The sequence below is a fragment of the Chlorocebus sabaeus genome, chromosome 8, assembly GCF_047675955.1.
Source record: "Chlorocebus sabaeus isolate Y175 chromosome 8, mChlSab1.0.hap1, whole genome shotgun sequence".
NCBI classification, from domain to species: domain Eukaryota; kingdom Metazoa; phylum Chordata; class Mammalia; order Primates; family Cercopithecidae; genus Chlorocebus; species Chlorocebus sabaeus.
Window position 1 is genome coordinate 7,620,207 of NC_132911.1, and position 123,684 is coordinate 7,743,890.

The following is a 123,684-nucleotide window of genomic DNA, read 5'->3' on the forward strand; positions in this document are numbered from 1 at the left end:
TTGGATGGGCTTAAATCATGGATAGTGTCTCACATGGAATGGAGGTGGGAACAAAGCTTGGAGATAAAGGAGACGGGCTGGAAAGCAGCAGTGGGGGCTGGAAGGGAACTGCTGGCTGGCCAGGCTTCAAGAAGGGGAGCTGCGCATTTCACAAAAAAATACATTTATGTGGCTGGCCAGGAGGATACTGATGGTCAGAGCAAATTGCAGAAAATGTGTGCGTGTGCCGTTAGCATGGGGGAGGCTGAGCTAAGTGAGTCTACTCTTCCTTTTTAAGGGCTCTAATATTGTCCCCTAACCAGAAGATACGGGAATCTTAGAATGATGTTTGCATTTTCAGTTATGTTAGTTGTTACAAGCACACAGTCCTTATCTACTCCCAGAAAGCATTCACATTATCTTACCAGGAGACTTCATAACATAATGCAGTTAGAATATACGAAAATGAGATTCATAACCACTAAGTGTGAGGCAAAGCTAATTGTAACAAGAACCCCGAATAAAACAGGAATCTAGGTTTTACCTTTGTGTTTCCTAGAAGCCACAGCAAAAACATAAAACAGGGGAACCTATAGCTCATAAAAGGCAGCAGGCAATTTTGACTGGAATCTCTTTCTCCTCCTCCACAGTGTATTAGAGTCCCTGCTATGCACAGGTGGGGTCTGTGATGTTTACAGCGAATCTGAGAAGTCATCCAGCCCTGTTTCCTCATTTTTCAGGGATGCAGATGGAGATTCAGAGGTGACAGTAACGTGCCCAAGGACACAGGTGTCAGAAGTGGGATTTCTCTTCTCACTGCACCAAATGACCAGCTCAGCTTGTCAGCCTGTTGTCTTATCCCACCGTGACTGTGGTCAGATGAAAAAACTCGGCTCTTGTTTCATCTGTTCCCTGCCGCTGCAGTCCCTTTGGATAGACTCAGACTTAGGGGTGGACGTGAGGCAGGGCTCATGGGCAGTCCTCAGCTGTGGCAATGACATCCACACACCAACAGCTGCATGGTGACTTTGGTCCCTTGTGGGCTCCTGTGGCTCCTCCAGCTCTGAGATACTGAGGGTTCTTCCAGGGAAGCCTGCACTGGGGCAGAAGCCGCTGCAGGGGCCTGTGCCTAGGATGGGGCTAATGTCAGCCATGGTGACAGGGAAGGGCTTGACCACTGGCTGGGGCGACGCAGGCTGGGCAGGGCAGCTCTTTCCCAGACTCCTTCCAGAGTGGGCCGTTTGCAGAGTAGCTGGGCTGGCTTCTTGTGAGGACGTGGCCACTTCTGCAGTGGCGCTGAAGTACAATGTGGAACTCTGCTGTCCTTCCCCTCCTCTTGGCTCCCCACCCGTCCCCTTCCCCTGTGTCCCAGAAACAGCGTCGGCTCCTTCCTTTGGGGTGCCCACCCTCTGCGGGGCTGCTGGGTTCTGGCTAGGTGCCTCATCCTGCTGATTGCTGGCAAAAGATACGTAACTTGAGGTTTCCAATGGGTCAGCCTCTGCTTTAGGGACACCTTCAAATGCAGAGCTGTTCTCTAAGGTTGAGGGGTCACGGGATGAGGATGGGAGCTCTTGCTGGGCGGACAGGGCCTTCCTCTGCAGGTCGTCCTGTTGACTCAACCCCCATGCAGGTGGACAGTAGACAGGACTGGCATCTCCAAAGGCGGCATTGATCTTAGACACATTTCCTGTTTTTAGGGCAAGTTTCACCCATAGCCAGTGGTGATGACTGAGTAAGGAGTCCTCCACAGCAACCTGGGTCCCCAGCCCAGCCTCTGGGGGGACCTGCTCAGGGGTAGGGGGCTTCCCCAAAATGGTTAGCTCATAACTTGCCCCTTGGCATGAGCCTGAGCTCTCGGTTGTCTTCCCAGCTAGAGCTGCAGCCCGGGGAGAAGCTCCTCTCTCTGTTTTATCACCTCCTGCAATGCCACAGGACTTCCTTAGGCAGCCCTGCCAGATGTCTGTGGATTTTGGATGCAGCAGGCTGTAATAAATTACCAGCGAGACACTGCCTGAAAAAGAACAAAAAGACCACAAGGTTATGTTCTTTGAAGTCTGCATCCTCCCTGTGGTGTGCAGTTTCAGGTTCTGGCCCTTTTGTATAGAGCAAGATAATTTGGGATCCAAAATAGGACTCTTATTGGAGCCTCAGAACTGGATATTTTGGGGTAATTTAAGTAGGTTCCAGCTTCTATAAGCTGTAAATATTTCTAGACTTAAACATGAATAACAAGGCTTAAATCCGATTGATTCTATGCTTTTGTCTTGAGGGCAGCTCCATTTGAGTCATCTACATGTGTGTGCGTATGAGTGTGCATCCATGCATGTGTGTGTGTGTGTGTACACACAGGTACAAAATGTTTGGTAGAAATATGCATTCAAGTAACTGGACCATACACTCCAAATTCAACTGTCAATACAGTGGTTGATGGGTTACAAAGCAGGGGGAAGGGAGGGTGTAAGAAATAACCTCAAAAACAAGTAAGACCTAAACAGAGGTTAATCAGATTCATCAAAAACCCCATATCAAGGAATTTCCATGAACAACAACAATACTTCCTTTGTGCATAAACATCTTAATCACATTGTTGTCAGTTTAATTTATTTTGATCAGAAGTGTTGACTGCTGCAATAATTTCTTTAACAGAGCATTCCAGTAAGCCTCCCACGTTATTTCCAGTTTCCTGTTGTACTGGATAAAGAGCCTGGTTTCAGGGTGCTCATTATAAACAGCACAAAACCTGAAGTAATGCCTGAGGCCAGGAGATTGCAGCATGACGGAGCTAGAAAGACCGTCTGAAGGACACCCCCCACCCCCCAATGCTCTCTTGTCTTAGGGGACTGGGAGGCCCGGGTCAAGCAGCTGGTTAGTGGCCAGGCTCAAACTTGGGAAAGAGAGATGGAATGCCTCCGTGTGCAGCGCCCCCTCTGCAGTAGGCCCTGCTCAGCCAACGTCTGCCCTGTTTTGAATTCTCACAATTGCCCGGTGAGGGACATATTGTCATCCTTGTACAGGCAGCCACCCAAGGCCAGGAGAGATGAACAAAGGCCCCTGATCACAGAAGTCCTGGGCACACTTATTCAGTGAACACAGACTTTCCAGAGGCCATGTGGTCCGAGGGTTCTTGGTGGCATCCCCAGGCTGGCACGCAGTTGGTATTCAATGAATGTTGGTCACAGGATGGAAGGAAAAGGGGAGGAGCCTGGATGCAAGCTTGTGCTCCTTGGACTATAATTTGTGTTCAGTCTTCCCGCCGAAGATTCCCAAGGGTCAACCGGGGAGCCAGGGGACCGGAAGCTCCAACAGAGGCCAGAGGAGGAGCGGCAGACATGGTTCTGAGCCGGCGGCCACCTGGGTGCTGGGTGCTGCCCGCGGCTTTGGGCTCCCTACTCACTGCCCTCCTGCTGTGCTGTGGGCCAGCATACTGGCGGTGAAAATGTCTTCTCACTGGAGTGGAACTGGAAGGCAACCAGGCGTCCACTCCCAGGAGTGTGACAGGTTTTTGGAGGGGTGCGGGACATCTTTTTTGAATCAGTGTTAAAATCCAGGAAGTAGATGAGGGGACGTTTTTCCCTCCCTCACACTGTGCCCCCAGGACTCAGCTATACCTCCCATGAGCTGGAAAATCCAGATGAGTTGTTAGACCTCCCGGCTGGCAAGGCCCCTTCGGTCCAAGTATCACGTGGCCCCTCCCTGAAGGACGGATTGCTTGAAATATGCCAGGAACACCCAGACTACCATGCAATGTGGTGAGAGGGGTGCTTCTCACCTGGGCAGCCTGATGTCCTCAGTTTCCCACAGGCCATTTATCCACACACACAGCTTAGAAGTCAATGCTCTGCTATTCAAATGATTATTTCAAAAAAGACAAACCAGATGCCCATCCGTGGGTCGATGGTGAAACAAGCTGTGGTCCATCCAAGCCATGGGATGCGACTCAGCCATAAAAAGCAAGGAACGGCTGACACACAGCAACCTGGGAGCCTCTCCAGAGAGCTCTCCCGAGTGAACAAGACCGATCCCCAGGGGCCACACACTGTGTGGTTCTTTCACACGGCATTCCCCACGTGACAGAATAACAGAAACAGAGAACGGATGGATGGTGGCCAGGAGGGGAGGAGGGGGCAGGAGTGAGAGGAATGGGGCCACAGGAAGGGTCCTCGTGGCAATGGAAGGGTTCTCCCTGCAGCTTGACTGTACTGTGTTGAGATCCTGGCTGTGATGTTGTACCACCGTTTTGCAAGATGTTACTACTGGGGGAAAACCTGGTAATGGGTACAGGGAACTCTCTGTATTATTTCTTTTTTTTTTTTTTTGAGACGGAGTCTTGCTCTGTCGCCCAGGCTGGAGTGCAGTGGTGCGATCTCAGCTCACTGCAAGCTCCGCCTCCTGGGTTCACGCCATTCTCCTGCCTCAGCCTCCCCAGTAGCTGGGACTACAGGTGCCCGCCGCCACGCCCAGCTAATTTTTTGTATTTTTAGTAGAGACGGGGTTTCACCGTGGTCTCACTCTCCTGACCTCGTGATCCACCTGCCTCGGCCTCCCAAAGTGCTGGGATTACAGGTGTGAGCCAGTGGACCCAGCCTCTCTGTATTATTTCTTAAAACTACAATTTTCTAAAAAGTTTGATTTGAAAAAGAAGGGGTTGTCTCAGCTACCTGAAGCTGGAACAAGTGAGGAGCCATGACGTTTCGTGAAGAAGGACAGAGGTGAAACCCAGGGTGGTCTGTGGCTCTCAGATGCTTGTTACAAGGCCACAGCGTCTGACCCTTCTCCAGCCCGTGAATAGCCCCTGCATCTCACTAAGTGCTTTGTGTCCAGGTCATTCCTTTCCCAGGTCCAGGCCACTCACACAGGCCACGTCCAACCCCCGGCTGCTGTGAGCAAGAAAAGAACCCGAGGCCACTTCCAGGCACCTCTTCAGAGTGTGGGTGACAGACAGCAGGCTCTGGAGTGAGGGCAGGAGTTGTCGCAGAGGACTGGGGAATCTTTGTCCTGGCCCGTGTTGCAGAAGCACGAGACCCCATGTGAAATGTGCAGGTGCTGGCCTTGACGGTCCCACCGCAGGCCTGAAAGTGACAGGGTGGAAGCCTGCTGTGCTGGGAGAGGAGGCTGGTGTCCACACCTTTCAAGTAGGGGGCGAAATCCCTGCGGAGCTCATGCCAATCTGGGAAGCGAGGTCATCACTGTGGGCACAGCACAGACCTTGGGGCCATGCATTCATAAAACATGACTGATTACAGCTGCCAGGCCTGTGCTGAGGCCTGCATTGGAGTTGGGCTTGAATCTCAGCTCTATCTGTTACAAACCATCGGATCTTTTGGGGACTCGACCTCCTCTGTGCCTCACCTTCCTCTCCTCCACTGCTAGGGCACCCACCTCCCGGGGTGCTTGCCTATGGGCTGCAGGGGGTGCCATGTGAGGAGGATGTGAGGAGCTCCCCAAGGTGAGAGGGGAGAGGGAGGTCACGTCCTCAACCCTGCAGGAAACTCTGGGGAGGACGAGGGCTTTGGGGTAGAGAGGGACAGCCCCAGCTTTGCATGAGGTTCTGAGCACAATTGCAAGGCAGATGAGGCTGAGCTCAGTGTCTCATGCTCTGATGGGGACGGCTCTGCGACCCACAGTGCAGTGAGCCTGGTTCCTTGATCTCCAGTTAACCACATCTGAACTCAGTTTCCTGCCCTTTGAGCCCATTGTAAAAAAAATAGGTTGGGGAGGGGATGCAGATAAGAAGGCAACATTGGGGCTTACCAATCAGAAATCCAGACAGGACCCCAGCTATGGTCTGCAGGCTGGTCCACGATGCCCCCTGGAGAAAGTCGGTGGCCAACAGCAACAGGATGATGTTCTCCAACAGCATGACCTGCGGGACCCAGGGGAGAGGCACCACACCTCGTCAGGTGAGTCTGCAGCGGCTCCCCCTCCCCTCCACCCTGAGTGCTCACTGGAGACCCCAGGCTGTTGGGGCCTGCCCAGGAGCAGGGCTGTGTCCCACTGAGACCTTCTCTGGCAAAGAGAGAGCCACTCTCTTCTCAGAGTGGCTCATTAAAGTGTCTGCAGAATCATAAAGGCCCAGGAAATGTAAGGGCATCCCTCAAATGGCTGTGGGGCCGTCTTTAGAGTCAGTCTGGGCTGAGAGGAAACTTTTATTTTCTACTTTGCATATTTCTCCATCCTCACACTAACTGCAGGCACGCATTAGTGTTGTAATTAAAGGTAGCTGCAGAGCTCATGATGCCACTGAATTCCAGGGAGCTAGGGTCACAAACTTTCCAACAAGTTTAGGATTTTGTGTCCTTAAAATAATTGCTTTGCAGCCACCAGGTAAATTCGCCTTGCGGCCACCAGGTGGCAGCAGGAGACGGGAGCTCACAGGCTGACAAAGGAGCTTGGCCCGGCGGCTGCAGCTGGTCAAAATGGCAGATGGTCCAGAAGGCTCTTTGTACCCCCGTCTGGGTCGGCTTATTAACTTTGCTTTCCAATTTTTAAATATAAAAATATATATCTTCATTAAAATAAGTAAATGAACTCGACATAATTCAAAGACGATATATTTAAATACTGTATATGTTATTTATTTAAAAATAACACTTAAATTATATACTGATTTGCTAAAACTCTTTAAAGATTTGCCAGGGTTATTCATTGGCTTCATTTTTCACTCTCAAAAATTCAAATAAGTAGATAAATAAAAAAAATTATGAGGAGCTGCTTCGTAATCCTACGAATGTCCATTCTCCCAGTCCCTCTGGGTGCAATGGGCAGGGTTTCTGTATCAAAGGCCTTGGCCAGCAGCCAGTACAGAAGGCGCCTTTCTTTCCCCACTCCTCAGCTGTGTGGTTCTGGTGGTTCAGATCCTTACATTTGTCCCAACTCCATCACCTGCCTCCTGTCTTTCCCACCATTTTCGTGGTTCTGGCCCTATGCCTTCTGTCTAGGCAACCCCTATCTTCATTCTCTGTCTGAAATCTCTCCTCCACACCAATGTCGGGGCAACCTGCTTCACCCAGAGACTGCACTTTGCCATTCCTCCCCAGTGCACCTCGAAACAGCCCCTGTTAACTTCAGGATCCAATCCCTACTTCTCAACAGAGCAGATGGCCCTGTTTGCCAGTTCGCCCCAATTTTCCTTTCTGGGGTCATCTTCCAGCATGCTCTCCTCAAATGTCATTCCACTACAAAAAGTGTTTCCTCAACCAAACTCCAGTCAGGATCCTCTGAGCCTTCTTTTCCGTGAGTCTTCAACCCTGGCCAACGAGAACTCCAGACTCAGCACATATGATGCCCCTCACCTCCTCACACCGAGAGACTTGAACAAACACTGACAGAGTTTCCAGCGGCTCAAGGCCTCACCCCTACGATGCCGACCTCAGTCTCCTTTAAGTTCCTGCCTAAGAAAGCGCAATGCTGCCAGGAGAATGTACTGTTTGTTCCAGCCACAACTTGGTGCTGGGCGGATAGGACCCTGGACTTCCTTTCCGAGCAGTTACTTTAGAAAGCTTGCAACTGCGAACCGTTTCGCTGTGCTCTGAGATACACATCTTCATTACCCAGAACTGTCTCCTCAAGGACCCAAGAGCCATCTGTTTAAATACAGACTCCAAGCCTGGTGGGTGCATTGTTCTAACAGGACTGACTCTTACCTCCTGTCATAAAGAAATGAGAAATTTGTTTCTGTTCCTAACAAGGGACAAGCGCCAATGAACAAACGCAGACGGCACGCTCCCATTTACGATCCCACTTTCCTGCTTTTTGTACATTTCCACCTCCCTGTCTCTGCCCAAGCCCGTTGATGTTCCTCTGCCTTCCTCCTTTTTTCTCCCTTTTAAGTCCCCAGTCACCTCTGCACAACCTGAAGGTGGGTTCAGTTCATGTGGGGCTGTCTTCCCTGTGGCGACAGACTCAGTGCAATCTGTTTTCATTGCTTTTAACGAGTGCAGGGCTTTGTTCACCTCTGACGCTGCATGCACTCACTTTCCTGTGGATTCCACACACTCCAGGGTCTTCTGCAGCTTTGCCTGAAACGTCCTAGCCCCCTTCCACACTTTCCTTCAGGTGAACCTCACTCACCACACAGCACCTCGTGCAAGTCCCCTCTGTAAACCCTTCCCTGACTTCCCCAGGCTCCACCTCTTGTGTCCTGTGGAGTTTGGATAGCGTCACTTCTCTGATCACAGTGGCTGCATGGATTTGCTTATGTCTTTGTGGCCACTGAGGCATGACACTCTCACACGGTGGTGTCGAACTCCATTCTCAGCACAGGAGGAAGCTGGATGTGTGCTGATGTGAATAAACCCGTGATGGGTGAAAGAAGTGAGACCGGGTCTTATATTACGTTCAGAAATGACCCAGAGGCCTGCTCCCGCCTCTGCGCAGGAGGTGAGGACAGGTGAGTAGCTCCTGAGCTAAGCCGGTCATAGTGTCACCTGTGGCTGTCTCCAGACACGGATTCCCAGGTCCCATTCAGACCTACTGAGCCAGAATCTCTGAGGGGGAGCCTGGGGATCTCCACTGCAGAAAAGCCCCCCTGAGTGCCACTGACAACCAGCAGGACTGATGCCCGGCTGCACTGGAGGCCCCCAGCCCCCAGTCCCTGCCAGACCCTTCCAGCAGAAACCTCCTGAACCCCTGCCAGGCAGTGGCCTGTTGGTTAAGGGCCCTACGAAAAAGTGTAACAATTAACCAGGCATAGTGATATGTGCCTGTGATCCCAGTGACTTGGGAGGCTGAGGTGGGAGGATCACTTGAGCCTAGAAGGCAGAGGCTTCAGTGAGCTGTGATGGCGCTGCTGCATTCCAGCCTGGGCAACAGGGCGAGCTCTGTCTCAAAAAAAACCAAAAGCCAAAACAAAACACCTTATATTCTTACTTGAAGGGATGTGGGGATGTTACACTCTCTTGTGGCCCAGGAATAGGCTCAACATAGGTGGGTGATCCTTGGGTTGGCCCTGGGCTGCGCTGCCAAAGGCTGGGGCTTCCAGACAGGAACTGCAGCTTCTTCCAGGGCCCGTCCAGGGCCTGGGCTCTGGCAGCCTCTTTCCTCTGTGAGCTGCTGTCTCAAGGGCTGGGGCTGCGAGGGGCCCGGCACCCTCTGCAGAAGGTAATGCTTTTGAATGGCAGCACGGGTCTGTGCCAGCAGGGTGCCCATCTCAGGGAGTGGTGCCCCAGTGTGTCCACTGCAGTGTGGCCTCAGGCTTCCAAGATCACAGTCTGGGCATCGCTAACCTGCCCAGAGGCACTGGCTTCAGGCGCTGGCCACTCAGCCACATTGGATCAATGGAGATTAGCTGGGGTATTGAGGAACAGAGGGAGAGGCTGCCTTGTGCTCTGAATGGCCCATGTCACAAAGCCAGGGTTGCCCAGCACCGCTTGGCACAGGGAGGGGCCCAGACTCAGGCCTGGGCAGTGTGCGTGGTGCAGTGTGCGGTGAGAATGCCCATCTGTCATCTTTGCCTTTTCTTCAGTTTCATGGTTGCAGCCCCACCTCAGAATGTGACTGGCGGGCACTCTCGAAATGTCAGTAGTTTAATAGGTTATCCTGGGAGTTATTTGTTATTTCACCTCTTTATGGTGATATTGGCCATCTTTACTCTCCACTTCCTTCCTCTTCCCTACCCTCCCTCCCTCCCTCCCTCCCTCCCTCCCTCCCTCCCTCCCTCCCTCCCTCCTTCCTTCCTTCCTTCCTTCCTTCCTTCCTTCCTTCCTTCCTTCCTTCCTTCCTTCTTCCTTTCCTTCTTTCTCTCCTTTCTTGCTCCCGATGTCTCTTTCATTTATTGTAAATTATTTATTTATCTTTCAGAGCATCTACATCTATTTACCTGTGCCAGGCACCAGGCTCTTGGCTTTCTATGCATCATCTTATCAATCCTAGCAACAACCATTTCAGAGATGAAAAAAAACTGGGTGTAGGGGTTGGGGGAGCCCCGACGACTCTCATACTGTTCAGAACTGAAAGATCCTGGTATCAAGCCATAGCTGGTTGGGCACCAAGTCCTAAGGCCCATGTTCCCCACCACATGCTGCTGGGATCCAAGCCACCGGGCTGGGACTGCCTGGCCTGGATGGGTCTGTGCACAGGGAGAGAGATAAGGACACTCGTGCCACTGTGGTAGATCTCACTCTGAATGTAATGGTGTCTGATTTCTGTTTTTACTGTTTAATCGCTCTTGACTCAGTGATCTAGTGACTGTATGAGACAGCTGGGAAGAAAGAAGGATTTGCTTTCTTTCCTTCTGTAACAGCCCCCAAACTCCTGGGAGATGACGTGGCGACTGAGGTGACAATATGACAAACGCAAGCAAACAAGGCGGCAGGTGTCAAACTCCTCCTTATTGAACTCCTGCTTATCTGGGCGTTGGCAGATGGGATGTCCACCTATGAATAAGCCACTTCAGCAAATTGGCCGAGAAAATCAAGATTCCACTTTGTTCACGTGGGGATCATGTGGGTTGGGAGGCTGCTCATGCATGACCTGGACCCTGTCGCATGTGAACCTATCTACAACACACATGCTGTTATGCTCGGTGTTCAGCTGCGGAAGCTGAGGTTGGTGAGGCTCAGTAATGTGTCCAACGTCACAAGTCCTGTGAGCTCTGTCTGGCTCCATAGCCTATGAGGTCGCTGTGCTTTATGGGTCCAAAAATCAGCAGGTGTCCAGGACGCTCCCCTTTCCTGGACGGCAGCTGCATCCTGCCTTTATCTTCACCCAGGTCTCTACCCTGGAATGCCTGACTCCTCCCTCAAAAGTCTCACCTTTTCATGTTACTAATGGCCACAATTTATGGGTTATTTTGTGCCAGCTATTTATGTATATTATTTTATTTGGTCTTTATAGGAACCCTGCAAAGTACGTAGATCTTATTTCATCTTCACAGGAACACTGAGAGGGTGACTTATTCCTAGTGTGCGTGAAGAAGTAGGTTCAGACAGTTTAAATTCTTGGCTGAAGCCAGCTGGTGGTAGCAGTCAGGAGAGCTGGGCTCCAGTGCAAGTTTTCTGACTCCAAAACCCGTGCCCCCACCTACATGGTTGTATTTTCTCTCCTTTTCCCATTATAATCCAGCTCACTCTCCACTGTCCATCTGAAAGTCTCTGGTCATCCTGATGAAAGGTGATGCTGGCAGCTACTCCTATGAGTCCCAGACATTTTTTTTTCTCTCTTGGCACCTAGCCACATTCTATCTGATTTTAGTTATTTGGGTGCCTACTTACTTTCCAAGTATTATAATTTTTTTTAATAGGAAGAAATCTCTACTGCCCTAAAAGCAATCTGAAGAAGTATGAAGCCACTTTTGTGTTTCTGATACTCTCTAGGGCTATGCCTGCATCTTAATCATAAACACCTAATAAAAATGGAGTTGATTAACAAAGACACTGAGAATATGATATAATACTGTTGAATTGTAATGATATTCAGCAGGTGGGCTGATGTAGAGAAGACATCACCAAATATGCCTCAGCTGTTGCCACATTGAATGCGGGGCCACAACTGGAGATCGGGTTACTATTTTCAAAACCTGTCATTTCTGTTCAAGACTATAATTTCTTTAAGAATTTTTCTTAAACTAAGCTATTCCTTCTTCAAGAGATAGGTGTGTGCACTGGTGCACACACAAACACACCCCACCAACACACACACCCATACACACCCCACTTGCTGTATACACTGTAAAAGTTAGGATGAAGAAAAGTGCCACTTGCCATGTAGAATGTGACCATCCTATTTCTGGAAGGGCTGTCCCAGAAGCTGAGGTAGCAGAGGATGTACACGGCCCCCACGAGCAGGTTGAACAGCCTCCAGTGGCAGGTGCTGTCGATGATGTCACTCTGCTGGGCGACAAGCCAGAATGTCATCACCAGCCAGTGGGCACCTGCAGAGAATCCAGGTGCAGATGTCAGGGTCCATGCGGGGAGATGAGGGGACAAGCAAGGACACAGAGACCAGGGGCTGGAAGCCTCTCCTACCACATTTGACTCAGCATCCAAGAAGAGACATCAAAACCCAGAAGAGATTTGAGGGGTACAGAAAACCAATGCAGTTTGTCTTTGCATGTATTATCCCATTTTATTCTTATGAAGGGTATCTGACCTAATTCGAAGATGACCAAAGAAAGACTAGCTTCAATAACACTTGCCAAATATTGTATACCTATGCCTTTTTTTTTTTGTTCCAGAAAGTGTTTAAAGAGGCAGTTATAAAACTGACTGCCAATTATTTTAAAATTGTTACAAGAGCTGAAAACCTCCACATCCAAAGGAAAGAACTCTATGTGGTGCAGCTCTCATTTTTATTCCCATATTTTAAGATGAATAAATCATTCTGGATTTCAAGCTGAATTTTTAAAAAAAGAATAACAAAATAGCTAATCTCTCTTTAGAAGCACAGTTTTTTTTTTCAAAAAAATTATCTTTTCTGCCAATAACTGTATTTAATGTTTGATCTAGGCCCAAGAGCCAAATATTTCTTAATGTCTCCAATTCTCTTAAAACAAGAGTACACTGTTCCTTCTTGCAGAATATATTCACTGATGACCAGAGATGACAGCTCTCCTTGGCAGGGACACACAGGCCCTATTCAGGGAGCCTCCAGAGTGAGATAGACTCTCTGTCATTGCCATTCATATTGTGTGTGCCTAGACTGAGGGAGGAGGGAGGGCTTGGATTTAGTGGAGCTGTCCTATTTGCAACAGAGATGTCCAAGATTCGGCATTCAAAGGAAATGGTGCACTTTTGGAGGCTATGTGTGGTATCACATATATACTGTATATTTTTATATCAGGTGAGGCAGGTGGGACCTTGTACCTCCCTCCCGTTTGACTGACAGTTTTTCTACATAAAAGATTTCGGCCTATCACACAGAACAGTCTCCTGAGAAGTTCTCTGCTGCAGATTTAGCTGGGAGTTTTGAGGGCTGGGATGTCTAAGCTGAGGATCTCCCAAGACAGCCAGCACATGTTCCTTCCTGCTCTGGATGTGTACTCATCGGGAGCTGCAGTCTAGACCTCCATGCTCTTGAATCTGGGCTGGCTGTGCTTGCTTTGACCAGCAGAATATAGCAGAAGCAATGCTGAGCCAGTTCTGAGCCTATTTTTACAGAAGACTAGCAGTTCCCAGTTCCTCTCCATTGGAATTCTCAGCTGCTAATTCCTGTCAAGGCTCCCTATGAATCCGAACACCTGCTACCCCACTGCCATCTCTGAGGCCCCCCAAGCAAGATCCATTCAGTAAGCAGAGAGCCCAGTCAGCCTGCAGGCCTGGGATTGAGGATCATAAGTGGTTATTCTTGAGACCTTCATTTCTAGGTTGGTTTTTTATGCAGCAACAGATGACCAGATCATTAGCTCAGCTCACCTGCAACCACCAAAATCCAAACGTGGTAGGCTTTGTAGAACAGAACTAGACTCAGCACGCGGGTTCCCAACATGCCCATCCTCCAGAGCTGCTGGCAGAAGAGGGCGGCCCATGGCACAGCCAGGTGGCCTGGCTTCATGAAGCCCATGAAGTGAGTGTAGGACACCAGTGCCCAGGAGAGTGAGGACCAGGAGAACAGGGTGCTCACCCCTGCAAGGGAAGCAGAAAGACGTGGTATGTTTTGAAAGTTCTGAAGTGATAGTACCTTGTGAAGATTTACTCACGGCATTTCTTTAATGGGATGTGTAACCTCTTGTTAAAGCCTCGCTGCACAGAGGGTATCACTAACCCACCACCTTGACTAACAGGTAACATAACAACTCTGTGTCCAAATACACATGTCTATATTCAGGAAGAAACAGGGATATGCAGGAAATATTTCCACTACACAATGTACTAAATGCTCTTCCTAGCAAATGGGCTGGACTCTTTCTTTCTATGCCCTTTAAGAAAAATGTCCCACTTCCTGATGCTCTAAGTCTGCTGTATATAACAAAGCTGATTCTACAAGGCTCTGAACATGGCTCCACACCAAATGTACTTTGCTGTTTGATCCATATGACGGAGGTTTAATAAAAGAACCAAAACATCCAATGGTGTCAGGCTCTTTGATAAAGATGGATGGAAGGACAGGACAGTCGTGTAAGTGATGCATTTAATTTATGCGTATGCAATTGTGCACACTCAGCAAAGAGGAAGGGAGAGATGAAGACGGAAGGGGAGAGGTGGGGAGGGAGAGAAGGGGAGGGGAGGGAAGGGGAGGGGAGAAAAGGGGATAGCAGGAGGGACAGGGAGAAGGAAACAAGAAGCAACTGAGAGAAATAGGGAGAGACATAATGACAATGTGAATGGCCTGAAATGAGTGGGAGCTTGAGACAAATATTGCTGGGGCCTGAGTTGTTCTCAGTTTCCACATGGCTTTGAAGGCATAAGCCTCTGGCTTTGTAAAGAATTCTTTCTTTCTTTCTTTCTTTCTTTCTTTCTTTCTTTCTTTCTTTCTTTCTTTCTTTCTTTCTTTCCTTCTCTTTCTTTCTCTCTCTCTCTCTCTTTCTCTCTCTCTCTCCCTCCCTCCCTCTCTCTCTCTCTCTCTCTCTTTCTTTCTTTTTGACAGGATCTCACTCTGTCACCTGGACTGGAGTGCAGTGGTGCAACACGGCTCACTGCAGCCTCAAACTCCTGGCCTCAAGTGATGCTCCCACCTCAACCTCATGAATAGCTGGGACTACAACTGCACGCCACCATGCCTGGCTAATTTCTGTATTTTTTGGTACAGACAGGTTTTCGCCAGGTTAGTCTTGAGCTCCTGGGCTCAAGCAATCCGCCCACCTCAGCTTCCCAAAGTGCTGGGACTACAGGTGTGAGTGTTGTGTCCGCCAAGAATTACTCTAATGACTAAAGATAGAAGAAAAACATGTGCATTGGGTTTATGGAGAGGCAGCCTTTCCAAGGCATTTTCAGGGTAATTTTGATTATGGGCAATTTCTACCTTATGGGTTGACTTTAAAACATGACCCTTAGAAGGGAGCCAACTCTCTGTAAACTCAATGCACCAGCAAAAGCCAGTTTTAAGCATCATCTTGGCCTAGTGAGCTCAAGGTGCCCCAGTGCTCCTAAGCAGAGGAAATCTGGAAGGGACGGTTTTGCTAAAGAGGTTCACGTTCCTGTCCCCCTTCGGCTGCCAGACAGTCTGTGTTCTGTGATGAAAGTTACTCACCTGGCACAATATCTGTGAAGCCTGAGGCTAGAAAAACATATGTCTGAAGAAGCAGGTGGGGTCCAGTCTGCAGCAGGGCCTCCAACAGTCGAAGGGCTGACAGGTCAGCCTCCTGCAGCTGCAGCCAGCCTCGATGCCGAGCCTCCTGTTCCTTCTGCAGAGCGGTCAGCACAGCGTCCCAGTGCCTAGGGAACAGCGGAGGGCACGTGACCTGGAGCCAGACTGTGGTGAGCTTCAATAGGACCAGCTTTCATTTAGAGAGATACTACATGCTATCCTATGCCCTTACTAGTCACCTAGATTACTAGTTAGTCTGCTGCCGGGCACTGACTGCAAGCAGAAGACGTCAATTCTATGTCAGTTCCCTGAGTCCCATGGTGCTCAGCCAGGCCACACTCTCCCCACGTCTGGTACTCCAGTACCTGACCCGGGGGCTCTTTGAGCTGGAGCAGCTGCATGGCAAGGGAACTCAGGCTGCCAGCTCTGTGAGGCTCAGCAATCACCCTGACCTGAGTCCCTCCCCAGACCCTCTTGGGATAGGAATTCATTTATTGACAGATGTTTGTTGCAAGGTACTGTGTTGTCATCTCTTTGGAGGACAAAAAGATGAAAAGCTCTCGTCCTCATCCTCACAGAATGTAGAACTCTGGGCTGCTAAACCTGGGGCACATGAAGAGCAGACAGGGAAGAAGGATCTGGGGGCTTTGCTGGGGGTGGCCAGAGGTCCAGGTGGCTGGAGCACCATGCGGAGCTTGGAGGCTGATGGGGTTGGTCCCAGTGAAGCAGATCAGGGGCCTGAACCTTAGGCTATGGGGTTTGGATTTTGCTCTGGAAAAATGAATTTGGCAGAGGTATATGTACTATTTGGGGTATGAGATGAATGTGTATGGATTTGTGTGTCTATGTATGTGTGCATGCATAGTGCATGTACTGTATATGTGTGCACACACGTGGTGTATATGTGCTTGTGTGTGTTATATGTACTGCATGTGCATGTATGCATGTGTGTGTGCAAGTGTGCAAAACATGTGCGTATGTATATATGCATTATGTGCATGCCTATGTATAGTGTGGATGTGTATATATGTGTGTGCATGCAGGTGCATGTATGTATATTCCTGTATGTGTGCAGTGTGCATGTGTAGCATGTGCAGTGTGTGTGTGTGCACGCATGTAGTGTGTGTGTGTGTATGAACAGGGGATAGGAACATCAGGAGGAAATAGAGCTAACAGAATACTTCTAGCAGTAATTAGTGAAGGGTGAGTGAGAAGGGAGTCTTAGGAATGGAAAGTGGGGAGCAGGGGCAGAAAATAGTGGGGTTGGAGATCAGGATTTGATGACTGAACAGGGGAGATGAGGGAGGTTGCAGTGGCTTTGAGGTTTCAGGCCTAAATGACTTGGAAATGGTGGTGCTACCGACGGAATTAAGCCAGGTGAGGAGTGCTGGATTGGCTACAATATGAAGTTTTTCAGCAGTGAGGAATGTGAGGATGGGTGGAGCCCCCATAAAGAGAGATCTGGATGACCAGTTGTGGTTAAGGGACTGGAAGTGGCCAGAAGGGACTGTGTGAAGACAGCAGAGGCCAAGGACAGCACCCTGGGGACTGTTCCCACTAAGGGGTCTGGATACTAAAGGGACACCAGCAAGGGTGGGTGGAGGCCAAGAACTGGGCAGCAGAGAGAGCTGCCGATGTCTGCACTGTGGATTACAGGATGGGGTGGCCCAGGGCCCCGGGGACACATCGGCTCACCCAGCCTGGGTAGCCCTCCTAGGCTCTCGGAAAAGGAATCAAGCACCAGAGAAAGAAGTCAGAACATGTCCTCGCTTCATTCTGTTTCCCACGAGCCTATGCCAGACACCTTTATTGGAGACTTCATCTCATGAGTAGAAAGTGGCACAGGCCACCGTCCTTACAACCTGAAGAGCCACATAGAACCCATGACGACAACGAAGCCACTCCCCAGCCACACCTGTGGGCTCAGACTTCGAGTCTCGCCTGGGGATGAGATTTCACCACCACCCACCAATTCCTCTCTGGGTCTACCCAGCAGCAGCAACAAGGAGACGACCACAGTCGCCTGCACACGAGCCTGGTGCCCAGCAAACCCACCAGATTCTGCTTCCCTGTTTTGTCCAAGTTAAGAACTAGAGGTCCCTTCAATGTAGCAGCTCCCGAAGCCAAGCTGGATGCATCTGGAAGGTCACCTGCAAAACTCCCTCTAGAGACCCCTAAGGCTCTGACTGGCAGGTGACAAGCTGGACCCTGATGGCTGGCAAACATTTCTATGTCCAGAGCAGAAGATTCGGGGAGTCCTCTTGCAAATGGCTTTATTCATGGTGCTGAGATCCCAGGACAGAAAAACAACTTTCCTTTTTCATGATTTGGAATCCTGGAGTGAGCCCATTTCTTACTGTGTCTTGATTCCTGACATAAACTTAATGTTAAGAAAAACATATGACACTAAAAAATGTAACCATGAGGGCAGGCAGTGGTTTTCTTTTCACTCTCAAATCATTTGTTCCTGACACGGGGTAGTTTCCTCTTCTTGCTCTTCCAGAAAGCTTTGTTTGTTCAATATGCATTTTTCTTGGGCTTTGAAAAACCCACCTACTACAGACCACAGGAGAAGTAAGAGAAATGAATCCCAGTTTTTTGGGAGGCCGAGGCAGGAGGATTGCTTGAGCTTAGGAGTTTGAGACCAGCCCTGGCAACATAAGGAGACCCCATGTCTACAAAACAAAACAAAAAATTAGCTGGGATAGTGGTGGGTGCCTGTAGTACCAGCTACTCAGGAGGCTGAGGTAGGAGGATCACTTGAGCCCAGAAGGTCAAGGGTGCAAGTAAGCCATAATTATGCCACTGCACTCCAGCCTGGGTGACAGAGCAAGAAGACTCTCACAAAAAAAAAAAAAAAAAAGAAAAGTTAGAGAAGTGAAAGATGTCTTTTAGAAACTTAAGATTCAGCATGGAAAGAAAACATACAAATGTGAAAAGCTTAAAGAGGAAGAAATGTATCAAAAGTATCAAAATGAGTGGCTTGGGTAGTGGTGGAATCAGAGTCACAGGGAGAGAGAATAAGGTGGTCAGGGAAGGCTTCCTGGAAGAGGAGGACAGGCAAACTCTGGACAAGTAGATGGTAGGAACAGCCTAAAGGAGTGTCTGGGATCAGCGGCACAGGGTACAAGGCACTGAAATGAAGGTCCATGTCTGGGAATAGCGAATATCTGGTGCTTGGTAAGGTGGGGGAGGCAGGAGAGGCCGAGTCGTGGGGCTACCCTTGTAAGAAACAGAGGACCAGTGAGAACGTGACTAGCCTGGTTTTCTGAAATGACATGTCTCGAACTCATTGCAGAGGGAGAAATTCAGGCTGAGACCCCTGGACAGCCACTAGGGAAGCTGGGGTGAAAGCTGAGGCAGGATGGAGAGCATGGGGGTTTGGTCACTAGGTCCCATGAGATGGTGTCCAACATCTGTCCTCACAGTCACTGCGTCATTCCAGGTCCTTATTAGCTCTTGCCTGGATTTCTGGATGCCCGCCTGGACCGTGTCCCTCCCAACTGTGTTCCATTTTATTGTCCCTGGCGCCATCTGTCTACAGGCTTATTTGCCCATATTATTCCTTTGCTCAAACCCTTCCAACAGGTCTCCAATGCCTGAGGATAAAATCCAAACTTCTTATCCCAGTAGAAAAGTTTCTTCATGGTCCAGCCCATTTATCTCCCGCCGCATTCCTGCCATCTAGGAAATTCTTACCCTCTAGTCTCAATAAGCTTCTCCTAATTTCCTAAACACACCACTTCTGGAATGCATCTATGTCTTTGCACCAGCGGCTGCAGCTTTCTGTGTGGGAAATGCCTGTTCCCTCCCTACATTGATGGAACTCGCAGCATCCTTCAAGGCTCACTTGAGGGATCCTGAGGCAACTCGGCCCTCCAGCACTAGGGCTATATTTTATATACTTTTAAATATTAAATCTCTACCCATTTATGCTGAACTTGTCTTGCATGTCTTTAGAGTTTACCTTAACTTTGCCTTTGAGAACCTTGAATTTTCACTAAAGAAAAATTGCTAAACCAAGATGCACGCGAAGGATGAGATAGGCATTCTTCTGTCATCTCAGGCTGAGTTTACAAATGGGCTTAAAAAGAAAGATGAAAAAGATGTTGGTAATGTACAGTATTAAAGTGGAAGTCAAAAACCTAAGTGGAAAAAGTAATCGTCTTTGTTTAAATAAGTAGTCACCAATGTTAGGTTCTCTTGAACAGAGTCAGACTTAAAATTAATATAGTATGTATTATTGGGAACGTTAAAAAGAATACACTTATGGCTTAAATTTTTGCATTTATTTATTTATTATTTATTTATTTGAGACAGAGTCTCATTCTGTTGCCTAGGCTGGAGTGCAGTGGCACAATCTCAGCTCACTGTAACCTCTGCTTCCCAGGTTCAAGTGATTCTCATGCCTCAGCCTCCTGAGTAGGTGGCATTACAGGTGTGAGTGACCAAGCCTGGCTATTTTTTCTGTTTTTAGTAGAAATGGGGTTTCAACCATGTTGGCCAGGCTGGTGTAGAATTCCTGGCCTCAAGAGATCAACCTGCCTCCACCTCCTAAAGCACTGGGATTACACGTGTGAGCCATCACTCCAGGCCAAATCCTTGCTTTTTTTTTTTTTTTGAGAGGGAATCTCGCTCTGTCGCCCAGGCTGGAGTCCACTGGCGCTATCTCGGCTCACTGCAAGCTCTGCGTCCCGGGTTCACACCATTCTCCTGACTCAGCCTACCGAGTAGCTGGGACTACAGGCGCCCGCCACCACACCCGGCTAAATTTTTGTATTTTTAGTAGAGACGGGGTTTCACCATGTTAGCCAGGATGGTCTTGATCTCCTGACCTCATGATCTGCCTGTCTCAGCCTCCCAAAGTGCTGGGATTATAGGCGTGAGCCACCGCGCCCGGCTGCCTTTTCAACTACTTTATCAGCTTGATAAGGTTGATTGTTCCAGGTAGACAAGCATATAATCATCTGCAGAGGATGAGTGTCTCACTCTTCCCTTCTGCTACTTACATGATCTTATTTCCTTCAGTTTCCTTATACATTAGGTATATACCCTCCAACACAATATTAAACAGTAGCTGTGATACTGAGCATGCTTGTTTTCTTATCTCTGAGCCACCAAGCCCGGCTAATTTTTTTTATATTTTATTTTTTTGAATTTTTAGTAGAGACGGGGTTTCAGTGTTAGCCAGGATGGTCTTGATCTCCTGACCTCGTGATCCACCTGCCTCGGCCTCCCAAAATGCTGGGATTACAGGCGTGAGCCACAGCGCCTGGCCTCAATCCTTGCATTTTTATAAGTAACTTTGTGTTTTACTGGATTTTCAGTTAGTAGATTCTTTTGTATTTTGTTATCAGGACACTCAAAGGGACCTATATTCTTAGGCAATTCAAAATTGTGCAAAACACAATTGTTTTGGCTCCCCCTACAGGTCCTTTTGCAGAACTGCAATTTGGAAAGCTGGATTGCTTCACTAGAACACTACTCAAGTGTTTTCTTTGAACCCAACGTGCTAGATCTACTGCTGTCTATTTTAACTTTCAAAGCTTTCCTCCATGGAAGTAAATTTCTGTTTTTTGGTTCATGTTTAACCTGAGAAACACTGCAAATCTTGCGGCTTTTATGCTTGCACTGACTGTTACAAACCTTAGGGCCAAATTGTGACCCGCTTCCAATAACTGTGCATTCTGGCCCTATCTTGTTTTCTAACATTTCATCTCTATACCTGGCCTTTCTCACTTCTTTTCTTTTCTTTTTTGTTCTTTTAAGGATGTGTATTTTTAAAGTCACCTTAACCTCTTTTTAAAAACAGGAATAAATATACATGACTAATGGTTTTTCCTAACTTATAATTTTCATGTATCTCTTCACTTATCTATATGAGTTCACTAGTATATACCTGAGTATTCAATTTAGTTTTTTTAATATACACCAGAAAATCATGGCATCACTTAAGAAAATTAAGAGTGCATGGGAAAGATAGTGTGGGGTCCACTGTGAAATACCAGCAGCATGAATTTGGACACACCATGGTCCCCTGGCAGTCCCCATCTCTGAGGGAGGCAGTGGATTCCATGGGGCCTGAGGGTCCACACAGCCTCAGAAGGCAGATTTGTCTAACCATTACGCAGGAAGCTTCTCTAAGTGATCACCTAGGCTTACCTCTCTGTTTGGGCTACCAAACATGTGCTTATGGTAGCTGACTCACTCAACAGGCCTCTGTCCTCAAGGGCTCATGCCTTATGACTGTGATGGTCAAAGCCAAGTAAGACCCAGAGCCCTTATGGATTGATTACTGGGCTGGGCCGATCAGGGAAGGGGACGACAATGGCAGCCAGGCCACAGGACAGGCTCTAACCCTACGAGGCCCTTGGAAAGATCCTTCTCTGCCTTCTCGCCCATGGAAGGAAGGGCCCTATCTTTTCAGAGGAACGGCACTGCTTGAACACAAAGGCCCAGCTTTGGCAAAATGCCTGTGGCTGCAAATATGCTTTTGGTGCTGTTAGAGGTTTAGGGTCCAACTCTGAGGGTCCAGTGAAATTGAGAGTGGGTGCTTGAAGTCTTTCTCAGAAGCACCCTCTACCTCCTAGCTGAGATTCTATTCTGGGCAGGACGGCATCATTCCCTGCTCGCAATGATGCTCCATGTGGGGCTCAACATTCATTTCAGTGCCTCCCGGGAAAGTCTTGGGAATAGTTTGCAGGCATAAGCCCCCAGGACACGGAGCAGCATTGGCCATGACCCCTTGAACACTCTTTCAACCCTCGGTGCCCATGATTTAATGAACACTTGAGCTGCAGGGCTTCGCTCCTTTGATCCCTGAATTTTTCTCCCTTAAAAAAAGTCCTGTGGCTGGGTGCGGAGGCTCACGCCTGTAATCCCAGCACTTTGGGAGGCCAAGGTGGGCGGATCACGAGGTTAGGAGATCGAGACCATGCTGGCTAACATGGTGAAACCCTGTCTCTACTAAAAATACAAAACATTAGCTGGGCATGGTGGCATGTGCCTGTAGTCCCAGTTACTCGAGAAGCTGAAGCAGGAGAATCACTTGAATCCGGGAGGCAGAGGTTGCAGTGAGCCGAGATCACACCACTGCACTCCAGCCTGGGTGACAGAGTGAGACTCCGTCTCAAAAAACAAAACAAAACAAAACAAAACAAAACAAAAATCCCTATCAACCCAATGGAATTATAAGGCAGCAGCTGACAGCTGAAATGTGCCCTCGATATAAACTCACTGATACATCTCTTCTCACAGCTCCTTGAATCTAGGTTCTCAAAGTAGAAAAAATCAGCCCTCACCTGTTGAGATGGTCTGTGGATCACAGATAAGCCCACCAGGCCCCAGAACTATCCCTGGCTACTTCTTTAGACAAAAAACTAGCCCTGGCATCCAAATGACTTTTTCCTGAGACGAAGTCTTGAAGCAAATGTCAACAGACTGGCTTCATTGTCTAGTCTGTGGTTCACTAAAGCTATGCCACCTTCCTATTCTAAGGTGACAGGTGTGCAGATGGAACTGCCTTAAGCAAGATGCTTTATATGGAACTAACGGCTCAACCAACAAATCAAAGCAGCAAGGCAGGACTTCAGCTGAAGACAAGAAAAAGCCTTTCGTAAGGTCACAGCTGCACAGAGAAAGTGCCCCTGAGGTTGGAGATGCTCAACAATGTGCAGGCAGGAGCCGGGGGTGCCATATCAGAGCAGGGGTTTGCTATGGCAGCTTTGAAACTCTTCTCAATTCTGAACTTTTATGACCTTGAGGACAGAAGCCACACGGACAGAAGAGTCCTCCCACTGCACCTGTGCAATTGTGCTCCAGAGGTGAACGACGCAGCTGTTCTTACCGCTTCCAAACACCAAGCTGTAGGAGGTGCAGCATCACCAAGGAGCAATGCCCTTGATGCCCGTCTGCTCGGAACCACAGGTAGCTCAGGCCCTGGACCAAGAACCCGGGCAGGAGGACAGCCAGGGCCAGCCACCCCCACAGAAGCCGCCCTGTGGTGAAGTAGTAAGCCACGGTGTAGAGGCCTAGGGGAGAAGGGGAAAGGCAAGCAGGTTATTGGAAGGCTGGAGTGAGACTGGGTACCTGCATTTTAAACAATTTAACATTTTCTGGATGTTATGATGTCCTGACCTCTTAAAACTTTTCTGACTGGGGAGTGACTGCCCCTCCCAAGGCTAGCAGTTATTTGAGTTAGCAAAGGGCCCAGCCAGGGTCTTACCTTTGACATGGGAACTAAATCTAGCCAGAGCCAGACCTCCCGTACCTGGCCCATACCCCCAAAAAGGAGGACTTCTTTTGCCTTAATCATCCCAGGGCCCAGTGCCAGGCAACCAGACACCACCCTTATACCCCAAAGCCACAGAAATTATTCAAAGAGCTAATCTGAAGCTGGTGCCCTGCCCCAGCAAAGGGTCTGGCCTCAACTTCCTGTGGTTCCTGTCTCCTGCCTCCTGACCACGCTGGTGACATTGCCCTGTGGCCCAGCATGGTGTGCCATGTCTCCTGTCCTAGGACTTGTGAGTACAACAAACTTTGCTTTCCAGAGTCTCTCCTGTGTCTCATCTTGTGGCCACACCTAACAATCTCATTAAAAATAAAACCAAAGCACTTTGGGAGGCCGAGGCGGGCAGATCGCTTGACGTCGAGTTCAAGACCAGTCTGGGCCACATGGCGAAATCCCCTCTCTACTAAAAATACAAAAATTAGCAAGTGTGGTGGCTGCGTGCCTGTAATACCAGCTACTCGGGGTGGCTGAGGCACCAGAATGGCTTCAACTCAGAAGGCAGAGTTTGCAGTGAGCGGAGATTGCACCACTGCATTCCAGCCTGGGCCACAGAGCGAGACAAACAAAACAAAACAAAACAGTAACCAACCAACACAGTGTCCCCATCACCAGCAAGAGTCTCCTAGGAGCAGCCTGGGAGCCCGCAGAGCCTCTGGCAACAGGGACAGGAATGCACTAAATGACAGTGTCAGGGCTTTCCAGAGCTGCTGGGCAATATAGGACATGTGAGAAGTGCCTAGCATCTTGTGCATCCTCGAGAACGATGAAACCTCCTCTCTGGTTGGTTGGTTTGTTTGTGATGGTGGTTGGGTACGGTTACACAGCGGAGAGAGGATCTGCACTCCCCAGTCAGTAACTCCACACTACGGTACCGTTAGTCCCTGTGGGGTCACAGCTCGCTCTGTCGGGTCCCTCTTCTACTTTCACATGGGGAACTCCCTGGCCTGGAACTCTGGGCCTCCCGGGTACTCCTAGCACCCCCTCCTGAGGGTTGTCTGAGGTTGATCGTGGAGGCGGTGCGCTAGTAGAGGCACCGCACACAGGCATCCTTTCACACAACTGTTACTTGGGCTTTCCAATAGTAAAGTTCTAAGTGGATGAATGAACACAAGCCGCGGATTTTAGGGAAACTGCGAAAACTGCCCCGAGGTACAGGTGCGGACGCTGCAGCTCTGGACCGCGGGGTCCGGGCTCAGGCAGCCCTTCCATAGTGCCCAGGCTGGGTCCGGCTCTCACCACCCCGAGCGTCCTGCGGCAGCCTCCCTTGGACAAAAAGCCTTGGGTGCTGCAGGGCTGGAGAATGCTAACAACCAGGCCGTGCCCAGCTGGAGGACAAGGGAGGACACCTGGAGTGGGTGCCGACTCCCGCGGGTCCTGTCTCAGCCCTTCGCGTCCGGGGCGCGGAGCCAGAGCGCTTGCGCGTCCTCTGCGAGCTTCCTGCTCTGCGCGCCTCGGAAACAGCCGGACCAGCGAGGACGCCAGTGAACTCACGGAAAAGTCCTGAGGTAGCGTCCCCAGGGTTCCCCCTCTTCTCCCCCAGGGCCTCTGCCCCGGAAGAGGCGTCTGCAGGGAGCCCGGCGGAAGTGGGCGGAGACGCTCCTCCCCGGCACTGAAGGAGTTACGAATTTAAACCAGAAGGGCGCGAAAAATGGGGCCATCTTGCTCCGCCGCGGCTGGCGGGCTCTGGGCTCCTACCTCAACGGAGGTGGCCCCGGAGGGCCGCGTCCCGCCCTCTCCCAAACCCCGAAGCAGAGTGGCTGTCCTACAGGGCCGCGTGGATGCGGAGCCCTGTCCCCCTCCTCCCGCCACCCCTCCTGCGAGCAGCCTCCAAGTCGCAGGGTCCCCCTGGCCGGCGGGAAGTCGGGGGAGAGCCCGGGCGCCCCCAGACTTGCGCTCAGAACATCTTGGCATCGCAGCACTTTGCAAAGCTTGTGATGGAAGGAAGGGCGGATACATCTCCCCGGGTTCTGCGAGGGAATCTTACATGCGTGGGGCGGGGGGATCGTGCAGGGGCGGGAGGAAGTCAAGCACCAGTCGGGGGGCGGGGGACCGAGCATAGGTGGAGGAAAATCATGCATCCGTGGGGAGATCGTGCATGCGTGGGCATCCACTAAGGACAAGGGGACGTGCTCGGCAGGTGGGGTGGCTACCACCGTGCGTCACCGGCGCGCAGTGCTGGGCGCAGGCCGGGGCAGTGCCCGTTCAGGCATAGGCCGCCTGTGCGGCTCCGGCGCCGGGGTGGGGTAGGGGGCTGCAGGGGTGAGCACAGCCTCGGGCTGCCGCACTCACGCGCGCTCTGCTCGGCCGCCTGCAGCAGGGCGGACAGCCCCAGAAGCCCCGCGTGCATCCTCCGCGCCGACCCCGCAGCCTGCGCCCGCCCCTTCCCCTGCCCGCGGTCCCGCATCGGGGAGGTTTCCGGCCCGGGGTCCGACCGCGGGTAGCATTTCGGCCTGAGCCGTTAGGCGCGAAGCGTAGGTCTGGTTGATTCGTAGCGGCCAGCAGGGGAGGGAGGGAGGATGCTTAGAGTTTCTGGCTTCCAGGGTGGGTGGGGACGGGGTGGTGGAGCCCAGCTGAGGTCTGGGCTCCTGATAAGGGCAGAAGCGGGTTCTGCGCCGCCCCCAACCCTGTAACCGCCAGGAAAGCGCTTGGTGAGCGTCGAGACTGCACAGATTCCTCGGGAGGTGGCTAAACTGGTGACCGCCTCTGGGGCCGCCGAAAGCAAGTCCGTTAACCACTAGTCAGGGAGTAATACTGTGTTTGAGTAAATATAGAGAGAGTTGGGTTAGAATCGTTGATTGGGTCTTTTTGAAATCTTACAGTTGTGTGGCCAGAAAACACGGGGCCTGTTACCCGGCATCATGGTCTACACCTCCCCTACAAATCCATCCCAGGCTCTATCCTCATGAGAGCTTTTTCCAGATATGCTTGAGGGTTAAGATCCCAACGTGCAAGAAGAAAAACTGCACATTGGAAAACCTTCTCCTCGGAGATATCTCTATCTATATTTATATATGTTTACAGATATAGAGATATATACACACACATTCTGACATTTTAAAAACGGCAAGACAGACTTTTATTCAGAACCATCGCCATAGATGTCAGGGACTGCACTGAGGTCTTGCAGCAGGCGAGAGAGATTGGGGTCCGAAAATAATAAGGAAAAGGTCTTACTTATAACCAAGGAGCAGGATGGGGGATGGTGGATGGAAAGTCACTGAGAAGGGGACATCAAGTGGGGGTTCTGGCTCCCTGGACCTAACAGGATTCTTGCTGAGGGTCGGCCAAGGTGATCCACATGGGGGATGGGGGGTGGGGTGGAGCAGGTGTTGGAATTTGGTCAGATATGGAGGGTGTTCAGACACCCGGCGTGGGGAATTGGGGTTAAACTGACTTAGCAGGATTCCTGCTAAAACTAGACTCTGCAGGGGCAGAGACAGGAATGCCCAGGTTGAGCCCAGTGGTGCAAAGAGCTCGAAGGAGGCTGTCCAGTGTCTGATCAAGGAGACATTCTTTGCTATTCATGTATATACCTATGTATTGTAATAGGCTGTTCTTGTATGACTATAAAGAAATACCTGAGACTGGGTAATTTATAAGAAAAGAAGCTTAATTGGCTCACAGTTCTTCAGCATTTACAGGAAGCATGTACTGGCATCTGCTTAGCTTCTAGGGAGGCCTCAGGAGCTTAGGCTTATAAGGGAAGGTGAAAGGGGAGCAGGCACATCCCATTGTGAAAGCATGCTCAAATTAGCATAAGAAGAAAGAGAACTTGGCCAGGCATGGTGGCTCACGCCTGTAATCCCAGCACTTTGAGAGGCCAAGGCAGGCGGATCACCTGAGGTCAGGAGTTTGAGACCAGCCTGGCCAACATGGCGAAACCCCATCTCTACTAAAAATACAAAAATGAGCTGGGCATGGTGGTGAACACCTGTAATCCCAGCTACTCTGGAGGCTGAGGCAGGAGAATCGCTTGAACCCAGGAGGTGCAGGTTGCATTGAGCCAAGATGGTGCCATTGCACTCCAGCCTGGGTGACAGAGGGAGACTCCATCTCAAAAAAGAAAAAAAGAAAAAAGAAAGAGAACTTGAATAGTCCAGTGACTGTTAGAGAAATTAAACTGGCAGTCAAAGACTGTTCAGGTCTAGGTAGTTTTAGATTAATTCTGCCAAAGTTTCAAGAAACAATTAAACAACTAACTGCTACCTAATATAATTTGCTCCAGGAAATAAAAACCAAACTTTACCCAGCTTATTTTAAAAGACTGCTGTAGTTTTGCTTGTAAAGATATATGTAGAAAGAAAATTATTTTAATGACGAGCACAGATGCAAAAATCCTAGGTAAAATTATAAATTCAAAATATATTAAAATATTATGATATGGTGGGTTTTACTATGAATTTTCACAACCCACAAATCCTTTGATGTCACTCCATTATCATTTTGAACAAGAAAATTCTTTTTTTTTTTTTTTCTTGAGGCAGACCCACTCTGTCATGAGGCTGGATTGAAGAGGCACAATCTCGGCTCACTGCAACCTCTACTTCCTGGGTTCAAGCACTATTCTCGTGTCTCAGCCTCCCAAGTAGCTGGAATTGCAGGCGTGTGCTACCACACTCAGCTCATTTTTGTATTTTAGTAGAGATGGGGTTTAGCCATGTTGGCCAGGCTGGCCTCAAACTCCTGAGCTCAAGTGATCTGCCTGGCTCGGCCTCCCCAAGTGCTAGGATTGAAATAATCAAATGATTTTTCTTGGTTGGGCACAGTGGCTCACAGATAAGAAGACAAGCATGCTCAGCATTACAACTACTGTTTAATATTGTGTTGGAGGGTATACCTAATGTATAAGGAAACTGAAGGAAATAAGATCATGTAACTAGCAGAAGGGATGAGTAAGACACTCATCCTCTGCAGATGATTATATGCTTGTCTACCTGGAACAATCAACCTTGTCAGGCTGATAAAATAGTTCAAAAGGCAGCCGGGTGCAGTGGCTCACGCCTGTAATCCCAGCACTTTGGGAGGCCAAGGTGGGCGGATCATGAGGTCAGGAGATCGAGACCATCCTGGCTGTCACGGTGAAACCCCATCTCTACTAAAAAAATATAAAAAATTAGCTGGGCATGGTGGCAGGCGCCTGTAGTCCCAGCTACCTGGGAGGCTGAGGCAGGAGAATGGCATGAACCTGGGAGGCAGAGCTTGCAGTGAGCCGAGATCACACCACTGCACTCCAGCCTGGGCAACAGATCGAGACTCCATCCCAAGAAAAAAAAGAAATAGTTCAAAAGGCCTTCTAATATAACTTACACAAACCAGTAGCATTTCTCTGTACACCTACTATACAAAACTAGAAAAATTAAGATAGTTGTAATAGATACAATGTCTATAAAGTGCTGAGGAATTAAAACATACATAAAATTTGTCTGGAGCACACTATAAAACTCAAAGAACGTAAGAAATGATCTGAGTAGATATATTCCTTGTTTTTGATTCAAACAACTTAATAAAGTTGTCAATTCTTCCCTGATTAATCTATACATTCAATGCAATCTTATTAAAAATTCCAACATGGTCTTTATGAAACTTGATAGACTTACTCTAAAATGTGGATGAAGACAGGAGGTCCACAAATTAGCCAACTTTGAAAAGAAGGATAAAGAGGGATTTCTACCCTTCTAAATATTAAGATAGATCAAGAAAAAGTCCCATTTGTAGAACATTATGGTCTTGGCACAGAACAGACAAAAAAAATCTATGGAACACAGTGGAGAGCTCAGAAGCTGACCTACAAATATGTAGAACTTAAAATATATGACCAATAGTGGCACCACAAATCAATGGAGAAAGACAAATTGTTTAGTAATTGTGGGATAAAATGAGCTCATTAGATCCCAAACAGTAAAACTAGATCTCTACCTAGTACATGCCCACAGGTGGACGCCAAGTGGAGTAAAGACCTAAATATGAAAGATAAGACCTTAACAGAAAGAAGTATAAAAAAAAAGCAGAATATTTTTATAATTTAGTAATGGAGAAGGATGTCTTAAGCACCTCAAAACACAAACCACAAGGGAAAAATAGATTGCATTTTTTTGTGTGTGTAACAACTGAAGCCTTCTGTCTAATGAAGGAGCTTGTGGACATTAACGGACAGAAGTTAGATGCAGTGGGAGAAGTGTTTTGCAATGTCTCAAACTGACAAGTCATTTACTATATGAAATATGCAAGTAACTCCTATATTTCAACAAAAACGAGGAGGCAGCAATCTCAGTAAACAAGGGGAAAGGGCAATTTGTAGAAGACAAAAACCTGAAAAGGCCCAATTTACTCAAGAAAATGATCCTAAACTGAAGATAATTTAAGTGATGCTTAAACCTATCAATATTTTAAAAACTGCAAAGTGAATGACATCACTTTGTTTACTTATCTATTCATTTATTTACTAGACAAGTTCTTGCCCTGCCATTTAGGCTGGAGTGCAATGGTGTGATCTCAGCTCACTGCAACCTCCACCTCCCGGGTTCAAGCGATTCTCCTGCCTCAGTCTTATGAGTAGCTGGGATTACAGGCATCTGCCACTGTGCCTGGGTAATTTTTTTATTTTTAGTAGAGACAGGGTTTCCCCATGTTGGCCAGGCTGGTCTTGAACTCCTGACCTCAAGTGATCTGCCTGCCTCTGTCTCCCAAAGTGCTGGGATTACAGATGTGAGCCACACTTCTGGCCTGACATCACATTACTTCTTTCAATTGGCAAAAATTACAAATTAGGTAATGCCCAGCCTCAGTAGAAACATAAGGTCCCAGGCTCCAGGGACCTCTGGCACTGCTGGTGTGATTAGAGCAGTTCAGGTTAAGTGTGGTACAGTCTGATTAAAAATCAGACACAGTGCCTTCATAATTAAGGGAATTATTATTTTAATGTTGGGCATACATTTTCTAGTCTTTGTCTATCTTTTCTCTTACATTAATGAAATAAGAATAAGCCTTGAAGTTAATATTCTGCATTTTACACCTAATGTATCAGGAATACATTCAAATATTTGTATAGTACTTATTATTGTTAGCAAATCCTACATAGCTGAAGATTTTATTTGTTTACCTATTTTTGTAGCATTGATACCACTGCAATAACCATTTGTGGAACATAGTTCCTCCACTGTCCTCTGCTGGAATGTTTACTTTTAGATAAATTTCCAGGGGTATGTTATTAGAAATGAGAGTAAAAGGAATGTTTTGGCTCTCTATATTTGTAGCAATACTTGAAGGAGTTGATGTGGAAGATACTGGTGTCTTCTGTTGTTGCTAACCCTGGGATGATCCACGAGCCAGTCGGGCCACCTAACTTCTTTAGCATCCCTCTTCCAGTGTGTAGGAGAAAGCCATGGTTGCCAGGGCTCTTCTCACCCCCTCCTCCAAGCCATGCAAACAAATCCTCCCTTAAGCCCATCCAGACCCTGTAATGCCAGGGCCATGGCTTGTTTGCACCTGCATAGATAGCAGATCATGAGAGTGTGCCCAGCATATAATGCCTTCTTAGTGCATGTTGGGTGTATGAATAAATAAGTGAATAAACAAGTAAGTGAATTAATGAAAGAAAGCAGCCAGGAAGCGCTGCAACTCAGTCTGGTCTTGTCCCAGGGCAAACAGCCAGTAGGTCGCGCTGTTGCACCCACCGTTGCAAACCCTCAGAGCAGGTTTAAACAGAGCTCTCTGACTCTGGGACAGAGGAAATGGGAAACCTGTGTCTTCAAACCACGTCATTGGTTTGAAGATGACTTAAGGTGAAAAGAAATATATTTTAAGGTTATTAAAATAATCCTTAGTACTTGAAAATCTCAGCTAGCTTCTGAATGCTTTGGGAATACTTTCTCCATAGTTATTGCACACAAGCCCGTGGGGTGGGCAGGGCGGGTATTTGCTCACTGAGGTCCAAGAGTTTAGTTTCTCGGCTGGTAGAGGCAGAGCTGGATGCAGAGCCAGGCACAGAGCCAAGATATGTCTGACCCCAGTCCAGTGGGATCTCCTGCAAGCTGCGGTGTTTCCAGAGGCACACTTCAGTGTGTGGAGTGAAAGGAGAGTATCTGGACATGAGAAGAGCTGCTCTCAGCAGTGTGGCAGGCCCATTTTTGTTTCCTTTCTCTTTCTCCTCTTGGGGCAAGGCAGACACCAGGCACAAAGAAGGAAACAGGCCTTCCGTGAGTGCAGTAGCAATAAGGGAGAAGCCCAGAGCGGCCATCCCTCTTCTGTCTGCTGTGATGTTCCGGCCCAGTGTCCCTGGGGCTGCCTTCCCCAGGGCCTGTGTGTTGCGTATATGGGGTGGGGTGAGGGCAGCTGGAATTGAGGTGGGGACACTGTGATTGTGAGGGGCTGTGGGGCAGAGGTGGGTGGCTCTCGCAGGCCTCTTCCTGGACGCTTGCGCCCCCTCATCCTGCTCTCTTTTTCTTCCTGCACTTACATCAGCTCATGTGTGTATTTTCTCATTGACCATCTCTGGGAGTGGGACTTCATCTGACTTGTTCACCCCTGTCTCCCGGGTCCTGGCACAGAGGGAGCACTCAGTACACACCAATGGGCTGAAGGCGTAAATGATCTGGGGACTAGAGTGATGGTTATTGGCAGACAGCATCCCCCCCGTGGGCAGTAGCCATGAAGACCCTTCTTTCCCTCTCCTCACCTGCACTCTTTAGGATTGAACAGCGTTGGTTCAATGCATATTCTGGGAGCACAGAGAAAAAAGGGATGAAGTTCCACCATTATGAAAAAGGGGCTCCTGTAAGCCAGGTGAAGAAGGGGCAAGGCCCTTCCTGGTCAGCAGGGGTAAGGCAGGTGTGTGTGGGAGAGCATGCGAGGAGGGCGAGGGCTGGGGGAGATGGAGCAGGAACATTTGGTTGGGGCTCTGAGGCACTGTTCTGCTTGGGGACTGTGTGGGCAAAGGCAGGGGCTATGCAGGAAGGATTTACATAAAGCTGGAAGAGGGTTTGGGGAATGACTTTGAAGTTACATTTGTTTTGCAAGTTCTTTGTTTTTTATCAATATTTGCATGTTATTTGGGTAGCTGTAGGGAGGAGGGTTTTGGGGAGTTAGTGCACTCTCTCACCCCTCCTTCAGTCCTACTACTGCCCCTAGATACACAATCACCTCAAGTGACTTTCAGGTCACTAGGAATGGGCAAAGTCGAGATGAAAACCATTAGGTGCCTTTGAAACAGAAAATATTTTCGGTCCCCATCCCTCTCTGTAACCAATAATCAATGCAATATAAGTGGAAAAGTATAAAGAAGTCTAGAAATTCTTATTTTCCCCTCAACGACTAGTCATGCATGACATTTTAAAACTAATACTTCCCTGGCATCAGAGCTCCTGGGCTGTGCTTGATCAAACTCTTGGGATCGGGCTCTGAAGCACATCTTTAATCCGTATGGATTTTTGTCAGAGAATCTTCTGCCTAAAAGACAGTGTTCGGGGTCTTCCAAGGCACACTGAGCTACGTTAAGCCCCTCACACACACCCAAAGCACGTAAGGCAGAAGGAACCTGGATACTCTTTGTGGTTGATAGCGAGGCGGGCCACCACTGTGGCCCTGAATCCCCCTCTGAATCAGACCCTTTGTGATCTGACTCTGCAGCTCTTCCCATCCGCTAGTAGTGTCTGTTTCCCCAGCTCAGGAATCTAATTGGCCTTTTGACTTGCTTTGACCAATAAAAGCAGCAGAAGGGGCCAGTTATGAACGTAGGCCTCAGGACACCTTGCACACGGCTCTACAATTCGCATTGCCTTGGTAGCAGCCAGCCCACGATGGACCCGGAAGCTAACTGCAGCTGCAGGGATAAGCCTGGTGGGAAGGGCTGAATCGTGTGCACCCGAATTCCTAAGTGGAAGTCCTAACTCCCGGTGCCTCAGAATGTAACCGTATTTGGAAGTAGGGTCTGTGCATAGGTAATTAAGTTAAAATGAGGTCGTTAATGTGGCCCCGCTTCAGTAGGACTGGTGTCCTTATAAGAAAAGGAAATTTAGATTTTGACACACACATGCACAAAGGGATGAACACACAAAGATGCAGGAAGAAGACGGCCATCTAGGAACCAAATCAACCCTGCCGATAACCGGATGTCAGACTTCCAGCCTCCAGGGCTCAGAGAAGTAACCTGAGGTTACTCCTCATGCACACACAGTATTCCTTCCTTCTCTGCGTCTAGACATGTGTCTCTCCCAAATACTCTTCTGCGTCGTAATCGCCATTCCTAAATCCAGCACCTGCTCATTTATTTATTTGCAAGAGGTAACACAGTAGCATCTTTAGAGCTAAAGTGAGCGTTCTATTTCATTCTCCAGGCTCCCTGTGCTCGGGTGATCTTCAGCCCGTCACAGGCCCTGGCTTGCATTTTTCTTCCACTGTAACAGGAACCAACAGGGATTTGCCCTATTGTGCAAGAAAATATACATTGACCGCCATTCTGGAAGCACTCAGGGGTTTCGGAAGGCATTGGCCATTGCCTGTGGAGAGGGAAGTCTATTTCAGCTCCTCAGCTGAGGGTGGTGCTCCCTGTGAATCCTGCGCTGTGGTCTGTGTCAATCTGTGCCACGCTGTCAGTGGTTCTTGGCTTGCAGGACAGCCTCTACTCTAAAAACGCTAGATTCCATAGTATCTGCCCCAAATGCTGACTCTTAGCTCCGTCTTGCACCCCAGCTTCTGGTCCCCGCTAAAGAGACAGAGTGGGGTGGAGATTCCATAACAGGAATCTCTGCCACCTCGTATGTGTGTAAAAAGCCAGAGCACAGTCCCTACTTGCCCTAGGCATAGAAGAGCAGGAGGCACTGGGCAGAAAGAGTGGACAGGACTCGGGCACTGGGACCCCATAGGCCACTGAGCTACCTCCAGGGCTCAGGAGGCCGGCATGGTGGGCCGGCTCGGCGGGAGAGGAGGCAGAGAATACAGAAAACGGAAGTCGGAAAGCAACAGCAACAGAAACACTGCCAGTACCTCCACTGTCTGTGATGCTTTACGAGGCTCTGCCTGAGCTTAGCCTCAGGTGTCATCGTGAAACCCTCTGTGCCACGCGGGGGTTTTTTATTCCTGTTTTACAGAGACAGAGTTGAGTTTGAGGACAACCCAGTGACTCGCAGGAAGGCCCACTGCGAGTGAGTGTCAGAGCTGGGAGCTACACACTGTCCTTTGGCTCCCAGGCTGAGCTCTCTTCTGTATCCCACACTTTCTCCCAGGCTGAGAAATGAATCAGGTGGGAAATGAGCCCTGGGGGCAGGTGCCTCCTATGAGGCAGTTATCTACAAGGCCTGTTTCTAGGGCTAACCATATCTGCTGTCCTAAAAGCCTGGCTCATTCCTTTCACTGTCTCCCTGGGAACTCGGTGCTTGTTCCAGGGAAACAACCCTCAGTCTGCAGAGATACTGGAGGATGTCTCAGTAAGTTAAAAAAAAAAAAAAGAAAGATAAGCATTTCCCCTGAGTCCGTATTATTTTGATCCTCTCTCTGATGCTCAGATTTATGACTTATTTCTAGACCCTGAGCTGTTGTCAAAACACAGCTTAACCCCCATTCTCTGGGCCTGAGACCCTGCAGCCCCCACGCTGCTCGACTTCGCTGCCCAGCTTCGGGTCTTACCTGGAGCAACCTGACCAACAAGAATGCACAAGGCCAGGAGCCGAGAACAGAGACTCCAGATGGGGAACAGAAGGAAAAGGTATGTGCCCCGCTGAGACCATGAGGCTGGCTGGAAGAGCCTCTGTTTACACTGCTTCTGGCTGCTTACACAACAGATCTGCAAATGTTGCCTGTTATGAGACTTAATTTTAGAGAATGATTCTTATCTGCGCAGTGAGTGCTTTCCAATTGAGCGGCTCCGTTCCTACCCTTCTGCTGGCCAGCCACACCTTTAGGTGGGAACGGCCTCAAATTTAGCTCCAAGGCTGCACGCTTGGCCCACATACCTGACCACAGAGTTCAATGGGCCTCAGGGAACACAGACAGCCAGGGCCAGAAAAGGGATGGAAATGTCTGTCAACTTCTCGTTTTAAGAATTTGAAGGTGACCTCTGTGATGGCCCAGCACAGAACCATCCTGCTTGGTGCTGACTTCTGCAGTGAGAAATGAGCTGATTTCTCACTGCAGAAGTCAGCACCAGGTGTCCACCTGTGTCTCAAAGCCAGATTCTAGGACAGCTGGTGACAGACAACTCAGCAAGGGGAGACCAGGGGCCCAGGGCAGGTCACTGCAGGAGGAAATCCCACACACCAGAACCTGCTTCCCACCATACATATGCAGATGCACACACCCATAGCTGCACATGTATGTGTGCAATCACACGTGCACACGCACACACATGCATACCCAGTCACACTGGAACATGCACACATGAACATGCATGCATGCCGGCACACACCTACATGCACACACACCCCATACACACCTGCACATGCACACCTGCACACACCTACATCCGTATGCACCCTATACACTCACTCCTGCACATGTGCCCCTGCACATATACACACATGAACACCTGCACACACCTACATGCACACACACCCCATACACTCACACCCACACATGTGCACCTGCACATATACACACATGAACACCTGCACACACCTACATGCACGCTCGTACCCTCAAATGCAGATGCATACACATGCACACTTGCACACACTCACACACACACTTGCACATGCACACATGTCGATACATGCACACCTGCATAAACCTACACACACACATTCACACTTATACACTCACATACATGCAGATACACATGCACACCACACACTCAAGCATGCATGCACGCACACCCCCATACACTCACACAGTCACATGCACACACATGCACACCTGCAAACACCCATGCCCACACACGCACACACACATACACATGGTCTGAGTGTCTATTTTCCCATTTACTATTAGGAGGGTATCTGCAGAGGGCATCTCTGTCTCCTGCAGGAAACTGTTTTCACCTGAGTGAATCAGGGTTAGCCTGTGACTCCTTCTATTAACCTGGGAAGCTTTCTGAATCCAACCTTTGGGGCCAAGTGGAAACTTCTTTGGGCTTTCTCATCTCTGCACCAGCTGGAGACCCAGGCAAGAGGGGTTCTGCTCGGGCCTGGGGCTAAGAGTTCTTCTCTCTGGCCAGATCTATGTCCCTTCTCATTAATCATTCTCTGGGTTCTTATGACCTAAGAATTACTTGCCCCCAGCCTTCATCTAGGAACTTTGGAAGTTTCTTCCTTGGGTTGGAACCCCGAGGTGAGACTATGCTCCCAGGGAGCGTCATAGGCCCGAGTGGTGGCTGCTGTGAGATGGTGACACAGCTTAGAGATGCAAGCCAAGATGTCCTGTGTGGGAGTGCATGAGACCCTGGAGGCGGCGGATAGTCTTGGCTGTAGGGAGATAAAGGGGAGGGGCTGCAGGCCAAGGCCCTGCTCTCTTCGTGCAGTCAGATTCTGGTGTGTGACTTGCGGGAGTCCAAGGATCCTACATTTTTCCTGGAAGTCCAGGTTACCTTGGGAGGATAGAACATGTTTTAGTCAACAATGTGATAGTTTGATTTATAGTTGTTAAATATTAGTCTCTTGGCATGTTTCTTTGTGTTCTTCCCAGAGTCCTCAAATATTTGTGGTGGGACTGAGCTGCCTGCAGGGAAAATCACTCATCCATCCCAGGGCAGGACCGCAGCTTCTGCCTGCATTGACAGTAGGGCGCAGGCTTCTCAAATCATGGGTGTTTCCTGAGGCTGTAAACCACGGTGACTTTGTGCTCTTCTCCTACAACCTTCTCACATGGCTTCTCCCTCTGATCGGCTGCTAAGTCTTTCCACGCAGCCGGTCGAAGGGAGACAGACGTGTTTCTAACTGCCTGCATTCTGCTCTGCTGCATTTCTCACGGTTTAGCTGATCTCTGAACTGGATCCCATCTCAGGGAGCCAGAGAAGCTGGCTTCTGCACTGGAGGAGAACCACTGCCTTCAAAACAGCCCCAGCCCTTCATGTCTTGTTCCAGGAAACTTTCCCCAAGGGGAGACCACAAGTTAAATCTTCTCCACCTAGTTCTTTCACTATCTTGTTTCAAGAACAAACAAGTCAAATTGCAACACCCACTGAAAACAGTGGAGCAGGATGGAGTTTGCAATGCCTGCCTGCCTGGGAAGCCACGGTCCAAGCACCTCCATAGGCTTTCTACAACCTTCAGACAAAGCTTTCTGGACTTGACCATGGGGAATCCATCAATTCCCTGCTTAGTCTTAAATGTCTTCCTTATGCTCCTTGGTCTAGAAAGAGCAGTGAGTTTGGAGTACTCCATCTGGCCTGTGAACCCCAAAAATCTGCGACAGGTTAATTTAGAAAGTTTATTTTGTCAAAGTTGAGGTTGTGCACCTGTCAAACTGCCTCAGGAGGTCCTGAGAACATGTGCCCAAGGTGGTCAGAGCACAGTTTGGTTTTATACATTTTAGGGAGACAAAAGACATCAATCAACATGTGCAAGATGAACATTGGTTTGGTCTGGAAAGGCAGAACAACTTGAAGCAAAGGCGAGAAGACTCAAAGCAAGGAGGGGCTTCCAAGTCATAGGAAAGGCTTCCAAGAAGGCAAATGGTTGTGTTCTTTTGAGTTTCTGATGAGCCTCTCCAAAGGAGGCAATCAGATATGTATTTATCTCAGTGAGCAGAGGGGTGACTTTGAAAAGAAAGGGAGACAGGTGGCCCTAAGCAGTTCCCAGCAGGAACTTTTCCTTTAGCTGAGTGATTTGGTGGGGGACCCCAAGATTTATTTTCCTTTCACAGGTCCTAGATATTTCTGCTGAATTCTCCATTCTGCAGATGTGGCACCTGGGTTCAGTGAGGCTTCTGTCATCCCCTAGATTTGAGTTTTTGGTGTGTCGGGGGATATGAGATTTTAGGATGCTGTGACTGCTGTGATAGAATGAGATTTTTGCCGGCTTTAAAATACAGCATCAGAGACACAGTAAGGCCAACGGATCAGGACATGGTGCCATTGAAAAGGGAGTTTTTTAGATTCACAGATACCGGGAGGGGCACACAGAACATGGGGGCCACACGGGGAAGCCTGGGGTTAGGAACTAGATGGAGAGAGAAGGAACTCTGGGTGAAACCCTTTCTTGTGATTTCCACGGGAAGAAATGAGAAGACAGGGCAAGCAGGTTTGGGATTTGCTAGTGTAAATAATTTCAGCAGCTCTGGGGCACAGAGGCTGTCCCTAGTCATCTGGTACCTGGCCCTGGGGAGATAAGGGCTGGTGGATAGAGACCTGAGCGTGAGAGCCTCCTGAAGGGGGCAATTGGGGGTGTGGGCTCTGGATTGATTGGTTAGCATCTGAAAGGGGTGCTCCTGGGAGAGTTGCCTAATATCTCTAAGAATTGGCTAACTCTGAGGGGGCAAACCCCCAGATATCAAGGCATGAGAATACAGACAACAAGAGATCCACTGCTAATCCACTGTTCCAACATGCCTTTCCTCAGCTGTGGCTTTGCAGTGGCTCTCAGCAGGTGAACTGTCCTCCCTGACCCGCTGACACAGGGCCTGACAGTGTGCCTTGTGTTGACCATCAGGAAGCAGTGGCTACGTACCTATTTCAGAAAGGACATCGTGTGTCTCAGCTCAGCCCACAGCCCTCAGCCCTCAGCTCCCATGGGGAGAGTGTGTCATAGGCAGCTCCTGTTCACTGGGCATGTGTCCCCGAGAGGGCCACACACAGAGCAGCCTGAGCCCAGTCCAAAGCCGGCTGCAGAGGCCATAGAGCCAACTGTGAATGGCAACATGAATGTCTGTGGTTTCCAGAATCTGAGATTTGGGGATGTTTGTTCTTGCAGCAAAAGGCGATCAGTACAGACACCTGGGATTTTGAATGTGCGGGAATCTCCAAGAGCTACAGGGGCTTCAGATCTATATTACAGGCTTCACCTTTTCCTGCCACCTTGAAAACTGCTCTTGGTCCTATGGGACTTCCAGACTGCAGGAGGAGATCTTCGAGGCCGTCTTTGTCTTTGGCCTCACATGACTCACCCATGCCAAGTTTACCTTGCCTGTTTTTACCTCCTAAATGTTTCTCGAATCTTTCTCCTCTCTGTTCTTAGTATCTTAGGTCTGGTTTCCATTGTTTCTCCCAGGATCAGTACAAGAGGCTCCCACATGGGCTCCCCACCTCCAGAATTGCCTTTGGACCTCACATCTCTACTCCACCCAGCTGTTAGAGGGATCCTTCTAGGATTAGTGTCCTCGGGCTGCTGTAACAAAATGTGAGAAACTGGGTGGCTCAAAACCACACAAATGTGTTGCCTCACTGTTCTGGAGGTCACAAGTCTGAAATCCGGTGTTGGCCAGACCATGCTCCATCCCACAGTGCTGGGAGAGGATCCCATCTTGCCTCTTCCAACTTCTGTGAATGGCTGGCAATCCCTGCATTCCCTGGCTTGTAGAGGTATCATGTCCAGTCACACGGCCCTGTATGTCTTCACATCGTCCTCTCTCTGTACGCCCCTCTCTCTGGGTCCAATTTCTCCTTTATATAAGGACACCAGTCCTATTGGATTAGGGTCCCCCAATGATCCCATTATAAATTGATTATCTATGCAAAGACCCTATTCCCAAATAAAGTCACACTCTGAGGGACTGGAGTTAAGACTTGAATGTCTCTTTTCTTGGGGACACAATTCATGCCATAGCATAATGTATCTGAACTTCATGTCTGAGCATGTCACCTCTTCAAGGGCCCAAAGCTTCCTGAGGCTCCTCATCTCTCAGGCTATGCCCTCACCAAAGGTCAGGAGCTGTCTGCTGGAGCTTCAACAGCAACAGGCAAACATGGTCTACCTTCCTGGAGCATTATCTTTCAGGGTTCATAAACGATTACGTTGCAATGCAATGGAATGGAATAGAATGGAAGGGGCACATGCCTTTGCCTGATAAAATGCGGCTTTGAAGGTATTTCGAATGTCCAGCAGGTAGCCCCTTTGGCACCGGGGGGCCTTTCTTCTCATTTGCCCACGCAGGTGCAGCATGTTGCAGAAGCATTTGAGCAGCTCTGGCCTATAGGAAAAGGCCCAACATTGTTAAATTGTGCAAGGTTATCCCGCACAGGTTATCTAATCTTAGCTCAACCCAGCCATCGGCTCTCTGGCGAACACTTTCCAATGAGGCACTATCCAACCGTTCTTGCTCATGCCTTTGCTCCTGGGCTGTTCGCTGATTCCAGCTTTTCCCTTGTCCAACAGGCCTGACTCCCGGTCAGCCTAGAGAATGCCTTCTCTGATCATCTAGGTCTTTCCTACTGTGCGACAGTTACATTCCCCGTGCTTGAGAAAACATTGATAGTGTCTTTATCTTTGCATGTTCTGTATCATATTATAATTTGTAATTACCTTTGGAATGTGACAGCTCACATTAGCAGGTGAATTCTTTGAGGAAAGCAATTTTTAAAAATATTTTAAATTCTTCATGTCCTTGACATTCCACTGGCGTTCACTTCCTGTGATATACTAAGCACTTAACACATGTTTGTGGAAAGCTGGTGATGTCTTATTTCCTGATGCTACAATTAAAAAAATATCTATCTTACTTTTCAAAACCTTAAAAATAATGCTAAAAACCTTTGAGGCAAAAATACATTATTTTGTCCTAATATTCAGAAGACTTGTATAAGTATTATGGAATAATTGATTTGTTTGAATTTTTTCATTTCCAATTACAATAACATCCATTTTTTATAACAGAAAAATTACAAATACATATAAAAGGAAAATTAAAATCACAGAGAAATGTAAGTCCAAATGGATTAAGGACTTGTTTATGAAGGTAGAAATTTAAGTTAATTTGAGTAAAGTAGTGTGTGATCTTGATTACCTCAAGTAGGAAAGAATTTTTTTTTTTTTTTTAAATGGAATTTCTCTCTTGTTGCCCAGGCTGGAGTGCAATGGTGCAATCTTGGGTCACTGCAACCTCTGCCTCCTAGGTTCAAGCGATTCTCTTGCTTCAGCCTCCCAAGTAGCTGGGATTACAGGCATGAGCCACCACGCCCGGCTAATTTTATATTTTTAGTAGAGATGGTGTTTTACCATATTGGTCAGATTGGCCTTGAATTCATGACCTCAGGTGATCCACCTGCCCTGGCCTCCCAAAGTGCTGGGATTACAGACATGAGCCACCCCATCTGTCTGAGGAAAGAATTTTTCTGAAGTCACGAAAACGATGAACTGATGGGAAAAAGTCTGATCTGTTTTACTCCGTTAAAATCAAGAATTTCCTTTTTATGCCAAAGACACTATAATGGAAATGAAAGCCAATTCAAAACTGGAGGAAGATATTCTTACAAATATATTTTACAAAATGTAAGTGTATCTGAATGCGGAAATGACAGAAAGCAGCCAGTTCACTGCAACCTCCCCACGGAAAGCATATCTTCTGCCAAATGGTGAATTTGCTAAAAGTGGACTAATCAAATGACGGGTGTGCTGAACAGAAGAATTTTCAAAGTCCTCAGCTTCTCTGTGTCTTCACCATATCAGCTTTGCTTCTGTGATTTGTCACAGATATCTGTTTCATATTTCAAATCCAGGTGCATCAAAAATGCCCAATGTTGACTAGGCGCTGTGACTCATGCCTGTAATCCCAGCCCTTTGGGAGGCCGAGGTGGGCAGATCACTTGAGTTCAGGGGTTCAAGACCATCCTGGCCAACATGGTGAAATCCCGTCTCTACTAAAATCACAAAAATTAGCCAGGCACAGTGGCGCACGCCTGTAATCCCAGCTACTCGGGAGGCTGAAACAGGAGAATTGCTTGAACCTGGAAGGCGGAAGTTGCAGTGAGCTGAGAGGTTGCAGTGAGCTGAGATCGTGCCACTGCACTCCAGTGACAGAGTGAGACTCCATCTTAAAAAAGTAAATAAATAAAAATGCCCAGTTTTATAGATAGGTGTGTGAGGTTGTCCTGAAATGAAGTTTGCAATCTGCATTTTTGCAGGTTCATGCCTGCCTGGGCCTTATGCTATGCTATTCCCACCTCTGATGTTGCTCTGGTGCCTGCCCCTGCCCCTCCCATTCCACCTTCATCCCAGGGACTGATCCTACTCCTTTCCCATCTCTCTCCCTCCCGCAGCCCTGTTTCACCCTGGTCCTTCTTTGCTCTGGAGGTTAAAATAATCTGGTGACTTGTCTTAGGCACAATTTAAAGTTGCGGGACAATAGGTCATTAGGAAAAATGTATTCAGCTAGTTGTTCTTTTGGAATGTTAAATAACGGAAAATCGGTCATTCAGAGATTTGACTTGGAGCCCTGGGGAAGAGACCTGGAGCTCAGAAGACAGTAGCGGCAGGTGGAGCTCCAGGTTACCCTTACTGGCCACTAGAAGGCAACCTTGCAGAAACCAACTCTTATTCCACCAAACCTTCTGTAAAGAGTGGGTGCCTAAAGTCTGTGGGTTTTGCATTAAAAAATGAAATGCAAGGCCAGGCGCAGTGGCTCATGCCTGATTCCCAGCACTTTGGGAGGCTGAGGCGGGCGGAACACGAGGTCAAGAGATCAAGACCATCCTGGCCAACATGGTGAAACCCCGTCTATAATAAAAATACAAAGTTAGCTGGGCGTGGTGGTGCACACCTGTAGTCCCAGCTACTCAGGAGGCTGACGTAGAATCACCTGAACCCGGGAGGCAGAGGTTACAGTGAGCCAAGATCATGCCACTGCACCCTAGCCTGATGATAGGGCAAGACTCTGTCTAAAACAAACAAAAAAAAATTCAGGTTCTTACCCAAAATTGCAGGGTGAGGTAATAGGTAGAATCTGAGACCTAGGACTACCTCATTTAAAAATGTCATGTAAACAAGAATGGCAAAGGAGGCGGTTTTCTCTTAACAGTGGCCTGTGAAGGTTCCCTGGTGGGGGCGGTGTGTGGATGAGGGGGCCCCCACAGCTACAGAAGGACAGATGGACAGCATGGCAATCTCCTGTGTCATGTCCACCTTCTGAGTCTCTTCTTGTTTAGTTAGTAACAGGGCTGTTCATTGGCAAGAATGAAACAGAAAGGGTTTTAAGAGATTCACAGAAAAGCACAGGAATGATTTAATTTTGTTGAAGAGATTTAGAATTGAAATTTGTTAAGAGCTTAACTTCAAATTTGCCATTCAAGAGGAAAGCAGGAAAGGTTAAGGATACTTGGTGCAGAGGTGGATTTTCACTAATCCGAAAGGTCAGTTCCCAGGACCTGGGAGGTCAGTGGTCCTGTTGCTTGGTTGCTGAGGGGGAGTTCTGTTACTCAGGATTTATGACCCTGTAGGTTAAAGGACTTTTATGGTTCTCTGTGATTGTTACCTTTGTTCTGGCAAATACCCAATCATGATGATGCCTATAAAAAAAGAATAATCAGTGTCAAAAAATCAGATTAAATTAATGCTTTTCTTCCCTTCATACTTTTTTCTTTCTTTTCCTCACTACCATTTTTCTTCCCTCTTCCTTTCTCCTTCCTTCTGTCTCTCTTTTTCTTTCTTTCTGTTTTTCCTTCCATCTCTTTCTTTCCTTTCTTTTCTCTTTTTTTCTCTTTTCTTCTGTTTCCTTTTATTTTCGCTCCTCTTTTTTCCTTGTCCTTTTCCTTTTTTTTCTTTTTTCCTTGATTTGATTACTTTTTCCTTGCATGCTGGAACATTTTAACTAATTGCATTTAGTTTTCAATATCATATTTCTCCAAATTACTTCATTCAAATTCAGCCTTTTCAGGTTCTGGTTTGTTTGTTTGTTTGGTTGGTTGGTTGGTTTGTTGTTTTTTTTTGACTTTATTTTGTTTTGTTTTGTTTTGTTTTGTTTTGTTTTGAGACAGAGTCTCACTCTGTTACCCAGGCTGGCTGGAGTACACTGACGTGCTCCTAACTCACGACAACCTCTGTCTCCCGGGTTCAAGCAATTATCCTACCTCAGCATCCTCAGTAGCTGGGATACAGGTGCCCACCACCATGCCCAGCTAATTTTTGTATTTTTAGTAGAGACAGGGTTTCACTATGTTGGCCAGGCTGGTCTCGAACTCCGGACCCCAAGTGATTCACCCTCCTCGGTTTGCTAAATTGCTAGGATCACAGGCGTGAGCCACTGTGCCCGGCCCAGGTTCTCTTTTGAATTCATTCCCGCTGGCGTTTGTGTTTTTAGTAAATTTGGCCCTCTCTGTCTTTGTGATGTCACCAGCCTTTGCAGACCTGGAATGTTCCACTCTTCTCTCAGTGTGGAGCCCAAACACACATCATGTCCTCTTTCTCTTTCCAAGCCTGGAGGGCATCCTTATACAGGCTAACTTGGGCTCAGCTCTTGTCTGGACATTACTGACTGTGTAGAGTGGATTATTCTGGGGTGGAAAGGAAGGAGCAGGGAGGGAGGGGCTGAGAGCTGGTGTTTGTGTTGGGGTGGGTGGTCTAAACACCTGCTGCTTGCATTCAAGGATCTGTTAGTTTCTGCTAGGCTTACTGTGGAAGCGCCTGGACTTAGACCATTTAGTTGACGTGTTGTCCTGTAACCACCCAATGGGTTCACCCTGCCTGCTGCCTAGACAGAGCTGATTTATCAAGATGGGAATTGCAATGGAGAAAAAGTAATTCAGGCAGAGACTGGAGTTTTGTTGTTACTGAAATCAGTCTCCCCAGCATTTGGGATCAGAGGTTTTAAGGATAATTTGACGGGTATGGGCTCAGAGAGTGGGGAGTGCTGACTGGTCAGGTTGAAGATGAAATCACAGGGGGTCAAAGTGAATTCTTGCTGACTTCTGTTCTGGGTGTGATCACAGAACTGATTGAGTCAGATTATCAGTCTGGTGGTGGCATCTGCTGCGCCAGAATATAGGGTCTGCAAAATATCTCAAGCACTGATCTTAGATTTTACTACAGTGATGTTATTCCCAGGAACAATTGGGAGAGGTCCAGACTCTTGTAGCCAGAGGCTGCATGGTCCCTAAACCATGATAGCTAACTGTAGCTCATTTGTTAGTCCTACAAAGTCAGACTGGTCCCCAGGCAAGAAGGAGTTTTTCTGATATATAATCTTGCAGCTAATTTGTTAGTCCTACAAAGGCAGACTGGTCCCCGGGCAAAAAGGGGTTTTTCAGGGAAAGAGCTATTATCCATTTTGTTTCCGAGTTTAAACTATAAACTAAATTCCTTTCCAAGGCTAGCTCAGCCTACACAGGGGAATGAACAAAGACAGTTGAGAGGCTAGAAGGAAGACAAGGTCCATTAGGTCTGATCTCTTTCACTAATATAATTTCCTCAGTTGTAATTTTGCAAAGGTGGTTTAGGTCCTGCCTCTCATTAGAGGGCCACTTGTTGAGTGAAATGGTCTCAAAAGATAAAGACGTTGCCTTTGATGCGGGTGATAGAGGAGAGAGGCTGAGCCTGACCCCATGTCCCATGCTAGTGAGTGGGGCATCAGGAAAAAGAAGGAGATTCTTTAACAAAGGAAAGCTGCTAAAAAGCTATGGAATTGGACTGAGAGACTATCAGCAGTTTTTGGAAGAAGAAACCATTTCATGTTTGCTCCCTGTGAAAGAAAAATATCTTGGGCCCCCAAAACTCACTCAGCTAAAAGGAAAACTCCAGCTGGAAACTGCTTAGGGCCAACCTGCCTCCCATTCTATTCAACCTGCCTCCCATTCTGTTCAACCTGCCTCCCATTCTGTTCAGCCTGCCTCCCATTCTGTTCAACCTGCTTCCCATTCTATTAAACCTACCTCCCATTCTATTCAAAGTTATCTTCCTGCTCATTGAGATGAATGTATATCTGATGGCCTCTTTTGGAAAAGCTAATCAGAAACTCAAAATAATGCCAGTTTGTATCTCTCCTATCTGTGACCTGGAAGCCCCTTCCTGCTTCGAGTCTTCGTCACTTTCCTTCAAGTTGTCCCATCTTTCCAGACCGAACCAATGTACTTCTCACATATATTGGTTGATGTCTCAGGTCTCCCTAAAATGTGTAAAACCAAACTGTGCTCCAACCACCTTGGGTACATGTCATCAGGACCTCCTGAGGCTGTGTCACGGGTGCACATCCTCCACCTTGACAAAATGAACTTTCTACATTAACTGAAACCTGTCCCAAATTGTGGGGGTTCACATACCTAACGAGTCGCGTCAGTCAAATCAGTTATAACACTTTGCTGAGTAAGTTCTCACAATCTTTTTACCATTCTATTACCACGTTTGCCATAATTTTAAGGGATAAAAACAAGGGCCTGAGAGTTTTAAGTCTTTGTCCAGGTAGACACGCTGGTGGGTGGTGGAAGAGGAACTGGACCCAAGGCCTTCGCCTTCCCCTCTCTGGATGATTTCTAGTCTGTTCAGTTTCAACTGTGACATCCTTTCTGCTCCAAAGCCTTTCAAGTTTCCAGTCGTACCTGACTTCTGTCTTCTTCTACATATATTCTGAGTCAGCCCTGAGTCATACTCTAGGCCACAGCTGGAGGCTCTTCAATCCACAGAAGCAGCAAAACCACCTTATGAGAGATGGGGGCAGAAGGAGGCAGCCAAGAAAACCATGTGTGGATGGGCCAGTCAGGCTCCTTCGCGCAGGCCAGCTGGACGAGGTGACTCAGGTGTCCCGTCCAGGACATCTCCAAGAGCAAGATGGAGAATGAGGAAGGAGACTGCAATGAGCTGAGTTTTGATTGTTTGTCAGGGACTGGCTGGGCTGGATGAGTGCCACACAAAGGTTATCTCACTGAGTCCTCACACCAGTCTGGGAGGTCCATTTATTCTGCTCACTTTTATACACCCAAGAATGCAAGAATCAGAGAAGTCGAGCAGCTTGTCCAAAGGCCCGGGTCAGTCTGACTTGAGAGTCAGCCTGTGGTTTCCTGCACCACGTGGAGTTCAGGGTGACCTATTTTGGTGCTGGGTCATAGTGGCTGGAGGAGAGATTCTCCAGTGGCTGGAGGGAGGGGATCTAAGGGGAGCTGGGTTCACAGAGCATGGGGAGATGAGGAAAAACACACTAGAAGCTCTGGCTCAGGGGGAGGCAGGAACGCTCTGGGGTGAAATGTGTTGTGAACCACGGGATGATGGCAGCCACAGGAGAGGACATCTCTAATCACCCTCTGCCCTGGTTTCTACAAGAGTCACCAGGCTGGTTAGGAAGCTATTGTTTCTCAGCCCCAAACTCCCTACTCAGTACCTGCCTTCTGGTGGGGCGGGCCTGGGAAGGGCCTGCTCAGCTCTGCCCACAGGGCAGGGAGGGAGTAGGGAGGCTGGTGGGGAGGGGGGTAGGCTGGAGGGGACCGGATGTGTGGAAGCTGGTGGGGAAAGGGGAGGCTGACTGGGTGGGGGGGCATGGGGAGGCTGGCAGGGGGTAGGGGAAGCTGGCGGGAGCAGGGAGGCTGGCGGGGAGCGGAAAAACTGGCGGGGAGGTGGGGGAGGCTGGCAGGGAAGGGGGAGGCTGGCGGGGAGGTGGGGAAGCTGGCGGGGAGTGGGGGAGACTGGAGGGAGTCGGGGAGGCTGGCGGGGAGGTGAGGGAGGCGGGCGGGGAGTGGGGAGGCTGGCGGGGAGTCGGGGAGACTGGAGGGAGTCGGGGAGGCTGGCGGAGGTGAGGGAGGCTGGCGGAGGTGAGGGAGGCGGGCGGGGAGTGGGGAGGCTGGCGGGGAAGGGGGAGGCTGGCGGGGAGGTGGGGAGGCTGGCGGGGAGTGGGGGAGACTGGAAGGAGTCGGGGAGGCTGGCGGAGGTGAGGGAGGCGGGCGGGGAGTGGGGAGGCTGGCGGGGAAGGGGGAGGCTGGCGGGGAGGTGGGGAGGCTGGCGGGGAGTGGGGGAGACTGGAGGGAGTCGGGGAGGCTGGCGGGGAGGTGGGGAGGCTGGCGGGGACAGAGGAGGCTGGCGGGGAGTGGAGAGGCTGGCGGGGACGTGGGAGGCCGGCAGGGACAAGGGAGGCTGGTGAGGAAGGGCTCCTCCTGTGGCTGCTTCCTGAGGTCTTCACAGTCCCCCTACCCTACCTGTACCCCCACCTGGCAGCAGCAGTTTCTTCTTGTGACAGCAGATGGATTTGATTTTGCAGTGTTTCCAACCCAGAATCAGCCTCATAACACCCTGTTGGAACTCATAAGGACCTGTAGGGTGAGGCAGGCGTGCTGGCTGGGTCTGCACCTGCAGTTCTTCCTGCCACTAGCAGACTGCCTCTGGGCAAGTAGCAGACCCAGAAGCATCATGTACACCCAGGGGTGGTCTGTTTTTCACCCCTTGTTAGGTTGCTATCAGTCTGCATGAAAGTCTGCTGTGAATAGGACTCTGCTGGACCAGGGGCACAAAGTGCTCTGAGACACAGGGCTGCTCTCTGGGCTGCTCTCTGGGGTCCAGGTGTGGGAGGAGGCAGAAGGCGCAGGGTGCGTGTGCAAGCAGAGGATGCTCAGGAGGTTTGGGTGCTTTAAGGGGAGAATGTGTCAACTTAACATAATAGAAAGGGTCAGAAACTAGTTTACAGAGGGTTTATTCAAGTACAGAGGTTGAAAATGGGTCCATCTCTGGGAAGCACAGATTCAAAGAATAGAAGTCGGTGTTACCAAGTGTAGAGATTTGGGATTGCTTTATATAAACAAAACTTAGGGGAATTTCACAGAATTCAATGTCTGTGTAAGGCTTAATGCATAGTTCCAATGATCTGATTACTTGAGGGGGGCCTCTTTTGGAAGGGTATATGTAACATTCCACACTGCCATCTAGGCTGAGTGAGGGTCAGGACTCTTTTTTTTTTTTTTTTTAATTTATTATTATTAAACTTCAAGTTGTAGGGTACATGTGCACAACGTGCAGGTTTGCTACATATGTATACTTGTGCCATGTTGGTGTGCTGCACCCATCAACTCGTCATTTACATCAGGTATAACTCCCAATGCAATCCCTCCCCCCTCCCCCCTCCTCGTGATAGGCCCCGGTGTGTGATGTTCCCCTTCCCGAGTCCAAGTGATCTCATTGTTCAGTTCCCACCTACGAGTGAGAACATGCGGTGTTTGGTTTTCTGTTCTTGTGATAGTTTGCTAAGAATGATGGTTTCCAGCTGCATCCATGTCCCTACAAAGGACACAAACTCATCCTTTTTTATGGCTGCATAGTATTCCATGGTGTATATGTGCCACATTTTCTTAATCCAATCTGTCACTGATGGACATTTGGGTTGATTCCAAGTCTTTGCTATTGTGAATAGTGCTGCAATAAACATACGTGTGCATGTGTCCTTATAGCAGCATAATTTATAATCCTTTGGGTATATACCCAGTAATGGGATGGCTGGGTCATATGGTACATCTAGTTCTAGATCCTTGAGGAATCGCCATACTGTTTTCCATAATGGTTGAACTAGTTTACAATCCCACCAACAGTGTAAAAGTGTTCCTATTTCTCCACATCCTCTCCAGCACCTGTTGTTTCCTGACTTTTGAATGATCGCCATTCTAACTGGTGTGAGATGGTATCTCATTGTGGTTTTGATTTGCATTTCTCTGATGGCCAGTGATGATGAGCATTTTTTCATGTGTCTGTTGGCTGTATGAATGTCTTCTTTTGTGAAATGTCTGTTCATATCCTTTGCCCACTTTTGGATGGGGTTGTTTGTTTTTTTCTTGTAAATTTGTTTGAGTTCTTTGTAGGTTCTGGATATTAGCCCTTTGTCAGATGAGTAGATTGCAAAAATTTTCTCCCATTCTGTAGGTTGCCTGCTCACTCTGATGGTAGTTTCTTTAGCTGTGCAGAAGCTCTTTAAGGAGGTAGTTAATCTATAACAAAGGTCTGTGGTTCGAAGGCAGAGGTCTGGTCTCTGGTGTTTCCTAGTTATTTACAGAACAAGAAGAATGAGGAAGAGTTAAGCTGTAATCCCAGCAGCAGAATTGCAAAACGTGTTCCATGACCCAGATCATAGCCACACCTCTCTCGAGGCTTAGAGAGTCCTGGAGGTTCCAACAGCTTTTAAATTTAATTTATTTTCACGAATGCAATTATATAAATATCCTGGCTAGGAAATGTCCAGGAATGCCTGGAGCATAGATTTGAGAAGACTCCGTAAGACTAATTAACAGGAGAGAAATGCCCAGAATGGGTCTGGAGTCACAGGTTGGGGGACAGAGAGCCATGCCCAGAGCTGAAGGAAAGTGAGAGCTGGAGTGCTGCCTGGGAAAGGCCCAGAGGGGAGGAGCTCTTAACCAAGGAGGTGAAATGGGATGTGAGGTTTATGGGATTCAAGACACCAGGAGAAAGTTAAGCTTTGGCCAGTAGGGCTCCATAGGGAGCCACAGTGATCACTATGGTGACTGCTGCCTTGAACAAATGGTAGGCAACTTCGCTAAAGGTGGGAGTTGAGCTTATCTAGCCAGGTATATTAGCCAGTATGTGAAAGCCAGCTGGAAGTTCAATGTATTTATAGTTGCAGTGTGTGTTTCTAAACCAAGTCTACCGGGCCCAGCAAAGTGACATCAGAGACTTTAGACAGAATACCCCACAGGCTGGGGTGGGGAGGGAGCAGTGCTGGCACCAAGTGTGGATGCTTAGTGTGTGCTGAGAGTAAGTGGGGCTCTGCCTGGGGGGCTGTGGGGGCAGCAGAAAAAGCTATCTTTAGAGTCCCTTACAGGAGACCTGTTTTTGTGACTTGTCTGAAAAAGGTCGGTCAGGTCAGACATGACTAAACCCAGAAGCAATCATTTCTACAAGTGTTCCCGCTCGTGCTTATCAGTAACCTGGGTTTTAGAAAACAGCAAAACAAAACGGAAACAAAAACAAAAACAGAAACCCAATTAAGCAAGACCCTTTACTTACCTTCTGTAGGTGTCTGGTCTCTGTGGGTAGAGTGAGTCTGGGGAGTGGGGGGGAGCAGTGATGACACATCTTTGCATGCCCGGTTTGATGTCAGCTACAATAATCAAACATGGGCTGGGCACGGAGGCTCGCACCTGTAATCCCTGCACTTTGGGAGTCCGAGGAAGGTGGATCACAAGGCCAAGAGATCGAGACCATCCTGACCAACATGGTGAAACCCTGTCTCTACTAAAAATACAAAAATTAGCTGGGTGTGGTTACACATGCATGTTGATCCCAGCTACTTGGGAGGCTGAGGCAGGAGAATTGCTTGAACCTGGGAGGCGGAGCTTGCAGTGAGCTGAGATCGTGCCACTGCACTCCAGCCTGGTGACAGAGTGAGACTCCATTTCAAAAAAAATAATAATAATAAATAATAATAATAAAACTCACAGCAGGACCCCTGGCTAGCTGGGGAGGAGGCCTGTGTGGGCATGTGTTCCTGGGGCCAGCCTAGGAGAAAGTGCTTTTCCTGGGTGTGTGCCCAGGTCACCTGGCTGTAGGACATGCTTCAAGGAATGGGTCTGCCAGGTCCCAGTGTTCCTGGAGCAAACTGAGGGTCTGTGCTATCTTGTGGCCCAGTAATGAGATACAGATGAACTGGGGAGGAAGAGAGTTTTTATTTCTGTAACCAGTTACAGGGAGAAGGCCTGAAAATGATAACCAGACCAACTCAAAATTACAGTTTTCCAGAGCTTCTATACCTTCTAAACTATATGTCTACGTGTTAAGTGTGCATTCATCTAAAGACATAAGTCATTAACTTCTTTTAATCTGTAAGTAAGGTCTCAGTCCTGAAGACCTTCTGGATCCTCAGTAAGTTTACTTAATCTAAATGGGTCTTGGTGCTGGGGTAATTACCCTTATCTTGTCTCCTGCTGAATCAAAGGTTTGGGGAGTTCCTTTAGACCCCAACAAACTTGTCTGTGGAAGCCTGGGGAGTTTATTCAGACCCCCAATAAAACTTGTTTAAACTTAATGGTCCTGTTAAGAATTCCTTCATCATCTTGTCATGCTTCATGGCCCAGGAAAAGCCTAGGGAAAACCTTTGGTGGGCTCTTTGTTACAGTCCAGCCTTTTTATAAGGGCACTGGCTCAATCAGCTTTTAATGTTTAACATAGACAGTCAGTGCTGGGACAGTTGTAACGCAGGCCTACATTAGTGAGACCTGGCCTGCCACAACAGGACAGCAAGGGAGGCAGGGGAGAACCAGGGAAGGTGAGGCTGAGGTCGAGGGTCAGTCCCCAGCCCCATGGTGGACCTCTGGTCCTCCTGCACCTGGGTGAGCTCCGGCGAGAGCCATGTGGCTTTCCTCTAGAGAAGAGCCTGTCTCCCATCCTATTATGGGAGCCTCCTCCTCCTCTTCCAGGTCTTGTGGATAATGACCAGCAGGGTGATCCCCAGTGAGCACGAGTGTATTTGCCTGTCAACAAGGGAACAAGTGAATCAAGTTCCTGTGTGGTTCACGGAGGGGGAAGATCAGGTTTCACTTGTCGGGAATGGCTGGTGTGTGCACTTGGAGAATATGCTAGTGAACATGGAGGGCTGTACCCTGTCCAGGTGGCAACAGGGCCTGTAGTCTGCACACGTTTGGTTAAAACATTCTACACCGGGCCGGGCGCGGTGGCTCACGCCTGTAATCCCAGCACTTTGGGAGGCCGAGACGGGCGGATCACGAGGTCAGGAGATCGAGACCATCCTGGCTAACACGGTGAAACCCCATCTCTACTAAAAATACAAAAAACTAGCCGGGTGCGGTGGCGGGCGCCTGTAGTCCCAGCAACACGGGAGGCTGAGGCAGGAGAATGGTGCTAACCTGGGAGGCAGAGCTTGCAGTGAGCCAAGACTACACCACTGCACTCCAGCCTGGGCGACAGAGCGAGACTCCGTCTAAAAAAAAAAAAAAAAAAAAAAAAAACCTTCTACACCACTCATTTTTCAGAAAGGAGTCTTCCTTTAGGTGGATGAGGCACTGTCAGAGGGAGTCACTCTGAGTTCTGAGTCACTGTTCAGTCCGGGCTGGTTGGAAGCAGTGGGTTGAATCTCAGCATTCAGGTTTGACATGTTCTGGGCAAGGACTCCTCTAAATGGAAACTTTTCCCTTTCCATTCCTTAAGGATGTGAAGAACCCAGCAGCCTTTCCTGAGGCTGTGTCTTCTGTGCATAGCGTCTCCTAGGACCATTCTAAAACACCCCTCCATGGATCTTAAAGCACCCCCTTTTTCCCTTAGGAGGGGGAGTTCTGGAGCTCCTTAATCTGAAGTCAGATGGATCCAACTAAGAGAGAAGAGAGAACTCCAGGCTGCCCCCATGGTGAACAGGCTGGGCCCAGCCTTGTGTGGTCCTTAGAGACGACCACAGTGGATGAGATGAAGCTATCAGGGCACTGTGTGTACAGAAACAGCAGGAATCAAAACGGTATATACTCAATGAGTGCAATGCTAAAAAAAAAAGTTTATGTGCCAACTCGGATTGGGGAAGTATACTGGGAAAAACAGGCCAATAGTAGATTTGATTGGGAGACTAGTGTTTTGAGCAACTTTTGTTAAGCACCGTTTTGTATTTTGACTGATTGTGACAACAGTATATTTTTCTGCTGATATTTGTGGGTTCTCAGGCTTCCGTGGTGTAAAACAACCTTGATCAAAATGTGAATGGTTCAAGAAGTTAGTGAATCAGCTTTCAGGCCTGTCTGGAACAGAACAAAGGGGCACCCACTCAACAGCTCACTAAATTTCTTTTAAAAACCTGTTGTCTTCCAAGATTTGGGACTAATAATAAAAAAGCCTCAGGTAGGTTTTGTTCAAAAATTACCATCAGTCTGTGATCTCACAGAGGAGATAAAGGCAGGGGAATAGGTATTTCTCCCAAGCCTTTTATTGTGATGATTTTAAAAACTATTATTTTTCAATATTTTGGATACTTCATGTATTTTCAGAAGAAAGCAGCCATGAACAAGTGTATGTATATTGAGAGTTAACTAGAAAAATCCATTTTCATGGAAGTTCTCATTCTAAACATTGGACAGAATCAGTTCTATCCCCTAAACCAGAGGTTGGAAAATGATGACCCGTGGCTGAATCTGGCTTGCTGCCTGTTCTTTTGAACACAGTTTTATCGAAGCACAGCCACTCCCATTTACTTACGTGTCAGGCAAGGATTCTTTCACTCTGCACTGGCAGAGTTGAGTACTTGCGACAGATGGGATATGACTCACAGAATTGAAATATTTATTATCTGGCCCCTTAGAAATATTTGCCAACTCATGTGCTGAGCCACTGACATCGCCATCTAATCCCATGTGGCAACCACTGGCGGTAGATTTGCGGTTTAAACTCTTCCTGGCCACTAATCAGGGTCCATTGATACAGGAAGACTGTTTTTTTTTTTTTTTTTACAGAGTCTCGCTCTGTTGCCCAGGCTGGAATGGAGTGCAAAGGCATAATTGTGGCTCATTGCAACCTCTGCCACCCGGGCTCAAACAATTCTCCTGCCTCAGCCTCCCAAGTAGCTGGGATTATAGGTGCCCGCCACCACAACTGGCTATTTTTTTTTTTTTTTCAGTAGAGACAGGGTTTCGCCATGTTGGCCAGGCTGGTCTTGAACCCCTGACCTCAGGTGATCCACCCGCCTCGGCCTCCCAAAATGCTGGGATTACAGTTGTGAGCCACCACGCCTGGCCTGGAAGACAGTTCAATATAGGGGCCAAACAAGGTCACATGCTGGCTGTCTTGTCTCTTTTCTGTCTTTCTTTTTCATCATGGCATTGGTTTCTTGGAGACACGAGGTTATTTTTCCTGTAGAATGTCTCACACTCTGGACTTGACAGATTGCTTCCTGTGCTGTTGTTTCACTTGTTTCCGGAAGTCCTGTGTTTTCCATAAACCAGTAGTTAGATCTAGAAACTCAATTAGTTTCAGGTTCCATTTCTTTGGGCAAGAATAGTTCATGCCTGGTAATGTGTAATTCTTATTACATCACAACAGGAAATCCATTAATGTCTGGTGGTCTCAGTTTTAGGGAGGGTAAGAGTGATGATCAAGTATGCCCTTAACCCTCGCTTATCAAATTCCCTGCCAAGCTTTTCACCAAATGGTTCTAAAACAGTCCATTGATGGTGGCTTTAGACCTATAATTTAATTCAGGGTTGCAATATGGTGATTTTATTGTTCTATCATCCCTTCTTCATTTATTAGTTGGGGAAATTCTATGAAGAAAGCAGTTCCTTAACTATTGTTCACCCTAAAATACAGTTTGTGCTGAAAATGCAGAAGAAATTTCTGGAGTGATAAGTTGGTGCTGTAACAAGCTCTAATTATAAATGAAACTATTTAATTGTCATTATGAACTCATGGATGTTTATATACTTGTGTGCGTCCATCAGTTGTCATCATTAGTTGCTGCAATTAGGGAAAATGTCTCTCTGTGGCCAGTGGGCTCCGCTTCAGTTTGGAGCTGGTGTTCTTTTGGTGTGACCCCTCAGTCTTTGAGAGGTCTTCTTTCTAGCACAACAAAAGAACTCAGCTTCTCTTGTACATCTTATGCTCCAGACTTGGAGGCTGCCATTTCTCCAAGTAGTCCTGGAGATTCTCAAATGCTAAAGTTAACCAACACACTGCCCTAAGACCAGAAAGGAGAAAAAATGGAAGTCCTGGGTTCCAATGGACTCTTTCACTGAGCAGACTACTAAGACCTCTGAATTATGTGGGCACTGAGAATCAGTCACGTGTTGGGACCGACGTGGTGGCTCATGCCTGTAATCCCAGCACTTTTGCATTTTGGGAGGCCAAGGCGGGTGGATCACCTGTGGTTAGGAGTTCCAGACCAGCCTGGCCAACATGGTGAAACCCTGTCTTTACTAAAAACAAAAATAAACCCCCCAAATTAGCCGAGTGTGGTGGCAGGCACCTCTAATCCCAGCTACTTGGGAGGCTGAGGCAGGAGAGCCATTTGAGCCTGGGAGGCAGAGGTTGCAGTGAGCCGAGATTGTGCCACTGCACTTCAGCCTGGGCGACAAGAGTGAAACACCATCACAACAACAACAACAACAACAAGAATCAGTCACGTGTTGGTTTGCGGATCAAACACAGTGGAGGTGACATCACCCAAGCCTAGGTCATCACTATCACTCCCCTATTCCCGGCAGGCTTTTTGGTTCGACCTGTCACATATTCCAACCCATGCATCCTAATCCCCTGCTTCTTTACCTCTTCCAATTGAGACACAAGATTCGTTTTGACCCAAAGGAGGTATACTTCAAAAACAATTTTTCTTTATTAAAAGAATGCTTATAAAAAGTCCATTTCACTTCTGCGTCCTTTCTTCTGGTCACTCCCAGCTCACTTGCAGCACTTGGCTTTCCCGTGGTAACAGGTGCCTTGAATTTTGGTATAGATTGGGCAGGCAGAATAGAGACATTGCCCTCCACTCCTGACGCAGTTGTAATGGTCAGATCTGTGGCCAAGACCTGTGAGAAAGTTATCGCCTGTAAGGAGGGAACACAGACACTTCAGACTCATGGCTTGTAGCTGCAATGATTTGAGAACATCTCGTGAAAGCAGAACAAATAACTCTGCAAAACACTGGGAAGTCTTCTCTTCCAGAAATTTGCACATGATTGATCTTTGGGGCTACTCATGAAATGAGGTGTCTGAAGAGCTTACTCAGTCAGGGGCTATGCCAGCTGTGGCCAAATACAGGCCAAGGAACCAACAGTGGGGTTCTGAGTGGGGTTTTCTTATGCTGAGAGATTTTAGGTGTGCAGAGAATTCAAGTTGTTTTCCAAATAAGTTTTCCACCTTGTCTCACCACACCCCAAACTCACATCCTGTGTTTTAGAAATGTGGAAGCAGGTGCCACTCTTCAAACACAGCCTAAACTTCCCTCCTTCCATGCCTTCAGTTACACTGTTCCCTCTGCATTGAATCCCAGCTCCCCCACTTCCCACATCACTATTTCAGCTGAAATCGAGGATCCTTTCACGTCAGGCTGAAATTATTGTTACTCTCTAAAGCTTTCATAGTTTTTTTTCTACTCGGAATTTATTTTGCCCTTCTCCCAGTATCCCAGATCTCATAAATAGAGACAGTACTCTGGACTAGGTTTCTATTCCATGCAACAGGGAACAGTCGCCTGTGATATTCCTGGCCAGGGACCAGCAGGCCATCATTTTGCATGCCTTCATTGGTAGGCGTTTTGGACTGAACTGTGTCCCCTAGGAAAAAAATTCCTGTGTTGAAGCCCTAGCCAGTGCCTTAGAAGGTGATTGTATTTGGAGAGAGAAACTTTAAAGAGATGATTCAAGTTAAACACGGTCATTGGGGTGTGCTCTGATGCATACGACTTGCATCCTTATAAGAAGAGATTGGGACAGACACACACAGAGGAAGGACCATGTGAGGACCCAGGGAGGAGGTGGCCGTCTCCCAGCCAAAGAGAGAGACCTGAGAAGAAGCCAACCCTGCTGGCACCTTGATCTCGGAATTCCAGCCTCCAGGACTGCGAGGAAATACATTTCTGTTGTAAAACTGCCCAATCTGTTTATGGGCGGTTTAAACTATAAACCTGGTAGGCTGAGCAGACTAATACAAGAGGCCATCGTCACCCTAGGAGACAGTACATTCCAATGTCGCAGATCTCTGTTGGAAAGATGGCTTTCACACCAATGGAAATTGTCCCATCAGTAACTTCCATCCAGCGGCTATTTTTCTGCTTTTGCAGTAATTCCACTTTTCTTTTTTTTTGAGATGGAGTCTCACTCTGTCGCCCAGGCTGGAGTGCAATGGCGCGATCTTGGCTCACTGCAAGCTCCACCTCCCATGTTCACACCATTCTCCTGCCTCAGCTTCCTGAGTAGCTGGGACTACAGGCACCTGCCACCGTGCCCGGCTAATTTCTTGTATTTTTAGTAGAGACGGGGTTTCACCGTGTTAGCCAGGAGGTCTCTGACCTCGTGATCCACTCGCCTTGGCCTCCCAAAGTGCTGGGATTACAGGCGTGAGCCACTGCGCCCAGCCAGTAATTCCACTTTTGAAAAACTCTTCTCATTGTCCTCAATGCCTGGTTTCTGGGCCCTTCTCAGACCTCTTCACTCTCCTGTGGATGTGTTTAAGTTGGCCAATAGACTTCCCAATGTTTGAAACCTGGTATCAATACAGAGTTCCTTCAATGTGTCCCACCAACTAAGGCCAAAAAAGGCTTCATTTCTCTCATTTTGTTCACTACAAAGCAGCACTGACCAATATGGTTGCCACATGGTTCCTGTGGCTGTTCTCACTGAGATTAATTGAAATCATCCTGTTCGCATTGCAAGTACTCACGAGCCCTATGTGGCTAATGGGTGCTGCATTCATCGAACAGCAGATATAGTCTTTTTACTACCGCAGAACGTGCTATTGAACTTGATTTCAATAGAAGGGACCCTGTGTTGATACCGGGCTTCAAATGCTGGGAAGTCTATTGGCCAACTTCAACATATCCACAGGAGAGTGAAGAGGTTTGGGAAGGGCCCGGAAACCAGGCATTGAGGACAATGAGAAAAGAAGAATTTTTTTTGTGTTGCTGTGGAGATGGAAGAGAACTGAGAGACACTCCGGTTCTCCCATGCCATTACTCAGGGAGGCGTCTTGGGCCAAGGCCACTCATTTGTTCACACAAAACACAGTCTCTTGATTGCCAGCTTATATTCTTTTTCTCTGATTGATTCCTAATGATGCTGTCTGGGATTGTACTGTGTTTTAATAATCTCGCCACAATGTTGGCCTCAAGTAAGATCATGACCATTTAGACTCTGCCAAAGTCTCCACTTACTGCTTTAGTCTCCCTGTACTGGAGGCTCTCTGCTGGAAAGATGCTTAGAGGATGCCTACTCCAACCCACACTGCAAGATGGAACCTCTCCAAGTGATTATCTGTTTAGAGAGCTCAGTTGAGCATATAAATTTGAAAGTACTTTGAAATTGTGAAGGTCCTTGTTCTTGATTGTTCCTCTCAGTAATCAGATTGTTGGGTATATACATGCTGAGTAAGCAGAGGAGGCCCAAATTTAATATGGGTGTAGCTTTTTAGAGCCAAGATGGACTTCAGAGCTCAATTAATTCAACCTGTCTGTGATCCTCTCCCCAGATGAAGCAACAAGGTTCAGTGATGTCTCCAGAGCATGTAGCTGGTCAAAGACCAACCCCAGACCAGAATGGATGCCTCTTGACCTCACTTCAGTTCTCATTTCACTTCACCACACTGCTGCTTGACTGTGGTGTCATGGTGCATAACCAGAACTAATTTCTGGCATTACCTTCCAGGATATAGTACATTATGGGATACAAAAGGAATTGCAGCAAAATTAGTGTCAGGGTACTTTGGTTACATTTTGTGTTCCACAACTAATCTACTGTGTGATCTTTTGCAAACCACTCAACATTTCTAGGCCCCCAGCTTCTCAAATTTAAAATAGAGGAGACTATGCAGCCGTAAAAAAGAATGGAAGCATGTCCTTTGCAGCAACACAGATGCAGCTGGAGGCCAATATCCTAAGCAAATTAACACAGGAAAAAAAAGCCAAATATCACATGTTCTCAGTTATAAGTGGGGACTAAACACTGAGACACTGGGGGCTACCAGAGGGGAAGGGAGGGAGGGGAGTGAGAAAAACTAGCTGTGGGGTACTATGCTCATTACCTGGGTGACAAGATCATATTCCAAGCCTCAGCATCTGAGTGGGTTTGGGGTGGGGCTGATACTTTGCATTTTAAAACAAGCTCCCAGGTGACACTGAAGCTTCTGGTCCAGAGGCCATACTTTTAGAACCTTTGGTCTGGAATATTGAAGTTCCTTCCTGCTGGAGCAGTCTATGCTACTTTCAGTCTAGGGGTCTTTTAAAAGCACTTGCCTTTTCCATTTTTTTCATGACATTTGCCTTCCCCCGTGTGTTAGATTTCACTGTGCACGTGTCTGTTTCTGTTATATGCTTCTTAAGATATGTTTGTGTAATCTAAAGGCTTCTGAAGGTTTTTGTTTTCCAATAATTGTGGACCAGGCAGCCCAAAAAGAACAGCTAGAATCTCTCTCTCTCTCTCTCTCTCTCTCTCTCTCTCTCACACACACACACACACACACACACACACACACACGTGCACTTTGTAGGGATCAGAGAACCAGCAGTGAAGAATTACTAGGTCAAGATTTGAGAGAAGAACAGAAACAAAAGCAGGAACATCACATCCTACCAACATAAAAAAGGTTATATTGAAGGCATAAAACATTTTGAAATAAAGAAGACCTAAATGAGTGGACATGCTCTGTTTAAACATTTGAAAATTACTTTTTAAAAAAATTAATCTTCTGGTTCAACCAAATACCATGGGAATCCCCAGAGGTTCTAATTTGACAAGCTGATTCCGAATTTTATTTGGAAATTCAAAGGGCCAAGAATTGCCAAGACACATTTGGAAAAACGTGGGAGATCTTGCTTCACTGTATTTCAAGACTAATTATAGAGCCACTGTAAGTAAGGCAATGTGCTGATGGCACAAGGACAGAAAAATGTCCAAATGGAATAAGATAAAGAGTATAGAAAGAGGCTCATGCCTACATGGAGAATTGATGTAGAATAGTAGTGGCTCAGCAGAACAGTGGGGAAAAATAGTCTTATCAACAGTTGGTTCTGGGCTGGGCATGTTGGCTCATGGCTGTAATCCCAGGACTTTGGGAGGCAGAGGCGGGCAGATGACTTGAGGTCAGGTGTGTGAGACCAGCCTGGCCAGCATGGTGAAACCTGGTCTCTACTAAAAATACAGAAATTAGCCAGGTTTGGTGGCAGACACCTATAATCCCAGCTACTCGGGAGGCTGAGGCAGGAAAATCGCTTGAACCCGGAAGGCAGAGGTTGCAGTTACCCAAGATCGCGCCACTGCACTCCAGCCTGGGTGACAGAGCGAGATCCAGTCTCAAAAAAAAAAATTGGTTCTGGACAATCAGATATTCATATTGGGTAAGAAAAAACAAGAAAAAAAACTTGACCCTTACTTCATACCGAAGACACACACACGCACGCACGCGCGCACACACACACACACACACCCCATTGCCAGATGGATTATAAGCCTAAATGTAAAAAGAAAAAAGATAAAGTTTTAGAAGACAATACTGGGGACTATTTTCATGTCTTTGATGTAAAAAAAGTCTTCTTAAACAAGATCCAAAGTGCAGTAACCTTAGGGACAAAGACATGACACATTCGACTACTTTGAAATCATGATGAAAGCCTCTGTTCCAGGAAAGTTTCCACTAAGAGAGTGAAAAATCAAAACGCAAAGCAAGAGAAGATATTTGTAATGTATATAATCGACAAAAGACTTGCATACAAAATACATAAAGAACTACAGATCAGTAAGAAAAGACAGATAATCTGATAGAAAACATGGGCAAAAGAAAAACAGGCATTTTACAAAAAATAACTCAGTTGCCTGTAATTACATATAAAAGGGTCCAGCTTTTATTTATCAGTGAAATGCAACTTATTATTTATCAGGGAACTGCAAATTAAAACTCCAATGAGCTATTGCTACACTCACCAGGTGGCTAAAATTGAAAAATAATCGATGTTATCAAATGTTGGCAAGGATACAGAGCAAGAGGAACTCCTATTCACTGCTTGTGGGAGTGCAAATTGGTGTAAACAATTTTGAAAAACAGTTTGGCATTGTCCAATGCTATTGAATATATGCATATCTTATGATCCAGTAATGCAACTTTTCAGCATGTAGAAATAGAGGCATAAGGGGCACCTACTGGCCAATAGAAATGTGTGCATAAACCAAGTTGTACTATTCAACCTGAATATTAGTGTGGTAAAAGTATAAAGAATATGAAAAGTTATCACCATAAAAGTCAAGTGAGTGATTATTCTTGGGGGAAGGAGGGAGTTGTGACTGGAAAGGCTCAGGAATAGCTTCTCATAATTCAATTTAGATATAATAGACTGAAAACACAAATTCTTTATGTTAACAAAGTGCCTTTCAAACTCTTTTGAGTTTGGATTGAACCAGAAATTTCTCACTGCTACTCAGTAAAAACATATGCACAGACCCCAAACTGAAATATGGGTGTAATTAAACAGCATCTACTTTTACTACATGGCACGAAGTAATATTTTCTATTCTTTTTAAAAAAACATGGGCCCAGCACGGTGGCTCACACCTATACTGCCAGCACTTTGGGAGGCTGAGGCGGGCAGATCATGAGGTCAGGAGTTCAAGACGAGCATGACCAACATGGTGAAACCCCATCTCTACTAAAAAATTCAAAAATTAGCCAGGCTTGGTGGCATGCGCCTGTAATCCCAGCTGCTCAGGAGGCTGAGGCAGGAGAATTGCTTGAACCTGGGAGGCGGAGGTTGCAGTGAGCTGAGATTGTGCCACTGCATTCCAGCCTGGGCGACAGAGTGAGACTGTCTCAAAACCAAACCAAACCAAACCAAACCAAAACAAAACAAAAACCGTGGTAGGCTTGGTGGAGTGGCTCATGCTTATAATCCCAGAACTTTGGCAGTCTGAAGTAGGAGGATCGCTTCAGCTCAGGAGTTTGAGACCAGCCTGGGCAACACAGTAAGACCTTATCTCTACCAAAAAATAAAAATAAAAAAATTAGCCAGGTGTGGTGGTGCATGCCTGTAGTTGCAGTTTCTTGGGAAACTTTCTTGCTGAGGTGGGAGGATGGCTTGAGCTCAGGAGGCAGAGGCTACAGTGAGGCGAGATCAAACCACTGCACTCCCACCTGGGTGACAGAGTGAGACCCTGTCTCAAAGCAAACAAACAAACAACAAAACAAAACCAAAAAACCAGAAATCAAAAACCAAAAAAACACGTGGCAGCAACAGGCGGCATGAAATTTCTGCATTTAGAATGCTTTTGTACTCAGCTTTCAGATGGAAAAACTGAGGCATAATTGGAGTAAATTAAGCCTATCTGTTGGATAAAGTGATGGCCTAGAGAAACTTACAATAAGATCTTACAGAGGCTTTCCAAACTGGAGCACTTTTAGGGTCATCCGTCCTAGCCCCTCATTCTGCAAATGAATAAACCAAGGCTCAGCGCCATGTGACTTGTGTGAGCGAGGGATAGGGCTGGGATAAAACATGTCCCCGATTCCTCCTGCAGCGTCCCACCATCATGTCAGGGTCATGGCTGCTTTGGTTCAGAGAAGCTGACATCCACCTGGCTCACAGGAAGCCCCCTCCTATTGACTGGGGAGACCCCTAGCCTGGAGAACGTGGATGCATTTCTCAGGCGAGGGAGAGGACCGCCTGTGGACCCTCCCTGCCTGTGCACGAGGTGAGTCCAAGGCACCGGCTGAACTGGCCTGGTGGGTGGGGCAGGAGCACCTCACCTGTACTAGGGCACCCCAGGAGGCTGCACCCAGTGACCTGGGCAGAGGAGGGGGCTGGCCCTTCTCTCTGCACAGGAAGCCGGCCTCTCAGTGTGGGGAGCTGTCTTGCAGGGGGAGCAGCAATCTCATCTACATAGAATACTGTCTACATGTCCAGGACAAGGATGCAGGCAGCTGCCTGTGACAAGCTCCATAACCCTGCCATGCTCACTCCTTGGCTGCTCACAGACCCCGAAGGCTTGGCAGGGCTTGCCTGCTGCCTTCTGCCAACCACAGGATGCTTTCCTGCTGCTTGTCCCTCCTCCCTTGGGACACGGAGGCAGCCATCTGACGGTCACATCATCCCCAGTGTCCCCAGTCCTGGGGATGGGAAACTCTAGCAGGTACCAGAGCTTACCTGAGGCCATCTCAGACAAGAGTAAGCAGAGAGTAAACAGCAAAAGGTAGGAAGTTCTCATGGCGCCTGGCAGGCAGCACCCAGGATTTCAGGAACGGAGGAGTGGCTGCTTTGGAGGCTGAGCTGACAGAGGCTTCCAGAGGCTGGAGTGTCGCTGTATTTATAGGACTGGTGGATTGCACAACCTCGTCGACGGAACTGAAGGGAGGTGCCACAATCAAGGGTGAACTTCTAATCACTAACCCCTGATGTCATTTGCCCTGAGCAGTCGGCAGTCACATGGCACGTTGTCTCCATCTGGCTGCCGCTGGATTTAGCTTTCAGCCTGGAGCCCTCCTGTTTGGTGCCAGCTCCTCCTGTTTGGTTTTCTAGGTTAGGCAGTTCTGATGGGGTTTCTGGAAAAGGCAGTTCACACTGGAATCCCTCCTTCTGGATCCAATGGAGGAGAGCCACAGGGAAGCTCTGAGCAGGGGCCACCTGGCTCTGAGCTGGTGTTGGTCTCTTCCTGCAAGATAACCTCAAACTTCACCCTCTTCCCTTGCAAAAGCAGAGCTGGTTGTAATGAAGTTTCTTCTTCTGGCCAAGGCTACCTTCTCATTTCTCCCCTTACACAGAATACTCTCCTTGATGGACCAAACTTCCTCTTTTCCCTCTAGATGTGTTCTTGGGATGTTTCCAAAGGGTACTCCTCAGAAAGTGAGCCCCCAGTGTGGCCCTTGGAGGTCGAGGTCTGGTCCAGCCTGGGCCCACCCTGCAGAGCTGCAACTGCCAGGCTGGGATGCTCTTTGCGACTCTCCAAGTATCCCTCAGGTTTTCCTTGATTCTAAAGATTTAAGAAACATTTCATTTATCACTGATTTTCATTGTAATTCTGTGAGCAGCTTTCCTGATGTCTCCGCGGCTTATTTTCAAGCAGCAGACGCTGGCTCTTGCTGACCAAGGAAGGGAAGAGTTTATTCGGAGGATATCAGGGTTGGTGGGGGGTGGTGGCGTTGCTGGAGAACCCAGCTTGAGGCTCAGTTTCCAGGAATGACATCCACCCTACATTGTCATGGTGGTCTGATGAGAACCCCATGCTGTAGCCACATGGCATGAGACACCCAGAGTGAACTGACCCTCAACCACTCCACCCCTGGCAGAACGCTGTTCTGCACCCAAACATGTACCTGCCATATACTCCCACTGCACCCCTGCCAGAGAAAGACAGAGACCCAGAAAGATGGACAAACAGAAACAGAGACAGAGGAAGAGACAGAGACATGCAGAGAGACAGCAGAGAGACACAGAGAAACAGAGAGATAGAAACAGAGACAGAGAGAGATGGAAATAGAGAGAGATAGAGATAGAGAGAAATAGATTGAGAGAGACAGAGACAGAAAGATGCGGCGGGATCTTGCAGTTAGCTCATTGAGGCAGTTCACAGAGGGTGTTAAGCCATGCCTGACCTCAGAGCAGTGAGATTGTGGAAAGAGGGAAGAAAGAAGCGGAACACAGGTCTCCTTGCTGCTTCTGGGTGAGACGCGATTCAGCCTCTTCCAAGTTCCTCCCAAACACCCTCTGTGAACTGCCTCAATGAGCTAGCTACAGGATTCCATCAGATCTGTTTCTGTCCCTTTCTTTCTGTCTTACTGAACCCACACTATGATTCTTTGACCAGGCCATATTATCCTCATGTTAGAGAAGAAAAACGCTGAGGTGCACAGAATTGAAACCAATTGCCCAAGGTTACCCAGCCAGTAAATGGAAAACTGGTGTAATAGCCTGGAAAGCCTCGTTCCCTAGCCTCTGTGCTGACCGACTCCTGAGGAGGCTTCCGGATTATTACACTGGGTGTGGGTTCAGTAAGATTGTGAAAGAAAAATATCTTGGGCCGCTTCAAGCTGGGAACTGCTCAGGGCCAATCTACCTCTTTTTCTATTTAAGTCATCTTTTTGCTTCCAGAGATACATGCGTATTTTGATTGCCTCTGTTGGAAAGACTTATCAGAAACTCAAAAGAATGCAAGCGGTCAGGGCACAGTGGCTCATGTCTGTAATCCTAACACTCTGGGAGGCCGAGGCAAGCAGATCGTCTGAGGTTGGGAATTCGAGACCAGCCTGGCCAACATGGTGAAGCGCCGTCCTTACTAAAAATACAAAAATTAACTGGGTGTGGTAGCACACACCTGTAATCCCAGCTATTCGAGAGGCTGAGGCAGGAGAATTGCTTGAACCCAGGACACGTTGGTTGTAGTGAGCTGAGATCGCACCACTGCACTCCAGTCTGGGTCACAAAACTGCACTCCGTCTCAAAAATAAAATAAAATAAAATAGGATAAAATAAAACAAAAAGAATGCAACCATCTGTCTCTCACATATCTGTGACCTGGAAGCCCCCAGTGCGGGGGGCCTTACTTTGAGCTGTCTCTGCCTTTCTGGACAGAACTAATGTACTTCTTACATATTGATTGATGTCTCATGTCTCCCTAAAATGTGTAAAACTGAGCTGTGCCCCGACCATCTTGGGCACATGTTGTCAGGACCTCCTGAGGCTGTGTCACAGGCACATCCTCAACCTTGGCAAAATAAACTTTCTAAATTAAATGAGACCTGCCTCAAATTTTGGGGGTTTACAAGATAATAAAGTAAAAAATCTCAGAATGCTGCTGGGCACCATGTGAGGTCCGATGATGTCTGAAGATCCTGGGAGGGGAAGGAATCTAAACCCTGGAATCCTGATTTTCAGGACTGACGTTTTCTGCTCTGAACCTGAAAAACATTTTGCTTTATTTTTTAAATTAATTTATTATTATTATTTTTTATTATACTTTAAGTTCTAGGGTACATGTGCACAACATGCAGGTTTGTTACATATGTATACATGTGCCATGTTGGTGTGCTGCACCCATTAACTCGTCATTTACATTAGGTATATCTCCTAATGCTATCTTTCCCCCCACCTCATGACAGGCCCCAGTGTATGATGTTACCCACCCTGTGTCCAAGTGTTCTTATTGTTCAATTCCCAACTATGAGTGAGAACATGCGGTATTTGGTTTCCTGTCTTTTCTGAGAATGATGGTTTCCAGCTTCGTCCATGTCCCTACAAAGGACACGAACTCTCCTTTTTATGGCTGCATAGTATTCCATGGTGTATATGTGCCACATTTTCTTAATCCAGTCTATCATTAATGGACATTTGAGTTGACTACAAGTCTTTACTATTGTGAATAGTGCTGCAATAAACATACGTGTGCATGTGTCTTTATAGCAGCATGATTTATAATCCTTTGGGTATGTACCCAGTAATGAGATGGCTGGGTCAAATGGTATTTCTAGTTCTAGATCCTTGAGGAATTGCCACACTGTGTTCCACAATGGTTGAACTAGTTTACAGTCCCACCAACAGTGTAAAAGTGTTCCTATTTCTCCACATCCTCTCCAGCACCTGTTGTTTCCTGATTTTTTAATGATTGCCGTTCTAACTGGTATGGATGGTATCTCATTATGGTTTTTATTTGCATTTCTCTGACGGCCAGTGATGATGAGCATTTTTTCATGTGTCTGTTGGCTGCATAAATGTCTTCCTTTGAAAAGAAACACTTTGCTTTTTAAGGTTACTTTTTCAGGATTTCAAGCATCCTGTGATGGTGCTAGAAGAAGGTCATTTTAGTCCCAGTGTCTGGGGCATCATCCTGTTCCACTTATATCCATCAGCAGGGTGATGCTGGAGAGCAGAGTTCACTCCTGGGCTCTCTTGAGGAGTGAGACATGGTAGTCAGCTCTGAAGGCGTGGAAGTCCAGGTGAGATCGTAAGGAGGCCAGGTCCCATGCCATGTGCCCAGGAGAAACCACATGCAAACAGAATGCGGCATCTACTTTCACAAAAATCATTGCAGTGAGACCGGCTAGAGTCCTGGCTTCATCACTCACAGTTGACAAAGGTGTGGCCTTTGTGGGTGGGTGCTGACGAAGGAGACTGATGGGGGATGTGGTGGCAGAAAGTACACACGCCCTTGACAGCCCAGGGATGAGGCCACTGACCCACCTGTGATGAATGACAGTCTAACGGAGGAAATGACACTTGGGATGAGGTTGTAGAGCAGATGGGGGCCGAGTAGATGAAAGTGTGGTGGAAGGACCATGGACATCTCAGGAGAGCAGGGACCAAGGCCTATATAGGAGGTGTGAGCGTGTGTGTCTGGTGTGCATTACGGCTTGTGTGTGGTGGTTAGGCTTGTATCTTTGTGTGCATGTGGTACACATTTAGGCTTTTGCGTGTATGCATTTAGGCTTTTGCGTGTGTGCATTTAGGCTTGTGTGTTTGTGTGTGTGCATTTAGACTTTTGTGTGTTTGCATTTTGGCATGTGTGTGTGTGCATTTAGGCTTTTGTGTGTTTGCATTTTGGCATGTGTGTTTGTGTGTGTGCATTTAGGCTTTTGTGTGTGTGCATTTAGATTTGTGTGTGTGTGCATTTTGGCTTGTGTGTGTGTATGTGCATTTAGGTTTGTGTGTGGGCATGTGTGTGCATTTAGGCTTTTGTGTGTGTGTGTGTGCATTTTGGCTTGCGTGTTTGTGTGCGTGTATTTAGGTTTTGTTGTGTGCATGCATTTAGGCTTGTGTGTGTGTGAAGGGTGCACATTTAGGCTTTTGAGCAGCTTTGGTTTTCTTCTTAGGCAATAGGGAGACTTTGGAAGAGGAATTAAATGAACCTGTTGCCATTTTAGAACTAGTCTAATGTGGAGATGTCGAGGATGTATGGAGAGGGTGTGAGCTTGGACTTGGGAAGACCCAGGAAGGGGCCGAGGAGCCATTAGGGTCTTACACAATATGGGGAAGGGGGAAGAAATGAGACAGGAACCTGAGAGGAATTAAGAAGCTAAAGTCAACCATCCTCCACTGGCTGATGGAAGGAGCTGAGTTTCTGCCCTGGATGGAAGGAGCTGGATTTCTGACCCTGGGTGGAAATAGTTGGATTTCTGACCCTGGATGGAAGGAGCTGGATTTCTGACCCTGGATGGAAGGAGCTGGATTTCTGACCCTAGATGGAAGGAGCTGGATTTCTGACCCTGGATGGAAGGTGCTGGATTTCTGACCCTGGGTGGAAATAGCTGGATTTCTGGCCCTGGATGGAAGGAGCTGGATTTCTGGCCCTGGAGGGAAGGAGCTGGATTTCTGGCCCTGGATGGAAGGGGCTGGATTTCTGGCCCTGGATAGAAGGGGCTGGATTTCTGGCTCTCTGCATGCTGGTCTCTCCCTCCAGTCATCAGTGAAGGCTGACAGAGGGGAGGAGCCGAGTGGGAGCTCAGCGATCTCCCCTCACTGGAGGGTTCAGGGTCTGGCATAGATCATCAGTGACTATTTTGGAATAAATGAATAAACAGAAGAGTGTTGCTATGGATGGAACACATTCCCTGCTTGCATAAATACATGCAAGGATATTTAAGGAGGTAATTAGGCTAAATGAGGGCATAGGACTGGTGGCCTTCTAGTTAGAGGAAGAGACATCAGAGCTCTGGGACATGGCAAGAAGGCGTGATGCACAAACCAAGAAGTGGCCCTCACCAGGAACCGAATCAGCCTTCGTCTTCATCTTGAGCTTCCAGCCTCTGGAACCATGAGAAATAAACTTGCATTTACCCAGCCTGTGGCACATTGTTTTGGCAGCTGGTTAGACTTATGCAAGTGTTATCTGTATTCTTGGTGAACTCTTCATTTCTTCTAGGACATCAAAACTCTGGGGACTCCATTCCTAGCAGCACCCCAACCTCCTGTTACCCTCACCCCTATGGGGGCTTCCTCTTCAGGGAGGAACTTAAGGTTTTAAGTCATGGATGGTTTGTTTTGGTTTGAGACTGTGCAAGTTCCGTAAGTGGTGAGCACAATTCCTTATTCCTTTACCTGTGGTAGATTTTTTTTTTTTTTTTTTTTTTGAGACAGAGTCTCGCTCTGTAGCCCAGGCTGCAGTGCAGTGGTGCGATCTCAGCTCACTGCAAGCTCTGCCTCCTAGGTTCACGCCATTCTCCTGCCTCAGCCTCCCGAATAGCTGGTACTACAGGCACCCACCACCACACCCGGCTAATTTTTTGTAGTTTTAGTGGAGATGGGGTTTCACCGTGTTAGCCAAGGTGGTCTTGATCTCTTGACCTTGTGATTCGTCCGCCTGAGCCTCCCAAAGTGCTGGAATTACAGGTGTGAGTCACTGTGCCTGGTCTTTTTTTTTTTTTTTTTTTAAGGCAGACTCTCACACAGTGTCGCCTAGACTGGAATGCAGTGGCGTGATCTCGACTCACCGCAACCTCTGCCTCCCGGGTTCAAGCAATTCTCGTGCCTCAGCCTCCCAAGAAGCTGGGATTCCAGGCGTGATCCATTGCACCTGGCCACTTGCCGTAGATTTAGGAGGTCTGTTAAAGGCACGTCCTTGACTGCTGGCCTCACAGGCCATGCCACTGGCAGCTGCCCAGAGCAGAAGCTGTTTGTGTCAGGTGCTTGTCACAGCTCTGGAGCCCGAGACCTGAGTGTGCAGAGGGGAGGGGGTCTGGGGCAGGACAGAAGCTGTGTAGGGCAGTGCCTGCCCTGGGGCTCCACCTTCAAGGTCAACAGGACACAGTCCTCGCATGATGGGGCTGAGCTGGTTTCAGTCCCATCTCAGGAGCTCCTCAGAGAGTCAGTTCCACCCACGTAGGTTGGAGCTAGCTCCTCAATGCCGCAAGGAAGGAAAACGAAGGACACAGCCTCACCAAGCACCGCCCCAGCCAGGTGCGATGCCACTGTGAATGCGTCTACTCCTCAGGACCATGAGAGGCTGTGTTTGATGGGAGCTGAGCCAGCCCCTGAGTCAGACAGGATGGATTCAGCTCTGTGCCTCTGTGGAGAGGCAGGGCCAGCTGGGTCTGGCACGTACCTGTCCCGCTGCTAGTAGGAATGGTAAACTGTCAAACACCAGAGAATCATGTGGGTTTAACACATTTATGTGCACAGATGAGGAGTGTTCAATTAGTGCTACTTCTTACCATGCTTATTTCTAGTCTTTTCCATATTATGAGGTCATCATCACCCCATCCTAGATGGTACACCTAGGCTGACAGAGAGTAATGTACAGGTAATGAATGGAACGTCCAGAACAGACCCAAGCCATCAGCAGAGGGGGTTGCGTGTCATCCTCTCTTTTGCAGGCAGGACATCCCAGTGCCAAGGAGAGTGACCTCAGACACCAGGGAACACAGCAAGCGCAGCAGAGCTGACGGCTCTGGGAGCGCTGGTCTTCAAAGTCTTCCCTGTTGTTGGTTTTGTTGTCTTTATTTACAAATAAAGTAAATATTTATTATTTGTAGATAGCATATTTTCTTTATAAAAATAATATATGTGCTGCAAAAAGTTAAAACAATACTGATGTGTATCAGCAGAAAAGGAAAGTTGCCTTGAATCCTGTTTTTCATGGATAAACAGATTGCTAACAATTGGATTTCTTTCAGTTAATGACATTCTCTTCTACACACATAGAGGTATCTATTCATGTACACTTCAATACTTTACAGATTGTAAAAAGGAAACACATTGTAATACTGATATGCAGCTTGCTTTTTTTTCCTTTCCACCCAGCAGTTGTGCTCAAATTCATTTTAGATCAAATTCATTTTTATAATGCATGCATTTTCAGTTGATCCTTGAACAACTCAGGGCTGAACTGTACAGGTCCATTTACACATGGATTTTCTTCCACCTCTGCCACCCCTGAGACAGCAAGACCAACCCCTCCTCTACTTCCTCCTCCTCAACCCACTCAATGTGAAGATGATGAGGATGAAAACCTTTATGATTATCCTCTTCCACTTAATGAAGAGTAAATATATATTCTCTTCCTTACGTTTTCCTTTATAACTTTTGTCTCTAGCTTAGTTTATTGTAACAATATCTTATATAAGACATATAACATAGAAAATGTATGTTAATTAATATTTTATTTTATTGATAAGCCTTCTGGTTAACAGTAGGCTATTAGTAGTTAAGTTTTTGGGGAGTTGAAAGTTATATGTGAATTTTTGACTGTGCCTCATGTATAACTTTTCATGTGCTTATTACCCAATGTGATCTACTGATACAATGCAATCCCTATCAAAAATCTCAATGATTTTTTTTGGCAGAAATAGAAAGTCTATCTTAAAATTTGTGGAAAATGTCAAGGAACTCTAAATAGCCAAAACAATCTTGAAAAAGAAGAACGAATTTGGAGGATTCATACTTCCTGACTTTAAAACTCACTACAAAGGAACAATAATCAAAACAGCATGGTACTAGCATAAAGACAGATATGTAAATAGTGGGATAGAATAGAAAGCCCAACATTAAATTTTTGCATGTGTGGTCAAATGATTTCCAACAAGGGTGTCACTACCACTGAAAGGGAGAAAAGACAATCTTTTCGACAAACGGTGCTGGGAAGATTGGATATTCACATGCAAAAGAATGAAATTGGACCCTTAGCTAATAGCATATACAAAAATTAACTCAAAATGGATCAAAGACCCAAACATAAAAACTACAAGTACAAAACTCTTAGAAGAAAACATAGGGGGAAAAACTTCACGATAATAGATTTGGCAATGATTTCTTGGATATGACACCAAAGACACAGACAATAAAAGAGAAAATAGATAAATTGATCTTCATCAAAATTTAAAAAATACTTTTGTGCATCAAAGTACACTATTAATGGAATAAAAAGGCAAGTCATAGAATGGGAGCAAATATTTGCAGATTTTATGTCTGACAATATTTTTATGTCCAGATATATAAAGAGTTCCTAAAACTCAACAACAGCCCAACATGATTTAAAAATGTGCAAAATAGACATTTGTCCAAAGAAGATATACAGATGCTCAGTAGAATACTTTTTAACCACATTCCTGTAAATGGACCTTAGATTATTTCTATTTTTTTTTTTTAACTACTGTAAGAGTGGTGCAGTAATCACAGTTATAATAGCAAATGTATGTATATATATATATTTACTTGTTATAGTTACTCATATAAATTATTACTTATGTAACAAATATATACTAAGAACCTGTAAATGCTTGTCCCTACTTTGAAGGAGGAGGACTAGTGAGCCTATTTAATTATTTTGATGATAAATATTATGAAAACAAAGCACAGGGAACCATGAGGATAAATAACTTGACTTGGGCAACTCACTGGTGGGTTTTCCTGAGGTAGGTGATATGGAGTTTACTGCATTAATTCTTAGGCTTGCAATTGTTGGCTGAAAGTTTAAAGGGGTTTCACCTTTAAAATTTTAATACATGTTGCCAATTTGTTCTCCACAAGGTTTACTAATTTACAATCACATGCAAAAAAAAAAAAGTATAGGCTTGTACCTGTTTCCAATATTACCATTCATACTGGCCTGGGTTTATCCATTCATTTATACATTATGAACATCTTGGACACTGGTATCTGCCAGGCACCGTGCTAGGGTGAATTAGAGACATAGTTCCTTATCTCAACAACTTTACTGTGGGCTGAGGAGAGACAGACAGTAAATACTTTATTTTAAATGACTTATATGTTTCCACACCCACCTGACAAGGGCCCTGGAGGATCACTGGGTTTCTTGTGGATCTGGGATGAAACTAGGGCAGCAGGGTTGAAAACATAGCTGAAAGCAGTGGTTTTTAACCAGGGGTGGTTTTGCCACTCAGGGGACTTTGGTGATGTCTGGAGACACTTTTTCTGCTGCAGCTTGAAGGGAGCACTATGAGCATCTGGTTACAAGAGGTCAGGGATGCTGCTAAACATGCTACAAGGCACAGGATGGCCTCCTATGATAAAGAACTATCGAGCCCCAAATGTTAATTGTGCCAAGGTTGAGAGACCCTGGCAAAAGAAAGAACCAGACAGGGTCGGGTTCGAATCCTAGGCTAGCCACTGAAAAGGCATCTCAGCGGTCATCAACATCCTTGTCTTCTGTATAGGGGACGAGATGGGACGTTGTGATTATTAGATGAGAAAAATGAGTAGAATGTGGAGCACAGGACACAGAGAGCAGAAGTTGTCCATGAATGGTGGGTCATATTATAATGATTACACACCACATTGGAAGACGGATGGCAGATGGATATTTCTTAACATGTAGCTCTGGGGCCACTTTAGAGGAAGCATGGTAGGAGCAGGAGGAGCTGTGTGGCCAGGTGACTTAGGGAAGGATGGATCTGTGCCTCTCGTCGTTTCTCTGCTGTTTTGTTTGCATTGCATTTCCTTGGTCAGTTTTGTTTGTCAGTTGACCATTGGATCATTTTTAAAAATTGTTTTGCAGCTTTTTTTATTCTTTGAAATCAGTGCTTTTGCTTCTCATATATGTTACCGATGTTTTCTCCACTTTATCATTCAACCTGGCTTATGATGTTTTTTGTTTGTTCTGCAGGATAGAATTGTTCAGTGTAATAAAATATTTCCGTCTCTTCTATTTTGAATATAATCGCAACATCCACTCCTTTGAGTAAAAAACGATAGGTCCAGTGATGGGCATTGACCCAAGTGGTGGCCTTACTGAGCAACATGGCTCCAAAGGGAGCCAGCGGTAGAATCCTGGCTTTCCGTGCCACGTTTGGGCCACATTGGAGATACACGAATGTGTCATGTCGGTGTACCTTATGGAGGTGATGCAAGTAGCTCAGACTCACACTGTGAATCTACAGGTACTTGGTGCTTTCAAAGGGTTTCAAAGGATTTCTAGAGAAGCAAATTCTATTTACAGATAATTTCTGTTTCAATTCCTTTCTGAAATATGAAGGCAAAATGTAAAAAAAAGTGACCATGATATTATAATTCATAATTTGCATAACAACCTTTTTGTGAGCCAGGTTGGAGACATTACATACACTTTGAAGAAACACAAAGCCTGTAGTAATTCTACAATTCAGAGAAAGCTTTATCGGGCAACCTATTTTTGTTCTACATCCACATCCCATTCTGATACCTAATAAAAAAGCCTTAGAGGTGACAAAGAGGTGAATGGTTTCAATGTCCACGCTAGTTCCCCAGCAATCCTCCCAGGATGTGTTTCAATGCCTCTAATATTCTTTCCAGAATCAGTGTTGGATGGTTTCCCCCACTGCAGTAGAAACACACTTGGTAAAGGGTAGCATTTAGAGTCAAGACCAACCTGTACCTCCCAGGGAGTTGCAACTGTGCTCTGACAGATGGGACCCAGAGCCCACCTCTGCTGGGGAAGTGTTGAGCCAAGCAAGGAAATCAACTTCTCCCAGTTATGCCCAGAATTGTCATTTACTGCCCATCAGAATCATAGTCTCATAACATCTCAGCTGGAAGGACGTAGCCAGTGTCTACTCCAGGGAGTTTCCAGGAGTCCCTGGGACTTAGGGTTTCTGCCAATACCAACAAGGCTGCGCTCGACACCCTAGCCCACTTCATAGCCATAGCCATTTCCTCCACGGGCCAGGCCTCCTCAATGGCTTTCGTGCGACAGACGGTTTCTGGCAGTTAATAAAAGGAAAGGTAGAAGTAATGTAGCTCAACATCATCAGATCATTTACAGATTTAGAAGTTAATTGCAGAGCGTAAAGAGATTTGTTCAAAGTGACAGTGTGAACGCTAAAAGAGGGACAACCAGAGGCTTCCCTGAGCCTCTGAAGTGAGGCGACAATGCCTGCATCTGTCCTGGCACCGGACCCAGTCAGTCCCACTTGGCTGGGGTGGGTGGCGCTGCCCGAGAGTCCGGGCAGTCCCTTTTCACCCCTGAGCGTGGCCCTGGTTTCTCAGAATCTCAGAATCTAGCTATTTTGAAAAATACAATACACCATTGTCAACTATAATCACCCTAGTGGGCAGTAGAGCACCAGAACGTTTTCTTCCTGTTTAATAGTAACTTTGTGCCCATTGACCAACCCCTCCCCATCCCCTTCTCCCCCTCCCCTCCCCAGTCTCAGATAAGGCTATTGTCCTCTCTGCTTTTGTGAGATCCACTTTTTAGTTTCTGCATATGAGTGAGATCAGGCGGTATTTGTCTTTCTGTGTCTGGCTTACTGATCATTACACAAGGTGTACATATATCAGTATCACAGTGTAACTCATACATATGTACAATTATTATGTATCAATTAAAAATAAAACAAAGAAAAACAAAAACAAACAAACAAAAATCTGAGCATACGTCGGGCTCTCCAAGGTCCTTGACTTTTGGGGACTTCTTTTTGTTTCACACAAAAGGGAATCATGGTGGTCCTCTGCCAAATGCCAGCCAGGTTGTTTCATGCTGTTTTAACCTTGTTGAAAACAAAGGCAATTGGAAGCATTTCAGCAACTCAAGGGATCATGTGTTCAGATGGTTCGTCTGGAGTGTGGAGTAAAAGGGTTACTAGACCCTAAAGGAAGTAAAACCAGTTTTGTGTGTGCAACTAACAGCTCCCATCTGAAATCCCCCCAGACTGCTGCCTGCTGTAACTGGCTTTTTCCTGTGAGTGGTTTGTTCAGTGGCTTTGCAGAAATGAGAACAGCCAATGATGTCAGGAGTCCGGAATTGTTGAAGTCATCAGCCTCTGGTAAAGTCTGAGCTGGAGCTAGAAGGAGGTGCCGTGGCCTGGTGGGAAGCCCCAGTGAAGAGCTGGAGGGGAAGCTGGAGTCAGGGTTTTGTGGAACTGCCTGTGCCCGATCTGTGACAAGCTCTGGGTTATCTGCCACCCCCAGTTTCCTCCTTTTTAAAAGAAGAGGGTGAATTTTATGTCTTTTTAGGGACCAGTTTCCAAACTAGGCAGCTCATCGAAATCACCTGATGATTTTTCACCCCCCAAAATCACCCTTGAATCAGAATTTTCGATAATGAGGCTCCAGGATCCGTCTTTTTAACAAACCCCCCAAATGGCCACAACTCACACAATGTCACTGCTTCATGGTTTTACACATCTTGATGTATTTATAGGATGCACGAATGTACGTTTTTTCAATTTTGGCATTTTGAAGGTAAGGTGAATCTTATAATTGATGTAAATAATTAATGTGGTCTTCTCTCCCCTTCCCCTGATTCTCCTCTGAAAAGTGGATAATGAATTGTGAATCTTATACTCAGCAGTACTTTTAAGTGAAGGAAACACCTTCTCTCATTTCCAACTTTACGACAACCATGTGAAGCAGGTCATGCAAGAATTATTTATCCCCTCTTCCCAGAAGAAACGGGCTTGAGTAGGTTACCCTTTGATTTATTTATTCAACCCATGTTAATGATAAGTATCTTCTGTATGCAGGGGCTGGGCTAGATTTGGAGAAAGCAGAGATGAAGACCTGGCTTCTGTCCCCAAGGAGCTTGCAGGCTTGTGGGGGCATCAGAGAAAAAAGTCGCGCCCATGGCTAGATCAATATTGGCTCTAGAAGTCTCCTCTGGGAGCTGAGGGGAAGAGTGCCTCATGGGGCTTAGGAAAGGCGCTGTTGGGGAAGTGGCATTTAGAGGTAGCTTGAAGAATGGGTAGGGGATGCTGGACACTATTACGGTGTTATCCTCAGAGACTGCAAAGCCAAGGAATCAAATCTTAGAGACACAGCAGGACTCTGGTGGTGGAAAAACATGTTGGCATTCCTGCCCTCTCAATGTGACCTGGGGCAATTTGTGACCATCCCTCCTCTGAAGAACGGAGGGCTGTTGGTGGAGTCAGATGAGACGACGTTGGCCAAGAGCTTGCACGGTGTCAATGCTTCTGCATCACAGGAAGTCGGGTAGGACCCAGGTGTGATGGGTAATTTTCTTTATCAACCTGACTGGTATATGTTCAGACAGCTGGTAATACCCTCTTTTTGGGTGTGTTTGATGGTGCTTTGGAGAGAGGTTAGCATTTGAATCTGTAGTAAAGAAAATATGCGCTCACCAGTGTGGGCAGCATTGTGCAATTTATTGGGGGAAGAGTAGAGCAAAAAGGCAAACTTGCTGTCTTTTCTTGAGCTGGAACACCCATTCTTTCCTGCCTTGGGACACTGGAACTTCTAGTTCAGGCACTTTCAGACTCAGACCAGGACTTGCTCCATAGACTGCCCTGGTACTCAGGCCCTCAGGTTTGGACTGCACGACATCTGCAGCTTTCCTGGGCCTCTGGCTTGCAGATGGCAGATAGTGGGACTGCTCAGCCTCCGTCATCAGATGAGCCAATCCCTCCTAATAAGCATCTTTCTATCTATTTATGAACGTCCTTTTGGCTCTGTTTCTCTGGAGTACCCTGACTAATGCACCAGGACAGGGATGATCCGGAAGGAGGGAAGAGACTGAGGGCCCCGCCCTGCTGGGGTATGTTGCAAGTTGAGGGGAGGCTGGAGGGGAGCTGGCCTTGTGATAATTCATGGGGTTGAACACTTGGTAGGCTCTTCAGCGTGAGGAGAGCAGACCCATCCTGCACTCCTGCCCTCAGCCCAGTTTTGCTCTTTTGTCCACAGTCATCAAGGGACTTAGCAGAGTCAAAGCCACATAGAGGGAAGGCTTGGTCTCAGGAAAACAGTGAGCATGGTGCCTCTTCTGTGATCCAACAGTAGGCCTGGAAGGACTTTTATCAATGCTATGCCTGGCACTATAAACACACACACACACACACACACGGACGAGACAGAGACGGGTCTCATTCTCAGCTTGGCATACAAGCGTTAAATAATTTTGTGGGTGTTAAATCTCTTGCAGGCACAGCACAAGGAATAGTATTCACGTGAATCCAGGGTCGCGACATCATTTGGGTGTGAGGGAAGTCCCTTCAGAGCTTGGGGTGTTGAAGTTGAGATTTAAAAGCTGAGCAGAAGCTGTTCAGGCAAAAGGAGTGGTGCAGGGAGAGAGGGGCAGTGAGCACTCTGGGCAGAGGACACAGACCCTCAGAGGCCATCCATGTCAGGAACTAGCAAAGTGCATTGCAGCTGGCCCTGAAAAACGGGGAGAGGAGGATAGCAGGCTCAGGGGCTTGCCCACCATGCCTGGGGAACCCTGCCAAGGATGGGGAAATTTTCTTTTCTTTTTTTGAGACATGGTTTTTCTCTGTTACTCAGGCTGGAGTGCAGTGGCCTGATCATGGCCCACTGCAGCCTTTACCTCCCAGGCTCAAGAAATTTCCAGGCCCTACCTCAGCCTCCCGAGAAGCTAAGACTACAGGTGAGTGCCACCACTCCTGGCTAATTTTTTGTTTCTTTTTTTGTGTGTGTGGGCAGATGGGGTTTTACCATGTTGCCCAGGCTGGTTTTGAACTCCTGGGCTCAAGAGATCTGCCTGCTCAGACTTGCAGATGCTGGGATTACAGGCGTGAACCGCTATGCCTGGCAATGTGGAACTTTTCTACAGGGGCAAGGGGAAACCATTGAACAGTTTCTTTTATTTTTAAATATTGTGGCAAAATACACATAACACAAAATTTACCATTTTAACAATGTTTAAGTGTGTAGTCCAGTGGCGTTAAGTACACTCACATTGTTGTGCAGGCATCATCGCCATCCGTCTCCAGAGCTTCTTTGTCTAGGAAAACTGAAACTCCATACCCATTAAACAGTAACTCCCACTTTCCTCTCTCCCAGCCCCTGGTAACCCCAGCTCTACTTTCTATCTCTGTGAATTTAGCTAGTGTAGGTGCCTCATCTGAATGGAATCACACGGTGTTTGTCCTTTTGCGTCTGGCTTCTTTTACTGAGCACAATGTCCTCAAGGCTCATCCATGTAGCATGTGTGAGAATTTCCTTTCTTCTAAGGCTGAATACTATTTCATTGTCTGTATATACTACATTTTGTTTATCCAGTCATTCATTTGGACAACTATCAAAAGATTTTAAGAGAGTACCATGGTCCCATTTACATTTTGAAAACATCAGCCTGGTTGCTTTGTGGAGGCTGATTTGGAAGAAGATGTGAGTAGCTGCAGGGAGCCCAGTTAGGAGGCTACCAGATGAGTCCGGTATGAGAGGCAGGGTGGTGGTGAGGATGGTAGAAATTGAAGGTTTAAGAGCTATTAATACTTAGAAGGAGGAATGAAAAGGTTTATTTTCGTGTAGGAAGTGGAGGAGAGAGAAGACTCAAGCCAGAATCATTTCAGGTAGATGGAGCTGTGATTTACAAGGACAAGCTGCAGACAGTGAGTTGGGCTTTGGGTTTGTGGAGTTTGAGAAGTGCATGGGCCATTCAGGCAGGGATACATGCTTCTAAGCTGGCCTAGAGAGGCAATCAATGCCAAAGGGGTGCGTGAAATTCCTCTCTGCAGAATGAAAAGCAGAGAGGGCCAAGGGGGGCATTCCTGGGTAACTCCAACATCTGAGGTCAGTAGAGTTGGATTGGCCAAACAACAACAGTGCGAGGAAGTGTTCTGAGAGCACCAAACCAGAGGAGTGTGGTGTCATGAGAGCCAGGGGACGATAAGGGCTTTTAGGAAGAAAGTGTTTGGTGAGAGAGACCGAAAGAGTGCTCACTGGTTTCAGCAACACAGAGGTAACTGGTAGCATTGGTGAAGGCAATGGCATGTTGAGAAGCTGCAGAAGCTGAGACAATCGATGGTTACCAGCCATATGTTCTTGGCGTAGTTGTTCAATTTCTCTGAGCCATTAATTCCTAATCTGCAAAATGATACACCCAATAACTCATGCCACCTGTGCATTTAGGGATGGGAGGTAGATAGGATATAGCTTCCAGAGTCAAGGCAAGGTTCTGTCCGTATAAGGTGATCTTCTTGACTTCGTGGTTGACTACTTGCACTCTCTGTTCTATGCAAGTCAGCAACAAAGCGGTTTTGCAGAGTTGGTCAATGTTGTCTTCAACATCTGCACTCAGGACTTTTAACGGATGGGGGATTAGGATGAGCAAGAAAGGCCAGGCTTTTCTGTTGCAGGAAACATCCCAGATGCATTTACTCACTCTCTGGTGTTTGATTTCTGAGAAACCAGCAGCAAGAGAGAGGACGCTGGGGTCAGGAGGCCTGGTGTCTGGGATCAATGCTGTGGCAAGACACTGACTCCCACCCCTGAAATTCCTAACCTATGACATGGAGTCTTCTTCAGCTAGATAATTCTGGAATGTATTTCCTCATTTTAGGTGTGTCTGCATTGCAAATAAGTCCCTACCAAAAAAAGTTGTTGTACTTTCGACAAAAAGACACATCTCCAAGCCAGATACTTGCGTAGCTCTTGTCACAGTTAATTCCCAGAACAACACTGATCTGGGTACTGCTAATCCCATTTAATACGTGATGATCGCTAGGTTTCAGGGGCTTGTGACTTGCTCACTTGGGAGAGAGTGTTTGCACCAGGGAGCAGGAAGTTATGTTTAGGCAGGGGATTATTAACTGAAACCATAATTGATCACTTTCTCTTCTGCAAAAGGAATCTGTTGTGTCAACCAATGCCTGGAAGAATCCAGACACTCATTCCTGTCCTGAGAGTAAATCTAACATCCTCAGCTGACACTTGGAGACCTCTGTTCTTTGGATCCAATCACATATTCCTGGTTTAGTGTCTACTTTTTTCTTGCATTTCCACTTACACCTATGCTTTGGCTTTACTGCTCCCTCCAAGTCCCATGTCTTCTGCCTTGATAGCTTCGGGCAGATGATTCCCTTGGTCTGGGACACCCTTTCGTAGTGACACAGTTTGGAATTCTGTCCATGTGTCATGGCCAGTGAACCTTTCCTGACCTCCCAGTGATGTAGCATTTTCCTCCTTTTGAATCTGCACTGTACTTTTTACTTTTCCCCCAGTGCCTCTGCCTTGAATCAGAGTTGTTTGCCTCTTTATTGCCTTTACATTAGAAGGTGATTTAGTCTTTGAATTTCACACAAAGGAAACCCATGACAACAGTTGGCACATAATGAAAGCTCAGTGGGTATTTGTTAATTTCAGATGCATGCATCCTTAACTGGTTTTGGCTCATTTATGCACTCATTGATTGAACAGCTAATTATTAGGGTCTAAGATAATGAATAGGATGTTCCATCACCTTTAGCTTGGAGAAAACATCCCATGAAATGGTCACACATTTCTTTTGGGATGTCACCTATTAGCCATCTCTGCTGGGGCTTCCTATCCTGGTACGTTTGCACAGTATGTAAAAGGTTCTGAAGGACCCATGCTCTCATATGATCACTGCCTCAGCCTGTGAGACTAGTATAGCAGATCCATCTTCCCCAAGGTCCCATTTTCTGGAGCTGGAAACTAATGATGTTCAACAGTGTGGACCGACTTGCTTTGCGTTTTCCAGTTACTGGGTCTGTAGATGCTGAGTCTTCTGGCTTCCGGTCCTGTGGTGTTTCTGGGAGTCCAGGAAGGATAGGAAGTAAAGGTAAAGGAGCAAGTAGGGAGGTGAGGAAAACATGCCAGAGAGCAGCGTGGAGAAGGAAGAATCCGACGCCTGGGGCTCATGGCCTTGTGTAAGGGCAGGTTGCTTCTGGGGCTGCCACCAGTGTACCCGTGTGAAGGCAGACTTCGTTCCTGCGTCCTGGATCTCACTCACTGCAGGTTGGCTTCTGGGCAGAAGAGGCCAATGAGCTGGGCACGGAGACCAGGTCGGAGGCAGGTCTTGGCCCAGATCTTCAAACAAACAATCCTGCCCCAACTCTACCTATGGACTTCAAAATTACAGCTGCCTTTAAAAGTAACCAAAACGAAGCAAGCTTTATGTTTTAACAGTATTAAGAGTTGGGTAATTCAGGATGTAATGGAACAGCTGTCTTATAGGGAAAAAGGGAGTGTACTCTCTCCCCCGGTTGCTCCCTCCTACCTCTATAAACCCTCATTTCCTCCTTACCTCCTACCACCCAGCATAGCTGCTTCCCTGTAAAGCCCGTGGAAGGCCAGGCTGGGTGCTGGATTCTGGGTCCCTGCATGCTTAATAAATAATCATGCACCTGCCATGTGAGCCCTGGCTTGGAGCCAGGCTTTCTCATCAAAGCAGACTGCTTGTTTTGTGACCATAAGCAGTAAGCACTGCCAGACACTCACAGCATCTGGAAGAGCAAGCTGGATGCTCCCAGCAACGCCCAACCAGAATCTTCACGGGGTCCCTTCCTGGCCTTGGGTCCTTGTTTATTAAGTATGAGTGTGGCCCTCATGAGTTCTAAGGTTTTTACCTTCCTCCATTGGAATCTACGATCCAGAATGGGATCAGCTCCCTCCAGGTGAATTTCATGCAGCCTGGAAACCTTCCTCACCTCCTGGCTTGGGTTACGGGACTAGGCTGCACCCTACAGCATGGCAGGTCTGCAGACTCAGGAGGCTACCCGCTGTGAGGAACTGGGTGGTGTCGGGGGAATTACCTTATGCTCCGTGCCTCAGTTTCCCCATTTGTGAGGTGGTGACAATAACCAGTATCTACTGCAAAAGACTGTTGTGAGGATTAAATGTTGTTATGAAATTAGAATAGTGCCTGGCACCCAGTCAGTGATGGTGGGCCTTACTGCTTTTGCTTTTTCTGTAGGCACCTGGAGGCTCATACTCCTTGAAGGTGGGCACTTCATTTCAATCGTCTTTGGTTTCCTAATCCCTATACCTGTGTGGTCCAACCTGGGCTTCCAGCAATGTCCCTGAGCTGGGGTCAACTGCCTTTCCACCTAGTCCAGGCCTACTGTGTTCCCCTGGTTCAGTATTTATCCCGTGCTCAGAGCATTGGAGATGGTGTGAATCATAGGAGTTGTTGGATACCACCCTGGGCTGGGATAACTGTAATTCTCATTATACAACAAGCATGTTTATATATCAAATGCAAATACTAGGTGTAGATATTTTCATTTGTGTCATCATGGAATTTGCCAACATTCGTATATTAAACAGTGACTCCACTGGCCAGTGATGCAGTGAAATGAAAGGAATGGATGGAGCAGTTGGGCTGCTGCATCTTGGAGGGATGGGATAGCAGGTGTGTTGCTGTGGTGAGACCTCAGCTCCCTCCTGGAGATGGCAGCGGAGCTAGGCCTTCACCTGGGATGCCAGGTGTTTTGGTATCAGGGACTGAGGGAACGCTCTTGGTAGGGGTTGCTCAGGGCTTTCAAATTTTCACAGGTTCCCGGGTTTGTCGCTAGACACACAACCAGCAGTTTGGTTTCTGTCATAGAGAGAAAGGACTTCTGAGCCAATGGTACCCCTGCTGTACTCCACAGCCATGACTCCATCCCTCCCCAAACCATCTCCACTGCACCTTCCGGGTGGTCTGCTCAGGACCTTGGAGAGATGACATGCTTTGAACAAAGGCTCAGGATTCAGGCTTGAAAACAGCCTCACTGGAAAGCAGCAGTGTCGTCACTGGGGCAAGAGCCTCCATGTGCCCAGTCTTTCCAGTTGTGGCATCACCATCACTCTTGACTTCTGTAAACTTTTCTTAAGATGTGACCCTCACAAGCAGACAAATAAAAGCAAACATTTATTTCTTGTGCATATATATATATATATACGTACACACACATAATCAGCCAGCTGGACTCAGTTTAGACTATCTCAATTTTGTTGGCAACACCCAAAGCATTGTAATCAGGATTTAGTTGAACATATGCCTTCTTCTCTCCATCAGGCCGAACCGGAGCTGACCTTGGCCACATAAATGTCATAGAGCTTCTTCACAGCCTGCTTGATCTGGTGCTTGTTGGCTTTAACATCCACAATGAATGTAAGTGTGTTGTTTTCTTCTATGTTCTTCACTGCCGACTCAGTGGTCAGCGGCAACTTGATGATAGCATAGTGGTCAAGCTTGTTCTCCGGCGGGCGCTCTCCCGAGGATATTTGGGCAGCCTCTGGAGTTGCAGTGTCACCGGAAAGTGAGTGACGTGTGGGTCTTCTTTTTTGTGTGGCTGTGGATGCCTTTCAACACTGCCTTCTTGGCCTTCAAAGCCTTCACTTTGGCTTCCTTCCACTTAAGGAGGGGCAGGAGCTTCCTTCTTTTCTTTCGGCGCCATCTTGTGAAAAGGCTACTTTTTTTTTTTTTTTTTTTTTTTAATTGTGGAAAAATCTATATAACATAAAATTGACCATCGTAACCATTTTTAAGTGTGCAGTTCTGTGGCACTAACTATATTTATATTGTTATGCAACCACCACCACCATCCATCTCTAGATATTTTAAAATCTCTCCCAGCGGAAACTCTGTACCCATGAAACACCAACTCTCCATTTCCCTGGCAACCCCCATTCTACTTTCCGTCTGTATGAATTCAGCTACTCTAGGTACCTCATATGAGTGGAATCATACAGTATTTGTTGTTTTGTGACTGGACTTATTTCACCTAGCATAATGTTTTCAAGGTTCATTCGTGGAGTAGCACATGTCAGAATTTCCTCCTTTCTAAGGCTGAATAATGTTCCATCGCCTGTGGATGACCCATTCTGCTCATCCATTCTGCCGTCCAAGGACACTTGGGTTACTTCCTCCCTCTGGCCACTGTGAATAATGTTGCTATAGACATGAATGTACAAATATCTGTTTGTGTCTCTGCTTTCACTTACTTTGGGTATGGATATGGTTTGGCACTGTGTCCCCACACAAATCTCATGTTGAGTTGTAATCCCCTGTGTTGGGGGAGAAACCTGGTGGGAGGTGATCGGATCATGGCGGCGGATTTCCCCCTTGCTGTTCTCATGGTAGTGAGTGAGTTCTCACATTATCCGTTTGTTTAAAAGTGCATGGCACCTCCCTTCTTCTGCTCTCTCTTGCTCCTGCTCTGGCATGTGAGATGTGCCTGCTTACCCTTTGCCTTCTGTCGTGATTGTAAGTTTCCTGAGGCCTCCCCAGCCATGCTTCCCACACAGCCGGTGGAATGATGAGTCAATTAAAACTCTTTCTTTATAAATTACCCGGTCTCAGGTATTTCTTTATAGCAATGCAAGAATGGACTGGATCATATAGTAATTCTATGTTTAATTTTCGAGGAACCACTATGATGTTTTCCATAGCAGCTGCACCATTTTATATTCTCACCCCCAGTGTGCAAGGGTTCTGATTTCTCTACATCCTCATCAATAAATGCTATGCCATATAGTTTGCAGGCATCGTATTTCATTCTTACAACAACCCAGGAAAGCAGACCATAATGCCCAAATATAGACAGGCAGTTTGGAGATACTAGTGAAATACAAGACAATCTTTCCATGGCCAGCTCGGAAAACAGGGAAGTCAGGATCCAGACGTGGCTTTGGATTCCAAAGCCCATGCCCTTCCCAACCTATCAGACTGTATCTCTAATAGATGAACGGATTCGTAGTTCACCTAAAATGCTAGTATGAATTATGGCCATGTAAACTGGATACCTCCTCAATAGAGTGTTTTGGGTACTGGGTTGTCATCAAACTGTCTCTGCACCATGGTGTGCCTTGGCTCCGGGAGAGCGTATTCTAACACATAACTAGAAGTGATAATGGAACCTGTCATAGATTTGCTCTTATCCAAGCTGATTAGTAATGAGGCACACTGTGCGCAGATTCCTTTCCTTTTACTCATTTGGCAAACAGTCACAGTGAAAGGACACAAAGATAGATGTGTACCCGCCCCCCCTGCTACACCCTTTGTTCTGCTGTCTAATCTTTGCACATACCAGAGATTTCGTAAATTCTGTGAGTACCTGTTTTTCTGCACGTACCAGAGATTTTGTTTTGCACATACCAAAGATTTCGTAAATTCTGTGAGTACCTGTTTTTCTGCACGTACCAGAAATTTTGTAAGTTCTGAGGCAAGGTCACAAGATGTGTTTAAGTAAGATAAACTCTTGCTGCCATAAAACTGCTCTCCCGCCTCAAAGGTTGAACCGAAATATCAGAAATGGCGGGAACCAATCATAGTTAGCCAAATCGCCTTGTTCAAACACTAGCCAGTCATATATCTGATTTGTATAATAATTCTATGCCCACTTTTCTTAGACTATATAACACTGCTCGGAGCTCAGTGGGGGAGCTCTCCTGCCCGTCTCGTTTCGCGAGCGAGGGAGAGTTCCAGGTTCGAACCTGTAATAAAGATCCTTGCTGCTTAGCTTTGACTCTGGACTCTGGTGGTCTTCTTCGGGGAATAAACGGTCTGGGCATAACAACGGAGCCTATCCTCTGTGCCGGGATGTGCATGGGGCTGGGATTTTAGGGATTAAAAGGTTTGGTTCCCGCCTACGAGCCACTGAAGCCACAGGTGGCAGGGACTTGGCAGGGTAAACAAGGTCTGCCCACAGCAGGATGAGATAAAAGCTGGTGGAGGTTAAGTGAAAGACGTCCCTGCTTTTGAAGGTAGGAACAACAACCAGGTTTCACAAATAAAACTGATGACAGAACCTATGTATCTCAATGCATTGGCTGCTGAGAAGTTGCGCAAACTGTGGCAACAATGAGCTTTTGTTCTGTGAACCCAAAGTAGTTGAGACAGGTCTCAATCCATTTAGAAAGTTTGTTTTGCCGAGGTGAAAGGCTTGCGTGACACGGCCTCAGGAGGTCCTGACATGCGCCCAAGGTGGTCAGGGGACGCCTTGCTTTTTATACATTTTAGGGAGACATGAGGCCAATCAATATGTGTCAGCTGTACATTGGTTTGGTCTGTAAAGGTGGGACAACTCAAAGCGGGGGCTTCCAGGTCATAGGCAGATAGGAGCCCACAGTTTGCATTCTTTTGAGTTTTTGCTCAGCCTTTCAGTGAATATACAATTTACATGTGACGGGGGGGAGAGGAAGAGTCACTTATGCCTTAGTCTGGCTCAGTGAATCTCCATTCTCCATAAACAAAAGGGCAGAGGAAGCAATCAGATGTGCATTTGCCTCAGGTGAGCAGAGGGATGACTTTCTGTCCCACACCCTGGAAGGGAAGCTATCGGTTTACACTGTCAGGGTAAAATTCAACAGAACTGGGAAAGATCTTGAGGCCCACAAGGAATTTCCCTGTGGGAAAATTGTGATGGAGGTATGTAGCTTTTAAAATCTTTGCAGCTATCTTATTTAGGAATAAAATGGGAGGCAGGTTTGCCTATCACAGCTCCCAGCTTGACTTTTCCCCTTGGCTTAGTGATTTGGTGGTCCCGAGATTGATTTTCCTTTCACGGGTTAAATAAATATTGCTGTGCAATATTCTTAAATAGATGAACAAGATTATTAGCTGTTGAAAATCAGAATCTTGAAATTTTCTAACACATTTTTTTGTTTGAGACAAAGTCTCACTCTGTTGCCCAGGCTGCACTGCAGTGGCACGATCTTGGCTTATACAACCTCTGCCCTCTGGGGTCAAGCGATTCTGGTGCCTCAGCCTCCTGAGTAGCTGGGACTACAGGTATGTGCCACCACAGCTGATTGATTTTTGTATATTTAGTAGAGATAGGGTTTCACTATGTTGGCCAGGCTGGTCTCGAACTCCTGACCTCAAGTGATCAGCCCACCTTGGCCTCCCAAAGTGCTGGGATTACAGGTGTGAGCCACTGCGCCTGGCCCTTTGTAGTGCATTTAAATCAGTCTAAATATCAATGGGTTACTTATTAGTTTGCCCATTTATTCATGGATATTGATCGACTGCTTGCTGTGTGTCTGGGAGCCTCCTGTCTCCTGGCTGGCTGTGCCCTCAGCAGCAACACCCTTATCCCTCCCACGTGTGGGCCTGGGTGAGGGTTCACTACTTTGGGGAACTTGGGTGGGATTTGGATAGTGTTGGTGAAGCGGAGGCCACCATTCCTGGAGATGGTGGAGGTTTCTCAACCTTCCCGGGAGCAGGCCTCAGCCATGGGTGGGGAGGCTTCTGTGACCTTGGTCTGCAGCCTGGAGGACGACACTCCCCCTGTGCCCGCCCTCCCTGTTTCCCGGCTCCACTTGCAGGGACTCTGTCCTGATGCCACTCACACGGAATCACAGGACAAGCAAGGTTCCTTTCTGCCTAGAACTTCTGTTTTACTAGAGTAGTTAACCCAGCGGGAAAGAGGGACGACAAACCCATAAACTCTGTGTGTGTGTGTGTGTGTGTGTGTGTAAAATATGGTGTCGGCCAGGGGAAAGTGTGTAAAAAATTAATCAGGATAAGAGGATGAAGAGGTTAGTTTAAGAGGAGGCAGTCTGAGAAGGCCTCTCTGGAGGGGGAGCCAACAATATTGTACACATGCACACGCACAGACACACCCACACCCACACATACAGACACACCCACACATACAGACATGCACATGCACAGATACGCACAGAGACACACACACTGACACACACACAGACACACACGCAGACACCCACACATACAGACACACGCACACATACACACATGCACAGATATGCACAGAGACATACACACTGACACACACACAGACACACACGCAGACACCCACACATATAGACACACACACACAGACACATACACATGCACAGACACACACATATGCATACACACCCACACATACAGACACACACATGCACAAACACAGAGACACACTGACACACACACTGACACACATGCAGACACACAGACACACATGCAGACATACACGCACAGATACACACATACAGAACACATGCACAGACACACCCACAGACACACACAGATACACATGCAGACACACACAGATGCAGACACACACACGCACATGCTGACCCACAGGTGCACATACACACACAAGCCAAGCCAGCTGGTATTTCCTCTCTTCCCCTGTTTTGCCCGGGCACGCAGGCATCACCGTGTCTGCCAGCCACATCCTCCGCCCAAACGTGAAGCCTGGGAGAGGAGCCTAGAGGGTAGGTAACAATAAGGTCAAGGGCAGTTGCTATGGCCTGCCTCAGAGGACACATCCCAGATGAGGCACAGGCTGGGAAGGAGCCCAGGGGCAGCAGGGACCCAGGGGGAAGAGAAAGGATGGGGGGAAGAGAAAGGACAGGCTGGATGAAGCCCCTCCACGATTCTTTCTGACCTGGCACGCCCTCCGTCCACCATCCCTCAGCCCTAGTCACCAGCGTGGGTGCTCCAAGGACCGGTGGGAATTGAGGGCGTGAGCTCAGCCTGCGGTGCGAACGTGACTTTTCTCACTGAATGCCCACCGAGCCCTCCTGGCTTCCGCTCTGTGCTGCCTGAAATGTCTGTAAATGGCATCTGTAAGTCTGTGGTGTGTAAAGGCGGCCTTCCTCCTCCCTGATGGGCACAACGGCAGCGCTGTAAGGTGAATTCTAGCCCAGCGGCGTATGTGAGCTGGGGCAGGTAGGATCCAAGTACTTGCCTGCCTGTGTCTCTGGCCCGTCCTGGGGGCGGGGCTGACAGTGACCTTGTAGGACTGTTGCTGTGAAGGTCAAATGGGCTATATACAGTAAAAATACAATTTACATGTGAGAAGGGGATAGAGGAATAGTCACTTACGCCTTAATCTGGCTCAGTGAATCTCCATTCTCCATAAATAAAAGGACAGAGGAAGCAATCAGATGTGCATTTGCCTCAGGTGAGCAGAGGGATGGCCCGGGGCCGTCTGTGTGGCTCGGCTCATGGCTGTAGCATTGCAAGAATCCCAGGTTTTAGTGTCTGCGACTGTGAATTCCAGAACCTTCATGGCTAATTATTAGACCAGTAACTGGGAGCATATAACCCAAGTGCCCAGGTCACATTTTCTTTAGCTGCAAAACAACACCTGTTTTGCATAAGACCAGATGGCAAAATGTGGGAAAATGCTGTACTGAATACAAGTTCGGGGTGACTGGCTTCACCGGGCCCAGGCATGTGGCAGTTGTGATGGAATGCACTTCACATCTTCCTCTGGCAGGGTGTGTGTACTCAGCCCAGGAGCGGGGGAGACCTCATGTTAATATTAGGTTGGTGCAAAAGCAATTGCGGTTTCAGACCGTGAATTTTAAATCATTATAACTAGGCTCAAACACATTTTTACCAGTCAAAATAGGAACCACTACAATCAACACATTTTTGTTGATGAGAAATAAGTTTGTTTATTCCTGTAGTGTAAAAAAATCTGTGTTTCAGGATTTGAGTAACTGTTGGAAAGCACTTTCTGCATCCTGCTGGTTGTGGAAGCGTATTCCCTGCAAAAAGCTGTCCAGATGCTTGAAGACATAGTTGGTTGGCAAGAGGTACAGGTGAATATGGTGAATGAGGCAAAACTTCATAGCCCAATTCCTTCAACTTCTGAAGCATTGATTGTGCAACATGGGGTCGGGCATTGTCGAGGAGAAGAATAGGGCCCTTTCTGTTGACCAGTGCCAGCTGCAGGCATTGCTGCGTTCAATGCATTTCACGGATTTGCTGAGCTTACTTCTCAGATGTAATGGTTTCTCGGGGATTCAGAAAGCTGTAATGGATTAGACCAGCAGACCACCAAACAGTGACTATGACCTTTTTTTTGCTGTGAGTTTGGCTTTGGGAAGTGCTTTGGAGTTTCTTCTCAGTCCAGTCACTCAGCTGGTTTCCACCGCTTATCATACAAAATCCACTTTTCGTTGCATGTCACAATCTGATCAAGAAATGGTTTGTCGTTGTTGCACAGAATAAGAGAAGAGACACTTCAAAATGATGATTTTTAAAAAACTTTTGTTTGGCTCATGAGGCACCCACTTATAGAGCATTTTCACCTTTCCAATTTGCTTCAAATGCCGAATGACCATAGAATGGTTGACGCTGAGTTCCTTGACGACTTCTTGAGTAGTTGTAAGAAGATCAGCCTCGATGATTGCCCTGAATTGGTCATGGTCAGTTTCCCATGGCCAGCCACTACGCTTCTTATCTGAACCTCCACTGTGCTGTGTGTTCATTAGCAGTTCCTGGGCCAAATGCGTTGTTGATGTTGCGTGTTGTCTCTGCTGCTTTATGACCCATTTTGAACTCGAATAAGAAAATTGCTCAAATTTGCTTTTTGTCTAACATCATTTCCATAGTCCAAAATAAATATAAAATAAACAGCAGGTAATTAGCCATTAGCCAAAAAAAGTGAGAAATGCACATTAAAATGTATAATATAACCACATTTATTTAGGAATGTATTCCAGTATCAATCAGCAAATTTCCACAATGCAAAAACTGCAATTACGTTTGTACCAACTTAATAGAAAGCTTTCCATGCAGATGCATGGAAAAGTGGGAGCTCCTAAACAGCAGGGACCAGGCCCTATTTCTTATAGTTCTTGCACTCTGGCCTCTTTTCACATAGTAGGTGCTCAGTAAATAAGCACAGCATGAGTGTGGCTGTAGGTCCATGTTCAGTGTAACGGTACAACTAAAATAATTCTTGACCCACAGCTGGGTTGAGATATCCGTGCGGCTGGAGCCCACTCACTGTGTGGTCCTGTTCCATTCCAGTCATCCACCCACCCGTGAGCACAGAAGAGAGGGGTCCTGTCGAACTCCAATACCCCTTCTTCCCAGGCCTCTGTGTTACCACAGCATCACCAATTCCCTGCAAACCCTACCAGAGCTTGCAAACAGCCAAATCCCACAGGTGCCATGGCAGGATCCATGGCGTCCTGGATCCCTGGCAGAATCTCTTCCATGGCAGGATCTTTTAAGGGAGTGGTGGAGAGGGTGAGCACTTGACTTCAGTTATCTTTTTCAGTGAAAAAGCCACTAAAAGTTGTTCTACAGTGGGAGGGAGACCAGTGGAGGAGAGAAGAGGGGAGCGCCAGGGGTCACTTGTATTCTGGGTGCTCTGACTATATTTTCTCACTTAATTTCAGATCCCCAAATCTAAATAGCACCAAGTCAACATAACCAAAGAGATACATTTCATAAGAGCTAGAAATAATATGGTCATGATGGTTATTATTCAAATATTTTTGGTACAATTTGGAATATTTTTTTTCTTTTTTTTTTTTTTTTTTTTTTTTGAGACGGAGTCTTGCTCTGTCGCCCAGGCTGGAGTGCAGTGGCCAGATCTCGGCTCACTGCAAGCTCCGCCTCCTGGGTTCACGCCATTCTCCTGCCTCAGCCTCCCGAGTAGCTGGGACTACAGGCACCCGCCACCTCGCCCGGCTAGTTTTTTTGTAATTTTTAGTAGAGACGGGGTTTCACCGTGTTAGCCAGGATGGTCTCGATCTCCTGACCTCGTGATCCGCCCGTCTCCGCCTCCCAAAGTGCTGGGATTACAGGCTTGAGCCACCGCGCCCGGCCGGAATATTTTTTTTCTAAATTCTCATGGCACACCTAAGAGGTGCTCACAGAGCACCAGTGTTTCAAGGAATAGGAATACGCGACCAAGAGTACAACCTGCGGACGGCTGAGTTCCTGCTTCTGCCTCTGGAACAATGTCTGGTCGGATCAAAACAATTTCTTAAGGTGCTTACAAACCTTGACAGCAAAAACATCCATTTTTTGAAATTGTAAAAAAAGAATGGAAATCGGAGAAGTAATGAAATTCAAAGAAAAAATGTTATTATGATGCTCACAATCTAGTGGCAGTTTGGCAATACTATAATATGTAGACAGCCTTACTATTATTTTTGAAAAATAAGATAATTAAAAATATTTTATATATATTTATTTTATGTTGTAAACATAAAATATTTTTAAATTACTTACAAACATACATAAAATATGTATTAAATATAAAGGTTGTAGTTAAACAGTTTTCTGCAGCCCCTATATATATATTATATGGAAACTTCAACTTCATCTCTTCCTAACAAAAAGACTTCTGGGAACTTGAAACATAGTTTAAAAACCGCTTTGTTTTTCTTTTCTTTTTCTTTTTCTTTTTTTTTTCAGACGGAGTCTTGCTCTGTCACCAGGTCAGAGTGCAGCAACGTGATCTCGGCTCACTGCAACCTCTGCCTCCCAGGTTCAAGTGATTCTCCTGCCTCAGCCTCCCAAGTAGCTGGGACTATAGGTGCCTGCCACCACTTGGGCCCAGCTAATTTTGTATTTTTAGTAGAAACGGGGTTTCACCATGTTGGCCAGGATGGTGTTGATCTCTTGACCTCGTGATCCACCCGCCTCGGCCTCCTGAAGTGCCAGGATTACAGGCACACGCCATCACGCCCAGCTAATTTTTTTTTGTATTTTTAGTAGAGACAGGGTTTCACCATGTTGGCCAGGCTGGTCTCCGACTCCTGACCTCAGGTGATCTGCCCCCTTCGCCTTCCCAGAATGCTGGGATCACAAGCGTGAGCCACCGCGCCTGGCCTAAAAGCCATTTTCTTAGCCAACCTCTTTAACAAAACTAATTTGCAAGAAACAGAATCTGGAAACTTGGTGTTTGGTTATTTTTCATTGTACCACTTGACCAAAGCTTTACAAATTTTGACTTTGGCATATGACTTCAAAATTTTCAGAAAGACACACTCTAGCTAGAATTCCCAATTCTCTCCTCTGTCTATCCTTCCATTTACGTAAACATTTTACGCAGCTGTCTGTGATGGACTGCAACTTTCAGAGAGTCAGAAACACGGCTGCCTAGAAATGCAGATATCATAGAGCAGTAGAAGCAGTACCATGAGAGAGGTCATCTCCTCTACCTGATCATTTTGCAGAGGAGGCCTAGAGATGGGGAGGGATGACAATTCCTTCCTTTATTCATTCATTTGGTATTTATTGAGCAAGTGTGTTCCAAGTATACCATTAGGGTATGGAATTACAAACGTAAATAAAATACTGTTTCTACCATTTCAGAACATAGTTTTGAAAGGAGCTGGGCACATTCCTCAGCCCCGGGCTCAAAACTCCCTGAGCCTAGTACAAATACATTCCATCCTCCCATCCCACCACATATCGCCATATATCTCTCAAACTCCCTGAGTCCAGTACAAACACCACCTGGAAAGTCTCCGATAAGGAGACAGCCGTTCAAGGTTTCACTGAAAGCACGGGAACCAAAAGAATTTCTTTGTTCCCCTGTAACTTTCGGGCTATAAAAAGCAAACGCTCGCATTGTTCGGGGCCCTCTTGTATGCTGTGGAATGGAGGGACCAGGTTCGAACTTGTAGTAAAGATCCTTGCCGCTTGGCTTTGACACTGGACTCTGGTGGTCTTCTTTGGGGAACAAACGGTCTGGGCATAACAGTTTAATTGGGGAAAAAGACACACCAACAACCAGAATGTGATGAGTTATCATAGGAGCACTTTTCCTTCAGGAAACAGCTGTTGGTCCTTTGTTGTATGCCAGGTTCTGTGCTAGGCTCAGAGAATATACGGAATAAGTCAGAGAGGTCCCTGGTTCTGATGGAGTTTAAAGACACATCAGGAAGTAGATTTGAGCAAGTTCATGAGAAATGTTGAACGGTTGGTTGTGGCAGCTCACGCCTCTAATCCCAGCACTTTGGGAGGCCAAGGCAGGAGGATTGCTTGAGCCCAGGAGTTCGAGGTCAGCCTGGGCAACACAGCAAGACCCTGTCTAAGAAAGAAAAGTTAACAAATAAATAAAAAAGAAATAGTGTTGAGCAAAAATGTTTCAGGTGCTCACTGCGTTCTCCATAGGCACATGTCGAAGAGAGAAGAGAGGGCATCAGGGGTCGCGGACTTGCCAACAGCAGTGGTGGAGCCCATTGGCTCCCTGGAACTCTCGGGACTTCGTGGTGTGGGCCGGCATAGGTGGTCTGAGAGGATCTTGGTAGGCGGTCCCCAGAGAGAGGCCTTGTCCTCCGTAGTGATCACTATTTCAGGGATGGAGTAGAGGAAGGGCAAGGAACAACTACATGTCACAGAGAGTGACGCTCCCTGCTCAGAGAAGTGGCTCCCTTAGAAAGGGGACATCTTGGTGGCAGGGACCGGCACGCCCTCACCTCCCTCTGAACTGACTCGGCTGTGCAGGGCCGGCCCTCTCTAAGCTGCGTAATGGGAGGAAATGGGCCCCCAGGTCTCTGCATTTGCCCTTCCTTCAAGATTGAAGGCCATGCGCACAGGGTTGTGTGAGTGCTTCCGCAGCACTTGGCTGGGTAAAGGTGGCAGAATACACGGAACAGACAGGATGATCCAGACCTAGGTCCACCTGGACGCATGCATGTGGCACGAGACGTGATGGAGCCACTTCACGGATGCCTTTTTGATAAGCCACTTACAGGGCTTCAGGATGCTTCCTGAGGGCAATGGGATGCCATCGAAGGTATTGAGGACGATGTGATAGAAATCATTTTCATTTTTCCGGTTTTTTTTTTAGAGACAAGGTCTTGCTCTGTTGCCTATCCTGGTATGTACGGGCACAATCATAGCTCACTGCAGTCTCAACCTCTCTAGTTCATGCAATCCTCCTACATCAGCCTCCTGAGCAGCTGGGACTCCAGGCCTGTGTCACCATACCCGACTATTTTTTTATTTTTATTTTTTAGGTAGAATTTTGCTGTGTCATCCAGGCTGCAGTGCAGTGGTGCAATCACAGCTCACTCTAGTCTCGACCTCCCACCTCAGCCCCCAGAGTAGTTGGGACTGTAGCCAGCTGTTTATTTTTTGTAGAGATGAGGTCTCACTATGTTGCCCAGACTGGTCTTGAACCCCTGGACTCAAGCGATCCTCCCACCTTAGCCTCCCAAAGTGCTGGGATTATAGGCATGAGCCACTGCACCTGGTCTAATCTCTTTTCGTTTTAAAAAGATGTGGAGGAAGTAGATTGGAACCAGAGCCACTGCCCCTGGTCTAATCCCTTTTCATTTTAAAAAAGATGTGGAGGAAGTAGATTGGAACCAGAGCCACTGCGCCTGGTCTAATTCCTTTTCATTTTAAAAAAGATGGGGAGGAAGTAGATTGGAACCAGGGCAAGGAAGATCCAAGGAGACAAACTGAGTGGCTGTTGTAATGATCTAGGTTGCTGGATATTTAAAAAAACGTATTTTGTTCACTGTTTTATTCCCAGAACCTAGAAGAGTGCTTGGTCCCAAAAAGACGCCCAGTAATAGTTAATAAATCAACAAAATTCAGTTGCTGGTTTGAGGGTCAGTGGAATGTGGGTCCCTTTTACTGACACATCAAATTGCTGATCAAATCTCCTCTTAGCATTAATATTTCCAATGACTCTGGAGAGGAGAGGCCCTTTTCCAGGCTTTAGACCCAACTGACAGAGAAAAATGAAAACCCAGGTACCACAAGGCTAAAAGGTGAAGACGGAGTCATCTGAAATTCTCCCCAACCAGCTCATCAAGATCTACTGGTTGATATAAACATGTTACCTGGAAGGATGACTTCTTGTGTTTGTTTTCTGTTTTGGAGAAAGGAAGTGTATTTGGCAAGGGTGCTTCTTCCTTCGTTCAGCTCCGGGAATCCTTGAAGTCAACAGATTTCCAGCAGGTTATGCTCAAACAAGGTTGTATTTCATGGCAAACAAGGCCTTCGAAAGAGACAGGCCCAGTTTTCAACACCGGCTCAATCACTCTCAAGACCTGCGATTATGGGCAATTAACTTAACCTATTTAATATCCATGAGTCAGCTTTTTCCATCTATAAAATGAAATAATCCTAGTGCCTATATCATAGAATTGTTCTGACAAATAAGTGAGATAATATGTGTAGTGCATTAAGTAAAACATGGAACAAATAAGCACTTGCTGGATGTTAGGGGTCATTACTTCTACTACAATTGAAGTGGAAAATGGAAAGAGAGTAAGGCCTGCTGGAGCCAGATGTTCCCTGGCGGGTGCTCTGGTCTGGGGACTGGCGACACACCTGAATGGCCTATTGCCCTGTGCTGATGGCTTAGCCTGGTCTGTCTGCTGATCACGAGCCAGGAGGAGTGGGAACTGAGCCATAGCCACGTTGGAAGAAAATCCAGGAGCAAACTCCATGTGGCTGTGGAAGGGCTGCCGCCTGAAAGCTGGTGCTTGGCGTGTCTGCATGAGAAATTAAGGGATCAGGATGGGAATGTCTTTATGTTAAGCCTTTTCTGCTTGAGGTGACTGCATATGACAGGGGACCAAGAGTGACAGCATAAACTGGGGTCTCCCTGCAGACTTAGATGTGTCACGGAGGCTGTGTAAGGTGGCAGAGAGCTTGAGTTGCTCCACAGCCAAAGAACCCATGCTCGGTTAAGAGAATGTGAAGACCACATGCTTGGGCCAACCATGCTGGGCTGGTGTTGGATTTGCAGGCAGGTTCTGAACAGAGAGTATCAGCCGCGACTTAGACTGTTTTTTTTCACACGGGGCCGCCAGTCTGAATGCCTCCCCAGTGGGATCTGTGCTAAAGCCCTAGGCAGGGGAAGTAGAAGTTCCCAAATAAAAAAGGTGAGTCACAGAAGTAGGGTAAGAGGCAGGAGGCAGCTCCTGGGGTAAAACCTGCATCAGAGGGAAAAGGGCAGAGCCTCTTAGCAGGGAGCCAGCCTTGCTGCCTGGGCAGACGCATCTTTTACTTTCTTGTGTATTTATCAGTCCAGGAAAATGTAAGCCCAGCCCATTCAGGGGGCTTAATGCCTTTGTTTCCTGCTGCGTCCCCAGCTGAGAGAAACAGGCCTAGCATAGCAGAGATGCTCAAGACGTATTTGTTGAAGAAATGAATGAATGAACGAATGGATGCAGATTCGTTTACACAGCAATCCCTTGTCAGGTGAGAAGGTAGAAGGTGCTGTTCTAATCCCTTCCCTCTTCACCTCTGCCTTACCAAATTCCACCTATCTTATGGGGTTTAGTGAAAATATCACCATTACCAGCTGTTTTATTTTCCCCTAAAATGGTTTTTTATCTGTTGTTGACATGTAACTTGGCCCTGGATGGTTTATGGTTTTTGTCTTATTTTGCCTATGTTCGGTTTGGTATAAATTTGATATGAGATTGTAAGTTCTTTGAGGGAGAGGCCATGCCTTGGAATCATAGACCTCTCCAGGCACAGCGTCCTGAGAAAAGGAACTGAGGCTCAGAGAATCGAAGCTACGCAAACGCTACAGAGCCCTTTGTGTGTCAAAGTGCTCCACCATTTCTTTCTGGGGAGACTTCTGACCTTGTCCGTAAATGCATTCTTAGCGCTTCTGCAAATGGAAGCGGGCTGGCCTTCAGTGGAGGGATGTGGCCTCTGGAGATGCCTCAACTTTCTCCAGAAGATGACAGCCTTTCACGAAAGCACGTCATTTCCAGTTGAACTGTGGTAAAAAGAAACAAGGTGGCATTTCAATGAGAACATAGAGCCTCTGCATCCCAGGCATCTGCTGGGGAGGTGGGGGAGGTTCCTGTTAACGCCCTCCCCCAGCACTTACCACAGTTGCATCAGGAGACACGTTCTGTATAGAGGATGCTTCGTTCTTTTGGTGCTTTAAAAATTACCCCTGGGTTCAGAGCCCAGGGTGCCCACCTTTACACAGTGGAACCACCAGGAGAGATTAACTGAGAGTCTGGCACCTTATTAGGTCTGATTAGAGACATTTACCATCTGCTCTCCCTGAAGCCTCTCTGGAGGCTTCATCTGTACAATAAGAACCTTGGTCTCCACAACCTATTATCTTAATCCAGACACTCTTTTCTTTGATTCCAGGTCTTTAGATAATAACTCTTTCAACCAATTGCCAATCAGGAAATCTTTCAATCTGCCTATGACCTGGAAGCCCCCACTTCGAGTCATCCCCGCTTTCCAGTCCAAACGAATATACCTCTTACATGTATTGATGAATGTCTGCCTGTAACTTCTGTTCCCCTAAAATGTATAAGATAAAGATGTAACCCAACCACTTCTGGCACATGTTCTAAGGACCTCCTGGGGTTGTGTCGGGGGCCTTGGCCACTCATATTTGGTTCAGAATAAACCTCTTTAAGTATTTTTTAAAATCCCCTGATTTAGCCAGATTGACAGGGGAACCTACAGGGAGACATTTAGACATTAGTTTTTTGTTTTGTTTTGTTTTGAGACAGGGTCTTGCTGTGTCACCCAGGCTGGACTGCAGTGGCTCGATCATGGCTCACTGTAACCTCAATCTCCTGGGCTCAAGTCATTCTTTCACCTACTCAGGAGGTGGGAGTACAGGTGTGCGATACCACACTTAGCTAATTTTTGTATTTTTTTGTAGAGACAGGTTTCACCATGCTGCCTGGGCTGGTCTTGAACTCCTGAACTCAAGCAATCTGCCTGCCTTGGCCTCCCAAAGTGCTGGGATTACAGTCATGAGCCACCACACCTGGTGACAACATGAGTTTCCTTCTTTGATGTATGTCTATATTTTTAATGAACTGAACTGTGAGTCTACATTGAGTAACATAATGATAACCAGCCTATGAAACTCGCTGTGTGGACAATGGTGAGGACATCGTACCCAGCATTCCACATTGAACACCTGGGCTTAGAGAAAGTGAAGGAAGTTTCCATTCAGGAAGGAGCTAAACCAAACCGTAGTTGTAGGGGACAGTTTTGTTCTAACTGAATAGTTGAATTTCTTCAGAGCAGGCCAACACGAAAGTTATAAGAGTGAAATTTCCATGTGAGGTTCTGAGCAAAATGTAAGTAGGAGAGGCAACTATTTTCTTTGGGGGTCATGTGCCAACCTGCCCCATGAATGCCTGGAGGGAGGACAGACTCTTGCTCTGGGGCATTTTCTATCCCTCATGCGAAGCCAACATCCTTAATCAATCCCAGCATGACAGATTTCCTGAATGTGGCTGTTATGCCCAGACCGTTAGTTCCCCAAAGAAGACCACCAGAGTCCAGTGTCAAAGCCAAGCGGCAAGGATCTTTACTACAAGTTCGAACCTGGTCCCTCCATTCTACAACATGTAAGAGGGCCCCGAACAATGCGAGCGTTTGCTTTTTATAGCCCGAAAGTTACAGGGGAACAAAGAAATTCTTTTGGTTCCTGCGCTTTCAGTGAAACCTTGAACGGCTGTCTCCTTATCGGAGGCTTTCCAGGTGGTGTTTATACTGGGCTCAGGGAGTTTGAGAGATATATGGCGATATGTGGTGGGATGGGAGGATGGAATGTGCTTGTACTAGGCTCAGGGATTCTTGAGCCCGGGGCTGAGGAATGTGCCCAGGGAGGATGGAATGTGTTTGTACTAGGCTCAGGGAGTCTTGAGCCTGGGGCTGAGGAATGTGCCCAGCTCCTTTCATGGCCTCTGGATTCTTCTCCACAGCCAAGGTGAATGGGATAACATGACTTGGACCACGTTTGCATGGGATGGAAGTCGGGCCACCAGCCTTTCTTTAGGCGTGGCAGCCTAGCTTGTCCTAGGGTGCAATAATCTCAAGACCTGGGGTCTGGACAGGGAGAATCTTTATCCTCCAAGGAATCAAATGGGCCTCAAGTTAATGATTTGGGCTTTGCCTCAACGAGAGGCTGGAATATAGAGCAGATCTGGTTTGTTTTTTTTTTTTTTTTTTTTTTTTTTTAACAATCCCTTATGTTTATAGGATTCAATTTCAAAGAAGTGAGATAGTATCTCAATTCTTCTTTGTAACAATACCCAGAGATAAGAACTACCTTAAAATTTACAGATAAAGATAATGAAGCTGAGAAAGTTTTAAGTGACTTTCTCTACACTAAGTAGCTGAGTGTGGATCTGTGCATGGGCCACTGAACATCAGCCACTGAATGTGGATCACTTACCCAAGTCTACTAGCCCTGAGGCGAAGGTCAGAGAAAGGAAGCCTTGGAAGAGATGGTGTAACAGGGTCTGTGGAGCGGGGATCTGCACACTGGGCCATGCTGCTTGCAGATGTGAGCTTGTAGGGATTTCCCCACTCTTGGGACGCTGCCTTCCTTTCCCTGGGATGCTCTGTGCTGTGCATCCTCCGTCCCTGCTCATTGTGTTGCCCCCCAATCGATCACCCCACTTCTGTGCTTTCTCCTCTCTAACCCTTTTGCCAAAGTGATTTTTCTTTGAAAAATTATTTTAGTTTAGGTTCAGAGGGTACACGTGCATGTTTGTTACATGGGAATATTGTGTGCTGGTGGGAATTGGGCTTCTACTGTGCCCATTGTCCAAAAGGTGCACATTGTACCCGATAGACACATTTTCAACCCTCACTCCCTCCCTTCCCAATCTCCCCTGCTCTTTGTAGCCCCCAGTGTCTACTGTTTCCATCAAGGTGAGTTTTCTGAGATGTAAATCGGATTACGCCATTTCCTTGCTCCTTACTCCCTCGTGACATTTCATGGTACACAGACACGGAGCATGTCCTCTCCCTTGCACTCGCCTTCTGCTCTGCAGGTGGTTGTTGCCTGCAGCTCCCTGCGCACAGCTCCTCCTTGTGTGGGGAAAAGAAAGAGAGATCAGCCTGTTACTGTGTCTATATAGAAAGAAGTAGACATAAGAGACTCCATTTTGTTCTGTATTTGAGATGCTGTTAATCTGTGACCCTACCCCCAACCTTGTCCTTGCAAGAGACATGTGCTGTGGTGACTCAAGGTTTAATGGATTTTGGGCTGTGCAAGATGTGTCTTTGTTAAACAAGTGCCTGAAGGCAGCTTGCTGGTTAAAAGTCATCACCATTCCCTTAATTTCAACTACCCAGGGACACGTACATGGCCAAAGGTCGCAGGGACCTCTGCCTAGGAAAGCTAGGTATTGTCCAAGGTTTCTCCCCATGTGATAGGCTGAAACAATGCTGCTAAAAGGTTTATGGAGATGTTTGCATATGCATCTCAAGGCACAGCATTTTCCTTTAAACTTATTCATGTCACAGAGATTTTTGTTCATATGTCTTACTGCCGATTTCCTCCCTACAATGATCCTATTGTCCTGCCACTCCCTTATCTTTAAGATGGTAAAGATAATTATCAATAAATACTAAGGGAACTCAGAGACCGAGAGACTGGTGCTGGAGTGGGTCCTCTGTAAGCTGACAGCCGGTCCCCTGGGCCCACTTTTTCTTTCTCTATATTTGTCTCTGTGTCTCATTTCTTTTCTCAAGTCCACCTAACGAGAAACGCCCACAGGTGTGGAGGGGCAGGCCACACCTTCACCTTGCCACTCAGACCTCATCAATACCTTTCCTGATCATCTGGAATGAACGCATCGCCTCCATGCTACTTTACTTTCTGGAATCCTCATCCTCCTGCCTCTTTGTTTCCTTGGCCAGCTTTGTGTTTCTTGGCAGTGTGGGTGGTTACCTAACATTGGAAGCTGTGTTTAATTGTTTATAGTAGACACTTCTTTAATTGTTTACTCTTCACTCATAAAGGCAGAGACTCCTTTTTCGGTTGGTTGCTGCTCTCTCTCACCAAAATGTAAGCTCCTTGAGGGCAGGGGCCCTGACTTTTTTGTCCATTCCTGAATTTCACATGGCTAAGGCAATTCCTGATACATGCTAGAACCTCAAAAAAATGTTTTTTGTTTTTTTTTGTTTTTTGTTTTTTTTGTTTTTCAATGAGAAAAAAGACAGCGTTTTGAATTGCAATGAAGAGAATAGGGAAATAAAAGCTTCAACACAGGCCTCGTCCCTGGACAGAGAAAATTCCGTGTACTACATATATGGACACCAAGATGGGAACATATACCCCACCCTTCAGTGCATTAGTCCCTCATTCTGTTTCCAAACCTCACCCCTCCCTCGACCCCACATCCCTCAGAATGCAGCTCAGTGTCACTTCTAGGGCCCACCCCAATCAACTTGTTCGTATCCCTTTAAGCGCCTACCTGACAATTTGGTAACTCTAGATTCCTCTGTCACCCCAACTTGAGCTCATGGAAGGCAGGGGTGGGCTTCTCCATCCCAGGGTCCCTTGCATTATCCCTGCACATCACAGGGGTTTGGGGAGCACCTGGTAAATGATGAGGAGAGCGGATGAGTGACCAGCAAAGTCTGGAGTCAACTTTTGATGCCCCGAAGTCAATAAAATAACACAGGATGAAAAGGCCAAAATGTTTCTTCAACGGCTCCTGCAGGAAGCATTTGAGCAGAGGAAATGACATTACTCAAACAGCATTGACATCATTTTCTATATTCTTGATGTTGTGGTGTTCGGCACCTTGATCCTGCAGGGACTGCCCATCAGGATCAGTGAGGAAAAAAAGACAGTGTTTTGAATTGCAGTTGAGAGAATAGGGAAATAAAGGCTTCAACTCAGACCCCATCCCCGGACAGAGAACATTCCCATCTATATATAGGGACACCAAGATGAGGAAACATATCCTGTCTTTCAGTGCATCGTCCCCTTCATTCTACTACAGCCAGCAAGCAACGCTCTGTGAGCACTCACTGTCCCAGAGCCCATCCCCTAACTACCTTCTCTATCAAACTTGCACACACCAAGCAGTATGTCCCCAGCCTGCCCTAAGTCACCCTAGAGCCACGTACCAGACAACCTAGAGCTCAGAGCCTGTCAAAATTATCCCAAGTATCCAATTCTAAGCTTGGGGACCTAGGAGACCTGCCCTGCCTCATCTATTCCTTGCTGTGAGAACCCCAGGAAGGCTATGGGCCATGTTCTCCCCTCTTCCTCCTGCTGCCGCCTGAGCCACCCTGGTGCTTCCTGCACGGCCACACCTCCTGCTTCTGGGAATCTGTGAGCATCAGCTTCTTCCTTCATAATATCACTTCATGTGTGTATGTGTTTACCATGCCTAATTAAAACAAACCCAAGAATTTTTAGAGCACAGATCCTGTTCTGATACTTTTTCGGATCCTCAAAAACAAACAAACAAACAAACAAAAAAAACAAACATCCAATGAGGTTATGCATTCGATATACCTAAGACGCAGTGATAAACTTGCTAGACATCTTCCTATACAAATAAGCATAAAAATGATGTACAGGTCTTTACTTAGCCAAAAAAAATATTTCTGATGGATTTCACGCAAGATGATGGAAAAAGAAAATGATGATTATGGTTCAAAATGTTGTAGGTTCTTAGAGTTCAAAGTACAGGAGAAAAAAGAAAGAGAAAAAAGTATTTAAAACAAAAAGAAAAAAATTTTAAAAATAAACAGAAAATAACAAAATGTTCTTGCTAGCTTCTCAGGGTTCAAAGTAGAAGAAAAAAAAGAGAGAGAAAAATGTAGTTAAAACAAAAAGAAAAAATTAAAAAAAGAAACAAAAAGAAAATAACAACATTTTCTTGCTACAAAAGGAAAAAAAGACAGTCAAGGGGCCTGACAATGTCCAGGGAGGAGAGAGACGCAATCTGCTCCCACTCTGGAGTCCTGTGCATGTTTGTCCACATGAGTCCTCACAGCAGACCAGTCAGAGAAAAAAGACAACTTGCACCACTTTCCAGAATTAATCGTTTCATTTTTCTTAAGTTCAATTAAACTGTTTTTTTTCTTAATGGGAGAGTGTCCTAGTTTTCCCCTTTCATTCTTTGAGAGGTAACCATGTCCTCCCTGAAGCAGTAGAAATCTCTGTTGGCTGCTCCTATCTGAAAGGAAATATAGTCCCTCTCCCCTTCAGGAGAATTTATACTTTATCCACTAACGATGCAGACATTACTTACATTCCTACAGTGCTTTAAAATGATGACGAGCTTTCAAGTCCATTTTGTCATCTAATTCCTCCAGTAAACAGTGATATAGGCAGAGTAGAGAATGTTTATACCTATTTTACAGATGGAGCTCGAAGATGAGGTAAAAGGCTGATACTTGGAGATAAGGACACTTCTTTTCCCAGAAACTTGACCAAGATCAGCTGGCTAGAAAGTGGTAGAGCGGAAACAAGAAACCCAAGGCAGCAGGGCTCAGCCCCTCATCAGTGGCTAGTTTCAACATGTAATAGTTTCATTTTGGCTGGGTGCGGTGGCTCATGCCTGTAATTTATCACTTTGGGAGGCCGAAGCGGGCGGATTGCTTGAGGTCAGGAGTTTGAGACCAACCTGGCCAACATGGTGAAACCTTGTCCCTACTAAAATTACAAAAATTAGCCGGGCGTGGTGGCACACGCCTATAGTCCTAGCTACTCAGAAGGCTGGAGCAGGAGAATCGCTTGAACCTGAGAAGGAGAGGTTTCAGTGAGCTGAGGTCGTGCCATTGCACTCTAGCCTGGGCAAGAGAGCGAGACTCCCTCTCAGAAAAATAGTTTTGTTTGAATTATCTTTCTGTGAAAGGGATAGGTTCTGGTTCCCACACTTCCTGTGCAACGATCTTATTTGATAGAACAAAATTTGAATGTGCTACCTACATCATAGACTGTTCAGTGATACAAAGAAAGATAGATAAGTAGATGGACGGATAGATTGTGAATATAGAGAGATAGGCATAGAGCTAGAGATAGAGATATCCTCCTCCTATCTGCTCACTATGCCAGGGTATCCTTGAAGCATTTGTTAACTTAACAGAGACACAGCATAGGAGAAACTTGGGTCTCGAATGACTGCATGGAGCAAAGTCTGCCCTTGAGTAAGTGCCTCAACACTCTGGATTCTGGACCCTGCTGCCTCCGCTCGGGCTGAAGAATTCAAGAAAAAGCCACCTGTCTGTTATAGCCCTTCCCTCCAGAGAGATCAGAGTATTCGTAATCTCATTATTTATTTTGACTTTGATAGGTTACTTTGTTGTAAAACAACTCTTGATGTTATTAAGGCGAGATAGTCCCAAGATTGTTTCTTCTCACTGTATAAGAAAAGCAACTAGGGCAGAAATAACCAAATCAAAAAGTGCATTAAAAACAGGTGGCTGTGGGTGTCCTAGTATCTTTTGCTTGTGTTGATTAAATTTAGTGTTTGCAGATAACATAAAGAGATACTGAGTTCAATTTGACTTTCGGAGAAATTACAATTTTTATTAGTATAATTTTTATTAGTACAATTTTATTAGTACAAATTTATTAGTACAATTTTATTAGTACAATTTTTATTAGTACAATTATTTTTATTAGTACAATTATTTCCAAATATTGCAAATATCAGAGCAAATAACCCCCAACTCATAGTGATTCAATACAGTAAAGGTTTATTTATCATTCATGGAATAGGCTGCAGGATGGCGGGCATTGAGGCACTCATGTGGGGGCAGTCTTTGCTCCATGCAGTCATTCAAGACCCAAGTTTCTTCTGTGCTGTGGCTCTGTTAAGTTCAACAAATGCTTTGAGAATACCCTGGCATAGTGAGCAGATAGGAGGAAGATCTCTCTCTCTCTCTCTATCTCTCTCTCTCCTTCTCCATCTCCACCTCCACCTCCACCTCCATCTCCATCTCCATCTCTATTTCTATCTCTATCAGATCTGTATCTAAAATCTCTCTCTCCCTCTTTCTCTCTCTCTCTATCTATCTTTGTATCACTGAACAGCCTGTGACACAGGTAGCACATTGAAATTTTGTTTCATCCAATAAGATTGATGCACATGAAATGCAGGAACCAGGATCTATTTGTTTTATGGAAAAATAATTGAAAAGAAACCATTACTTGTTGAAACTGGCTACTGATGAGGGGTTAAAGATGAAATCTAAAACTACAGTGTCATTTTGTATAAAAGTTAAAGAACATTCTGAGTTTGCTGAAGGTTTTTACTTCTTCTTTTATTTCTGCAGATACCTCTGAGACGATTTTGTTTCGATGTGTTGTTGAAACAAAGCATAGAAATTATTCAGATATGTAGTATTTCCTGCCAGTAGCTTTGTCATCAATCTGACTGAGATACATCACCAAGCAAAAGCAAACTTTAAATATGAAATAGGTAGTCTTCATTCAAAATATTTATAGGCATTTAATATGGATAACCACTATTTCACTCATAACTTTTTCTTAATTATAATTGAGGAAGAACATACAGTAAGTTACAAAGAGAACAGTGATTCTCTGTTTCATGACTCTCAGCACACTAGCATTAAACAGCAGGTACAGAGATTTTTTTTTCTCTGTATCATGTTTTGTTCTGGTTATATTTATCAGCATGTAATTTTGTGTTTATTGAAACAAATAATAAAAATAGAACTAATTATATGTATGCCTTAAAAAATTTACAGCTTGGCACAAGAAAAAATGGAAAGAAAGGAAGAGAAAAAGGTCTTTCCCTAGAGAATATTTGGGAGGGAAGACGGAGTGGGTGCTGCCCGGTGGATGTGTGGCGGAACCTTCTTGCCAGCTTGTTTCCCTTGGGCCTTGGGCCCCCTTGTTTTCTCTGAAAGTGCTTTCTCTTTAGCCGGGACTTTGGTAGCATGAGCGGAACCCCTAGGTAGGTGTTCCTGGAAACCTCGCTGTCCAGGGGCTTGGGGACACGCCGGGACACGCCGCCACCCTCTAGTGGTAGAATAGAGACGCACTCCACCACCAGGGGGTCTCCTCTCTGTCATTGTTTTCCAACCTTAGGAACTCGTATCCCAGCCTGGCACTCTCGGTGGCTCAGGTGTGTAATCCCAGCACTTTGGGAGGCTGAGGCGGTTGGATCACTTGAGGTCAGGAGTTTGAGACCAGCCTGATCAACATGATGAAACCCTGTCTCTACTAAAAACAGAAAAATTAGCCAGGCATGGTGGCAGGTGCCTGTAATCCCAGCAACTCTGGAGGCTGAGGCAGGAGAATCGCTTGAACCTGGGAGACGGAGGTTGCAGTGAACTGATATCACGCCACTGTAGTCCAGCCTGGGCAATGGAGTGAGATGCTGTCTCAAAAACAAACAAACAAACAACAACAAAACCTCATGTCTCTTTTGGATAACATGAAAACCCCACACTTATACCCCCTTCCCTGACCCAGAGATTCTTAGGGGTGTCTGTTTGAGAATCACTGAATTTGTTGCACAATTTTGACAGCCAAGATTTGGTGTAATCGTTGTTGAGGCTTGTAATACAAAAAGCAAAAGTTTCTTTGTCTCTTTTACTTGTCAAATACAGATTATAATACTGTAACCCTGAATATGTGTACCTCTATTCAACAGTTACCCTCACCCCAGTGGTCCCCACACGCACTCCTGGTTGCTAAGCATTGCTTTGGTACATGTTGAAGATCCTGGTAACTTCGAGCTCTCTTTATTCTGAATTGCGTGTCTACCAAAGGGAGTGACCTGGGTTCCAGTGAAGTGGTTTCCACTACACCTGCTCCTTTCGCTTCCTCTCCTGCCCTGTCCTCCCCTTGCTCACCTCTTTCAATTTCTCCTTAGCCTGCCTTGCCTTTAGCAGGGGAAGAATGGTGAGAATAGAGAGAATCCAGTCCTGAGCATGGTGGACCCAGATTCTGGGCAGGTTACCTGTGCCATGCCCTTATTCTACGCATTGGCTTGTGTAGGGAGGTGAGCACTGAGGAAAGACAGGTGTGTTCACTCTGCCCAGGGAGCTCTGGGATGGGGCTCCCTAGGAGGGATCGTAGGGAGGGACGTCCAAGCTACTATTCAGCATTGGCCAGTTGGGCTTCAGAGACATCCCAACATCTTTGCCTTGTCCTGTGGTCTCCACAGAAACAGTGTTGGGGCTCCCCCGAGTTGCTGCAATTCCACAAGTGGGGAGCTCCCCTCACATCTCTCTGGTTCCTCAGCCAACCCTCCTCTCCAGCTGCCGGGGCCCCATCCGCCTGACGCTTGGACCGTGTTCATGTTTTTCAGCTTCTGTCCGCCTCTCCCGTCTGGCTGTCCGTGTGTGTGTGGCGTTGTCAGTTATGGCGGGGTTTCTGGGCCACGTGGTCCGTGCTGTTTGAGCCATCCTCAACTAGGGCCTGTGCCATGTCTCTAGGGGAAGGGGCTGGTATGAGGCCTGGAGAACTTTCAGGGCTGTCTTGCATGGGGGAGTGTCTACAAGGTTTAGGAGCCGGGATAAAGGTAGTTCCTGCAGAGCCTGGACAGCTACAGCCCACTCTGGGGGGCCATGGAGAACTACCTGAGAGGTCTCCTCCCCATCATTTGCTCAGGATACCTGTTAGTCAGGGTTCTCCAGAGAAGCAGAACAAATTCCTCTACTGTGTGGGGTGTGGTGAGCCCCATACCTGATGGGGAGGCCAGCAGGCTGGAGACCCGGGGAGAAGCTGCAGGCCAGTCCCGAGGCCGCCTGCTGGCAGAACTCCCTCTTGCTCTGGGGAGGTCAGTCTTTGTTCCATTCACATCCCCTCCTCATTGTGGAAGACCATCTGCTTTACCAATTTAAATATTTATCTCATAGTCCACCAATTTAAATATTTATCGCATCCGAAAACAACCTTACAGAAACATCCAGAATATTGTTTGTCCAACTGCCCAGGAACCATGGCCCAGGCATAACATCAACCATCGCAAGGCATTTCTCAGGTTTGCGTGTTCTCTGGCGTCTGACCCCAAAGCCACATTCTCCTTGTCCTCAAGGATGGATTTCTGGCCCTTAGCAACTTTGAGACAGATTTGAGGCATTTGAGGTTCCTTGGAAGCGCCAGTCATGCCCTGGTACTCTGTGTCCTGGGGGCCCTGGTGCTGAGCATGGTCATCAGGCTGGTTCACACTCAATGACCGCAGCACCCTCACCAACCTCACATAAAGCAGGAATGTTTAGTCCTGTCTCAAGGGTTTGCGTGGGGAAGGAAATGATGGGGAGCTGGGTGGGACTTTTCACATGAGGAAGCACTGGACTCACATTCTGGATTACGATGATCCCATCCTTTTTCAGAGAGCATTTTCTCTCTTTGCTTATTGCCAGGGTCTGGTCCTGGGGAAAGAAGCAGTTTGGGGCTCTGGTGAGAAGGCACAGGGGCTGCCCCAGAAGCAAGGACAGAGAGAGAACAGCTGTGCTTATTCAGGTGTGCTCAGCAGGCTGGAATGTCTGCAGCCTGGGGCTCCTGCGCCTTTCTCTTTGATGTGACTTCTACCTCTCCCTCACCATCCAGGCTGTCCTGGGGCAAACTCCAGGTGGTCACCTTTAGCTGTGTCTGTGGGCAGACAAGTCTAGACAAGACACCACTTTCTCCTCCACTCCTGTTTCCTGAGTGTACCTAGGGAATACACCAGGTCCTCCCCCAGACACCTGCTCCATTAGTGACTGGTGGCCGTCCTCACACTTGCGGTGAGCAAGGAAGTGGTACCAGCTGGGATCCTTCTTCTCAAGCCAAACCTAGCTGAGAAGGCTGAAGCAGGCACCGCAGCCGGTCCTGTGGACTTGAACTGCTCCGCTGCTGCAGGCGTGTCCTGCCAGGTGGAACAAAAGCAAGAACACACTTCACATGCACAGTGCACACTAGAACGCTATTTAATTCTGAGGGGAATTGGACGACCCTTGACTCCCTCCTCCCTCTGACTTACTTGTTAATTTTCTAGATCTCACGGACTTTTAAAATAAAGTTTACGTTTTATATTTTACAATTTGTATTGAAGAATAATTTGCATAGAGTGAAAAGCACCAATCTTGGGAGTTCAGCCAGGTATGTTTTGGCGAGTGTGTTTACCTGTATGATGCCAGTCCCCACTGTGGCATGGAGCATTCCCGTCCAGCCCCAGACTACACCTTCCCCTTCCCTGCCCCCTCTCCTGATCCGCTGCACTGCACTCCCTACACAGCAGACAGAGCGGGAATCATGCCGTTCTTCTAAGGAACATCCTCCAGTGACTTCATTGCACTGAGAAGCCCCTCCTGACCCTCGAGGGCCACTGTGCTCTGGGCCCTCCTACAGCTCTGACTGGTCCCGCAGCCCCCAGTCACTGGCCTTCTTCCTGGCTCCGAGCACAAACCCCATCTTAGCACCTCAGGGCCTTTGTATTCGATCCCCTGCCTCCGTCTCTGGAATTCTGCCCCTGAGATCTGCTTGAGTTGAGCCCTTTCATCACCTGGGTCTCAGGTCAGGATTGCTGACCAAGACTCTCTCCTTGACCAAACTTTAGCCAGGCTCCTCTGAGCCACCTTTTCAACTAGGCCTGGACCTTGGTCCTGTCTGTCTCTGGTCTGCCCAGTCCCATCTTAGCAAAGAATCCTGCTAGGCCACCCCCCACTTGCTAGGCCACCCCCCACTTACTAGGCCACCCCCCTACTTGCTAGGCCACCCCCCTACTTGCAGGGTCACCCCCCTACTTGCAAGGTCACCTCTCCACTTGCTAGTTCACCCCCCACTTGCTAGGTAACCCCCACTTGCTAGGTCACCCCTACTTGTTAGGTCACCTCCACTTGCTAGGTCGCCCCCACTTACTAGGTCACCCCCACTTGCTAGTTCACTCCCCATTACTAGGTCACCCCCACTTGCTAGGTCACCCCCACTTGCTAGGTTACCCCCACTTACTAGGTCACCCCCACTTACTAGGTCACTCTCACTTGCTAGGTCACTCCCCACTTGCTAGGTCACCCCCCACTTACTAGGTCACCCCCCACCTTGGCTATCTGACTGTGTTATATATTCCCCACCTTTATCAGGAATCCTGTTAGGTCCCACAGTCAGGTTTTGAGGCAGCTGCCACAAGGTTATGGAGGAGGAAATGAAGGCTCCGTTTTTGTGCTGGGTTTGTCAAGTCCATTCGGGTAGAAAGCAGCAAAGTCAGGCTTGGAAATGGGTTTTGTGACTCCATGTTTCTCCTCCTTCAGTCCTACCTTGGAGAATCATTCCCTCCATGTCTTCTCTCTGTGTTTTAGAGAACTGGAAAATAGGCCACTTTAACATGGCGTCTCCTACAAAGAGGTAAGAAGACCCAACAGAATGTCAAAAGGACTGGGAGTCTGGCCAGACCTCTGGATGAATGTCAGGGTTGTTGTTATACCCAGGACCATCTGTTGTCACCCTCTTGTCTCTGTACATAGTGACAAGGGACAAGGCAAAGAGAGAGGGCCTGTGTTCTGGTAGACATGTGGTGTGCATGTGGAAGCAGAATGGGTGGTGTAGGATGACTGGTCATGGCTGTGGGCTCACCCTAGTGGGACATTGGGTTGGCAAGGTTCTGGCCAGAGTCAGAAGGGCCAGGACCCCAGGCTCATCCCTCCTGTGTTTGTATCCCATGCAAACCAAAATTAAAATTCTAAGCCCTCCAACCAACTGAATGGACCCTTCCTCTCAGCCAAAAGCATTCCAACCTTAACCTCAAACACTGGTTCAGGCCACGATGGGATGTGGGGATCAGGAGTGCCTCATTATACCCTCCTCCCATTGGAATTCAGGCACAGCTGGTCAGCATTAACATTAAAACGGAGTGCTTAAGGCCAGATGCGGTGTCTCATTCCTGTAATCTCAGCACTTTGGGAAGTCAAGGTGGGTGGATCACTTGAGGTCTCAGGAGTTCGAGACCAGCCTGGTCAACATAGTGAAATCCTGTCTCTACTAAAAATACAAAAATTAGCTGGGCATGGTGGTGCACACCTGTAATCCCAGCTACTCGGGAGGCTGAGGTAGGATAATTTTTTGAACCCAGGAGGTAGAGGTTGCAGTAAGCCAAGATCGTGCCACTGCACTGCAGCCTGGGCAATAGAGCAAGACTCCATCTCAGAAAGCAAAAAACAAAAAACAAAAACGCAAATCCTCTCTTCTCTCAACATCCTCTCTACCATTTCTCTGGTGTACATAGAAAACTCTTTGGAAGAGCTAGTGTTTTGAGAGAAGACTTGGGTTTTTTGTTTTTGCATTTGAAGAATCCTGAATTATCAAACATCAGAAAAGCACAAGCACAGAGAACTTGCTGAAAGGACTTTATTTGAGATGAGGAAACAAAGTTGATGACAAAGTATAGGGCATAAAACAGTTTCCTTCTAGGTCATAAAGCAAATTATGAATACATTTCTCTCTGTTCTCATCCCTCAGAGGCAGCAGAATCTGTTGGTAACACCCATGACAGTGCAGGTCCCATAGGAATTTTCTGTTGAATAACAGGACCTTCTGCAATTGCAAGTGAAACTCCTTGTTGAGCCTGGGGACAGAGAGAGACAGAGCATCAGACATTGAGTACCGAGTACCAGGGTCAGCAGTGGGCAGTAAAGAGAATCTTCGGGAAGTTGCATGCTTGCTGACATGTAATGCTGGTTGCATTACAGCCAATAGCGTGATCGCACGATCATTAGGAATAAATATGCAGAGCAGTGTTGGTCGCACACAGGATTAGAGACCCATTCTGATATGCTGCACTTATCTGCTCCTGACCTGTCACACACACGTCTGAATGCACATATATGACTGTCTCCAGCTTCCAACGGTTCCTATAAAAGTCAGATTAAAAAACATTCCTTTAGCAGCTGGATGTGGTGGCTTATGCCTGTAATCCCAGCACTTTGGGAGGCCAAGGTGGGTGTATCACAAGGTCAGGAGTTCAAGACTAGCCTGAGCAAGATGGTGAAACTCCGTCTCTACTAAAAAAATTACAAAATTTAGTCAGGCGTGGTGGCTGGTGCCTGTAATCCTAGCGACTTGGGAGGCTGAGGCAGATAATTGCTTGAACCCAGGAGGTGGAGGTTGCAGTGAGCTGAGATAGTGCCACTGCACTCCAGCCTGGGCGACAGAGTGAGACTCCATCAAACAAAACAAAACAAAACATTTCTTTAAAATTAGGCTCTCTTCCTTGAAGTAGAGACTCCTCAATACATTTCTACATAGCAAAAAATTAGAAAATTTCATAGACTTGTCATAGAATTAAAAAATCTTTGAGAAAAGTCATTTCTTGAATATCACTGATTCTTCCTTTTCAGTACAAACATGAAGTAATTCAGACCTGGGGAGGTGATCACCTAAGAGAAAGAGCCAGCTGTTGGGTCTAATTCTAGATGTGCTTGGTTTTCCTCTCTACACTCCTAGCTCTGCAATGCTGGTGTCTCTTACCCAAAGCTCTAAGACTTGAGTTTGCATCCCCTGCAAAGGAGATGGTAAAGTCCTGGTTATCTGCCCCACGCTGCTCCTGGGCATCAGCCTCATAAGCGCTTGCCTGGAGTGGCTCATCCTCGGCTTGGAGTGGCTCAGCCTGGGCCTGGAGGGCCACCAGGAGAATAGCAGCAAGGAAGGTGAGGGTTCTCATGGCTAGGGTCACCTGGAGGAGAGAGAGCAGGAGCAGATGTGTGGGGAGTGAGGAGCCAGCCTGGATTTATAGGTCTGCTGGGAGAAGGCTCAGAGACAGATACTGCAGTGAGTTGGGGTGTCCATGTAATTGGGGAGCAGAAGAGCTACCCTTGCCCTCCAGGTCCCTTTGATGCTCCTTTGTTCTCCAATCTTCATTGTAGTGTGAGGCTGTTCATTGAGTGTTTGTTCTGGTCTCAGCTGATAGTGATGATAAGAACAGTGCTACACTTTCCTGTTTTCCATCTGCTGGAATATTTACTTCTTAATATTCAAAAAAGAAAAGAACAGTGCTTTCATTGAATAAGTTCAGGAAATCAAATGCCTTTTATTTTCTGAAGGTGGAGGTGGCCACTCTCTGGAGGTCTAGACCTTGAGGCCAAAGCTGGATTCCATTAGAGTAGAGGGCTAATTCATTGCAGGATTCAGAGAGGCATTTCTGCCCTCATGAAGAAGGCTTTGAGATTATGGGGTGAGTAGGCTCTTGTGGGTCACAGTGTGGAGAAGATAATGACCTTATCAGCTTATAGGGGAGATGAGCTCTGTGGGATACTAGGTAAAGAGTTAGTAAAACTAAAGCCAAGAGACAGATTTATTTCAAGAAACCAATGTGATCTGAATGTATCAAGTAAAATATGTATTAGGTATTTCTCTCCACTTTGAGAAATATCGAAACAATTGACATGCCCACAACCCCCCTCTGAAATTTTATTTTATTTTTTATTTTAGAAAATTTTAAATCACCCACAAAGAATATTCGAAGGGTAGAAGGAGTAATGAGCCTCTATCCCTGCCCCAGCCCTGCAGCTCTGCTCCAGAAAATCTCCACTTAAACATTAAACACATTGGTTTGCACTTTGTTTCTTCCCCCTAATGCTGTAATTTGAATACTTTGTGGCTCAAAACACATAGAACTCTACCATTATTTTCATAGTCTCTTGTTTCTGATCTTCTATTCAGATGTTTTATCCATTTTGAGTTAAGTTTTGTGTATGGCATAAGAGAAGGGTCCAGTTTTATTGTTTTGCATGTGGAAATTGTATTCCCACCACCATTTATTGAAAAGACTCTCCTGTCCCCATTGTGTCTTCTTGATGCCGTTGTCAAAAATTACTTGAACATATGTGTTTGGATTTATTTCTGGACTCTCAATTTTATTTCACTGGTATGTGTCTGGTTTTATGCCAATACCATATTGTTTTGATTACTATAGCTTTGTAATATAATTTAAAACCAGGAATTGGGAGATCTTCAACTTTTTTTTTTTCCCTCAGAATTGTTTTGGCTATTTGGGTTCTTTTACCATTTCATACAAATTTTAGTTTTTTTTTTTTTTTTTTTTTAAATTTCTCTGAAGAATGCCATGGGGATTTTGATAGGAATTGTGTTGAATCTGTGTATTGGTTTGTTTGGGATAGACGTTTTAACAATCTTAATTCTTCCAATTTTCAGCCCAGGATATCTTTCCATTTATTTTTACATTCTTTAATTTCTTTCACTATTTTTTTTTTTTCATTTTCAGTGTGTAGATCTTTCACCTCCTTGTTTCTTCCTAGGTGTTTTATTTTTTGATGCTGTTATTAATGGAATTGTTTTCTTGATTTTTGTTTCAGTTTTGTTAGGGAATCTTTGGGCATTTAAAAAAATGCATTTGTTTTGTATTTATTTGAATTTTGCCTTCATTTACCCAGTAGGAGATGACCATTTAACTAAGATCTAAATTTCTAATTAAACTTTCCCTCTCCAACCCAAACGGTAATTGTCCATGTGAGTTATAGCTGTCAATGCCTCTTTCCCCAGTAGTTCATGGGAAAGGCAATAATTACTCTATCACCTGGAAATCCTACCCTACAGCTGTTACTCAGACACCCTGATCTAGCTAAGAGGACAAGATAATTCTGTAAAGAAGTGATCTAATTTGTCTTGACTTAAAGGAACATTTCGGAATTCTATACTCTATCTTTGGAAACTAAGAAGTGTTCCCAGCCTGTTTTAATTGAAATAGAAGATAACACAGACCAATCCCCATGGGCACTGGTAAATATTTAGACAGATGGGGAGCAGGAAGGCTTATCAGGATCCGTATTAGAGCTTGTGAAGTCACCACAGGCACCACGCCAATAGACAGAACGCCTGGAAGTAAACAGAACTTCTAGATCAGTAGAATATCGAAGGGTGTCAGGGACAAGGGAACTTCATGTAGTTCCTTTCTCTGTCTCTACTTACCTTCCTGCCCCTAGTGTCACATACATGCAAATATTGAAGCACAAGCTCTATTTTAAAGAGCCCATTACTCTAGGATCCAGCTTTCAGTGATCATGCACAAAATTGAGGCAGGTATATCTCCCCCTTGTTTAGTCATCAGGCTCCTGCAAGAGAAGTAACCTCCCTACCGTGATCTGCAGTCAAGAGGACCTTATCTCTGCTAACTGCCTTTCTTGAGTTAACCCCACCTCACTCCCACATGGAAGCCCTAATAAGAACCGAGCATCTTGGAGATGCCACCTAGATGCAGTTGACTTAGGCCAAGGGCTTTCTGTCTTCTCCTCAGTGGCTCCAGCATGCCTCCACACTGAGATGTCCTCACGCATCAGACACTGACCTAGCAGAGCCCACACTATCTTCCAGTAGAGAAGGACCTGCCCTTACAGAGAATTGGGCGGGCAGCACTGCAGTAGCACCTTAAGGACAGCAGGTGGCACTCCTGCCCTTAAATAGTAATTTACCCAAGAGGGACTTTAAATGGGAGTGCTGTAAAGTGCTGTTCAGCAAACACATTGCTTTCTTCTCTACCCCAAAGTGTACATATTACAACATTAGTTCAGGGGGGCACAGAATACACTGCTGCTGTCTCCGTGTCAGTAGTAGCTGCTGGCCCTGGAAGGCTGGCCTGCCCGTCTCTAACGTAGTGTCGTGATGTTGTTTCCTACTATGCTGGCCGTGGAGCTGAGGACCTGAGTCTGGGGCCCTCTACTCTTTCTCCTGGGTGGCAATGCTCCTGTCCCTGCCTCCTTCCCAGTCTGTGGTGGGGACTCGACAGCCAGGGCAAGTCAGGTTCTCGGTCTGTGCTGAGGTCTCACCTGGGCCTTGCCTCTATCTCCCCCAGGTGGCTCCCAAACCCCAATTAGAACAGAGTGAGTTTGTATCTTGTGGTCGCTTTCACCTTTCTTTCTGGGCTGCACCAGAACCTTGGCAGAACTCAGTGGTTTCAGCAAAAAAACGGTGCTACATCTAAAAGTCTTTGCAACACTTTCACTTCCACCCCCACCCACCCCGCCCCCAGCACAGTGTCCTGGACTTGCCACCAGTGTCAACTCTGAGTGTAGACACAACTTACACTGTTTTTTCATCCACATGCAGTTAAACTTTCAGACACTCAACAAGAACCTGACACCTTCAAGCTGGGGCAAATATTCTGGGGAAGCTGTGGGAGGGAGTGCAGGTGTGGGTGTGAGAGGAGAGAGGCCTCCAGCAGCAGCAAGGGTATTCCCACACACCCTGAGGCTGTCGGTGACCCCAGCAGACACAGTGAGTGTGGGCCTTGGGCAGGGCCCTGGGACATGGTTTTGACCTGGTGTGGAAGGGCAGTCGTGGAACTCAGTGTGCGGGTTAGCATGTGGTTTTGACCCGGTGTGGAAGGGCAGTCGTGGAACTCAGTGTGCGGGTTAGCGTGGGGTAGGGTGGGGCTGCATGGGGGTGAGCTCTGACGACCGTCCATCTCTCAGCTCCTGAGAGTGCACTGCCCTGTCCCTCCCCTCAGCCTTCTGTCCACCTCCCTGCAGGGAGGGTCCTGGTGCTGCCTGTGCCACACAGCCACTCCGGGGCCTGCAGATCCAGCTGGGACAAGCAGGAGCTCCAAGTCCCCTGCCCTTTGTCTGCCTTTCCCAGCCACTTCTCACAAGCTATCTATGTGTGTGGTGCTGTTGCCTGCAGCGATTTTTACAAATGACTGTGAAAGAATAAGTCTCTTGGGCTGTTTTAAAATGTGGTCCCAATTCTTGGACTCTTCTCTCACGGAAAGGGAGGTTTACTTCTTTCCTGTTGGATCTAGGTTGGGTGACATCTTCACCAACGGAATACACCTGGCTTAGCCCCATGCCGTTTGCTGGGCCCAGGTGCTAAGAAACGGATATTTTTCACTTCCTCAGTCTTGGATGGTGCTGTATTCTGAATATTTTTGTTCCTCTGAAATTCACATATTGAAATATTAAACCGCCAGGTGATAGCATTCACACGTGGTGCCTTTGGGGAGGTGAGTAGGTCCGGAGGGCACCTCATGAATAGGATTAGTGCCCTGACAGAAGAGGCCCCAGAGAGCTCCTTCATTCCTTTCATCAGGTGAGGACACAGTGAGGAGGTGCCATCTATGAACGAAAAAGCTGGTCCTCACCAGACACCAAGTCTGCTGCCACCTTGATTTGGACTTCTCAACCTCCAGAACACTGAAAAATATATCTGTTGTTCATAAGCAACTCCGTTTATGGTATTTTTTTAAATAGCAGCTCAGGTGGACTAAGAGGGCTGGTCACTTGGGGGCCCAGACGCCATGCTTTGAGGAAACCTCAGCGTCGCACAGGAAGATGAGCTGAATGCACTTGCAAGGGTGAGCTAGAGAACACAGCACAGCCAGCTTTCTGGGAAAAACCAAAACCCTGATTTACAGTGTTTGTAAATTTCTGTGGTTAGAATCCTCCCAGCTATGGACAGTTCTAAAAATGTCACACAAACCACTTCTCTCATGAACTGGCATGATCTGGCCCCAGCACATCACAAGGTCCCATCCCTCAGCCCCGTGAGAGCTCCCAGTTGAGCCAGCACTGCCTGCGCCTGTGCGCGAGTGCCTCAGCCCTGAGGTCTTCAGATCCCAGCAGAACCTCTCCTCTGATGCCCGTGGAAGGAGCCCGGCCCCAGTTGCCAATGTATGAGTGAAGACCTGATCGTGCTGTTTCAATCCACTATGTTTGGGGCGTCTTTTCACACAGCAGTAGATGAACAGAGGGCATTTTCACAGTCTCGGCGAGAAGCTGGACTTGTGTATTTTTGTATGTGTAAACTTCCGCTTCTCTAAAATATTGGTGAAGTAGGACTGAATCCTCTCACCTTATTCTCAAAGTGTCACAAAGAGCCCATCGTCATGGCAGCACGGAATTGCGGACTCTTTGGAGTGACCGAAGAACCCCCTCACCCATTCTTAAATTCTTCCTGCTGGGAGCACAGGTGGTGTAGGAGCCAGGTGGAGTCTCAACCTCTCCCCGCAGTGACAGACTCAGAGGTGGCCATGGGACTGGGGAGTTGGCTGGAACAACAGGGAAAGAAGTAGGGATATTCTCCAGGAGATTAGCTACGAAGGTCATAGAGAGATGACCACGATTCACATGGCTGTCACCTGGGGAGAGATCCCAAAGTAAGATCAAGAGAAACAAAGAGGAAAAAAGGTGAAGACAACAACGTAATTCATGTTTTGAGTCCTTGGACCAAACATTTCCTAAAGCCAGAATTCCTAAGTATGGGAGTGAAAATGTTGACTCAGGGCTGGGCAAGGTAGCTCAGCTTGTAATCCTAACAGTTTGGGAGACTGAGGAGGAAGAATTGCTTAAGGCCAGGAGTTTGAGACTAATTTGGGCCACATAGCAAGACCCCTGCCTCTTAAAAAAAAAAAGATGACTCAGCTTGACATGATTTCTAATGTTTTACTCCAAGACCCCACTAACATGCCTGAAAAAGGTAAAAAATACCAAACTCGGAGAACCTGAGGCAAAGACGGTGCAGTGCACAAGGACAGGAGATGAGAGCAGATGACAGGTGTCACGCGGACAGCTTGGGCCTCAGGCTCCCTGGCGATTCCCATGCACAGCCCCAGGGAAGAAGAGCCTTGTTGATGTTGATCAGCAGGGAAGGAGGGACGGCTATGACAGAGGCTGGAGGACAGCGGGTGAGTCAGGGATGGGGAGCTTCATAGTTGATGTTTAGAAATGGAGGAATTCCAGGTGGTGGCAGGAGTCAGTGGGTGGCCATGGGGTGGAGGACTAGGACAAAGAGGACGGGGAGTCACTGTTATCCAGGAGGACAAAGCACTGAGAGGCCGGGAGGGTGACTGGCCAGGTAACATTAGAGTGAAAGATCGTTTCCCATAATCTTCAGTTTCTTAGTGAGTTGAGTGACTTTGAGCAGCAAAGGGGAAAACTGCACAGGTTTAGAAAAGAGAACAAGTAGTTATCTGATTTCGTCCATTCTGGTCCTGCCTGTAAGAAGGGTTCAGGGTCTCAAACAGAGAAACAGAAAAGAAAAAAACACCAATGCCTTGCGTTAAAGAAAAATTCACAAGACTTTTAAGAAATGGCAAGGAAGTATTTATTGAAGATTGTTGAAATAGGAGTCAAACCGTTGCCATAGGGTGAGCCGTTGAACTCAACTGTCCTGAAGCCCAAGGCAGGAATACGTAGGCCCTGGGTTAAGCTAGTGGAAAGGTTCTGGTGGTTGTTGGTGGGGAAGTTGAGCAGTGTGATTGGGCCATCTGTGTTTGCTAATTTATTAGGAGATAGGCCCCTATCCTCCCACAGAGACAAGGCTGCTATCCCCATGGGTAATTACTTTTATAGGGATGAGGCATCTGACTTACTCTTTACTGTTCTATCACTGAAGTGATTTAAGGTAGACAATGTCTTGTAAGTCATCAGTAAACATAGAGTGCATCCAAATGAACATTTTTGGGTCTCACTTGAGGCCGAGCAAGTTGCCCTGGTTGTTTGGAGACCCTCACGCCTCTCCCTGAATTCTCTGTCCCAGAGTTTGCAGCAGTCATCGCCCACCCTAGACTGCAGTAGCAGATGCCACATGTGGTGTTCCCAGTGTGCCTTTATCCACACAGAGGAGCAGGGAGGCTCCATCCTCGTCTGGCCCTTTCCGTTGGATGATGGATGCTTCTCAGCACATCAGCCTGAATTCTCCTCCAACCTTCTCTGTTGCCAACAACAATTCCTCTTAATTCAATGGAGGTTGACCTCCTCCTGCATAGCTCTTGCTCTGATTCTATGTTCTCTACCTAAATTTCTGTGCTAATCATTCTTTTAATCTATTGAAAGTTTGAACATCTTTATGTTTCAGTTTAAGATTCACCATGAAATCTATCCTTGGCATTCCAAGACAGAATGGTCTTTTCCTTCTTCCAAAAGTCCTAATGCTTCATTAAACCACATTTTACCCGTCATAGTCTCCTATATTTTAATCCTTTTAATTAGTTTTAATTAGCTTTTTTAAGGAATGCTGTCACATGGACTAGACACACAGGCTGCTTTACCTCTGTAGGCTTCAGTATTTTTTTTGTAAGCTGTTTAGGAACAACAATGAAATTTTATCAATATAAATTTTGAGTACAATTAATTAATGTATTTGAAATTAATTTACTGATCATGTGCAATGTATTAGGTGGTCATCTATGCACTGTGGTAAGATGATGAGGAAAACATGCAGCTTCCCTCCCAGTGTTGGGAGACCAACGTTCCAGAGAGTAAATGAAATGCACAGAATGTGAGATAGCTTACAATTCTACAGTTAAAAATAAAGAGAAGAGGGGGTTAGAGGTCGTTCGGGGAACTAGTTGCAATTTAAAATTAAGAAATCAGCAAAGCCCTTAGTGACGAAGGGAAGTTCTAGCAGAGACCCCAGGATCTAGGGTGCAAGCCAGGTGCACTTCTGGGTGAAGTGCAGAAACCGCGTGATGGAGTCAGCCCGAGTCAGTGGACTGTTAGCAGGAATATGCAGAGTTACAGCAAGAACCGCGTGACTTCAAGTCAGTGGCAGTTACAGGAATCCAAGGAAGACTGTCTGCCTTTCACATCCTGAAACCCAAAATGTCACCTTCACCTTTGATACAAGGGGAAGACTTTGGACCTTTTCTTTGTCGATCACAAAGAATGGGGAATAATCCTACTAGAACCAGTGTCCCTTTCTTTGCAAACTGTAGTTTCTCTTCACTCTTGGAAGTCTTGGGGGCCTTCTATGAATGACCCTCCAGATAAGAGGAGCCATGGCTTGAACAGACAAGTTATTTTTTCCAGCATGTGTAGTAAATTCATAAACTGGAACTGCTAGATCCAAAATATAAGAAATCTGCGGCTCAAGCTGGACTTGTCCCTGGGTCTTTGTGGTCATGTCCTATAGGCCGTTGGCAAGACATCCTCAACTATTGTTAAAGGTACAGTGGGTTTCTCGGGGAGGGACAGAGAGGAGAGACAGGAGGAATGGTCACATCACACCCCAGCAAGATGTCAGCCTGGCCTCAGGTACACCGGGGTTAGGCAGGTACCCTGTCCTCTTGGAGGGGAGGAGGAAGACAGGCTCAGGAAGGTACGGACCCCACATGTGCTGGGCCTGGTGGGGAGGCTGCAGTTGGAGGCAGGACAGCAGGGGGCGCTGTGGCCTTCCTGGCAAATGCTCTGTGCATCTCAGAGGGCGCTCCTGGTCCATTCCCTTTCCCCAGACCTGGTTTCTTGCTCACTCACTGATGTGCAGGATGTTTTGGTTATCAGAGCCTCAGCGCCCTGCAGCAACAACAGGAACGGAAGGTTTCTGATGAAATGTTTTTCCTTTCTTCATTTTTCCCATTGTCCCTTTGAAGCTGTATTTTCCAAGAAGAATCAGGTTCTCAGCAGCTTTAAGGCAACCCAAGAGAGTGCACGTTGCAAAGTGCAGCGGAGCATTTGTGCGTGTGGGTTTTCTGGGTGTGAAGACGACTTTATGAGAGTGAAATCCAGGTCTTAGTAGACGTGGCTGGAGGGTGCTCTAAATAAGGACACCCTGGTGTGGGCTGCCGTGCTTTCTGTTCCATGCATCCTGCCTTTGCTAACAACTCATTTCCCTCTTAATTAAAGTTGTTTCAGTGGATGTCCTGTAACCCTGTGTCTTAAAAGGCAAATGTGTGACCTGGACACGTTCAATAAAACTCTAATATTTTGACACAGAGGATGGTGGTTTTTCCCGAGAAATAGTGAGGTTGTGAGTAGCTAAACTGGAAGCTGACATTGTTTCTTTTGCCTAGAATATAAGACTTGTCTTCGAGAGTGAATCCATTCAAAATGAGGC

General features: G+C 47.0%; 3 protein-coding genes and 1 long non-coding RNA gene across 7 annotated transcripts; 1 reads left to right on the top strand and 3 right to left on the bottom strand.

The window, feature by feature from the left end:
• Window positions 1-596: 596 nt before the first annotated feature.
• XKR5 (XK related 5) lies at window positions 597-25,925 on the bottom strand. 4 transcript variants are annotated; one of them, XM_007961616.3, is made up of 7 exons: window positions 25,739-25,925; window positions 23,006-23,189; window positions 15,103-15,287; window positions 13,329-13,538; window positions 11,679-11,848; window positions 5,731-5,842; window positions 597-1,990 (listed from the first exon to the last, which is right to left on the bottom strand). In XM_007961616.3, the coding sequence occupies exons 1-7, from the start codon at window positions 25,851-25,853 to the stop codon at window positions 855-857; spliced, it is 2,112 nt and encodes a 703-aa protein (XP_007959807.3). In that variant the 5' UTR covers window positions 25,854-25,925; the 3' UTR covers window positions 597-854. The 4 variants fall into 4 exon arrangements, with proteins under 4 accessions (XP_007959807.3, XP_007959809.3, XP_007959808.3 ...); XM_007961618.3 differs by lacking the exon at window positions 25,739-25,925 and adding an exon at window positions 24,941-25,187; XM_007961617.3 differs by lacking the exon at window positions 25,739-25,925 and adding an exon at window positions 24,796-25,187.
• LOC103215298 (uncharacterized) lies at window positions 24,896-84,916 on the top strand. Its single transcript, XR_490087.3, has 3 exons — window positions 24,896-24,954; window positions 34,967-35,147; window positions 84,531-84,916. It is a non-coding gene; the product is annotated as an uncharacterized lncRNA (long non-coding RNA).
• DEFB1 (defensin beta 1) lies at window positions 56,513-64,246 on the bottom strand. The gene is made up of 2 exons (XM_007961613.3): window positions 64,043-64,246; window positions 56,513-56,747 (listed from the first exon to the last, which is right to left on the bottom strand). The coding sequence occupies exons 1-2, from the start codon at window positions 64,101-64,103 to the stop codon at window positions 56,602-56,604; spliced, it is 207 nt and encodes a 68-aa protein (XP_007959804.1). The 5' UTR covers window positions 64,104-64,246; the 3' UTR covers window positions 56,513-56,601.
• Window positions 84,917-113,239: 28,323 nt separating the features above from the next.
• On the bottom strand, window positions 113,240-114,803 carry DEFA6 (defensin alpha 6). The gene is made up of 2 exons (XM_007961619.3): window positions 114,373-114,803; window positions 113,240-113,470 (listed from the first exon to the last, which is right to left on the bottom strand). The coding sequence occupies exons 1-2, from the start codon at window positions 114,563-114,565 to the stop codon at window positions 113,361-113,363; spliced, it is 303 nt and encodes a 100-aa protein (XP_007959810.3). The 5' UTR covers window positions 114,566-114,803; the 3' UTR covers window positions 113,240-113,360.
• Between the last annotated feature and the right edge of the window lie 8,881 nt (window positions 114,804-123,684).

Coding starts and splice junctions, on each gene's coding strand:
- DEFB1 (XM_007961613.3), bottom strand. CDS start 64,103: ATGAGAACTTCCTACCTTTTGCTGTTTACTCTCTGCTTACTCTTGTCT. Junction 56,748..64,042: donor CTTGTCTGAGATGGCCTCAG/GTAAGCTCTGGT, acceptor CCCTCCTTACAG/GCGATAACTTTCTCACAGGT.
- XKR5 (XM_007961615.3), bottom strand. CDS start 24,496: ATGCCTGTGTGCGGTGCCTCTACTAGCGCACCGCCTCCACGATCAACC. Junction 13,539..15,102: donor CTTCACAGATATTGTGCCAG/GTGAGTAACTTT, acceptor CTTCCCTTGCAG/GGGTGAGCACCCTGTTCTCC. Junction 11,849..13,328: donor TTGGATTTTGGTGGTTGCAG/GTGAGCTGAGCT, acceptor GATTCTCTGCAG/GTGCCCACTGGCTGGTGATG.
- DEFA6 (XM_007961619.3), bottom strand. CDS start 114,565: ATGAGAACCCTCACCTTCCTTGCTGCTATTCTCCTGGTGGCCCTCCAG. Junction 113,471..114,372: donor CTCAAGTCTTAGAGCTTTGG/GTAAGAGACACC, acceptor CTCTGTCCCCAG/GCTCAACAAGGAGTTTCACT.